Source organism: Candoia aspera, chromosome 1 (genome assembly GCF_035149785.1).
Source record: "Candoia aspera isolate rCanAsp1 chromosome 1, rCanAsp1.hap2, whole genome shotgun sequence".
Lineage (NCBI taxonomy): Eukaryota > Metazoa > Chordata > Lepidosauria > Squamata > Boidae > Candoia > Candoia aspera.
In genome coordinates, this window is record NC_086153.1 from 238196626 (window position 1) to 238335785 (window position 139160).

Here is a 139160-nt window from a genome sequence, read left to right on the forward strand (position 1 = left end):
TTTCATATAAATACTAGAATAAGCCACAAATACGTGTGGGGCCCCCTCTGATGTACTTCCTGAGCTGGGCTAAATCAGGGGTTGGCAACTGCAGCCTGTGAGATACATGAATGCCTCCAGCTCCGTTGGCAGTACCCAAAGTTCTCCAATTAGCCTAAATCCAGGCCAAAATACCCATGATACACCTTTTCTGGACCCAGCATACATATTTTACTTAAAGACTCAAGTCTTCCCACTCACCCCCAAAATGGGAGAAAAATGTATCTTTGCTCCCTCCAGGGATGTCACTGTTATGCTATGTATGGCCTTTAAAAACTTTGTTTTTTTAAGGTTGACTCCTCCCTCTCCTGAAGAACCTTGCCCTAGAAGGAGCCTACTTGTATGAAGAAAATTCAACTGTTTTTCTCTCTTAGATCTATGTGAAAAAAGTCTATCTAGCTACAGTATCTTCTGGCATTGAAAAGGGCTGCCAGGAAAAGATGACATGTAAGTCCCTGGGTTTTAAAAAGTTGAGAAGAGGAAATTTCAGCAGATCTCTTTTCTTCTATTGTTCTAGCAACTAGACTGAGAAGAGCTTTCTGTGCAGCTGAAACTGGATCTAGCAATGCTCTACTTTCTGATCATACATAAAACGAAAAGTGTGCTGACTTTATTCTGCTATGCAACCTTTAGCTTCTTGCTTTCTAAGTTATCAAATGTTTCTCTTTTCTTTCAAGGTTTTGTACATATGCTACGTTTACTTGCTATATGCTCTAGTGCAGCTTTTCTCAACAGGAATTTGGTGGCCCCTAGGAGTCCATGAGACATTGCTAGCGATTCTGTGAGAGATTGGGATTAAAAAAAAATAAAACATTGTTTCTTGAATTTCACATGCTGCCCAATGCTAACTAGAGATACAATAATTTTAATGCAGAGATTCCTGAGACCTGAAAATATTTTTTTTAGAAAACTTTATTAAAGCATTTTCAAAATATACATAAAAACTAAAAAGACTGAAACAAAGCCTACAAAGAAAAAGAAACAGAACTAAAAAGGTGTGAAAAAACACAAGGCAAACTACTACAAAGTGACTTCCGACTTTCTATAACAAAGATATACACAAATCAATATCAATCTCTTACTCCAATTCATATTATAGTAAACATTATTTCTATAAAGCATTTACATTCTCTTTATTACATTCCCTTCTAAAACAGAATTACCCTCCCAGTTAAAGAAAAACATACAAAACCCTTCACACATAATTTGGAACCCAATATAGTAACAGACATGACCCTTCTGCACTATAATTTGCTCCTGTCGGCCAACTAAACTAACATTAACAAAATTTAAAAATTATCCAGACAGCATAGACATTTAACTAAACCCTTAAAAAACCATCCTTATAACCACATTTAAACAATAACCTAGGCATTTACCAAAAATGTAAGGATTTTCAAGACAGCATAACCATCTATCCAAACCTTTAAGAAACCATCCTGATAAACACATTTAGACAATTATCCGACTTCAAAGTAAACCAGGCATTTACATGTCTCAGTATTAGGTACAGAGCTTTCTTCTTGTCAATTTCAAATTCTACAACCTGCTTTAAAAAGCCCAAATATTTGTCCAAAATCTTCCAGCCTTAGAGTTTAATTCTCTTTCTTGATCATGGTGTGGTGGCAACACTGTCTTCTTATCTTCAACGTTCGACAACTCAGTTTTCCTTTGACTATTTAAACGTAAGTCACCAATTCTCATCTTTTTCTTTGGAGAAACCACTTTATTCTTAAGGTAGTTTTCAGCCTTATCAATTTCTCTCTATTCTTGTGACAATTTGGACTCCACAAATTCTGAGAAATGCTCCAAGACTTAAATAACAATCTTTAAATATCAAATTAATTTCCTCCATATTTCTTAAGATAGATTATGGCATCCTCTAGTGCCTCAGGATGGTAAAGTTAATGCTGTAACTGAACACTCTTTCCAGCCTTTTTATCTCTGGTGTGGCCAATCAGGAAAATAAAAAGTTATAACAAATAGCATTCCCATGGGAAAGTGAAAGCATACACACACACACACACAATAGAGGTTTATACACACACACACAGTGTGTGTGTGTGTATGTGTGTGTATATATAAACCTCTATTGGCATTAAAAGAACAAGAAGTAAAAAACACATTAACATATCTTGAGATTGACCAAAGGGAAAGCCATACTCAATGAGAGATTTGTTTACATTTACTTTTAAGAACTTCATCCAAAAATTTAGCAACAATTCTGGTGAAAGCAAATAGAATTCCAATCTGCAGTTTCAATGAAGAAAAGAAAGTTTTATATTCCTCAAAAATCACTTTAATAAAAAAGCAATAAAAAAACCAAAATTCTTTAAATCTCAATTTAACAAATTATATATAAAAAGCCAAATTCCCAAGTTAATAATTTTCATAAATAATGAGAATCAACAAGAGATTCTACATTTCTTTGTTGTAGAAAGCTTCTCTTTGGTAAAATTCAAACAAAAAAAGCGTAATGCTGTAGAAATGCGTGGGCAGCTTTAAGGTCTGTTTTGGCTTCAGAGTGGCGTGGGAAGAAGATGACGGCCCTGCCTCCCAGCTCATCACTTATCAGTCATCACAAAATGCTGTTTTGCGGTCTTCTGGCTGTGACCAGCCATCTGGAGAACACATGGGGTGATTCCTGGGGTTCTCCTTAATCCAGAGAATGCTTCTGGGCTCCAAGGAAGCCTGCCTGAGCCCAAGAAAAGAAGCCACTCTGACAGATCAGTCCGCAGACAGTGGAAAAAAACAGCACAAGCTGCCATTGTCCCCACCGGAAGCCCCTGAGACCTGAAAATAATTTTAAGGGTTCCTCTGGGGTAAAAAAGTTGAGAAACTGCTCTAGTGATTTATGTTATACTCACTGCCAAGCAAATCTAGATTTGATCCTAAAGAAAATAGAATTCTGAAACCAATATATCTTCTTAGCGTTTTTCCCGCGCTATGGCAGGGTCTGCTTATCGGCATATCCATCTCCATTTGGCTTGGTCCAAGGCATCTTCAGGTGTGGTGTTCGTGCGTTCCATGTCCTCCTTAATGCGGTCCATCCATTGTTTCTTAGGTCTACCACGGGGCCGCCAGCCACCAGGGTCCAGGCGCATGGCTGTTTTCACCGAGTCTTCTTTGCCACATATAACGTGTCCATACCATCTGAGCCTTCCTTCCCGCAGTTTTGCCACAATTGGCACAACTCCCAGTTGTCGGATGTCATTGTTCACGGCATGGTCGAATCGCGTTAATCCAAGGCACCATCGGAGCATTCGCATTTCCATCACGTGCAGGGCCTGCTTGTGCTTTGCTGTCACTGGCCAGCACTCTGATCCGCAGAGGGTGACTGGGCACACTACCATTCTGTAGACCTTTGACTTGAGGCGTAGGGGCATCTGACACAGGACTCCAGTCACCTGGCGCCACTTCATCCAGGTAGCGTTGACATGGGTGCGGGCATCTGCAACCAATATATATTAGGCCAATTTAGTACTTCTCATAGCAATTCCTCTGTTTCCAAGTAGATGTGTTCAAAGAGTTAGGAATTTTGGGGAAACACTGGCATCATAAGAATTTTGTCAGATTTTCTTTTAAAAGGCCATTATACATGCTCACCCAGTTTTCCCAATCTTCCTGGACTCTTCTCCACCTGCTTGTCTTGTGTTAGAGTTAAGAAATTCTTCCTGATAACCCTTTCATGTTTGCTCTGAAAAATTTGAATTCACTAGACTTCATGCAATAGAACATGAGCAGACCAAGATTCATGGTGTTTTGGAGGACTTTAGGACTTCATTGCTACAAAAGACTTAGCTCCTTTTGCATGTATGAACAGAGTCTACTATACAAGAGGTCTTCAGCTGCATGCCAGCAAAGCAAAGGAATAAGTTTCTTCCCAGGACAATGAGGAAAGTGTTGAGAGGGCTACCATAGTATGGCTGGGGAATTCTGGAAGTTGAAGTCCACACACCTTAAAGTTGCCAAGGTTGAGAAACACTGCTGTTGTGTGATGCACTGATATTAGCATGTAATGCTGTTTATGACCGAAAATAATTTGTAGTTTTAGCCAGCCAAGCTGCTGCTGATGGCACAAGAGCCATCTCTTCTTTCTTGAACAATTAGTGACCCTACTTTGCTTGCTGCTATCGGACTGTGATTTTTAGCTGATCTGGGAGCAATGTTTAACTACAGTCCTGCGCTTAACTGTTAACTAGAGAGGAATATGGTAATGAGCACTTCTTGAGGCCAGCCTCCTAAATAGGCAGGTCTATTTAATTAAAGTGTATTTTTTTAAAAAAGTTTTAATTGATGAGGTAGTTAGCTGCCTTAGGGGGAAAAAAAAGAACATCCTGAAAATAATAGCAGAAAAGAAGAGAACAGCATTAACTGCTTGCTTGCTTGCTTATCCTAAGCAGTGGAACAAATTTTATCTTAAAATCCAAGTTTTATAATTTTGCCACTGACTACCAGCTGTAATTTATTTATTTATTTAAAAGATTTATATGGCTGCCCATCTTGTGAGACACAACTCTGGATGGCTAACAGCAGTAATAAAAACACAGCAATAAAACAATCCAACAAACAAGAAAGACCTAGCACCTGATCAACAGCATCCATCCAACTGTACAGTCTCCTAGGCTCCAACCTTGCCACCCCAGTGCCTGGGGGGAAAGCCAGCTCTTAACAGCTTGCCCGAGAGCTAAGTTCAACATTGGAGGGGCTGCTATGGAAAAGGCATGCTTCCTAGGTCCCACTAGATGGCAACATTTGAGGGAAGGGACCTGGAGTATCTGACCTAGTGGGATGGGCAGATACCCTCAGAGAGAGGTGGTCCCACAGATAACCTGGCCCTGTGCCATAGAGGGCTTTAAAGGTAATATCCAGCACCTTGAATTGCACTCAGAAAGAAACTGGGAGCCAATGCAGCTTGCATAGCAGTGGTGTAACATGGGCAAGATATTAAAGGCAAAACTGAAATACTCTGGCCACATAATGAGAAGACAGGACACCCTAGAAAAGATGCTGATGCTAGGGAGAGTGGAGGGCAAAAGGAAGAGGGGCCGACCAAGGGCATGGTGGATGGATGATATTCTAGAGGTGACGGACTCGTCCCTGGGGGAGCTGGGGGTGTTGACGACCGACAGGAAGCTCTGGCGTGGGCTGGTCCATGAAGCCACAAAGAGTCGGAAGCAACTGAACGAATAAACAACAAAAACATTTGCAAACCGAGAGGTGCCCAATACCTGCAAGCTGATGTATTCTGGGTAAGGTCAGTCCCATGTAGGGACCGTTGCGATAGTCCAGCCAGGAGGTGACCAAGGTGTGAGTGAATGTGAGCAAGTCCTCCTGGTCCAGAAATGGGCACAGTTGGTGCCCGAGACATATCTGTGCAAAGGCACCCCCTAGTCACAGCTGCCACCTGCTCTTCGAGGAGGAGCCGCGAGTCCAGGAGGAGTCCCAGATTGTTCACCAGCTCTGTCTGAGCAATTGCTGTCCCATCAAGACTTAAAGAAAACATATCACCAGACCCAGGGAGGGCAAAAACCCAAAGCCAATGCAATATCAAGATATCAAGACCAAGAGGCACTGCAAGTGAAGATTTTAAATAGATTCATACTTGCTTATAGTCTATGGACACATTGATTTGCCCAAACTATATCCTGGCTGATCCACAGTCTGGACAAACTGAAATCAGTGAGAATAATACAAACATATCAAGAAGGTAAAAACAGTAAAATCCCCTTTGAGTTCTGCTTAACTCCTTGTAACTTCATCAGTGTCGTTTTCTTGGCAGCAATATGGAACTTGTCTTCCATCACATTCTTCTCAAATATTTGACTTCCCAGCTTAGTCTACAGTGTTGGGATTGATGGTGTTTTTAAAGGTTTGTAAATGAACTTCGAGCAGCAAACAGCAATCTTGCAGAGTAGAAGCGTGAACCAAAAAAGGAACTTGCACATTAAGCTTAATTACATTCAGAAATGAATTCAGTCTTCACACTGTAGTTAGATGAAGAAAAATTGAGATAGCTTACTTTTATTCAGTAGATCTGGATACAGGTAGGTTCACAGTAGAAAGCATTTAATCATCACTGGTTCTTTGTAGCAGAGGATGGTTGGGGGAGGGCTGCATTCCTGCAGCATCTCCTTGCATGTCTGCCCATGAGGTAATGGAGATTGTTAATCCCCAAGCCCAAGAAGGAGGAGGAAGAGGAACTTAGGTGACCTACATGACATCCCACAAGCACAATAGAGATGTGATTTGTTAGAGCGACCCCCTTATGCTTATGAGACAATGCTGAGTTGATCCCTGATAATTCCAACAGGGATTTCCTGCTATTCCCCTATCCAGTTGCTAACCAGGATGGACCCTGCTTAGCTTGTCGAGATCAGGCAAGGTCAGCTGGGTACACAACTGTCCTTAGATTGTCATATAATTGGCTTATCAAGCTCAGTATGGTTTAGCTTGTCTGAAAGCTCAAGCATCTCAGGGCAGTAATTTTAGAGGGGTTGTCAGAAACAGAAGCATATGTGTATGCAAAGTATGGCAGCTACAGTACCTCTGAGCTATAGCTTTTTCAGCAGGGTCTTAGCTAGAAATCTAGGAATAAAATGAATGTTCAAGATCAAGTAGCTAGTAGGGCTACCAGGTCTGAATTGCAGAAATCTGTACAACCACTAGATGCAGCAAAGAGATACAGAACTGTTTCTGGACATCTAGGAATCTGGTAGCCGTAAGCTACTAGAAAAACAGTTACAGTACATCAGAATGTTTCATTCACCACAGAATTTCGTAATCTCTTTCTATACAAACTCCCTAAAACCCCCAGATCCCATTTTGAGATTTTAGCTGTTCTGAAAGGAAGCAGTTTTGATCTATTTATCTTGCACAAATCTTGTTATTCTTCCACTGATAATGCTTTCAGTTTTAAGAGATTTATAGTTCTTCTCCCATCGACTCACACAATGGCCTGATGAGGCAGGTTAAAAACTGAGTGATTGCAGCACACAGAAGACCACCCAGAGAGCTTTGTGGTTGAGCAGAAATTGGATCAAGGATGGATAAAACCCTAGGAGAAGAATGATAGGTTTCCAATTTGGCATTCTTTGAATTTTGGCCAGATCCGATGCTGAAATCACTTTTAAAAATCAATAGATAAGACTTTATCTGCCTTTATGTGACTCACTTATAGGGCTCAGAGAAGAACTTTGCAGCCCAGCAATAGAAAGGAGCACTTCACAATTGGGTTTATGTGGAAAATGTGTCTGTAGTTCTAATTATCCTATGGCTTACCTGTGCCTGACATACACAGCAGAGGACACTGGAGTTTGGAGTGGATTCAGATCCATTCTGTGAAGACAAAGGGAGTGATCATCCCAGTCAAAGTCAGGGATTACAGACACCACTTGTTGTAATACCCAGCCAAGAAATAGTCACAATCCCCACTAGAAAAAATGTGACACTGGTTACTATAGATTATTTTAGTCAATAAGAAAGCCTCACACTACTAAATAGGTTTAGTAAGTTATTTAGAAAGCGCTTCCATCATTGTTGTTATTTAGAAAACAAAGACTTTGTTTCTTTGGAGGATCACTATGGAAAAATGATCCAAATTTGACAAGATGCATGAGAATTTTCTTAGAGTAGCTGAACTGTCTCCTACTTATGTTTTTAAGTTAGAATAAGGATAGGTGGTCATTCTGCAGCTGAGAGCTGCCGTTTTTGCAATTATTTCTTCACTTCCAAGAAGACCAGCGGAAAAGACATTGACATTATGGAAAAGATGAGGTAGGATTTTCCCCCCTTCACTTTCACTTTTTTGGTTGGGTTAATGGGTTTAAAAAATACAAATGTATATAGTCTTTAAGAGTTGTTAAGTCTTACTCCATCCATTTTTTATTATCCACTAAACATCAGCAGGAAATCATCCTGCAGTTGTTTAAACGTTTTGGGAGGTTCTGTGGGCCCTAAAAAAGAGGGCTGGGGGACACAGGTAGGCAACCGTTCTGGATCTTGAGCACTGCTTTTTTTTTTTTCTTTTTTCTTCTTTTAATAATATGCTTTTTTGGGAATGTGGCTCTAAGCTGTCTATATATTTGGGAAGTTAAATATTATAGTCCCTTATTCTGGAGAATGCATTTGTCCAAACCAGAAATATATGTGCTATACTGATGTGCCTGTCCATTTTTAGAGCCTCACCAAGGTCTATCAGTAATATGTTATGTTGCTGGAGAATGATAGTAGCTATTAACAGTTATGCCTTGCCTTTCATGTTCCTTACTAGGGAGGTTTACTATAAATTATTTAAAGCATCAGGAAAAGAATAAGCTAAAAACATCTACTAACTAGTATAACATTCTGTCTAAAAAAGAAAAGCAATGCAATCGTCAACATGATACCAGGGTTGCCTATTTTTTTAAGGCTGTGGACATGTCAGGGATTTTGAAAAATTTCATTTCAAATTAGTTGCTAAGGGGTGTGTGGCCAATCCCAAAATATTGCACACAGCCTAGTTTGGGCTGTCAGTCATACCTCCTACCTTAAACTGCCCTGACTTTCAGTCTGTTTCTTAGACTCACTTCAAAGTATTTGCATTGCCTGTGCAATTCTGAACAGCCTAATATTGTGTAACTGTATGGATTATAACCTCCCACACATCACTACTTGGACTCTAAAGTAAGCCTCTAAGGTCTCTCTCCAGTGGACTTCAGCTCCTGGTAACTATATGGAAGTGTTTGCCATTGTCTTCTTATGGAAAGGATTTTTTTCTTTCCAATTTAGTTTCAGCCCTGGGTTATCTTGGTAGTCTCCTATCAGAGACCAATCATGCCCAACCTTGCATAGTTTTTTCAAGATCATCCAAGGTGGGGTAGCTTTTGCCACCTGCAGTGACTCTGCCACTGCTAAGAAAAGACACACCAGAGAACCTTTTCAGCAGAGCTGCCCCATCTGTGGAATGATCTCCAGGGGAGGTTTGCTTAGCATTCATGAGTCATAAACTGGGAGGGATGACAATGTAGAAGTCCTTCATTGGCAAAGCCCCTTTTCCAAGTGCTCCCCATAAAAGATCTTTATAATAAACAGCTACCAGTCAGGACGAACTACCTGATATACCCCAGTCTCTTCAGTCTAGCCTGAAGAGAAATAGGAAGGTTGGTAAGATCATCTGCACAAAGCCCGGAAATGCAGAATTCCACATACTTGTCCGAATCCTGAAATACATACTGTAATTATGCAATGACCCAACCTTGCACCCAGGGAAGGTTTTAAGAGAAATGGCCTTGTTAAACCAATGAAACCAAATCTCTAGATATAAAAAGGAGTCTAGCGGGGAAAGGGAAATACAGAAGGAAAAAGGAGGAGCAACAATCACATTCACAAAGCACTATATTTTATTGTGATTTTATATTTTATTTTGGGAGTTTCAGCTTCACAGAGTAGAGAATGTCATTTCAGCTTTACTTGAACTTTTCTAGAATTAGGGTGGTGAATGATCGAAATGATTTTACAGGAAATAACTCCTGACACATCTTTCAGTTAACTTTGCGGTGAATACCATAGTATTGCACTTGTTTGATATTACTTCAAATAGTCAGCTTTGAAGTTTCCCACTCCAATTTACAAACAGCATCCCATCCCGAGAATTGTTATGGACATATTTTTCATCTCTCAGGAACATTTTGGTCAGAAACTGCTCTTGAATTTTTCACACTCCATTTCACAGGGATAGCCTTCTTATTTCAATGCCAGGAAAGTCTTCATGTGCTACAGTTCTGAATATCAAAGTGCTGTTAAAAAATTGACATTAAAAAAAATAACAGTGGAGATCCTAGAATGATCCACAGGAATTCCACAAACCAGGAGGGCACTAGTTGGAGGAAGAGAGCTATAGTTGATGGAGAAAACTCATTTGGGAATTTTTGAGCTCTAGGCTGATTCTGCAAATCACAGGCCCCTGTTTTCCTGCAGTTCCCCAATGAAGTGTTGCCCTCTGCAGCAAGAAAAAAGCAACCTTCTTTACTCTGTTTTGATATTTATTTATTTGATTTCTATGGCCACCCATCTCAAAAAGTCACTCTGGGCAGCATACAATTATAAAAAACATAAAACAATTAAAACAATACAAAATAAATATATATGGTCGCCGAGTAAACAATTGTGATTAATATAGCCAAGAAATAGGGCCCTTAACACAACTGGGGTCCCAGGCCCGGACACATAACCAGGTCTTCAAGGCCTTATGGAAGGCCAACAGGGTCGGGGACATCCTGATCTCTGGAGGGAGAATGTTCCAGAGGGCAGGTGCTATGGCAGAGAAGGCACAACTTCTAGTCCCTGCCAGCAGACATAGTTTGGCTGATGGGACCCGTAGCATTCCCAACCTACTGGACAGAACTGGACGGGTAGAAACAGCTGGAAGAAGACAGTCCCATAGGTAACCTGATCACAAGCCATGAATGGCTTTAAAGGTGACAACCAGCACCTTGAATTGCACCCAGAAGTGCATTGGCAACCAATGCAGCTCATGTACTAGTGGTGTTACATGTGTTGAATATCCGATACCATTTACTACACATGCAGCTGCATTGGAGTGCTTAAAATGACATCTGTGTAGCCTTTATTTCATAGTGGATTGTTTTTGTCTTGAATATTCAATATCTTGAATATTCAATGTTTCTGCTTCCTCTCCTTGCTTCAGGTCACTGTTGAAGATGTTAGAAAGGGACAGCTGACATGTACACGTAGATCATGCTCAGTTGTGTTCAGTATCATTAGGGAAATGCACACACTCTTTTTGTAAGGCTTTTGACAAGGAACCATTCCCAGAAACACTCAAGATTTATGCCTGTTTATGTAGAAAGGTAAGAGACAGGCTGCTCTGTGCATGTTCCAGTTTTCTTGTATTCTTTTTTCATCTTTGCTTTAAGTAACTAGGTTTTCTGACAAATAATTTCACCCAATGCTATTCAGATAATCTATGGTAGGACCAAGACTTTATAGTAGAATACATGCTTTGCATGTAGAAGGCCCTAGGTTCAGTTCCAACATCTTCAGGTAGTGTTGAAAATCTTGATGAGATGATCGATGATGGGATAAGTGGTCATATTTATTATACTGCAGCTTCCTCTATGAAGTTGAACTTATGTTTGAACCAGTTGAACTAGTGAATTGCTGAGTATGTTTATACCAAATTAGATTCTAGTCTGGACCACAGAAGCCACAGTTCTCCTGCATTTGCACTGGTTACTATAAATCCACAGGATAAAAATTGTACCAGAATACTCCTGTAAATGGAAACTGTAATTGCTGGGGGGTGTCAGCCTCTCCTTTGAGAAACAAACATGAGGATGGCACACCTGGTCTACTCACAGTTGAGCTAAAGGCATCCAGAAGCAGATTGCAGTTTCATACCTAATTAGTGCCAAAACCTCCTGCTTTTCTTTCTCTTTCTCCCTCCCCATCACTGTTTAATCTTATAGGCTGGCCAACTATTACAAAGGACTGGGATGAAGCATTCCAATGACAGTATCAGGGGAAATGTATTACAATACATTTTACTAATAACTTCATTATGCTCAAATGCTACATGTTGAAACAGTTTTGTCTTTGTTTTAATCAGTCTTCTTCCCCAATCTTAAAAAAAATATTAAAGATTTTTTCATAACTAAAATACAAATGTAATAAAGAAAAAAGAAAAGATGGAGAGAGAAAAGAAAGGGAAAAGATAATAAAGTGCAAAGGAAGAAAAAGAAAACAAAAGAGAGAAATAACTAAAGAAATTAAAGTAGATGACTTCCATTCTTCAGGTAACAAACCCATCATCTTCTCTCCCTCATAATTATTCCAGAAATCCAGTCTTCTTCCCCAATCTGATGACTTCCAAATATGTTGGACTGTAATCCATCCTCTATACTAGGTTGGGGAACTTGAATTGATGGGTGCAATGTGAAGGGAATTAAAAATTATGTTTTCTAATAAATCACCTCAGCAAGTTACTTTCCATGTATGTGTGTGTGTATGTATGTGTATATGTATATATACTCCCCCACCCCCTCAAGGCAGCTTGGATAAACAATTAGGAGACCATTGGGTGAAGGAGGACAAAGTCTCTTCCCTACCCCAGCATTACAATCCCAACCTGATTTACAGGGAACACTAAAGCAGCTCTTATCTTGGAGGGTGGGAGAGAGAGAAGACTCCTAACTGCATTTCCTGAGTTCTGAGGAGTGGCGAAAGTACTGTTTATTTTTTAACTTTTTTTTTTGTTGGTGGCACTAATATATCAGCTGATGCATAGCAAACGGGAAGCTTACCCTTCCCTGGCTACAGAAATGCTTCACTCCCATTTCAAACACAAGTATCAGTTGTCAATCCTATGGTTGGGATCTCCTCAGTCTTTGAATTAAGCACCCTTTCGTTCTAAGACCTGGAATAACCCTCAAGTATTCATCAATTTTTCTAAGAACGGCAAGCCACCGGCTTGATAGGGAGCAGATTGTTAATGGCTTGAAGACTGCCGTTTTCTTCAGAGTCAGAACTGTAGCTTAATACCGTTTCTTGGGGAGCTGTTTGATCACGTGAGCGAGCATCTAGCCAGAGAAGATCTGGTGGGTAATGAATACTTGGGTTCCTGAGCTATTCTTTCTAAGGGCTCAGAACACTAAACCACCATGGGATAAGCGGTGAGGATTGCTTCTTCTTTTCTCAGGGTGCTTCAAAAAGGAGGAACAAGAGCGGTAGAAACATTGTGCCTTCTCACAAAAGAGGAACCTACGCCTAGAACTACCTGAAAATAAGCTTCCCTGAATAAAAGTAAATATGTATAGAACTGTGCTGTAAAATGACTGACAGGCAATATGACAAAGGATTATAAAATGCATGTTGGGATGAAAGGGAGCAAGCATTTCCTCGTAATCATAAAACCATACCTTGGCAGGAAAGAAAGCATTTCCTCTCCTAACACCCAGTTAAGTGGGTGAAATTCACTGCCCGCGCAGGCGCTGAGGGCTGCCTAGATGGCTGAACCATAAAACCGGATTAAGCCAAACTGATGTACTCCTGGCATCATCAGATAGCAGACCGGATCGTTTATATCCTGCTAGAACCACGCTGCATTTAACGCAGTGCCAGTAAACGACGTAACCTTTCCCGCTTTGGGCCGTGCTCTTTCCATCTCCAAACGCGTTTTATCTCGCTGAGCTATTTGGAGCTTCAGTAGCACCCGGGTAGGTTCCTGTTTGCGTTAGCGACGTAATCCTTATAATCCCGAACGCTTTAGCGAGAGAATAACGCTGGCACGCAGCCCCAGCTCCGCGGGGTTTAACACGCACGGCTCGCTCTTGTCGGGGTGTGGGGTCAGGAGAGGGGTATTGGAGAGACCTCTTGCGGTGGAAGGCTTGCTCGTCTCCTCTATTGGAGGAAGAAGTTCAGAAGTTCACGGGCCCGACGTGAGGGAGCCATAAACTAAGAGAAGGCTGTCAACCCAGCAGCTGTATTTGGCTCGGTGCTACTATTTACCTAGTACAGTTAATTAAGCAGAACTAAACTTACTGCTTTAACCTTTAGCAGATCAAATAGTTCTTCACCTAACTCTGCTTTAAAGAACCCCAAGAAACTCCACACACGTGCCCTAAGCTCAGTAGGTTTGGACGGGTTTAAGTCTTCTCTCATGGAGAAGAGCTTAACATGATCTAGACACTTGCAGCTATCTAAGCCACCATGCGGCTTGCTTTTTACTGAGTTTGCTGTGTGAACCCAACTATTATGGTTTATTAACCATACTTTAAGCCATAATAACTGGGTCCATGCAACAAACCTATTTAAGAGCATACAGTAGTGTATTTAAACCCAACTAATTGTATTTTACTTCATAAACCATGGTTAAATCACATACTATGCAAGAATATAGTTTTGGTATGAAACTTAACACTGATTTGAAAATCGGGACACATTTTTAACTTTCTATCAAAACTTTTAGTAGGACTGTATGTTGCTTTCTTCCTTGTAACTTTTAAGAGGGATTCTCTACAGGTATGTTCTTTTCTACCTTTGCGTGAAAGGTTATGTTGCTCAAACTCAATGATCTGAATGCACCATATTGACTCAGTTGCTGGTAAATATGCACAAGACCGGGCGGCCCAAAGGACCAGAACACGTGTTCACTTTTGCAGCTGGACAAAAATAAAGTGCTCCGAAGACTGTGCAGAGTCCCTAGGAAGGAGTCGCGCCTCCTTGTAGACTGAACATAGCTACCTCCATCAGAAGGCTGGTATCTCCGATTAAAAAGATCGCTGAAGATCCCGCTTGAGAACAGCTGCCTGTCAGAGTAAGATGTGAATAAACCAAGGTAGGTTCGGAATAAAGCAACTTGGTAAACGTCACGGGCAGCAATTCTGTGGGTGCACTATGGCCAACACCACGCTGAGATCGCATCCTGAGCACCTGCGGCGGGAGCAGATTCGAAAGTGCAGGGACTGCCCAGTTTGAATGCGAACCTTCCTTCGGAACTGGTCCATGCGAGCAAAGTTCGGGCGACGCTGGGCTTTAAAACATTCTACTCCTCCCCCCGAAACAAATGGAAGAGCCCAACATCTTCCCTTCCTCGCGTCCGGCCGTTCAAGTTATGTTACCCGGAAGAGGTTCCAGGTTCCATTCTCTTCCGGGCCAGCGTAGAATTGGAGGCGTTCTTGGCCTTTGAAGTGGTTCAGGTTCGCGTCGCTTCGGTTCCTTCCGGGAGCTTCGTTTGCAGACGGCGGTAACGGTAACGGGCGTGCCAGCGCACTCTCCGTCCGCTTTTCGACGTTATCCCGTGGGGCGCCTCCTGGCAGGTCAGTGGAAGTCGGGCGCCCAGGTGGTGCCACTTTGGTGCCCCCGGATGTGACCCTCGCGCTGCCCGGGAGGGGAAGCAGCCGGGCGGCCCGTAATTAAAGGAGGGGGCAGGGCCCTACGGCGACGCTTTTGATCTAGTTGTCTAAACCGGCGACTGGCGAGGAGGCTGCTGCTGCAGCTGCTGGCAGTGAAACAGCCGGGCGGGTGTATCCGCGAGGTCCTGCGGGGACATCTCTTTTCGTGTTGTGTTGCCACCGGTGTTTCTGATCCCGTGCCTGGTGTGGTCCAGAATTTGGGACAAGCGGCCCTTTCCCTCCTTGTTTCCTCTTGGGCAGTGTTTTCGTCTTGCACCTCGTGACGTTGCTGCAGCGCTTGTGCTCTGCGTGATTTTTTCCCGGGCGCTGTGTACGTGTCGGCTACTCGTGTAACGACGGAGCTGAAATGAGGGAGCGAATTGTTTGCTCCTTAGTCAACTATAAAGCGTGTGCACTTATTATTTATGTTAGAAAACCTCCAGGGACGCTTACAAGGATAGTAGAAAAAAGTAGCAGAGCTGTAAGTTGTAGCGGCGGTTATAAAAATGCCTTGGAAAATACGAAATGTCTCAGTTTGGGGCGGGAAAGATCTTAGTGGGAAGGGCAGGTTTGACTGGGAAGGCCTCGGAGCTGATCTAAGCTTCTATTCCTGGAAGTGTCTTTTAGCTTCACTTGGCAGGGATAATTGCTAGAGGGTTTCTGAGGATGGTTGGAGAGCCTGGGCAGGTCCATGTGGAAGGAGGTGTCCCTTGAATGGGCTCAAGCTATTCAGGGCTTTAATGATCAATACCAACATTGAGGATTGAGAAGAGAGGAAAGGTTTCTGTTCTATACCACACTGATTCAGTAGTTATATATAACAATTCTGGACTGAGAACCTTTAATTATTTCATTGTGAAGGTTTATTTATGTTTGTGTGTGTCAGGACAAAACCAGAAAGACTAAGGCTTCCAGTGGAGCAGGAAAGGAGTATATCAAAGAAGGTGTTAAAATATTATTTATTCAGCAAGGACACACCAACTTTAAAATAATATTGCATAGTCTAAATGTAGAAACAAGATCCTAATGTATGTACTTATCTGGAGGTTCATTATGAGTAGAATCTTGGGTGTGTATATGTGTGTGTGTGTAAATACATACACAAAATCCCCATTATGTTCTGTGGGACTTCCAGATAACTGAGTAAGGAGTAAGCAACAAATTTTCCCTGATTCAAATGGGTTTAGATAAACTGATTGCAACATGATGATTTCTTAACATATTCTATTAATTTCTTATCTATATTGTGCATATACAAAAATGTTAGTCATCTGAAGTTTTCATGTAAAGTCCTTCCAGCAAGCTAGTATAATAGTATTTGCATGTATATCTTCTCCAACAACTGTTCATTAAACTGCTGCCTGAATAATGTAAGAATCTGATATGGGCATAAGAATGCTTGTTTTTTTAAAATCAGCAATAAATACAAAAAGTAAAATGCATAGCAGTTGAGGAAGCTATTTCAGCCAACAACACTAATACAGCCAGGAGATGAGTCCTTCACACACTTGGGACACAAGGCCCAGGCACATTCTTTTCTGCTGAAAAAGGATCAGTTCTTATATATAGAAAATACTGTATATAAATCTGCCTTATTTTTGTTCAGCATGTTGTTCAGCATGTAACACCAAGTTGTTAAATCATGCAGAAACTGAAATATAGTTGACTGTAGAATTCACTGAATTCTCCTTTGAAGGTTTTAAATGGGGGTGGGGGAGTATGAAGTACAAACTTACTGCAATATCAGACCAAAGTATTGTATGCTTTTTTGAGGGGGGGGTCACTACCCATAAATACAATCAGAGCTTCTTCCTAGCAAATACTTAACAGTGAAAAAATGTTATTTAATTTGATATTGTGACAACTATTATAATTAAGCAGTTTCTTGTGGTTCAAGGAATTTCTAATCTCTTCCTTTGTGAGACTTAATTCTCACATTGTCATTTTTTTTAAAGGAGCAAATCTGATCATTGTAAAAACAAAGGACAGGTGGAAAAGGCCAGCCTGCTCAAGTAGTCCATTATGTAGGCCTTAAAAGAAAACAGAATACAAGAGGTTTGAACTTTGTTTCTATAAATAGGACTATTTCTTGAATCAGTATACAGTACAGTAGTTGCTGAAATTCTTTTGATTACCTTTGTGATTTTACTGTTTGGGTGAGGCTTCACACATTGTATAGTGTGTAAATATATTCTATTTATTTTATTAAAATAATCTATTATAATCTGATGTAACTCTAGAACTGAAACAGAAAATCATATTGCTGGGCTTATCTACCTCTTTTATATTTTGAACTAAAATCCATTGGAATGTTAATATAACTCTAATTTCTGTTCGTTAAGGACACTTATATATAATCTTAGACAGTTATGCAGATCCCTTGAGAATAGGTATAGCCAGGATTAGAAGAACTGTGCCTGACTTATATAGTTGGAATGCTTGATGTATATTCCTTGTTGCTTTTTGAACTGATTCTTTTTCAGCAGAAAAGAATGTGCCTGGGCCTTGGGCCCCAAGTGTGTAAAGGGACCCATCTCCTGGCTGTATTAGTGTTGTTGGCTGAAATATTTTTCTCTGCTGCTGTGCATTTTACTTTTTGTATTTATGGCTGTAATTGTTTTTGTTTTTATTTAATATTGTTCACTGCCCAGAGGCACTTGTTGAGATGGGTGGCTATACAAATTGATTACATAAATAAAAATATATAAATAAGAAATAAGGAAGAATATGATATATAACACTTGCTAAGTTTATATTCTACCTTTCATTTAATAACTTAAGGCAGCATGTATACTGTTGCCTCCTTGTATTCTTTTCCACAGCAAGTGCCCAAAGGCACCAAATAAGCTTATTTGGATGGACTAGAACATGGGTCTCCCTTGTTTCAGTCCAACACCTTAATCATTGCGCTTTAATGGCATTCAAATGATCTGCTCAAATTTCCTTGTTTAGTTTACGCTGTATGGTCTTAATGTTTTTCCTCCCCCCCTCCAAATTTATATTACCTATTGTTTTTACAGATAACTTGTTTAGATGGCTGCCTTGTAATGGCTGAAATTTGCTTATTTATTTATTTACAGAATTTATATGCTACCCAAATCAACAATTCTGGGTGGCTACAAATATATCATAATTTATTTTACAATATTTGTGTATTGCGATATTCCAGTGAGACTTTTGGTAGTTTCCACAAAAACAAAAATTAAAAACTAATAAAAAATTTTAAAACCCCAGACAATAACCCCTTGTGCCTTTTTCTTTTTTGCTGAATGAAAAAAATCGTGAAATTTCAGAATAATATACAGTTGTAGTAGAAACATCTAACTTGTAGGATAGAAAGCTGGATGTCTTAAACCTCATATCCCAGAAGTTCTACATATCCTGGTCTGCCTCCTGCTTTAGAATAGTGGCTTGACAGTTCCTGCTTCCAACACTTGTCTTCTGGGCAGATCACCTGGTGCCCTTACTCTGTTGTGCGTGTGTGTGAGATGAATTTCTGGCGATCAGGTGGTAAAACAATAACCCCAAAGTAAATAATTTCGGTTGTGTAGTCTGACTGTGTAGCATAGAACCTCTGTCTAGACACTTCAACCCTTTCTTAGGAGACAGACTATTCTCACCTGAAATAAAATCGAACTTTATTTAAAAAAACAAAGCCCTGAATATTTAAACATGTATGTTGGAATATAATACATTATCATCATCCTCAAAGAGAAGTTACTATGTCTCTTCTAAAATGATGTGGGAGAATTAGGCTGGCTCTTTATAGGTAGAAAAGAAAATACATGTTGCGTATGTTCAGAGGTATTCTTACAGTGATTAGAAAATACTGTAGAAATGTATTCTGATCAAATGTTTGTTATATATGTTGAAATTTATATGGTCAAAGAAAATGCGTTTTAGTCTTTTCCATTTTACAAGTGATTTCCTTCTGCTTAACTCTTGTAGGAAGCCAGTTCCAAATGCCCCGCAATGGATGAAGACAGTCAGGATGAACTCATAAACAAGAATGCTTCAATAGGCAAAGTTAAAAGAACAAACACGCTGCTCTTTAGTGATGCAGGTAATTGAAATTAGTCAGCACGTATTCCAAAAAATGCCAGTACTTTCTAGTCTTTAATAAGCTAGTATTTATAATAAGATATCTCCCAGTGGTTTTGGTATTTCCTTGGCTCCATATTGTAAACATTCAAACATAGGCATAGTTTTAATGCCTATTCATGCTTGGATGGCATTAAGGAACTAAGAATTTCTACAGGAAAAATTCCTGAGCATTTTTTTTTTCACATTAGGATGAGGAACCTGTTGCTCTTGCTTTAGTTTTCAAAGCCCTTCGTTAAGTGATCAATTCAGATCTATGGTAAGAGCAAGCTTTCTCTTTTCTGGTGCCCTGCTAGGTGAGAGAAAGTTGTAGTTCTGCCCATGCTTAACTGGTTCCATCCACCCATATCTTTGGACTTGCCTACGGACATCATTTGGTTCCCAGAGACTACCCACAAAGGAATACAGCATTCAAAGAAAAAGGCTTGTTTTCCATTCCTTTATATCAGACTAACATTTTAACGCTAACACTTAAGTGAATCAAACTTGTTAATGTCTAGACCATATCAGCTTTGTGGGTTGAATCACTAAGGTTTTGGCATGAACGCGCTCTTGGTCAAACCAGGGCTTGGAGAATTTAGTGTGGGATCTTTGTGCTGGCTCAGAAGTACATTTTATGCATTTTTGCACTGATCTAATATTTTGGAAATTATAAAAAATGATCTGTGTTGCACTGAGTTCAATTATAGCCTATTTCAGCTCACAAGTTCTGGATGAATGCATGAATTCAGTACAGGCCTTAACTTTGTAGCTTTTATGACCACTTGGATCAGAAAAAAATCTCATTGGAAATTTCTGAAACATTTAGGGTCAAAGCCTTAACTTTTAAAGGAAGGGTAAAAGAGCCTTATAGCTTGAGGTGGTCGCTGTCAGGAAGGGAGGAAATGCAAAGTTTGTGCAGCAAGTGATCAAGTTACTAGTAATTAACATAATCAAGTGTACTAGCTCCTTTCCCTTTCCAGAAAGTGAGCTCTCCCTCTGAGTCTCCAGGAGGTGAACCTTTAAGACTGAAAAACCAAATTTGATGGCTAGCCACTATGGATAGTAATGACCCCACTCCCAGAAAACCTTTTATTCCTAGAAACAGAAATACAAGGTTCTCCTGTGGAAGAAGAAGCAGGCAGGTCAACTGACAGAGTGGAACAGACTGATTCATTCAGTCTTAACCAAAAATGGCATTCTGTTCTGCTGCCTTGTTTCTGTGTCAGCAAGTCCCAGACCTAGAATGGATAATATAATATGTGAGACCTGGGATGTTCACTGTTGTATGTTGTTCCAAACCACAGCCAGGGATTCTGACATATATCCAACAATCTCTAGCACTCTCCTGACTGCACCCCCCATCTCCAAACCAGAAGAAATGAACTTAATTGTCCACCTTAAAAGTGGTAAAGCCCCTGGAGGGGACTTGATCCTCCCAGAAATGCTGAAACAAACCTTGACTGGTAGGCTACTGTTTTGACACCCCCTCATTCATTAATGTTAATGCCTCCCTGCAGATCCCCAAAGAATGGACCAATTCTTTTATAATATCAATATCCAAAAAAGACAAGACTAATTCAGCTAATCACCATCCTGTTAGTTTACTATGCATAATTAGCAAATTATTTATAATCTTTTTTATAAGCTTGCTGATTTACTGGTTGAAAAAAGAATCTTAGCAATGGAGCAAGCCTGTTTTAGATAAACTTTTTCTATTGCCGATCAATTCATTGCTCTGCACTACCTCTCTGCAAAGCATATTAGCCTTCCTGGAGGTGCTCTCTACACTACTTTCATTGACCTGAAAGCAGCATTTGATTCAGTCCCTTGTGAGAGTTTGTGGCAAAAACTAGCAGCTTCCTCCATGACTACTGGCTGCTGCAACTAATTATGATGTTGCATGAATGGACTACAGTGCAGGCCCAATGCTCAAATAGTGGAGAACTGACTGACCCTATTCCAACTTCTAACGGAAGGGATGTATCCTGGCCCCTCTATTATTTGATTTATGCATTAATGATATTGTTCAAGCCCTTACCAAAGCCGAATTTCATCCCCCTTCTCTGATCAGTAAACCAGTGTCTATTCTGCCATATGCTGACAATGCTGCAACCTTGTGTTTCCCAAGTAAGGCTGCAACACAGCCTTTGTGCATTAGCATCCTACTGCCAGTCTGAAATGCTGGAAATCAACCGTGTGAAAACCAAGGTTGTTGTATTCACCAAACAGTGCTAACCATCCCCATACCTGGAAGGTTAATAATTACCCAACTGAGCAGATCAAGGCTTTCAAATGTCTTGGCATCTATTGCCAGTCATTTCCTAGGCAGCTTCACTCTTCAAACCTTTCTTCGCAATCCCAAACAGCTCTAATGTAGTCCTTAGATATCCAACCCACAAGGGTAACAACGTGCCTGCAGCAATTGCAATTTTTTGAAACCAAAGTACTAAATGTTTTGCTGTATGACACACAATGTTGCATTTAGAAGGACATTGCCATCTTAGAAGCCATACAATCTAAACTTCTGAGATCCTTACTTCAGGTTCTGCATTCGGTTGCTAACACTCTTCTCCAGCTAGAATTCAGTCAAGGCTTGATTACAACTCTGCTGGTTGAAGTATTGGCTTAAACAAATTTGAGGAGGTGAATCAACTAGCCCAACTAGTTCTGAGAGACAGATACCAGTCTTCTTGGAAGAAACAAGTAATAGATGACCCTGCTAATTGTCTGTATCCATGCTGGGCTTGAATGAAGTCTGGAGGGAGCTCAAATAGAAATTTTAGATCTTAATTTACAAAGAGATGGAATGAACACTTCTCACCTCTGCTACAATGAACTCATGCGTTCTCTTTTTACATTCCTCATGTCACAGGTTCGTTTGCTGGTCAAGGGTTAGCTTACTCAGACTCACCAAGATGTTCCCAATGAGATACTGCACATGAAGACCCTTTTTTCACCCCTTGTATGTGGGGGGGTTCTTTTACTTAAAAAAACCACTAGTTACAGTATAAAAGTGCTTTTGTTCTACCTAGGTGACCAGCTAATACAATTCTTCCCAACTAACCTATATTTCTATCACTATACTATTTCTATTACTAACACTACTAACAATTCTACTACTATCATTAGAACTCAGTTCTCCTTTAAGTGGACAAAGTCTCACTTACTCCTTCTCTACCTTTGCTACAAGCCTTGACTGCTGCTCTCACCCTCACTGTCTTCTGCTTCTCCTACACTACATACCACACCACACCCAGCTGTTCTAAGCCCAGGGCTTTTAACCATCTGCCAGCACTCCTTATGCTGAGGTGTGTTAGGCTTAAAGGGGAAGGAAAGCACTTAAAGGGTGCCTACAATTTCATGACAGTCCATCCTGCCACACCTCAATATCTGTATCATTTATTAGTTCCATCTCACAGGATGGCCTTCACATTGGCACGTTTTGGATAATCTCTTAATGGTATTGTCGGGCAGATGCAATTATTTTCTTTACCAAGCACATTCCTGTATCTGGTCAGAAATTGAGAACTAGTGCACATACTTTTGAAATGCATTATCTACCACTTTATGTCCTGAATACTTATGTCCATGAATACTCATGTCCCTTCTTGATTTTCTTTATTCTTTTTTCAAAAGAAAGCAGTGATGGAAATAGCAGAGACTCGGATGACACAGGGAGTGAGGATGAAGGTGACAGTGATGAAGATGGAGGTGAGGAGAATGAAGAAAGTGAAGATGAAGATCTAGAAGGTGATTATATCAAGTCTTTCAGTAATATTAAAGAAGTTGAATGTTCAATAAATGAGCTATTTTTAAAACTACTTCAGGTGAGAGCTGCTGCCAACTTGCCTAATTTGCGTCAAACCACTATCATGTTTGAACTGTAGAGAAGCACATTGCTCTTATAAACTTACTGTTGTGAATGTGCTTGCTTGCCAGATATTCATAGTTTTTTCAGGCTGCCGTTGAGGTGTGGAATACACATCTCCACTAAGAGAGAGAGAGAGGCTCTTTGTCACGTACAATGAGAGTCAGCTACCTCGGCCCCTCCCACTTCTGGAGATAGAAAAACATTCTAAATAAGCACAGAAGTCTGGAGAAACTGGAGAAAGAGGCTGGATAAGGAACCGGGGCTTCCATCTCCCTAACAGCCTATGAAGAATGTGTGGAATCCTCAAGAAGCAATCCAGTTATCTTGAAGCAAAGGACCATTTTGCTTCTGAAAGTCTTTTATTTTTGTAGAAATAGGTAAACTGCCTAGTTGTTTATTATTATTGTGTTAGGTTTAATTTGTGTTTCTCTGTGGTGCTAAGTCAAATCCTATGATCCCATGTTTATATTTTTCCGGACAGGGTAGTAAAATCTGTGTAATCTCCTCCATAGCTGAGCATGTCTTCTAGGTGGCAGATGGAGGAATCTCCTATGCTACAAGGCAGTTCATGTCAGTGCTCAAAGTTGCCTGCAGTTTTCTTGGCAAGATTTTGGAAGAGGTTTGCCCTTGCCACTTTCCCAGGGCTGAGAGAGGATGACGGGCTCAAGGTCACCAAGCTGGCTTTGGACCTAAGGCAGGACTAAAACTCAGGGTCTCCTGGTTTCTAGCCTGGTGCCTTAATCACTACAGCAGACTGACTGACTGACTGACTGACTTGCTTGCTTGCCTGCCTGTTCATTTGTTTGTTTGTTTATTTTCTATGCTGCCTTTGTAATTTTTATAAATAACTCAAGGCGGCGAACATACCTAATATTCCTTCCTCCTCCTATTTTCCCCACAACAACAACCCTGTGAGGTGGGTTGGGCTGAGAGAGAGTGACTGGCCCAAGGTCCAGATTAGGTAGAAATTTTTGGAAGTCTGTTATTGGCATGTTATACCTGACCATGCTTTAGTATACCCTGGAATATCTAGTAAATATAGAAGATCAAACAAATCAAACAACTAGATATAAACAAGCTAAAGTGCCTAAATACTGCCGACACCTTTCAAAAGGAATGTGAAACCTAACTGAAAAACATAAGTGCGTAAGAAAGTAGAAACCTACTGGCTTAAACTGAACAATGGTATTCATACTACAGCAGTCAAGGTAATTTGGTATACCAAGAAAACACACAAAGACTGGTTAAGTGCTGAAACAATTGACTGATCAAATCAAAAGAAAACTGCTCTAGCCGGCCAAGACCTGTCTAAGGCCAGAAACTTGAGTAGTTTGGTTACAAAGCAAGCTAGAAATATACCAGAAATAAAAAGCAGAACAAGCAAGAGAAAAAGGTGACTCAAAAATGATTTCAGCTTATAAAAGAACTGGTTATACACATACGTGCACACACATGTATGTATGTGTGTGTATATATACAGTATACACACACAGTATGTATATCTCTCATCTAAGCAATATTGTAGAAAAGATCATAGCAGAAACTGGCAAGTTCACCTAACTACAACCACTTCCAATAGCATACAGTGGAAACTAAGTATAAAAGAAATGTGTGTGACTACCACACCATGAGGTGCCCATACCTGAATGGATGGGTGTAGTGGCAATACGCAAATAAGCAATTTCAGCTTTTATTCATTCTTCAGGTTGAGTGTAAAGATATTATTTGTATTTATCATTTTCTTGTAATCTGAAAATAGAAATCCCTGCAGTGTCTTATTGTCATGTTCATCGTTCCAATGGTTTGCATACATCGTAACGTTTCACATGTCATGTTTCTGATCCGTGTCTATCACCTGCGGGGTGGGGAATTTCAGCTCTGCCAGGCTGTTATCTTTCTGTTGCCCTGAAGGAATGTGTGTTTGGGTTATGACATGTATTCAAAGTTACTTTCCCAGGCAGATGTGTGACGCTTGCCAGGCCTGGGAGGGGGTGGTTGTGAGGGTGGGGTGGGGGGGCGGGATCGGCTTGGAGGCGAGGGTTTTTAATTTGTATTTGGCGCGCTTTTGCTTATTCTCAGCTTTCTTCGTATTTGCATACTATCCTTTCAATAAATCAGTTTCATTCACTAAACGCTGGTGAGACTGACTTCGTTGGGATAAGGCAATCATTACATAAAGCTGAGAATCATCAAAGAAACTTATCCCGCTAGCCCGTAGCCAGGTTACCTGTGACGGGGAGCGCTAGCAATGTCTGTACTACGGGAAGCTGAGTGGATTGAAGAGGAACCGGACACCACGGTGCGGGTGGCCCAGAGTGCCCGCGCGGAGAGGGCGGCCCGCCGGGAACAGCTGGGGCTACTACCCGGTGAGCAGTTGGTAACGTCGGAAATGACGGGCACGTCAGGGGCCGAATATAGAGCGAGGGACGAGGACTCTGCTGTAGGGGATGCCCAAAAGGTCCGGAAACCAGGACCTCCATTGTCACAGTGGTGGTAACTGGTGCGGCCGAAGAATCGGTCACCCCCGCGCGAATGAAGGCTTTGGAGGAGAAGTTGGAATCTTTGGCAGTGATGCTAAGGGAAAGCCGTGGGAAGTCGGGGTCGACTGAGGGGAGACGAAAGGGCGCTAGGGATCAGAGCGTTAACCCGGAGTCACCACCCCCATCTCCGCGGAGAAGAGGTCGAACTCGGTTCCGACAGTCAGCGACGGAGGAGGACCCTAGACGTGACTGAAAAAGCTGAATGGCTGGAGGCGGCGAGGACCCCCCCCCTTTCCTGTGAAGTTTGACGGCGACCCCACGAAGCTGTCTTTCTTCATTACCAATGCTAATAGCTACATGGAGGATTGGGAGCAGAGTTTCCATTCCGAGAGGGGGAAAATCAATGCCGTTGCAAATAGGCTGAAGGGGAGGGCGGCGGATTGGTACGTCCAGCTGTGTCAAGCAGAGGCCCCAGAGCTAGAGGACTTTGAGGAGTTCCTGTGGGCGCTAAAGCAACACTTCGAGGACCCTCTGGCACAAGAAAGGGCAAAACGGGCTCTAAAGAACCTGGCCCAAGGATCGCTGTCAGTGGCAGACTACGCGTTAGAATTCAAAGCACTGGCCGGAAAAGTTGAGGATTGGTCCCAGTCCACCTTAGTAGAGATGTTTAAAGATGGACTGGAAACTGAGGTCCTTCGGTGGGCTCTGGGGCATGATGACCCAAAGACTTTGTATGGGTGGATTCAACTAGCGGGCAGCGCCGAAAACGCCCTGGAAACCTTCGCACATCGTAAGGCGGTGAAGCAAGGCAAAACCATCAAAAGCGCCCGCGCTCCGATCTCTTCGGGACGACCCAGCCACCGTGCGTGGGAAGAGGAGAGAGAGCGTCGCTTTGCAAAGGGGCAATGTCTGCGCTGCGGGAAGGAAGGGTGGCGTGCCCAAAAAGAGCCGAGGATCACCCAGCTAAACCGGCTGGGAAATCGCCATCCCTACCAAGGAAGATGAAAGCCGCCCTGGCTGAGGCGGAACCTGAGGGCATCCCTTTCTTTGGAGAAGAAAGGGAACAGGAGACCGATGTGCCAGCGGGAAACGCCAGCCACCTGCTTTAAAGGGCGCCGTGGGGCAGGTGGAAGAAGCAGAAGATGGGCACAACCATGTTTCGGTGAGTGGGGATTTCCCTACCCTGACCATTAGAGTGAAGTTGGGGTCCAGCACCCGAACCATAGAACTGTGGGCCATGGTTGATTCGGGGTGCTCACGGTCCTTGATGTACCCCGACGTGGTTACTGCATTGGGGTTACCCACGTTCCCTTTAAAGTGGCCAATGATCTTTACCCAGTTGGACGGGACCATGGCAGGGGGGAAACCAGTCACCCACTCTACCGGGATGGTTGCCTTGCAAATGGGCAGCCATTGGGAAAAATTACCGTTTATTGTGGCACCGGTAGGGGGACCTTTGGTCATCGTGGGGATGCCCTGGTTTGTACGGCAAAATCCCTCCATAAACTGGGTGCATCGAAAGGTGATGTTCGCAGATGGATTTTATAAAGCCCCTGTGAAAGACCAGCTAGACGACAACGAGGTGGGACGGGCAGCAACCACTTCTCTGCAAGTCCTCCAGCCGCTGGAAGGGCTGCCGGAGCAATACCAGGACTTTGCAGATGTGTTTGGTGAAAAAGAGGCGGATCGGCTACCGCCTCATCGCAAAACTGACTGTGCAATAGAATTTGTTCCTAATGTGAAATTGCCTAGTCCAAAATTTTATTCTATGACCCAGAAGGAGCTGGCAGCACTACGAGAGTTCATTGACAAAAATCTAGCTAGGGGTTTCATTGAACCCGCCAGTTCTCCAGTAGGCACACCTGTACTGTTTCGACCAAAGAAGGATGGCACTTTGAGACTGTGTACAGATTTCCGTGGGCTCAATGCAGTATCGATATTAAATAAATATCCTTTGCCCCTGTTAAAGGACATGCTAACACATCTGGCAAAGGGGAAAATATTCTCTAAGCTGGACTTGAGGGAGGCATATTTCTGTATTCGCATACGGGAGGGGGATGAATGGAAAACTGCGTTTAATTGTCCTTTGGGTGCTTTTCAATATAAAGTGTTGCCATTTGGATTGGCGGGAGCACCAGGAGTTTTTATGCAACTTATCAATGAGGTCTTGCATGACCACCTATTTAAAGGGGTATTGGTGTATTTAGATGATGTTTTAATATATACTGAAACGATGGAGGAACATATATATCTAGTCAGACAGGTTCTAAGCAAACTGAGAAAGGCGGAACTGTATGCTAAACTGTCAAAATGTGCATTTCATAAGTCGCAAATTGATTATCTGGGCTATAGGATTTCCGATAAAGGAATTGAAATGGATCCCGCTAAAATTGAAGCTATTTTGGCATGGGAGCCACCACGCACGCGTAAGCAGCTCCAAAGTCTCCTTGGATTCGCGAATTTTTATCGGCCCTTCATCCAGGGGTTCGCAGAAATTGCGCTACCCCTCACTGAGTTGCTCAAAACTAAAGGTTTGGGGGACACACGGAGGGTTAAAAATCCAGGAGCGCTGCTAAAGTGGACACCCGTATGCCAGAGGGCTTTTCAGACCCTTAAACAGCTATTTATGTCCGAACCCATTCTGCAGCATCCTGATCCTGACAAACCATTTGTGGTACAGGTGGACGCTTCTGATTTCTCAATTGGAGCTCTGTTAATGCAAAGGGACAACCTCGAACAGTTAAAGCCATGTGCTTACCTCTCCTGTAAATTTTCAGAGACGGAAAGGAGATGGCACGTTTGGGAGAAAGAGGCTTTTGCTGTTAAAGCTGCTTTGGAAAGCTGGCGTCACTTGTTGGAGGGGGCTACCCACCCGTTCGAAGTTTGGACTGATCATAAAAACCTGGAGGCACTGACTGCCTCTCGTAAACTGAGCCCAAAACAAATTAGGTGGGCTCAGTTCTTTAGTCGTTTTGACTTTAAACTGAAATTTATACCTGGAAAAACCAACTTTCTGGCTGATGTGCTTTCGCGCCAGCCTCAGGATGCTAGTACGGTGCCAGATCTAGTGGGAACTCTCTGGACTGAGCCCCAAATGAGTCTAGCAGCTGTGACTCGCAGCCAAACCTGAGCGCAGCGCACAGACGCTTCAGTTTCACCTCGCCTGCCTGTTCCCTCAGACTTGCAACAACAGTTTCTTTCTGAGCTAAAAACTGACACTTGGTTGCAAGCAAACCTCAACGAGGTTACTTTTAGACAAGATTTTGCATGGAAGCATGATCGTCTCTATGTACCTGAGACGTTGCGCAAAACCATTCTGTCACGATCCCATGATGACAGAATGGCTGGGCATTTTGGGTTCGGGAAGTCCCTTCATCTGGTTAGACGCCAATTCTGGTGGCCAACGCTCCGGCGCAACATCAAAGAATACGTCAATTCCTGCCCAGTATGTGCTGCTACTAAATGGAAAGTGGGAAAGCCCCAGGGCTTGTTACAACCAGTGGCTAATCCTTCCTGCCCTTGGGAGGAGATTTCTATGGACTTCATTGTTGATTTATCTCCTAGCCAAAGAAAAACTGTCATTTGGGTGGTGAAAGATTTTTTCTCTAAACAAGCCCATTTCATCCCATGTACCTCCATCCCATCCGCACAACAGCTAGCCCGCCTTTTCATTGTACACGTGTACAAAATTCACGGATGCCCCGCCCGCTTGGTGACGGACAGAGGAACACAATTCACGTCCAAGTTTTGGCGGGAATTTATGAAATTACTGGGTACTAACCAAGCATTGTCAACTGCGTCGCATCCGGAGACTGACGGAAATACGGAGGCAGTCAATTCTACCCTTGAACAATATCTGCGTGCTTTTGTCAATTATCAGCAAGATGATTGGGTCGACCTCCTACCATTTGCAGAAGTTGCCTACAACAATGCTATTCATCAAAGCACTGGCCAGGTGCCATTCCATACCGTGTTTGGCCGTGACTTTGTCCCGATCCCAGAACTGCCTCAGCCAGCCACCCCCCGTCTTCACCTGCTGATTGGGCTACACGTCTGGCAGCTGCCTGGCCAACGATACAACAGGCGCTTGCTGATGCTCAAGCCACTTACAAACAACATGCAGATTCCAAACGATCCACCGCACCACCTTTCCAAGTGGGTGATAAGGTGTATCTTTCCACCAAATTCATCAAGTCTACACAACCTTCAAAAAAGTTGGCACCTAAGTTTATTGGTCCTTTTCCTATTGTTGCTCAAATTAACCCTGTTACTTTTAAATTAGATTTGCCTGCAAATCTTAAACGCTTACACCCTGTCTTTCATTGCAGCCTGCTTAAGTCTTTCCACGAATCAGCCCGCTGGCATCCACAGCCTCCACCCCCTGCACCTATCATGATTGATGGTCAACAACACTTTGAAGTCCGAGAAATCCTGGATTCCCGACGATGTCGTTCTGTCTTACAATACCTGGTTCGCTGGAAACATTTCCCTCATCCTGAGTGGGTTGCTGCCCACGATGTTCACTCCCCTATTCTAGTTACCCATTTCCACGCTGCTTATCCCGCTAAGCCTGCTCCATGAGGTCATTTCTTTTATTGAAGGGGGGCGATATGTCATGTTCATCGTTCCAATGGTTTGCATACATCGTAACGTTTCGCATGTCATGTTTCTGATCCATGTCTATCACCTGCGGGGTGGGGAATTTCAGCTCTGTCAGGCTGTTATCTTTCTGTTGCCCTGAAGGAATGTGTGTTTGGGTTATGACATGTATTCAAGGTTACTTTCCCAGGCAGATGTGTGACGCTTGCCAGGCCTGGGAGGGGGTGGTTGTGAGGGTGGGATGGGGGGGGCGGGATCGGCTTGGAGGTGAGGGTTTTTAATTTGTATTTGGCGCGCGTTTGCTTATTCTCAGCTTTCTTCGTATTTGCATACTATCCTTTCAATAAACCAGTTTTATTCACTAAACGCTGGTGAGACTGACTTCGTTGGGATAAGGCAATCATTACACTTATTCAAGATTCTGCCAAATAACTTTTTATTTGTATCATCACTGCTTGGGGTGATGGAGTGCCTAGCAAGCCTTGAGAACACAGAGGAGGAAGCAGGACCATTGCAAAAAAGATATCTCAGGAGAATGACTGAGTAATTCCACGTTAATTGCATTAGGTATATGTTGATCTGGAGAATGGTTTTGACAGGCTTTCAAGATTCTGTTACAGTATCTTATTGGCAATAAAAATCTTTCCAGACATCCAAGTGGTTTTTGTTTCCTGTTTGCCTGCCTCACAGAGCTTCACACTTAAAGCATTGCATTCTGTTTTGTTCATGTCTTTTAAGTAGCCAGCAGTATCACTGTAACTGGGCAGTTATGTAATTTATCTTTTTCAGTATCGAATGTTTCCATTTGTAAATATCAATACTTAATATGACGTTTTATTTTGTTTATCCCTGGTGAATTGGTCTGTCTCCAAAAGAGGGGGAAAGGGCTGAATCATCTATTTAGATGCCTCCCCAACTACACTGCAGGATGTTGCACCATTAAAATTATTTTGATTTTTGCATTTTTACCTTGTTATCACCAGAAAGATAGCACAAGTTATCTCTGGTGATAAAAGAGACCTATTTCTCTCATACACTAAAATTATGGGGTGGATGACAGATGAGGTGTCCCCTGAGAAGTATGACAGTGGGAACCACTGTTAAAGCCCTACATGGCATGGGTCCAGGTTACCTGAGGGACTGCCTCACCCCCATTACATCGACCCATCCCACCTGGTCAGGCAGAGAGGGCATGTTGCGGACCCTGTCCATGAGAGTGACAATTGGCAGGGTCCAGGAGGAGAGCCTTCTCTGCCATAGTTCCCTCCCTTTGGAATAAATACTCCCAGAATTAAGGCAATTCCCGGCCTTCAGGAAGGGGCTTAAGACATGGCTGTGACACCTCACTTGGGGCGGAAGAGGGGATAGTTCATTGTGGGGGTGGCTGGCACCATAATACAGCCCTGGGGAATTTTAACATCTTACCATCTTGGTTTTTAGCTTTTTTACTTATCTATTTTATAGTATTTATCTATAGTTTTGTTATATTGTGCATTTATATTTTATAATGTTTTTAATTGATAAGAATTGTTGTTTTAATGTACTGTAAGCCGCCCATAGTCGTGTTTGAGATGGGCGGTGGAAAAATGTGCTAAATAAATAAATTTAAAAAAACCACCCCAGGTAAGACTCAGAGCTAGGGTGTGAGAACTCCTGGGAGAGGTTGAAAGCCTCCAGCCTTCCATGTTGCAGGCTCAGCTATTCATTACAGCTACATTTTTACAATAGTACACATGTTCCATCTCCTAGTAAATAATCCTACAAGATTGGTTGGGCTGAGAGTCAGCTGACTGACTGAGAATTTAATTGATTTGATTTATTGATTGATTGATTGATTGATTGATTTTATTTACAGGACTTATATGGCCACCCATCTCATATAATCATACTAGGCTCTCACAACAATCCATAAAGACAAAGATGAAAACAAAAATAAAAACAAGTATTAGTGGTTAAGCTCTGAGCATTGGATCTTACTGTGCAATTATACTTGATTTGTGCATCTTCTTTCCTAGTAAGTCTGGATCACCCATGACAATGGAGATACCCAGCAAGGCTGTATCCAATATTACATGGATAGTTTTCAGCTCTTACATGGGCTGCCTTATTGTTTTCTACCCTCTCATTGTCTGTCTGTGTTCTAAATAATTTCCCGGCCTTCCAGAACAGGTTTGGGGTATGTGTGTGTGAGAATATTATTTTTGTTTTAGATACTGAAGAGGAAGAAGATGAAATGGAAATGGCTTCTGAGCAGCCAGTGTATTCTGTTAAAACAAAGCCACAGCTTAATGGAGGAATGAATTCTTCTTCTGATGAAGATGCTGAAAACTGCCCAATATGCCTCAACACATTCAGGGATCAGGCAGTTGGAACACCTGAGAATTGTGCCCATTATTTCTGCTTGGATTGTATAGCTGAATGGTCTAAAGTAAGAACTCATTTGTTTGATAAAATTATGCTATAGTTGATGCTATTTTGTTGGCATTGTGACCGTTTCATTTCAAAATGTGTCTTTCTGCAGGTCATATTTAGTTGGCAGCAAATAATCATTATAGATCCTTTAGACTTCTCCAGAAAGCTAATTTGTATGTATGTGGATTTGGGTTATTTTTATTATTATTCCTTTTCAGTTCTTACAGTTAATAATTGCTGTCTGCTGTTAAAGAGGCTTAGTACTCTCTGTTTAGAATTGAGAAATATGAAGCCAGGTATTGTAGCAATGAAACAAATGCTGACAATTAATGCATATAAATTATTTTAGTTCAAGCTGTTATGAAGCTATGAGAATAGTATCAAGTTTTTAACATGGGTCCTCAGCTACGACCACTAAGAACTTTTCCAGTTCAAGTTCTGAATGTTTAATGTTCAGCTATGAATGTTTAATTTCTTAAAGAAATGGAGATCTTTTGAAACTGGTAAACTGTTCTCCCCTTTTTTCTTTTTCTTTTTGTAGAATGCCAACTCTTGTCCAGTGGATCGGATCATTTTTAAATCTATCTGTGTTCGTGTGTGCTTTGATGGAGAAATTTTGAAGAAAGTAGGCATTCTGTTTTCTTAAAAATAGCAAAAATCAGAGTATATTTTAGAAAACATACACAGTGCTTTTTTATATATCTGCTCTCTCATTTCTAATCAATTCATAGTTCACTGTGGGGTTTTTTTTTCTGGATTTAATCTTTCTGAAATATCACAATTGATAGAAATCACGTTTATAATGACAATTTTTTGGAATGCATGATTTTCTCGTTTTATGAACTTTTTTCCCCCAGTTGAAGGAGCTACTTACATGCGTACGTGCAAGGATTTTTGTGAATGGAGGGTATTACGCACATATATTTTGCATGTGCTTTCTCTCATGGCCTTTTGAGGGAAAATTGTTCTAGTAAAGAACATTGTAGCTTGTACTGCAGCAGAAATATCAATAAAACTTTATTATCAGATGGTGAAGGAGATAATGAATGCTGAACCATACTGCATAAAAGGCAACAGTGAAGGAGATTTGCACTTTCTATGAATTTAATAGATTAGTTGCTACATACTAGTGTATTATTGCACTGATAGCAGTTTGAGTGTTGCCAACCAACAACAAACCTATGCATTCTTGAGGATAGTTCTTGTTAAGTAAAATCGGCTTAATTAATTTAGATTAATGGGTTTTTTTCTGAGATAGTAAAAAGTTCTTTGGTAATATATATAAAGTTCTTCGGGTACTGCTGTGGAAGTTCCTTGGAAATAAGCAGTAAAAATCTTGCTGCTGCTGCTTTAGTTTACTTTCATAGACCCTTTCATAAAATAGAAACAAGCAACCAGCTACTAAGAATATGTAGAAAGAACACAAAGTAGAATTTGTGAACTGTGACATTTAAACTGAAAATGCTTTAGGTTGAATTTTTTTTTTATGTTACCTTGAATTAAAAAATCCATATAAAGATGGGATGGAAGTAGCTTCATTCCTGGTGACACCTCTCCTTAAATCTGGCATCGTGATGAAAGAACACACCAAAAAAGCTCATGCTTGGATAGAATTAGGCAAAAATGAGTTGCTGCTACAGGAACTGTAGTTGTTTTGCTATGAACAATGCAAAACTTCCTTAAAATGTTCTCTTTAGATTCCTGTTGAGAATACAAAATCTCAGGAAGAAGATCTGGAGGAAGATCCCACCTTTTGTGAAGTGTGTGGTCGAAGTGACAGAGAAGATCGCTTGCTTCTTTGTGATGGCTGCGATGCAGGGTACAGAGCCCTTGCCTTTAAAAATCTTTCTTGGTTGCTACATTTGTCAAGTGCTTCTTGAGATTAGGATTCCACTTGAGAGTGTTAGTCGGTTTTTAATATAGAAGATATTACATTTTTGCCTGACAGATCTGATCACATGTCTCTTTTAGGCTTCTCCAGTCATTCATAATTTGTATGTTTGGAGAGTGATCTGGATACTTGGCTGTATCACATGGTTACTTGGAAACCCTGCAACAGAAATGTAATTGCTTTCGGGTGAACTTGGTTATAAAGCTGCATAGTGTTGGGAAACTTGCATTGTGACTTCTGATCGTGGGACACTTTGTAATTATACTTTTCCTACTAGATCTTGTGACAAAGATGTGTTGCTTATAGATGTACAGGGTGAGGCCACAGTGAGCTTTCTGGTCGTACTCTGCAGTTACAGGTTATGAATATCTAAAGAGGTACCCTCATACAGAGAATTTTAAAATACATCTTATCTCTCCCTCCTTAGCACTGCTCCTAGTTAACATACGTTATAAGTGTGTTACATTTTTAGTAAATGATAATTCTTATTGGAACATACAACTTTTTCTGGTTCCTTAGATGCTTTGGTATTTTGTTTGTCAGATCTTGGAATATTTGCTAGTTCCATATTTGGTAATTCCATATTAATGCATGACTCTCTGTGGTTAGAACGGAAACCTGTGCATGTACGTTCATCTCTATATGAAGGATCAGTTTGCATAATAGGCAAAAGGGCATGATATTCTGCCTTTACAGTTTTGAAAGAACCCCTTGTATACTCTTTTTTTTAGTTACCATATGGAATGCCTTAATCCACCTTTAAGTGAGGTACCTGTAGATGAATGGTTCTGTCCACCATGTGCACCTGCAAATGCTATGCCTGTTGATGCTGGCAAGTATTTTCTTTGTAACATATTTTTAGTTTGAATTACAGAAAAATAGGACTTTTTCACCATTTCATAACATACTGGCATTTATTTTTACATTACTGTAATTTTATAGAGGCATATTTTCCACATGACTTGTCCCGTATAATACCATTACTATGGCAGCAACATTCAGTAAGTTTTCAGTAATGCTGCCTGTTGAATGGCAGAATGAATTGCATGTATTGCAAATTGTTTAAGTATTAGCCAGTGTTTGTTTGTGGGATGTGTAGATTTTGGACTCTAGAAAGGTGTTCAAGAGATGGTTGAAATATAGCTGAAAACTGACACAGATCTTCTTTTAAGAAACAGATCAGGTGAGTGAAGAGGAGGTTGCTTCCCTCATAGCTGATGTAATCCCTACCACTAGTCGGCTGCGTCCCAGTGTCCGAACACGAGCTATAGCTAGAACACGCCAAAGTGAGCGTGTGCGGGCAACGGTGAACCGAAATCGGATTACAACTGCACAGAGAATTCAGGTACTGTTTAATCTGAGGGAATGATATAGACATCAGACAATTGTCCAGTAAATGACCAAGTACTCTATGCACACACTGTATACTGTTTGCCCACATGGAAGGAGCAGGGTGCGTACCTGCAATCATTTCTGACACATAATCAAAAGTGTGAAGATTTCTGTCACAAGCCATTGGTCCCAGTGAAGTAAATACGAATTGTACAAAAAAATACAATGCTGGTGTTCAGTACTCATCCAGTTCTGTAGGACTTGTATAGGAAATATAGAAAACCTTTCCACTGATTTTTCTGTGCTTAAAAGTACAAATATCCTTTTAGCAAGAGATGGATTTCACAAGAATCTTGGAGCTCCTAGACCTACTGTAAATTTGCAGGACTAAGATAATACATACTTTGTGTCATTGTAATATTTAAATACTGTATATAAATATATACATATATAATTTCATTGTAAATGTATAAATATTTGTAAATGAGTGTGTATGTGTATAAAATATGCAGACATTCAGCCTCCGTATTCCCAAACACTAAGGGCATGCTGCAGGCATATTCTGGCAAGCTGAGTAGCTGTGACTCCTGAGCCAAGTGTGCTGAACAATTCAATATATGCATCTCCTGTTTACAGTGTTTTTGTTTATTGCAATAATGAAATGCCTGTGTAACTACATAAGTGTGCAGAGTTGCTCCACTTCTGGAACTAATGATGCAGTCAAACCTACAATATGTTATAATGTTCAGGTTGTCAAAAATACATCAGTGGTCAAAGCAGCTTTGGTTAAATTGTACAGAAAGAGACTGCTTGCCGCTAGGTTATATCCTGTTACTGCAAGTAAATGCAGAAGATCAAGAAATGCTTAAGATTGTTTTCACACAACCATAATAAAAATAATTGTGTGGACAGGACATTATATTCATGTGTGTTTCCTAATGGAATGATGGATACATTGACCTGATTCACCATTTATTTCCTTTACCAATAATTTATGATATCCACAAATTTATGACTTCCTGGGCAGGAGGGCTTTGAGTGATTGAGAGGGAAACATCTGCTGGTAACAAAGAGATCACATAATTTGGGAATAAATTTAGAGGTGAAAGGGTTTCTCTTATCTCTCTTTTCAAGTACAATATGAGTTTAGCATTAGATAGCTTCAACCAGTAATTATAAACATTGATCTTGATTTTAGCATGTACCAAGCTACCTTATGTCTTCGTTTCTTGATGAAACCATCGAGGCAGTTGCAGCTGGGCTGAGCACAGCTGTATACCAGAGACCATTAACTCCTCGGACCACAGCCAGGAAAAAACGAAGAGGTAATTCAGTCACAGTGATGGCACTTGGTCACATTTTCTAGGAAGGCTTGTCATGCATTCCCCCACCCCCACCCCGCCCCAGGAAGTAGAATTGGATGAATGTGCCAGACTGGCCCAAGGCTACCCAGGTAGAATTGTGCCTGAACAGTTACTGAACACAAGTGTCTTTGCCCTTAATCTCAAGTGCCACACTGCCAGTCTTCATTATTTATATAATGTTTCCATTCCACAATGTATGTCCCCAGTGGTGTCCCCAGTGTCAGTTAAATAACTTCCATTTAAAAATGCAGTTGTAAACAAAAGACAAAAAAGGAACATTCTCATAAAACATTCTTTTGAAAAAATAGCGGCAAACATCTAAGAGTGGCAAAATATGTCGAAGAGTTTTCTCCCAAAATTTTACAGGTGAAAAATGCATACGAGCTGCAGAATTTCTATTTTATGATTATGGCTTTCAGAAAAGAATAAAGCAGTTGCCATATACAAGAGTTTATTAATGATAATAAGCTTTTGTTAAGCATACAAATATGGCCCTGGACCCCATGAAATCTGTGCATCCCTGTATTAATGCATAGAATTTCTTTTGATTAGATAAATCATCCAATTAGAGATTAGTGTGTGTCAGAGATGTATGAAGAGTGTGGAACTTGTGGTACTTGGTAAATATATGAAATCTGGCATGAGCTAGTATTTTGCATTATGTTGTCAATAGCATTGCTAAGGCACTCAAAAGATCAGATATCTCAAGGCTCCTAATCGTTTTGGACAAATGGATGTTCCCTTTGGGAATTTTGAGAGCACGTTATGTGTCCTGTGACAACAGGGGTGCCATAGGGTTGTGGCTGATCACAAAGTATCCATTTGCCAGAACACTACATAACTGATGGGGATAGTAGTCCTTGCTATTCCGGCTAGCTCCGGCTTATATATCTCTTTTCTCTGAGGCAATGGGCACATTTTCAAACTAAACATTGGACCGCAGCCGCTTCTCACTTTTCCTTTCTAAAAGTGACTGGAACATTCTTGAAAATAAAACTAATGCTGGAGTCTAGTTCTTTGTATTGCATCATAATTTAACTGGTGGGTGAAGCAGAGAGCCATGGGAGGTGAGCACAGCAGCCAGTTGGGGACCTTGAAGTTTTCTCATTCATACAGATATGCCAGAAGGTCTGTCTGAAAGTATTAGCTGGGGGGGGGGGCGGTAATAAGAGCCCCAACAGCGCATAATTCCTTTTAGGGTAATTCCCATTTATTCTACATTGAAGTACAATTGGTGCCTAGTTGTATATTATTTTAAGCATGCAGATGTGCCAAGCATCCCATGTTTGTGGATACTTAATTCTAAAATCTTTGATATTTTGCTTAATTCAGGGAGGAGAAAAAAAGCCGCCAGTAAAAAATCTCATACAAAATCATCTGCTGGCAAAAAAGGCACTGGAACTTGGATTAAGAGACGCAAGCGTCGGACAAAGAGGAGGAAGGGGAAAAAAACCCAGGTATGCTCCATTGCTATTTTCAGGAGTGCAGAAATGTTGTTGGTTAATCAAGCAGCACATTTTATTGGGGTGTTTTCTTTATTCAGTGATAATCTTTAGAGCATGGTGGTGGCTGCTGTTGTGCATGTTCTGTTTTCTCGCTTTAAGGAAATTAACATCTCTCTTAGCTTAGCTAACTTGCTGTTCTACCCAGGTGAAAACTGAGGTGACCGCTCGTTCCCGAATAGCGAAAACCCTTCGGCTTGGCAAGCCTATACATGGTACTTCTATCCCTTCCATATGCAAGCCAATAGAACCGTCGCTTGGCCTTATGAGAGCTGATATTGGAGCTGCCTCCCTCTCTGTCTTTGGGGATCCTTTTGAACTAGATCCATACAACAGGTAAGATCCATAGGATAAGTGGGAAGAAAATAATAAATGTTTCTTCAAACCAGAGTAAGACTCCAAGAATGTCATGTTTGGAACTGCTGTGAACAGTTCAAGGCTATTATCTGATGCCCACTTTTCTTTAAGAATTTTCACTGCATTGTTAAGTTACTCATTTTGAATATTAATGTTTCAGTTGATGGAATCTCTCTTTAAAAGCAATCAGGGTTGTCCAAATATTAGCATGAAATCTTAGTGTGTCTCTTGTTTTGTGTATTTTGATATTTTTGGTGGTGCACATTTCAAGTCTGAGTATACTATAAGTTTACTCACATTCTGATGCTTCCCTCATATTGAACATTTTTCTTAATACTTTCTTCCTCTTGAATTTTTTCTTCCTCTTGACATAGTAGCTTATTAAAATGTTTTATATCTATAACTCCAATGTAATGTGTTTTTCTCAATTTGTTTTGCTTGAAACGGTAAAACTTCTAGAATGTTCCATTTCCTGCTTGGTATGACCACTCTAGGGATGATCTGATGGTTTTCCAGAGGTTAATTCTCCAACCTGGAAGCAGTTGATGTTCTGGACACGGGCCCTCTGTGAAGCAGGCTTGTTTTATCTGAAACACTATGTCCAGAACAGCACAAGCTACATTTCATTCAGCAAATTATCTTCCAGAAAGCTGACATAACTCTCAAATATCTGAACCAGTATGCCAGAGGAGAAATGGTACATTCTGGAGTTTTCCAGAATTCTTCACTCCCTAAACATTAAATTGTATACATTCCTATTTGGGACTCTAAAAAAAGGTTCATATATTCCTAATGGCAATTTTGATATTTCTCAGAAAGAAATATTTGTTTGTGTCTTTTTGAGTATTTCTTGCTAATACAGCACTCATTGCACTTTGCATTGATCTTACCAGGAAATAAAAAAATTGGGTCTAGATCCAAAGTAGATCATGAAATTTACTAAAGCAGAAATCAATACATTGCATGCTTGCTTTTCCTCAATTTCAAACATTTTCCATCCAACTATTTCTATTATTATAATAAGAATAATAGTTAAAGCTGAACTAAGATGGGACATTTCCAGTGATCTTTCAAGTTTTTCTCTCTTTAGCAATGAAGAGCTTCCTGTTGTTAACTCAGCCTCACCAGTGAGCACCAAAAGAAGAGGTCTTTCCCAGTCAGCACTTAGATCACATCGCCCTGTCGCTAGGCCAGTGGCTGTTGGGCTCCCGGGGTAAGACTAGTCAGGGGAAATGCTTTCTTGCATAAAGTATTTGCTTGAGCTTTCTAGCAAAATTTTCTTCTGTCTGGTGATCTCTCTTATGGTTTCTTTTCATGCCACACTGAAAAGCCAACATTTCCTCCAGTGCAGTAATGTAAGCAGGACATATAACTTGACAGAGGTCAGTCTTAATGGTTAATTGTCTTTGGATAAGATACAGATAATTTCCTTCCATTTTTCTTCTGTGAAAAAGGTCACAAAATAATATAACTGAAGAGTTGAAACACTTAGACAAAATTACAAACAGAATGTTTCTATTGAATTCTGAATCAGGGAAAAAGTAATGAGGAAGTAGTGCAATAATAGTATCTCTTAGTGTTGCATATATTGTGCTGCTTGATAGCAGTGTTGTGTTCCAGGATAAAAGACTGTCTGATGGAAAGAGCTTAGGATTCCATTTTAAACATTTCTTTTCGTAGGGTCTTCAGTTAAAAAACATACACTTCCAAGAACATTGGGAAAAGCCAGTATGGTATATTGCAGTGTTTCCCAACCTTGGTGACTTTAAGATGTGTGGACTTCCAACTCCCAGAATTCCCTGGCTAGCTGGGGAATTCTGGGAGTTGAAGTCCACACATCATAAAGTTGCCAAGGTTGAGAAGTACGGGTGTAGTGGTTGAAATGTTGAGTAGGAGCAAGGAGGTCCAGGTTCTAGTCCACCCTCAGCTACAGAACTCATTGCGTGACTTTGGGCCAGTCACTCTCTCTCAGCCCAACTTATCACACAAGTTATGTTGGATTGGGGTAAAACAGAAGGAGAAAGCGCTGTGTGTGCTACCTTGAAATCCTGAATTAAAGATGGGGTATAAAGTGAATGAAAGATACACTTGGAAAGCTCAGGATATATAGCCAAAGTAACACTGGTAGATCTTTTGCCGTTATTTTGTACATGCATGTTTGGCTTTAGAATTGGTTGAGAAATACTACTTTGTAATTCTGTCTAGCTTTCTCTTAAAAAAAAAAAAAAAAAAAGGAAGAAAGCTCAACCCACCTGTACTAAAATTAAAATTTACCAGAATGAAAATGTTCACCATGTGCCTTGGTGATAAACAATCATCAGTGTTAATGATGAAGTTGATGTTTACATGCACATATACATATATACTAGCTTCACACTAGCTGATTCTGTTTTTGTGGGAATATAAAATGTATAACAGTTCCCCAATATATGGAAGGGATGGTTGTTGATAGAAATGTAGCTCAGAAACTGCATTCTTCTGTAGAATATCTTATACTCAAAACAATTAAGGAACAATTGATGGTCAGAAGGAGGGAATTCTGTTTGCAACCTGGAGAATGTATACTAAAAGATGCAGGAGGTATTTTTCTGTTGTACATAAAGGTATGTATTTCTGAAAGGACACTGTCATCAGCGTCCTCTTTTGATGGAGAAAGCCGAGGAAGGAAAAGGCCAAATACCTATCCCTTCTTTTGATAGTCAATTCTGCCTTTTGGGGGGGGAAGCGGGGAGGAGGAATGGTGATGGAGGAAATGTTATGTACCAGATTTATAGGCCACAAAAAGTGGGTTTCTGTTTTGCATTAAGCCAGAAGGTAGCTGGTGTGGTTTTAGCTTTGTGTGATGTGTGAATCTTGTTTACAAACCATAGTTTTTGGCTCAGTATACTGGGGGAACAAGGTCAGCATGGCTTGTTTAACAAACCATGTTCAAACAAGCCATGGCTTTGTGTTTAGGTCTCTTTCTCTCACTTCTGTTTTAAAGATACTCTGTGTATTCCACTATAAACATTTCTGCTTCTTAATTTATTGTAGAAAATCTAATGGAAATGTTTTTGTTCTTGTGTAAGCATACCTCTCCTGCATACTTATTCCCATTTTCCTTTTTTTTTTTTAATATTTGCTTATTTTGGTCAGGGTTAGATAACAAGCATGTTATTAAAAAAAAACCTAAAACTTATTCATGCAGGGTTCCATATATTCAGCAATGTATAAAATAAAACTGTAGCACACCCAGTCACAAACTCCTGAGCTACCTATAGATCTTTAGAGTAACCACTTCTAGTGATGAGGAACTCCAAACTCAAATGTTACTTGTTTATTTGCTTTTAAATACATTTAGTGTCCATTTCCATCATGTCTCACTTGCCAAGAGGAAGGTTTTGAGACTGCATTCCTTTAACAGGCATGTGAGAAGGAATGTTGGCTCTGGGGTGTTCTTTTGCAGTTGGAGACTCTAAGCAGGTGACTGGGGATTTGGCTGAGCAGGATGATTGCTTGTGGGCGTGAAAGGAAAGGGGAAAAGATAATGCAGTTTGTTCTGGGGGGTTACTTCAAGTTTTGGAGGAAAGGGTGGTGCAGTTTTATATAATTTATTTATTAGATGTATAATATGGCACTAACTATGTCTTTGGTTCTTCTTAAAAAATGAGAAAACAGCTCCTTGCTTTAAAAGAGCTAAGAGCTTACAACTGGCCTACGGGGAGATAAAAGCCATGGGCTAAACAGAGGAAGAACCTGAAGTGATTGTGGTTATTTTCTTGATGTGAAATGTATCAATGTCATCTTAAAGCAATTTATGAATTGCTTAAACATAGCTACAGTAGGGACTGGTGACAAAGGCTTTGTGGAAAAGTGGATTTTAAGGAACAATTTGAGAATAGTAAGAGAAGTGGGATCACAGAGACTTGATGTCCGATTCTGGTCCTGAAGGCTCAAAGTAAGGAACTCAGATTCTGGATCTTTGATGTCCTACATAAATCTTTCACTCCTAGTTAAAAAGGGCCTTCTACATGCCTATTGCATCCAAAACCCCAAGCCTGCACAGTTGCAGTTGAAGACATCAGGTTGGCAATGGCTACTCTCTGCCATCCAGCTTTCAAGACAGGGTTTGGATATCATGATGATATTTATGGGAATTCAGACAGAAGCAAACTAGAGCTAATGAGAAGCAACTATGCTCATTACTTCTTTCCTTTCCACAGTCAAAATGGGGGTCAGTGGAGGTGGTTTTCCATATCAGGAACACTAGAAAACATATTTGAGGAAGAACTTTGTGATGCATTTGGCTCTTTTTTCTTTCAACTTTTCAGTAAACATAGCTAATTCACATGTTTTGTGGAATCTCCAGTGATGTTGAATGTGCCAGATTTTTTTAAAGAAGTTACTTGGTTGGTGTTATTTATTATACCTGGCCTTCCTTTCAGTTTGCTCCCCGCCATATAACTATTATAACAATGCTGTGAGATAAGTAATAGAGGCTGAGAGAGAGAGAAAGGATCCTAAAATTTTGGCTAGTAAATTTGCATACAAGAAATACAGTTTCCATGCTTAGGATTTGAACAGGGTCATTTGGCTGGATTCCTGCTCCTCTCCCCAAGATTTATGAAAAAATGAAGTTTCTGTCATATGGATCATGCCTGTGAAATAATATTACTACTAATAAATATGCTTTAAAGTTTAGGGAGCTTTCTGCTTCCTTTTTATTAGGAGCCATACTGTAAGCCGAGTACACTGAGATGTCCCCTCTAGAGCCAAAGAGGGCCAAAGCTCATTGAGATTTAGGGGAGAATCTACTAAAGAGCAGGAATGCAGCCAAATGTTAACCTCCAAAGAAGGCAAATTGAAGGTGAGTTTTTACAGGTAAGGTGAAACCAAAATGGCACCAATAGGAATGCCATAATGACATTCCAACATGGAAGCAGTTCATTGGGTTTTTTTTTTCAAACTACTTGTTTCAGTTTTAGTTGAACATATGCATTTGTAAATTTATGTATAAATTTGTAAGCTGTCCTTCAGAATTAAGTTCTCAGGTGCAAGGTATTTTTAAAAATAGAAATACAGGTAGTCCTCCCTTAGTGACTACAATTGAGACTGGCAACTCTGTCGCTAAGCACCACGGTTGCTGAGCAAAACACGTGACCACGACGGACTTACAAACTCAGTTCCACTGCGGTCATTAAGCAAATCACTCATAGTTGTTAAGCTAGATATCACATGACTGTGACTTGTGATCTTACTGCCACCTTCTCCGTTGACTCTGCTCTTCGCAAGCCAGTTGCAAAGCATACAAATGGTGATCACATGACTGTGGGACGCTGCAAGAGTCATGCCCGCTGGTTTTGAAGCACCCAAATGTCAAGCATGTAACCGCGGGGACACTGTGATGGTCATAAATGCGAAGACTGGTCGTAAAATTACTTTTTCAGTGTTACTGTAACTTTGAATGGTTGCTAAACATGGTTGGTAAGTGAGGTCTACCTGTATTGTTTTAAATGTCACTTGTTCAAAGTGATTGCCTCTCTAGCATCAATTTTTGATGGACTTACATAGTTTTATTTAATTATTTCTGCCTTTCCAAGAAATATTCATAGTGAGAAGATGGCAACATAATTTAAAGCAAAGAGTTGCATGTAGCAAAAGCCTCCCTTGGCTGGAAAGATGCCTTCAATCACCAGGAAGCTTTTGATCTGGTGCAACTTTGCTGTTTGCTGAATAGGAGAAGAGTCATGCTCTCAGGTTTCTCCATTTGTCCTGCTATGCTGTGTGAACTCACAGATCAGTGAGAGAGTTGCTGCTGGGGAATAGAGAGGGAAGAAGAACAGACTAAAATCTCCTCCCATTCTGCCCGTTGACATGTTCTGAGATGCTCCCCATGAATTAATTGGTTAGCCTCCCAGTGAGTTAACATTACAGGTTTCCTAAATTTTCCTAAATGTTTTAGTTCAGTCAAAATAATACCCAAGTAGTCACATTAAAAAGCAGGTCTTTAATTGTTTGCTGAAAAAGACAAACCACCATAGGCAGGGCAAATTATTTTGGCAGGGCTTGCCATAGTGTAGGTGGTACTACAAAACAACAACAACAGCTTCTATGCTCTGAGTTCATCCATTGTATTTCTACCAGGGAACACAGAGCAGGGCCTCTGTGCATGATCTTAAGGTTCAGAAAGATTTATATAGATAGAGAAGGATTTAAGATCTTCTGTTGTGGGTTTCAGGATCACCTGTTAATCAGAAGGAAGGTCTCAGGATTTAGAGCGAAGAATCTTACTGAGACCAGAAGATTAAGCTTCTAATGTTTATTGTTCTACTCTATTAGACAAAAATCCTGCTAAACTGAAAGGCACTAGCAAACTCCACTAGAAAAACCCCAGAAAGCTAAGGTGGATCTTCTCTGGTCGTCTTGATTGGGAGCCAGAGATTCAGTACTGTGCGTGTGCTTTTCTCCCTGGAGAGGGCGCCCTTCACCAGCAATCTACATAACATCAGGGTATAAAATTGAAGATAGGTGTTTCATTTGCCTATTCCAAGCAAATGTTTATTTGAAAGAAAGAAAGAAACTCAGTAATTCTAAGATTTGTTTCTACCTCGTCTTTTCTCCCCTTCCCCGTACTACTATTTTGCTTTCTTTTCTCCTTGTTTCTCTTCATGACGAGTATGTCTTACATTGTATTATGCTATGTTATAATTTAAAAGCCTAATTGATTGATCACATTTGTACGCCGCCCATCTCACTATCCAAGTGACTCTGAGCGTTTTTTAAAAGATTGAGTTGTTATGTCGATTATTTATGTTTAATTCTTAAATTAGAAACAAAACTCATTTAATTCAATGAGATTAAATTATTGTAGCTTTTTATTTTTACATTTGGTTGTTTCTAATCATTGCATTTATTTTGTCATGTAATTCACAATGCATGGATGAAAAGCCAGGACTTCACCTGACATTGAAAAATAAACAGTATAGGTGATAGCTTAACTTCAAGGGGAAGGACAATCCAAAACCAGGAGCAAAGAAGGCCCACTTCTGCTTCCTCATTGTTACTTCTCCCTGGTCTCAAACCACGTAGGGCCTTAATTAAAATCGTGAAGATTAATTGGCACAGAGCACCTTGTGTGTTCCTTTAAAACCTGTGTTATGTGGTCTCTGAAAGATGTCTGACGCAGAAGACTCTGCTGCATTTTCCACCAGCTGCATTTTTCAGGTTGTCTTCAAGGACAGCTCTACATCATACATTGCAGTAGTCTAACCATGAACCTAGCAGAGGATGGACTACTTCAACTAAGCTATTACTGCCCAGAAAATATTGCACTTTATGGGCCAGCTGCTCAAACGCACTCCAGCTTACTGTGGCCAATTGGGTTTCTGATGAGGAAGGAGAGGAGAACGCCAGCCCGCTCTGCACTTGTTCCTTCCAGATGAATGGAAGCCCATTCAGAGTCTGAGATCTCCCCAGCTCCCAGAACCACATGTTGTCCATCTGCAGCCTTTTCAGAATTTTCATTTTCTTGGCCCTGATCCAGTCTGTAGTGAAACTTGCATGGCATTAAGTAATACAATACTGCTATTTTTTTCCAATGCTTTCCTTTCAGCAGTCTCTATAGAGAAACTGTACCTGTCCTTTTCTTTCCTCATCACAGTTTTATTTCATTTGTGTGCTTCCCTTCTTTTTTAGAAAGAAGGGGCAGCAATAATCTAAAATATGTATTGCCTGTGCAAAACCATATAATTGTCCTGAATTCATGAAGACTGAACTACACTTCTGAATGTCTGCAGAAAGGTCATGTACTAAATTGATGTAATTGACATAGTTCTGTGCAATACAAAAACTCTCTAATTTATAGGAGGGGTGTTCCTGCCTTGGTATCTGAGCCAGAAGCTGAGCCAGCTCCAGTGCCTGACTTGTTGGGGAGCATCCTGACTGGACAGAGCCTCCTTATGATGAGTGGTTCTGATGTTGTTATTAACAGAGATGGATCCTTAACAGCAAAGAAAGCAGGTGAGGTCTTAGGCTTCTAACAGCCTTATTTTTATTTTTTATTTTTTTGATTTATATGGCCACCTATCTCAAATACATGACTCTGGGTGGTTAACAGAAACCACATACTGTAGCAGTCGAAATTGCTTTGCACTGAAATTGCTTTGAAATAGCTTATCATATAAGAACAGGTTTTTTTTTAATTAAGATTAATCAAAAAGAGCTTTGATTTGTGCATGAGAAGATAACTTACTGCTATATTAAAAACCACTAAGATTGAATGTAGCATTTCAGTAGTATTTACGTTTCAAAGATGGGGAAGTCATATTCCACATATTTATATTAGTCATGAGGAATTGCTAAGAGAATTATTTTGAGAAATAATTTTTCCACTAATCAAAAAATAATGCAATATGTTTCTCTTTGCCATAGATTTCATGATATTTTACAAGAATAGAGGTTATTTTTAATTTGAAATGTTTAATACTTGATGTACAGGTGACTTGCCTAAATAGTCCATATTTTTTTTCCTTTTTCCTTTTGTTTGTTATTGTTTATTATTAATTATGTTCTGGTTTTTATTTTTGTTTATAGTTCTTGGCGGTTTTGTAGCTGGTCAGATTTTTTGTATTTTCATCTATTTTTAAAAACTTGCAATAAAGTAAACATTTAAAAGGATTTCAGTGGTAAGTGAAAGATAGTAGCTGCTCAAAATGATTTTGTTTCATTTTAACATTGTAATATTTTAGTATTAGTATGAGCACATGATTGAAAACTGTTTTTTTTCTCTAATTGTTTTCAGTCCCATTACTGTATGGCAGTTCAAAACCAGAGGAGGTTTTGGAGGACAATTCCCAATCAAGGACACCAATTTTGGGGACCTTAATTACAGACTCTGGCACTGATCCTTCCAACTCCAAAACTGCCATCTCAGAGTCTTGCTTGTCATCTACATTGTCATTAAGCATAACAAACAGAACAGTGAATCCTCCACATACTACATTTGGAAGGGCTCCAATTCGATTTGATTACTCCATGACTCCAAGATCTGTTCAGACTCAGAATTTAGCAAATCTGAATAGAATCAGCAGCAAACTAGGTGACTCATCCAAATTTAATGGAGGCTCTAAGCTATCTGTGGGCCCTCTTTCTGCACCTCCTAAACTGTACAACAACTCCAGTTCCATTTCAAAAACAATTTATGTCAAGCAGCCTTTGAAATCATCTCCTAAAAGACCTGATATCTCTGAACTTCCACGAATACCAAAGATTAAAAAGGAAACAAACAGTGGACATCTTGGACTGCAATCTGCCAGTGACCGAAATAATAACATTCCCAGTTCCTGTGTAACGCAGTTGACTGGCAAAGGGAACACAAACCAGCCAATCAGAAGCAACAAAATGGAAAGCAGCAAGCCACGTGCTACTCAGCAACAAACACATGCAACAGGAGTCACTTCTGCAAATGCTGTTACTCATGGCAGTTCCTCACTTCCTTCAGCAAGGGGGAAAGTTGGAAGTGCCTCCTTTGAGAGCTTTAAAATTAACATTCCTGGAAATATGGGGCACTCCAACAGACTGTCTAATCCTGGATTTTGCAATACTTTTCGACCAGTGGACAATAAAGTGCAACAAAAGGAGAATCCTTCACCCCTTTTTTCACTGAAAAAAGTGAAACCCGTCAAAAGTGAAATATATGATCCTTTTGATCCCACAGGCTCAGATTCAAGTTCAACACATAGTAGCCCTGAAAGGTTACCCCTCACCAATATTACCAGAACAATATCCATAGCAAGTCCAAAAGTTCAGACCTTCCAAACAGTGCGCCGCATTACTCCTTACCCGCTAGAAAATATCTTTGGATCTGAGGTTGAGTTGTTGGATGTGCCATCAGGTAACACAGAATCTCATGATGATTTGGTAATAAAGGAGAGATTTGTGGAACAGGTCTCTGATGCAGAACAAGATAAAGGTGCTGGTAAGGGATTCTCAGGTATGCCCTCTACCTCCTCAGCTATTAAGCAAGTTTATGATGCAGAACATTTAAATGACAAGGATAAAGATAGCCCTGGGTTAGTTTTTGAGGACAATCAGGATATAGTTAGGGTAGAAAAGGAATTAGCTAGTCCCTTAATAGAAAAAGAGCAGCAAAACATTCTTAAAAGTGAGCAAGCAAGAAAGCGATCTTTTTCAAGATCCCCATCAAATTCCAGTTCTCAGAGCCAGAGAGAAATTAAAAAGACAAACATAAAAGAATGCAAACATACTACATCAAGATCTAGATCAAGGACACGTTCAAGGGACAGAAGTTCCAGATCAACTTCCCACTCAGTTGAAAAAAAGTATAGCAAAAGCTGTGGAATTAAAACAGAAATTCGACAATCATCAAGTGACTGTTCCAGTAGCCATGAGCGATCAAAAAAAAAGAAAGCAAAAAGTAAAACTAAAGACAAAAAAATAAGTTTCTGGCTGAAAGAGCATGAGAGATCTAGATCTCAATCTGGTAGTCCTGGCAACTCTTCTTTTGAGTTATATGGAAGCAGGAAAAAGAAAAAGCACTCTACCTCTAGAGCAAGAGATCAAGAATGTTCCCCATCAAACAGTACTGAGAGAACTAAAAAAAAGAAACACAGAAGAGAGAGAAGCTATGATAGGTATGAAAAGGAGAGGACCTCAAGATCAAGAGATAGAAAAAGATCCAGATCTTGGGAGAAGCATAAAAGGCGGTCAAGATCACCTGTATTAAAACCTCATGAATCAAAAGGATCTAAATCTAAGGAAAAGTCACTACAATCGCAGTCATGCTCCAAAGAAAGTAAACACAAGCTAAAAGGGATGTCTCCACTACCTCTTCAAGAAAAAGAGCTCAGATCTTTGGATGACCAAATCAGCCATTCTTTTGAGCATTCTCTTTCCCGGGTGCAAGTGTGGGAAAACACAGAGCAAGAAACTATGAATATTCATTGTGATCTAATGCATGCACAACAGATTTCTTCAAAAGATCATGTAATTAAAGTTGCATTTGAAGATTCTTCTAGAGTGGATGATGATAACTTAGGTAATGAAATCCTTCCTTCCCAGCTGGATTGCACAGATTCTGAAGCATTACCTGATAAAATTGATTCCTCCATTGAGAATGAATTGACAGTAGACTATGATTCATCAGGACTTGATAACCAAAGCAGTGAGAGACAGGAGGAAATTGAAATTAAACAAGAAGACAACGATGTATGTCCTTTCTTAATAGATTCTCTTCTAGAAAAGGAGGAATACACACCAAGTTGTGATGAGGCAAGCCTGACTCAAACTTTGCCTGAAAGCAAAATGCCAATACTGTCAAAAGATGTGGACCCTGTCTTAGTTGAAACTTCAATTGATATCAATAAGGCTGAACTGGAAGCAGTAGCTCAGAGTCCTGTGTTGAAATCTAAAGCATTAGTGAAAAGAGTTACATGGAATCTTCAAGAAGAAGAAAGTGATATGCTGACCATAGATAAAACAGCAAGTAAGTAAGGTGGAATTTTTTAAATGTTAAAGCAAATTTCAGAATAAAATCATTTTTTCCCTTATAAAAATTGGAAGAAATTATGCTCATCTTGATTCAAGGTTAGTCTGTTCTTATTAAATGAATATTCCATGCTGAATTTAAAAGTAGTGTTTCAGAGAAAGTGAAATAAATTCAAGGCACATTGATTTCAATCAGATTTATGTCTTTTTAAAATCAGTATATGATAGACCAGTAGTTTTTACCCTCTTTTTATCTAAATGGCCATATTCTTGCAAAATTGTCCAGTTGTTTAAGTTTAGGGTGTTCTCTCTCGAAGCCTTGTGAGATTTTGGTATTCTGAAATCTGGTAAGTTTTCAAGCAGAAACACCAACATCTTGTAAGAGTCATTGCTTATGTGATTCCTGATACACATACACATTTACTTATTTGGGAACCCTGCAGATGCCGATTGGGAGACTGGGGGAATCCCATGTGCCATGGTTCCATAGATGCCATGTTGCTGGCTCCTGTCTCATATGGTTGTCCTCAAAACATTTTAGATATCATTAGTAGTCTGCAGAGGAGAAGGTTGGGGACCAGTGTGGTAGACAGATACAGGCCAGTTATGTGCTGCTAAGTTTAGGAGAGAAAATGCAGATCCCTGAGAACATTTCTTGAAGTAGTAGTCTCTGTTGGTTCTTCTTGTCATATGTTTTTTATGATGGATTCTTAATTCTTAGTCAATGTGTTTTTCCTGCTTTGGTCTCCCTTTTATGCCTTCTGAACTGGCATTTGACCTCCTAGTCAGCATGGTAAACCAAAGTTTGACTGTAGTTTGGAGGGCAATTGCAAATCATAACTCTAGTTCAGTTGTAAGTGCCAAAGGAATTGTGAGGTATCGTGTTAACTGAGCCATGGAGTTCCCGACACATATGAATACACAGTATATGTTTTTAATCAATAGGAATTATTATGTGTCTTTAGAATTCAGTTGCCTCCACCCTCATCCTGGAATCCCATTAAGTATGCTAATTATCACCCAACTTAGGGTGTAAATGTGCTAGTCAATTTGACTGTAGAGGTATTTCTAAAAACTGAGAATAGCCTTTCTGCTAAAATAAGGAGATTTGCTTCAAATGTATTCTTAAGCTGTCCTAATGTTGGCTAGATGAAGATGTGTTATCTGCTATGATTTTCTGGATATATTGCTATGCTGAAATTCTTTTCTTTGGGGAATTTTTAGGGACACCGTTCTGTAAACAGCAGAGACCAAAAGAAGGGGTCTGGAAAGCAGAGGATTTGACCCAAACGTTAAATCAGGTGCAGTTAACTGAGCCTCCTCCAACCAATTATATGATTCCTGAGCCTATGTTTCCTGATCTAGATTCCTCTCAGGTTGGTTCCCACTCCAGAAGTTGAGCATGATGGACGGCCATTCCACTCCCATCTGTGACCTTGTGACCCGCTTGATTTCATTGCAGAATGCCCTTCCTCCTCTACATGCAGGACATTTCATGTTGCCCAGGCAACTCAGTAACCTTTGGATTACAACCTATTCTGCTTATGATCTCTGCCTTCCACTAATTAATTTTGATATTTTAAGGACAATGCTTAGTTTCCATAAAAACACTTTTTGTAGTTAAGGCCCATTCATTGTTGATCAGTAATAGAAGTGAGGCCCTTTTGAATTGGCAGCAGGTCATGCAAATTTATATGGCCGCCCAGAGTAACTTTTTGTGAGATGGGTGGCCATATAAATTGGATGGATGGATGGATGGATGGATGGATGGATGGATGGATGGATGATAGATAGATAGATAGATAGATAGATAGATAGATAGATAGATAGATAGATAGGATAACGTTCTGGTAAAGACAGCTCTTCTTAGAACATGTGGGTGGTCTTCAGGCTCAGTGTTTTAACATAAATGATGACTAATTTCTGTTTCTCTTCTTTAGGTTTACAATCCGAACCTGCCTTTGACAGCACCACTTCCTTCAGCTCTCCCCCCTTATGTACCTGTCAGTCAGCCCACCGTTCAGTTCATCGTACAAGGGAATCTTCCGCTGCTCACCTGCATGGCAGGGCAGGGGTTAATTCCAGAATCCGGCAATTTGGCCACAGCTTCAGAACCAGGTGTTCAGGCAGCTTCCACAGGAGATGCAGAAGAAAAAGTCAAAGCATCTAAGTCTCCAGTGGATAAAACAAAAAATGAAGAGGTGGGTGGATGTGAGTGGCTAGCTAGATGATGTGTTTAAGGTCAGTAGATCCCATTTTTAAGGATATAAAACCTAAAAATTGAACTGCTGGTCCAACAACATCTTTGTTGATCATTCTACCTATTATTTGGTTTCAGAAGTGTATCACTAACATGTGTCCATTGGGGAAATAATTGTTGAAGGTGTCCTCTTTGAAAGTGCCTTCTTCTTTAAGGCATCTCAGTTAGTTGCTGTAACCCATGGTTGTGGCCAGGAGTTGCATAAATTAATGTTGTAGTTCATAAAGTTTGTTGTAAAGTCCTGCTGATCAGTTCCATTGGACGATCTCATGTTCTAGCTTCTCTCCATTCAGTATTTGATCTGCATCATGTTTTTCCTCTTTCTAAGAAAAAAGCCTGTATCTCATTGGCCCTTTTCATGGTATAGCATACAGAAGGTATTCCCTCTTTGGTAACTAGAATGGCAAGCTAGAGTGATATTTGATATCTCAAAAGCATATTAAGTTACATTTATCTCTGTTTTCAAGTCTAAACTGATGGGATACCCAGAGCTGTAAAAGGGCAAGCAATAACAGTTACAAATTCTTTGCAGTCAAAACGTAAGAACTTATGGTAGGAGTGAGCTTTATTTTCTTTATCTATCTCTCATCTAGCTGCTATCCACCTATTGTTTTATTTGTTGCTGAATATTTTTCTTCCATTTATATCCCACCATTCCTCTAAAGAACTCAAAGCAGGTACATAGTGTCATCCTCACACCAAAATCTTGTGAGGTAGTTTTTCTGAGAGGTGGTGACTTGCTCAGAGTCATCCCAGTGACACTCAAAGTCAGGTGGGGACTGGGGTCTTCCCAGTCTAACATTCTAAACACTGTGTTGCAGGGTTGTCTTGTTTATGTAAGAATGTGTGCAGTTTCCACACTAAAACCCTTGTTGGGGTAGGAAATTCTGCCAATGTCTTGTCTTTATGCTTGTCATTCTTGCTGTTTAAATGTGTTGCTTGCCTGTCAGATGTTTCTGCAAACTCCACCATCTGAGCTGAACCTTATGGGGCTGCTTTTGGTAAAGATGTTAAAATATGGCATTTGTTATTGCAAAACATTGAGACGGTTACTAAGCTGGATGTTTTAAGACAAATTCATGCAGTGTAACAGTGGCTTCTGGTATGGTAGGCAATGCATTGCAGTGGCAGTAAGCCTCTTTATTTATTTATTGATAAATATAGATATAGATATATATTTAAAATTTCTATCACCGCCCATCTCTCCCAAAAAGGGGACTCTGGGCGGTTTACAGTCAGAATTAAAACACATAAATTACAATATAAATAAATCTGTAAAAATAAAATAAATATAAAATCCAGCAGCGCAGATCTTGTTAGTTGGGGAGAGATCTATAATAGCCACCCCCAAGATGAACTGGTGCCCCTCCCACCCCAAGCGAGGTGGCAGAACCAGGTTTTTAGGTTCTTCCGGAAGTCCAGGAGTGAATGGGCCTGTCTCACCTCCAGGGGCAGAATATTCCAAAGGGCGGGTGCCACTGCAGAGAAGGCCCGCCTTAATCCTAATGTGCTTATATCCGGTATACCCAGGGGCATCTGGTAGTCTCTGTGGGGAAAAAAAATTCCTAGACTACACAGGTTTGGGGTCTGATGCAACATAATGCTTATATAGTTCAGGTAGTCCTCACTTACCCACCTCAGTTGGGACCAGCAGCTCCATCACTAAGCGGTGCAGTTGTTAAGTGAAATATCACGTGACTACGCCGACTTACGACGTCAGTTCAGGCTGCGGTCGTTTAGCGAATCACCATGGCTCATTAAGCATGACATTACATGACCATGATGTGCAACCTCCCGCTGGCTTCCCCATTTGACTTTGCTTGTTGGAAGCCAGCAGGGAAGGTCGCAAATCATGATCACGTGGCTATGAGATGCTACAGCTGTCATAAATGCATGCTGAATGCCGAGTGCCTGAATCATGATCTCATGACAGCCCCAACTTCAAGGACTGGTCATAAGTTTCCTTTTACAGCGCCATCATAACTTTGAATGGTCACTGAGTGAGTGGTGGGTAAGCGAGGACTACCTGTACAACAAATCTAAATAATGTTTAAGAAATCGCCTCTGAGTTTCTATTCAGATCACACTTTAAATGCTTTCTTTCTTGTGAAAGCCAACCACTTATCTTTTCTGAAGAACTTCAAGGGAGAACAGCTAGTGCTATTAATCCTGAGGAAAACATTCAAGTTAATATAATAATTACAGTATCTTATACAGTAAAACTCAACCTCCCCTCCCCTCAAGAAACAGGCAAGACCCTGAATGATCCCAAAATTCCAACTTCTACTGTGTTGCACATTGATGGTCGGTGGGTGAAACAACAATTTTAAAAAATGTAGTCCTGGCAGGAAAAATTTTATATACCTCTGTCCAGTAACCGATGTTTTGATTGGATGTTTTGAGATGCTGATTGCACATGGATCTTTGAATTAGCCTAGTGTCTGTCCTTGCAGTACATGAAGAAACTTCATATGCAAGAGAGGGCGGTGGAAGAAGTGAAACTTGCAATTAAGCCCTTTTACCAGAAGAGAGAGATCACAAAGGAGGAATACAAGGATATTCTTCGGAAAGCTGTGCAAAAGGTTGGAATTGTGGAATTGTTATGTTCTCATCTTAGGGTGGCTGTGATAGTGTGTGTGAAAGAAAGGAAAGGTAAGTAAACAAGCATGGGTGTGGTTGTATGTACATATCTTGGGGGCTGGTTTTTAGCAGCTGACACAGTAATATCCTGCCCTTTGCAAATAGCGAATCTGAAGTTGAGAAATGCAGAAGGTTGCTGCTTGCATTAATTCCTGGAGTTGACTTACAAACAGCCCCCTTGATCTCTTTACAGATCTGTCATAGCAAAAGTGGTGAAATCAACCCTGTGAAGGTGGCTAATCTTGTGAAGGCTTATGTGGAGAAATACAAACATATCAGGAAACACAAAAAAGACTGATGCTGAAGAAGAGCCTCATGACTCATCCAAGAAGTGAGAAGTGCCTGTAGAAGAGGCAGAAAGCTTTTCTAGATGACGATGTTTTTCTTCCCTTCGAGGGAGGCAGGAATATACCATTGCATGTTGCAATCCTTTCTCTCCCCCATCCTTGGAAACTGGATGTAGAAGACCTTCCTGCAGCTAGACACATTTTCACATAGGAGTGTGTCTTCTTGGAGTTGACTGCTGGTTGAGAAACACTTGGGTCAGCAAATCCCCCTTAACCTCTGAAGAAACTCTGGGGAAAGGAAGTGTGTGTGCATGTGCGTGTATGGTGGGGGTGGCCTAATTATTTGTCATGGTTTTACTTCAGCCTCCTTTTTCTTTCTTTTTGGTCTGTGCACTTATCTCCAGAGTTTAAAACAGACACTTTTATATCCAGCATACAACAGTGTATGCTTCTCCCATTGTGTTCTTATTTATGAAAAATACGGATTCTTTTGTGATTCTCAGAAATTGGTTTCATACTTGAACCGTGGTATTTTTTTGCCTGTCCTGCGAAAGAAACATTGGACTTGTTCTGTCAAATGGGACACGCAGATGTATGTTAACCTTTATAAATTTTTTTCTGAAAATCCTGCTATAGAGGTAATTATTTAGGTTTTGTTACAATGTCTCAGTGAGGAACTTCATTTGGGATCTCTGGGGCAGCGTGACAGTGAACTGAGTTGTGTGATGCTTCCTGTGAATAATGTACTGAAGGCCGGTTCGGAGTCCATTTTGCATTCAACGAACTGCCTTTGAACAAGAGAGATGGAGAAGAGCAGAGTTTGAAAAGCAAACACAAGGAATGCAACCAGACTATGTATAAAGCAGAAATCTTACAATTTATAAAATTATTTTGAATTGCTTCTTACTCACAATTGTTCATTTGTTGATTCTGGTCTTATTCCTGATTCCTGATGTTAATCAAGATCAAGTGGGCACAATTTTCAGGAGCTTCACTTTCTTTAAAATATTTAATTTAAAAAAAAGTATAGACAAAGATAGAAGACATATAAAAAGAATAAAAGGTAAACTACGGTAGTGAGGTACAAATAAGTTAATTGGAATCTAAAATGTCCCAGAGGTTACATTTTACAATATATTTTTCATTACTTATAAAATTATGAAATGTATTATATGATTTATTAAAGGAAGTAAAAATCACTATTAAGCTTTAAACTGGGAATACCTGGTTAATACAGCAGAGATCATTAACTAAAATTATAAATTCTAATTAAGTAAGTACTAGAAATCTAATTGCCCATGAAATTGAAATATAAATTGCATATATAGAAAAATCAAAATTTGGGGTATGGTGCAAATCCATATATTAAATTACAGCACAGGAATGGTTTGTAGTTAGCATTGAATTCTGCATGAGATTAACTTTTTAGATACGAAGTTATTCTGGACACTGAGGCATCCTGCCACAAGTTGGTTAACCATGCTTTCAAGGAAGGAATCAAACATCCTTTCCAATAAGTATATAATATCCTTGTGGCAGTTAACATATTTAAGGCTAGTTCAGCATACTTTGAAGGAAGGTATGGTTTAGTAAAATTTAATAAAAATACTGCAGAGTGCAATGGGAATTCAAGTTTCAAAATTTGTTTAATTTTAATATGAATCATTTTCCAAAATAGTTGAGCTTTGCAGCACTGTTAGCACATTTAATACTGTTTGGTGTGTGAGGAATACAGTGGACACAGCAATGGTGCAAACTAAGCAGGGCCATGTTAGTCACAGGCAAGATGGGGGGGGGGTTTCTGCATTGCCTTTGGGGGAGGGAAGAGTTCTTTATTTTTAAAATTTTGAAGCCTATATTATGGTTTTCATGTGTAACTACACTTCTAATTTCTGCAGTTTTGCTGACAGTCAAGATTTGGAGATTTACAAGCTGCCTGCCTTTAATTTAAACAGAAATATTTTTACCAAAAAAAATTGACAAAGACTGAAGGATATATCCATTTGCATGACTTAATCAAGAACTAGCCAGAAGGTGTATCCATCTGCTGTGTCCCTGACTAGAATTTGGCTTGATTTCTAGGACAGAGTCATATTGACTCATGGTATATAAATCCCAGCAGGAAGATAGGCAAGCAGACAATCTGGTATCCTCCATTCCTTTTAATCTACAAATCCCAACAGTTCTTTGCCATTGGTCATGATGGCTGATCTGAAAGGCCAAGTATCTGGAGGACACCAAATTGCCAAATGATAGCAGTACTGTGGTACCTAATATTGGATGCAGGGAGAGTCAGGAACATACAGGAGAAGGTCATGCATAATTCCATAACCCGTTCCTTTGAACTACAGTTAAATTAGTTGCTACTTACTACTTTCGGGTGCATTTTGTTTCATCTATGTTATATGTTAATGGGTTGGAGGCTTGTTTTGTCAGTATTTACAGCTTGATTGTCAATTTAGAAATGTACATTTTTGGATTGCTGCATGTATTTAGAGTTTGGGGACCATACCATAGGTGCTGATACAAAATGAATGTTGTACAGGAGAGGTGGGAAAGGGCTTGCATGTTCACAACATAGCTGCCAAGCAGGAATGGCCAGTCCTAAAATGCCCATTTATTAGAAAGCGAAAGGGAGTGAATGTTCCCCACTGCTCCCTCTGGTCCTCCACTATGTTCTCTGTCTACCTCAGCTGAACATTGTGGGGTTCTTTTTTAAGGCAGGTGAGCACATTCTCAAATCATATAATGGGCTGCTGCAATTGACCATTTATTGTGTAGGCATGTTGGTCCTAGTGTAATTCTTTAAATTTAATAATATGCTAGAGGCTGATCTTTGCAGCATGCCATGTTTTCCTTTAAAAAAAATTAAAAATTCATAGGGCTGAAAATTAGGTGGGCACCAAAAGGAGTACTTGGCATACCTGTAATCTAACGTAAATCTTTTCTGTTTAAAGGATGACTTAAGGCACTTCAAGTCATCAGAGTGTGTAAAGATAATTCTTGAATGTTTATTTTCCCTGTGATTTTTTATTGGGCATCCCAAAGTGACATGCACTGGAGAAAAGTGACATGCATCGGATGACATTTAGCATTCCTAAGGATTAGTGATACATTCCATCCAGTGACTTAACTTCCAGGCCATTGCCACAATCTTAAGAATTCTGCTGCAGTGGGAAAGAAATTAGGTCAGAGTGCATGCTGAAATGGCTGCTGTCAAATTGCCAGGACTGGTGATATATTAGTGTAACTTTTCTAATAGCTTCAGGATCTCTTCTTTAAACACTAAAAAAAAATGATTTTTTTTTTCTCTTTCCAATTTGACAAAAATAGTTCAGGTATATATTGAATTAGTATAACATAATGCTTGCTTAATAGATACTGGTTTTGCCCTCTTTTGGCTTTAAAAGCCACAAAGTGATATGCAACAAACATACCATTAAATCCAGCAAAATGATTTCTAAAAGCATTCAGAATAAAATGAATGAAAAGATCCTAAAAGCTAAGAGTAAGAAGGGTGTCGTATGAAGTTTTTAATGTGGCACCTTCCACAGTTTAGGAACAACATACAGTAGATCCCATGGCTTTTGTGCATGCCCTTCAATGGCAGGGTCCCCACAAGCATTCTACAGCTGGCTTTAAGAGGTGGGCAATTTGTGGGGAAATAGTTAACCTGTTCAGTGGAGGAATTACTTAAAGTGTTAATAGTTAAACTACCCCATCTAGAGTACATTTTGTTCCCTGTACAGTTTCTAGTACTTTAAGAATGCTTAAATGCTTTTTTTCCCCGTGAAACAAAGCAGCTTAGGTTCAGCATTTCTGACCAATACTTTAGGTTTGTCCTTCATTTGGGTTGTCTAATGAGAAAGCAGATCAAATTATTAATTTAGAATCCACTCCAATCCAAAAGGACTCTAGGCAGCCAACAGCAAGACACAAAATTTAAAATGTGTAATAAAGACAATAGAAAGCAAAAATCATTAGTATAATCAACAATACCCATGACAGCTATCCACAATCAGCCAGGGGCTGAGGCATGTTGGAACAGTGCTGAGTTTAGTTTTCAAAATGTAAGCAGGATAGTGGCTGCCTGAAATTCTGCAGGGAGGGTGTTCCAAAGAGTGAAGGTTACCACATGTCCACAGCTGTCCACATCTCACGAACCTCTCCAAAAGGGGACTCTCAGCAGGTCATCTCTAGACGTCCTGAACAGACTGGCTGATTGAACACTGGGAAGGCATTGCCTGATGTATTTCAGTGCTGCACTGTGTAGAGCTTAAAAATTGCTAATCAACACTTTCAGTTGGGCCTGGTAAAATGAGTACCCAGCTCACTGGGGAAGATGACGACTGGGGAAGGCAATGGCAAACCGCCCTGATATAGTCTGCTAAGAAAACGTCGCGAAAGCGGCGTCCCTCCAAAGGGTCAGACATCACTCTGTGCTTGCACAGGGGACCTTTCACAAGCCTACTAGATTATAATCTAGGAATACATTTCCAGGCTGATTGATCGATCGATGAGGTACTATCAAGTTGTTTTCGACTCCTAGTAACCACATAGACCTATCCCTAGGCTGTTCTCTCAAGTCTCCCAATGGTACGCTCATCACCACTGTAACTGAGTCCACCCACCTTGCTGCTGGTCATCCTCTTTCCCTCCACCTTTCCCAGCATTAGAGCCTTTCCAGAGAGCTGGGTCTCCACATAATGTGTCTAGAGTAGTATAATTTGGGCCTGGTCATTTCTGCCTCGAGAGAGAACTCTGGGTTGATTTGTTCGATGATCCATTGGTTTGTTTTCTTGGCGGTCCACAGTATTCTCAGGAGTCTTATCCAACACCGAAGTTCAAAGGGGTCAGTGCTCTTCCTATCCTGCTTCTTTAAAGTCCACCTTTCGCTTCCATAGAGTGCCACAGGGAATACCATGGCTTGCATAATTCTGATCTTTGTAGGTATAAACACATCATGGTATTTGAGTATCTTTTCCAAGGCCTTCCTGGCTGCTCTAGTCTGCAGCGTATTTCTTGACTGTTCGATCCTTTACTGTTGATGGTTGATCTTAAAAGGCAGAAGCTCTCCACCACTTCGATATCTTCACTGTCAATTCTAAGGCTGGTTGTTTTACTTGTTATTAATTTGGTTGTCTTTATATTTAATTTTAGTCCCATTTTCTTCACTGTGCTCTTTGAATTTTAGTACTAGGGCTTGCAGATCCTTTGCCTTTTTGGCTATCAGGGTAGTTAGCATAGTGCAGGTTATTGATATTTCTTCTTCCGGTTTTAAAACCACGCTTTTTTCCAATCCAACTTTCCTTAATATATAGTCAACATATAGGTTGAATAAATAAGGGGAATTTATATGGCCTTGTCGCACTCCTTTGCCAATCTGGAGCCAGTCTGTTTCACCATGTTTTGCCTTTACTGTGGCTTCCTGACCTGTATATAAGTTTCTCATGAGGACAAGGAGATGTTCTGGGATTCCTACTTTTCGAGCCCTTTCCACAGCTTGACGTGATCGACACAATCAAAGGCCTTTCTATAATTGATGAAGTGCATACTGACTTCTTTTTGGCTTTCTCAATTATCCAGCATGTATCGACTATAATGTCTCCCGTTCCTTGGCCTTTTCTAAAGCCAGCTTGAAAATCTGGCATCTCTTTTTCCATGTAGAGCTCTAATCTCTGCTGGATGATGCTAAGCATTATTTTGCTAGCATGTGAAATAAAGGATATTGTACGATAGTTTGCACAAACTGTTAAGTCTCCTTTTTTTTGGTATTGGAATGTAGATTGACCTCTTCCAATCTGTTGGCCACAGTGTCGTTCTCCAGATTTTCTAGCATAGCTTAACTGATTCTTCTGTTGCTTGCCATATTTCAGTGGGTATTCCATCAGTTCCTGTAGCCTTCCAGCTTGGTAATGACTGGAGTGCTGATCTAACTTCATCTTCTAGTACTAGAGGTTCTTGTAAGTAAGCAGTGTCTTCTAAGGTATCTTGGATGTTGACATCTTTACTGTAGAGTGATTCAGTATGCTCCTTCCATCTTCTTTTGGTCTCCTTTGAATCAGTTACCATCTGACCATTGGTGTCCTTTAGCATACCCATTTGAGGTTGGAACCTCCTCCTGAGTTTTCATGTTTTTCCATGTTTGTTTCCATATTCAATGTCTTTACAGGTATTGTTGTAATATTGCTTCTTGTCTCTTCTAACAGCTCTCTGAAACTATGTTAAGTTCTTTTCTGAGATGTTTGTCTTTCTTTGGCTTCTCTTCTTGGTAATTTCCACGGTTTGTTCTGACATCCAGTTTGCTTTCTTCTCTTTTTTCATTTTTGACAGTCTCTTTTCAGTTTCATCATTAACAACTTCTTTAAGTTCATTCCATAATTCCGCAGGTTGTCTATCAATGAAGTTCAGGACTTCAAAGCGATTCCTGATGTTTTCCTTGAAAATGGTGGGTATATGTTCAAGATCATATTGTGGAACTTGACTGGCTTTCTTCTTCTTCTTTAGCTTAACTTGGAGCTTGCACATGAGCAGTTCGTGATCTGTTCCAGAGTCAGCACCTGGCCATGTCTTTGATGCTATAATTGAACTCTGCCGCCTCCTTTTAGCAATAATATAGTCAGTTTGATTTCTACGTACTCCATCAGGTGATGTCCATGTATAGAGGCATCATTTTGGTTGTTTGAAGACAGTGTCCAGGCTAGTCCTTGATAAAATGCAGGTATCTAATCAGTGTTAAGTGTAAAGGTAAAGGTAAAGGTTTCCCTTGACGTAAAGTCCAGTCGTATCCGACTCTAGGGGGCGGTGCTCATCTCCGTTTCTAAGCCTTAGAGCCGGCGTTGTCATAGACACTTCCGGGTCATGTGGCCAGCATGACTCACGGAACGCCGTTACCTTCCCGCCGAAGCGGTACCAATTAATCTACTCACATTTGCATGTTTTCGAACTGCTTGGTGTGCAGGAGCTGGGACTAGCAACGGGAGCTCACCCCGCTGCGCGGTTTCGAACCGCCGACCTTCCGATCGGCAGCTCAGCGGTTTAACCCGCAGCGCCACCGCGTCCCCGTGTTAAGTGTAGATATGCCAAAAATGGGAATATTTGTGGGCCATCTTTTTTTGATTATACATTATCAGGAGTAGCATGAAAGATTAGGTCCTTTCATCTAACTGTAGCAAGGCCTTTGTGTAGACTGGCAGAATATGGAATTCGTTAAGATTAAGAGGATGGCCAGTAGCAAGGTGGATAGTCTCAGTTACAGCAGTGATGAGCGTACCTTTGGAAGACCTGAAAGACCAGGTTAGGGACAGATCATCTTGGAGAAAATCTGTGGTTGCTAAGAGTTGACAACAACTTGGTGGCACATAATCAGTCAATGAGTATATCAGAACATCAGATTTCAATGACAAGAAACTACTGTAAGAAAGAAACATGGAGAAAGAGTGAGAATGGAAGAGGGGGGACAGGAATGCATGTTTTCCTGATGAAAAGAAGGGTGCGCTGCTGGGAAAATGCCCACCCCAATACCCCTCTTTCCCTTGTCCTTTTCAAGGTCTTCATCTGTGAACAACACCACACTGGGTGTTTAGAAAGGAACCAGATGGGATTTGGTGGCAGGTCATCAGAATTGCTGCAGTCATGTTGAAGGCTGGAGAATGCCGAGGGACAAGAGCTGAATGCCACAAAGAACATGGAGAGGATGCAGGACAAAGAGATTGGGACAGCTGGTGGCAACAGATGGACTGCCAACAGTGCTATGGTTCAGAGTAAGTGTTTTGTATCTTATGTAAACATGAGCATTGCTTGGATGGCAAGAAGGACTGGTCATATAGTTCTGATGGACTACTCCGTTCAGTCAATGATGATTATTCAGAAACTTATATTGTAGGCACATGACCTAGACATTTTGATGCCCTAGGCAAAGACATATTCTGGTACCCCCTATGGTTTGGCTCATCTTCTGATTTTATTAGCAATTTCAAAAAGGCACCCTCTTGTTTCTTTTTTTCTTCAAGTTTTTGAGCTTACAATTTTCTGCCCTGGACATTTTTTATTTTCTCTTGACATTTTCACCCTATTTACTGTGAATTACAGTAAATAATTTTAATTATATCAGCACCAATTGTTGTCATGTGGCAACTTTTGCAAAACTATATTTAACCCTTGAGTGGCTGTGCTGGCACACACAGTGTGTCATTACTGCTTTTTGCTTTTTTATTGTGTTTTTTGGAAGTCTTTTCAAATCTACCCACCCACCCAATTTGGCTAGGTATCCTAGACCTAGAACTGGGTGGGTATGATGTGAGCAGATAATGAAGTTTTAAAAAATGATAGTGCTTAGCAAGGCTGCAAGTAGTAAAAGATGATATAGACAATGGATAATAAGATGGAGGGAAGGGATTGATGATACTACTGGAATGTCTTTGGCAGAGCAATGAATGGCTGCTAGGATGAAGTTGAAGTGGCAAGCATTTGTTCATACAATCACCAGGAATCAAACCCAACTCAGTAGCACCTATTTAAAATGTTACTTCATTGTTTGGCTGTCCCATCACTTTGGAGCTCATATTCTCAACCCTCCTAAAATTCCCAACTAATTAAACATACAAAATCTTCACAAGCATCTAAGTTAGATAATAACTTAATCCTAAATCATATATTTGGTGCCAACTCTTAATTAAAACACACTAGTAAAATCTAGGTATACAAATCAGCTGTTCAGACATTTCTCAATTTAGCTCCACTCAATTTCAGTGAAGCTAAATCAGCAATTTGCTAAACATCAGGGACACCTGCAGGAAGTTCTCATCTTGCCTAGCTGAGATTTGGAACCCAAACATTCTTTGCTGCTTCTGCTAATTAAAAAAAGAACCTAGTCTTTCCATTTTATCAACTCCTACTTGGAAACACATTCCATAGCATTTAACTCTCAGCGAACGCTCATAAGATCATTCAATAAATTGGTTGTGTTAAAAGAATGCCTCTAAAGTGGAAATACAGGTAGTCCTCGACTTACGACTGTTCGTTTAACGATGGTCCAAAGTTACGATGGCCTTGGAATGAGTGCTTTATGGCCTGTAAAGCACTGCCAAGAGTCGCAAAAGTCACACCACCACCTCCTGTGGTCACATGGCGCTTGACAACCGGCTCACATTTGAGACTGGTTTTTTATTTATTTATTTTATATCCCGTCATTATTATTTTTTTATAAATAACTCAAGGTAGCGAATGTACCTAATACTCCTTCTGCCTATTTTCCCCACAACAGCAACCCTGTGAGGTGAGCTGGGCTGAGAGAGAGTGACTGGCCCAAGGTCACCCAGCCAGCTTTCATGCCCAAGGTGGGACTAGAACTCTCAATCTCCTGATTTCTAGCCCAGCACCTTAACCACTAGACCAAACTGGCTCTCTGGTTACAAACTGGTTACAGTGTCCCATGGTCATGTGATCACGTTTTGCTATGTTTTTTGCTGTTTTCGAGCAGAAAACACCTATTGGGGAAGCTGGATTCACTTAATAACCACTGTAAAAATGGTTGTAAAATTGGGTCTGGTCATGTGGTTGACTCAACTTATGACCACAATGCCTTAGGATGAAAATTCTGGCCCCAATTGTGGTCGTAAGTCAAGGACTACCTATAACAAACCATGTGTAGGCACTTGTAAAAATTGGAGTTGATACCAGAGGACCTTATTTTCAACAGTATTATTCTTGCTGTCCTTTCTCCCCTCTCTGAGCAATGATAAATAGATTAACTATCTGTCTTCTTAACTGACTAGTTTCAGAATTTTGATACTGCAAACAATGGACACAGTGCAAGTGCAAAACACCAAACATAAGGGTAGCAAGCAATAGTATTTGTCTCATCACTAAAAGCATCCACAAGTGAAACAATTACTGTTCCTCCACACATACTCGTACACCCTGTACATAAAACAAATCTGTTTTCTGGGATGTGTTCCTAGACTAGCTACAAAGTTAAAAGTAAAACAAAGTACTACTAATATCAACAGATTCTCACCCAAAGTCAAATGATTTCTGTAATGCCTAAACTTGCATGGCATTTACTGAAATCAGTAAGATCAGACATTTAAAGGGAAATCATACCCTTAAGGAAGGATGGTGGTCATATGAAATGATGCTTTTTAAAAAATATATTGTATGCATCACTTTTCCGGAAGTGGCTGGGAACATTTTACTAGCAGAGAGCCATCAATCTGCTATCTATGGAGCATCCAGTTCTTCCTCTTTCGTTTCCCTTGGGTTGCACCAAGAGATGAGAGGGGCTATACAGTATTTTGAAATAAGAGGAAAAGAAGGTGGAGCTCAAGTTTTTTCAAAATGAAATGATTTCAGGAAATGAAAGTAGATGGGTAAAGGGTAAGGATACAGCTGCTGCTTGCTAAATAGGGAACAAAGGCCAAAATATGTCTCAGCATGGACCTAGTGAGTATCAGTCTTTAATTCCTATTGCTTGCTACTTATAGTAGAGGAGAAAGGGCGAGATAGTGGGCTAGGTGTCCGTAGTTTTGTACTACCTTGGTGCCTGCACTAGGCCACCCATATGGGTCAGAGGTTGCCTATCCCTTCTTTTAAAGACTGTAGCAACTTTTATGCAACTTTTTTTTAAAAAAGTGGTTTCTTGAATTAGCCACCATTGACTGTGATCATGCAAGATACTAAGCCATAAGTCATGGTTTACATCCATACTAAGCAGTAACATTAATCAGCTATCCAACAATGGGACACTGTCATAATCATAAATTACTTAGCATTTACCTGCATTCTTAAAATCAGGTGGCTAAATTACAGTACAAGGTTGTATGAATCATAGCAAAGTCATTCCTTTGCCTCACATTTTATGTGATTGTGAGATGCGTAATGATCCATACAGAAGTTATTCTTTAATATACTAGTTCAGATTGCGCTGTCAGAATTGGCATACAACTTCCTTGTCTGTAGTACGGAATAAATTATTTTCAGCATTGCTAATATAGAAACAACCTAGTTTGTTTCTACTTCTGATTTTTTTTTTAATTTAGAAGGAATTTTTGTGTTTTGTTGAGAAAATGGGCTTGAGTTACAGTTAGATTCTGTTTTTTCGAACTGGGTGGTACCAGCCATTTTTATTACTGTTATTACCCTTCCAATTTTTGGGACAGTCTTGGGTTATCTGAAATTATCTCTATCTGCAGCTCCTCCCCCCACCCATTCTGTTTGAAGTAATATATAATTAATTTTTCCAAAACTTTATTGTCAACCTGCTCTCTCCCCATCCCTTTCTCTGCCTGCTTTCTGTAACATTTGGGTAAATCAAGTATTTTAGAGACTTTCAAAGCTTAACCTTTCTCCCCCGCCTCCACTACCACTAGAACATCTAAATGTTGTTTATTCGTTTAGTCGCTTCCGACTCTTCGTGGCTTCATGGACCAGCCCACGCCAGAGCTTCCTGTCGGTTGTCAACACCCCCAGCTCCCCCAGGGACGAGTCCGTCACCTCTAGAATATCATCCATCCACCTTGGCCTTGGTTATCCTTCCTATACAGGTCTTCTGTATATTCTTGCCACCTTTTCTTGATCTCTTCTTCTGCTGTTAGGTCCTTGCCATCTTTGTTTTTGATCATACCCATTTTGGCCTGGAATTTACCTCCGATGTTTCTAATTTTCTGGAAGAGGTCTCTTGTCCTTCCTGTTCTATTGTCTTCTTCCACTTCCACGCATTGCTTGTTTAAAAATAATTCCTTATCTCTTCTGGCTACCCTCTGGAATTTTGCATTTAATTGGCCGTATCTCCCCCTATCACTGTTGCCTTTTGCTTTCCTTCTTTCTTGGGCTACTTCTAGTGTCTCAGCAGACAGCCATTTTGCCTCCTTGGTTTTCTCTTTCTTTGGGATGTATTTTGTTGCCGCCTCCTGGACAATGTTGCAAACTTCTGTCCAGAGTTCTTCCGGGACCCTATCTACTAAGTCCAGTCCCTTAAATCTATTTTTCACCTCCACTGCATATTCCTTAGGAATATTAGTGAGCTCATATCTAGCTGATCTGTGGGTCTTCCCTAATCTCTTTAGTCTGATCCTAAATTGTGCAATAAGTTCGTGATCTGAACTACAGTCAGCTCCAGGTCTTGTTTTTACCGACTGTATAGATGTCCACCACCTTTGGCTGCAAAGGATGTAGTCAATCTGATTTCGGTGTTGTCCATCTGGTGAAGTCCATGTATAAAGCCTTCTCTTAGGTTGTTGGAAGAGAGTGTTTGTTATGCAGAGTGAGTTGTCTTGGCAAAATTCTATCAGCCTATGTCCTGCTACGTTTCGTTCTCCCAGGCTATGCTTACCTGTAATTCCAGGTGTCATTTGACTGCCCACCTTAGCATTCCAGTCTTCTGTGATGAAAATAACATCTCTTTTAGGTGTGTTGTCCAGCAGGTGCTGCAGATCCTCATAGAACTGCTCTACTTCAGCATCTGTGGTTGGGGCGTATATTTGGATCACTGTGATGTTAGACGGCTTGCCCTGAATTCGAATTGAGATCATTCTATCATTTTTTGGATTGTATCCAAGCACTGCTTTAGCCACTTTACTATTAATTATGAAGGCTACTCCATTTCTTCTGTGGTCCTCTTGTCCACAGTAGTAGATCTGGTGGTCATTTGATGTGAAGTGGCCCATTCCAGTCCACTTCAGTTCACTGACGCCCAAAATGTCTATCTTGAATCTTGACATCTCACCAATAACCACATCCAATTTGCCCTGGCTCATAGATCTTACATTCCAGCTTCCAGTGGTGTGTTGATCCTTAGAACATCGGATTCGCTGTTCACCACCAGCACCGTTGGCCACTAGCCGTCCTTTCGGCTTTGAGCTAGCTGCGTCATCACGTCTGGGGCTAGTTGAACTCATCCTCTGTTCCTCCCCAGTAGCATTTTGACCATCTTCTGACCTGGGGGTCTCATCTTCCGATGGTATACCGACATATCTCTGGTTGTACTGATCCATTTAGTTTTCATGGCAAGAATACTGGGGTGGGTTGCCATTACCTTCCCCAGGGATCGCATTTAGTCTGACCTCTCTGTCATGACCTTCCTGTCTTGGTTGGCTCTTCACGGTTTAGCTCACGGCATCATTGAGGTGTTCAAGCTCCAGCACCACGACAAGGTAACGATCCTTTGCTGAAGAGATCATCTAAATGGGCTCACCTAAATACAGAATTTTCCTAATAGTAAGCAAGTTTCAGTCTTTTTTACCCCCTTAATCACAACATCTTGTAACCTTCGTTCTCCAGATCTAGGGCAGGAAGCCTTTCCAAATGAAGTGACACTCTCCAGATTAAGACTCCGAGTTCTTCCTCCTGAAGTCCTACAAAACAGCAGTATAGAGAGCCTGAATTTGGACCGGAACAAGCTGAAACATATCACTGGGATTTCGAACCTTTGCAACCTGAAAAAACTGATTTTGTCTAAAAATACTATGACACACTTTCCAATGGAAATCCGGAACTTGATCCATCTGGAGAAGCTTGAACTCAATCAGAACCAAATCCGAGATATCCCAGAGGGGATCTTCACTTTTCTCCCTAAGTTAAAACATCTCCGACTTAACAACAACCGCTTAGACAGCCTTCCCAATGATTTAAGTGCCTGTCGTGACTATCTCCAGTATCTGAACTTGTCCACAAACTTATTCCAAGTCATTCCTCAAGTAGTATTGGAGTTGAAAAACTTGCAAGAATTCTATGTGCAAAATAATGTTTTGCAGCAGCTTCCCATAGAAATGTTCCAAAAGCTGCCCCTGAAGTTGTTCAAGGTAAATGGGAACTCACTGAGGGAGCCCCCAGATGAAGTATGTGCAGGGGGTATCAAACAGATTATCAGCTACTTCCATCAGCTGCAGAATGGCCAAGCAGAGGAGGACAAGCGGGTCAAGACCATGTTTTTGGGGACATCCTTAGCAGGAAAGTCTACAATCTGCAAAAGCTTAAAGCAGGGACAAGTTGTTCAAGTGTCAGAGGAAGAGCGGACAGTTGGAATTGAGATAAGTGAGTTCCATATCCAAGGCTTTACCTTTCTCTTTTGGGATTTTGCTGGCCAGCTGGAATACTATGTGACCCACCATATGTTCATTACCTCACAGGCCCTTGTCATCTTGGTCATTAACTTTCACCGGTAAGTGTTCTCGTTCTTCTCTTGTGAACATTTATTTATGAATGAATGAATGAATGAATGAATGAATGAATGAATGAATGAATGAATGAATGAGATCTATGTGGTTGCCCAAATTATAAATTGTAACTCTGGGCCAGCTAATGTAGGTTTCAGGGTACACAACAGAAATAACCAAGACACTTAAAAACCACAAAGATAGGATACACTATAACCAAGGCTGAACTGTAAACCTATTTATATTCTCGACACCATCAAGACAGGCTCATCCAACATCTTGGTCCCAGTGCCCAGCAGCATTAAATATTTTTCAGTGATAGACCCATTAATTTCAGTGGAATAGATAGATATGTGTGCACATCTTGTTCTAAATGAGTCAGATATTTAAACTTTGGCTGACTGTTGGGGGTGATATTATAGGTTCTTACAAAAGGCAACAATTACCATTTTTCTCCTACCTTGGTGCTATCTGATAGGTATGATATCTAAGGCTAAATGCTTTGCCAGTCCAGCTGAACCAACTTCTAATAAACCAGCACTGGATTGCACTCACAGTTTCTGAATGAAATACACAATTTATCTACTAAATTAATTCTTCTGCATTTTCTGACACAGAAGGAATGTGGCTACAAAACTGCAGGAAGCATCCTTTTAATGTCCTGCCCACAGGTTTTGAATTTCCAACCATGGATGTGTGAGTTGAATTCTCAGCAAGCCAAATATGGCAATCAAAAAAGTTATTGTTATTGCTTCCATTTGAAGTTGAAATACAGCTGAGCACATGCAGAATGCATTTCTCATATTTAGTGACAGATACTTCCCACTTTTCTGTACATCTTTATTTGAATGGTACATTTTTGTTGGCTTGTCTCTCCAACAATTATGTATGATTTCCTCTTAATGGGTATATTAAATAATGTTACATCTCAGTCCATCTTATGCTGAGATCATAGGCTTGATACATTGGCCCAGCCTTTGAGACTTCAAGAGCAAGGAGCTGCTTATGGTGTCACCAATGGGCAATGCCTGGCAGATGGCTACCTGAGCAAGTGTCTCTGTCATGTTCACCGTTCCAATGTTGCCGATACATCATAACATTTCGCATGTCATTTGGCTGATGCGTGTTTCGTCTGGGAGGGGAGGAGGATTCCATCTCGTGGGATTGTTATATGTTAGTAGCTGGATTGGAATGTGTTTGGGTTGTCTCGTGTGTTCAAGGTTCCTTTCCCAGGACATCAGCAGAAATGGTTACCAGCACCTGGGGGGGGGGGGGAGTTTGCAACGGCAGGGCGAGGGGAGGGACTACATTTGAGCCGAGGGTTTTTAGTTTGTATTTGGCGCGCTTTTGCTCATTCTCAGCTTTCTCTGTATTTGCATACTATTCTTTAATAAATCAGATATCATTAAGTCCCTGCTTGTGAGTCTGAGTCTATTAGGGTAGGCAATCCTTACATAAAGCTGAGAATCCAAAAAATTTTCCGTTAGCCCCTTTCCAGATTTATTTTGTGAGGGAGAAGTGCTAGCGATGAGCAAACCAAATCCCCAAATCATGGAAAGCGAGGAATCAAGCGAGGGAGAACCCGACTCCACAGTGATAAGAACGGAGAGAGTCCCTCCTCGAGAGCTTTCAGAAGTTTGGGAGGGGTCGAGCTCCAGCCTAGGAGAAGAGGAGGTTGGAGGTAAAAGAGCCCTTGAACTGACAGTGAGTCGCCAGACGAGCTGATCACCTGGGATGAAACACAGGGATCCCTACCAGGGACGTCCAAAACGTCTTGGAAGCAGCGATACCCGATGTCCCCAACCGTGGTGAGGCAGGAGGGAAAGGAGGATTCCCAAACCCCTGATCATATAAAACTGGTGGAGGCCAAATTGGAGTCACTAGAATTTATGTTCCGAAAAATGTCCATGGACTGGGGTCCCCGGGAGAGGAGGAGAGAGGAGTCTAGTAATAGGCATTCGACTCCTTCTTTGCCCCCACCTTCCCCGGAGGAAAGGAGTAGGACCCGGCACAGAGAGGAAGCAAGAGCGCCAAGGGTGAGAATTTCAAGGTCCCCTCCTCGAGAGCGGAGATCCCTGGGAGCTAAAAGGAAGCCCGACCACCCAGCTGTGGCGAAGGGACCGCCCGGAGTGGGGGTTAAGGACTTTACCGTTAAATTTGATGGAGATCCAACCAAGCTGTCGTTCTTCCTTACCAATGCAAGGAGTTATATGGATGAATGGGAGCAGTGTTTTCGTTCAGAAAGAGCCAAGATTAATGCCATTGCCACTAAGCTCAAGGGGCGGGCTGCCGATTGGTATGTACAGTTATGCCAATCGGATGCCCCTGAGCTGGAGGAGTTCGAAGAATTCTTGTGGGCATTGAAACTACACTTTGAAGACCTGTTAGCTAAAGAAAGAGCAAAACGGGCATTGAGGGAGCTGTGCCAGGGGCCACGATCGGTGGCAGACTACGCTCTGGAATTTAAGGCTCTGGCTGGGAAGGTTGAGGATTGGTCTCAATCCACATTAATAGAACTTTTTAAGGATGGTCTGAATACGGAGGTCCTGAGGTGGTCGCTCGGCAGGGACGACCCAGATACCCTGTATGAATGGATACAGCTGGCAGGGAAGGCTGAGCATGCCCATGAGACCTTCGCTCACCAGAAGGTGATGAGATATGCTGCCCTCAGCAAGTGTTCCCGCACTGCTGTGCCCACTGGGAAGTCCGGTCAACGTGCCTGGGAAGAGGAGAGGGAGCTCCGCTATGCGAAAGGGCAACGCCTCCAATGTGAGAAGGAAGGTCACCGAGCGGCGGCGTGCCCGAAGGGAAAGACCGATGATCGTTCGGGGAAGCCATCGGGGAAATCTCCCTCTCTACCCAGGAAAATGAAGGCAGCCATGGCTGAAACTGAAGTGGAAGAGATTCCTTACTTCGGGGGCGAGGGGGAGCCTGATCTACTCCAGCCAGCAGGAAACGCCAGCCACCTGCTTTAAAGAGCACCTGTGGGCAGGTGGTGGAGGATGGGCGCGAACATATCTCGGTGAGTGCCAACTATCCCACACTGACTGTTAAAGTGAAGTTAGGCTCCCGCACAAGAACCGTTGAAGTTTGGGCATTGATCGATTCAGGGTGTTCGCGTTGCTTGATGCACCCTGACGTGGTGGCTGCTTTGGAGTTACCCAGCTTTCCACTGCAACGTCCCATGATTTTCACCCAGCTGGATGGTTCTATGGCGGGGGGGAAACCAGTCACCCATTTCACGGGCATGGTGGCATTGCAAATGGGCAGCCACCATGAGGGGCTGCCGTTTGTGGTGGTGCCTGTGGGGCATCCCTTAGTCATTCTGGGGATTCCTTGGTTGGTCCAACAAAACCTATATATAAATTGGGTGCACAGGACTTTGACTTTTGGGGATGGTTTCTATCAAGCCGCTGGGGAGGACAACGCTCCAGAGGCTGCAGTGGGGAGGGCGGCGGCAGCAACCCCGCATTTCACTGTCACCCCACTGGAGGGCTTGCCGGAGCAATACCAAAGCTTTGCGGATGTGTTTGGTGAGAAAGAAGTGGACCAACTTCCACCCCATCGAAAAACTGACTGTGCGATAGAGTTGGTCCCCGACGCTCAATTGCCCAAACCAAAAATCTATGCCATGACGCAAAAGGAACTGGTGGCGTTGAGGGAGTTTGTGGACAAAAACTTGGCCAGGGGTTTTATTGAACCAGCAAATTCACCAGTGGGTGCCCCCCTCTTGTTTCGAGCGAAGAAGGATGGGACATTGAGACTTTGTACAGATTACCGCGGATTAAATGCGGTCTCAATATTAAACAAATATCCTCTGCCATTAATAAAAGACATGTTAGCACATCTGGCTAAGGGGAAAATCTTCTCTAAGCTGGATTTGCGGGAAGCCTATTTCTGTATCCGCATTCGGGAGGGGGATGAATGGAAGACTGCTTTCAATTGTCCCCTGGGTTCTTTTCAGTACAAAGTTTTGCCTTTTGGGTTGGCGGGGACACCAGGGGTGTTCATGCAATTGATCAATGAAGTGTTACATGAACATTTGTTCAAGGGTGTACTGGTCTATTTGGATGATGTTTTGATTTATACTGAAACGGAGGAGGAACATATGAGCGCTTGGTGAAACAGGTGCTTAGCAAACTGAGAAAGGCTGAGCTTTATGCTAAACTTTCTAAGTGTGAATTTCATCAGACTCAGCTGGACTACCTGGGGTACAGGATCTCTGACAAGGGCATTGAAATGGATCCTGCGAAGATTCAAGCTATTTTGGGGTGGGAGCGCCCGCATACCCGCAGGCAGCTCCAAAGTTTTCTTGGATTTTCCAACTATTACCGCCAGTTCATTCAGGGGTTCACAGAAATTGCATTGCCTCTCACTGATTTGTTACGTACGAAGGGGTTGGGGGACACACGCAAGGTGAAGAACCCGGGGGCATTGCTCAATTGGACACCTGAATGCCAGTTGGCTTTCAACAAACTTAAAAGCCTGTTCACTGCTGAACCCATTCTTCAACACCCTGATCCCGCTAAACCCTTTGTGGTTCAAGTGGATGCTTCCAATTTCTCAATTGGAGCGCTCTTGCTGCAAGCGGATGCTGATGACCGCCTGAAGCCCTGTGCGTATCTGTCCCGGAAGTTTTCCAAGACGGAAAGGCGATGGCATGTTTGGGAGAAAGAAGCTTTTGCAGTCAAGGCTGCTTTGGAGGCATGGTGCCACCTCTTAGAGGGGGCTAAATGTCCTTTTGAAGTTTGGACTGACCATAAACATTTGGAAGCGCTCAGCATGCCCTGTAAGCTCAGTTCTAAGCAGATCCGCTGGGCTCAATTTTTCAGTCGCTTTGACTTTAAGTTGAAGTTCATTCCGGGCAAGAAAAACTTCCTGGCTGATGTGCTTTCCCACCTGCCCCAGGATTCGGTCCAAGCACCTGACGTTGTGGGTACAGTGTGGACAGCACCCCAATTGGGGTTGCAAGCTGTCACACGCAGTCAGACTCGTGCACAGCTGCCCCCAGCTTCGGTTTCACCAGCTGGGGGAAGGACGCCAATTCCCTCGCAATTGCAACAACAGTTTCTGCTAGAGCTGAAATCTGACACTTGGTTGCAGGCGAATAGAGACAATGTTACATTTGACAGAGGCTTAGCTTGGAAGCAAAACCACCTGTATGTCCCTGACAATTTGCAAAGGGAAATTTTGATTAGGTCTCATGATGATAAAGTGGCTGGTCATTTTGGGTTTGTCAAAACCTTGCATCTGGTACGCCGCCAATTTCGGTGGCCCACATTGAGACGTGATGTAAAAAGTTATGTTGCTTCTTGTCCTGTCCGTGCTATGTCAAAATGGAAGGGGGGCAAACCGCAAGGGCTGCTGCAGCCGGTGGCCAGCCCCTCCCATCCTTGGGAGGAGGTTTCCATGGATTTCATTGTGGATTTGCCTCCTAGTCAGAGAAAGACTGTGATTTGGGTGGTAAAGGACTACTTTTCCAAGCAAGCCCATTTCATTCCATGTGCTTCCATTCCATCTGCGCAGCAATTGGCCCGCCTTTTTCTAATCCACATCTACCGGATTCACGGGAGCCCCTCCCACTTGATCACAGACCGCGGAACACAGTTCACTTCCCAATTTTGGAGGGCATTTTTAAAGCTGGTGGGCACCAAGCAGGCGTTGTCCACTGCGTCGCATCCGGAGACTGACGGATCTACAGAGGCTCTTAATTCGACCCTGGAGCAATTTTTGCGGGCATTTGTCAACTATCAGCAGGACAATTGGGTTTATCTGCTACCTTTTGCTGAGGTGGCTTATAACAACGCCGTCCATCAAAGCACGGGGCACACTCCTTTCCATACTGTGTTTGGCCGGGACTTTGTTCCCATTCCTGAGTTGCCTCAACCCTCCACACAGCCCTGCTCTGCTTCTGATTGGGCTGCTCAACTGGCTGATTCGTGGCCAGTGATTCAACAGGTGTTGGCTGATGCCCAATCTGCCTATAAACTGCACACCAATAAGCGACGAGCCCTTCAACCTGCTTTTAAAGTTGGTGATAAGGACTACCTTTCCACTAAGTTCATTAAGTCCCCTCAGCCCTCGAAGAAGTTGGCTCCTAAGTTTGTCGGACCTTTTCCCATTGTAGGAGTTGTTAACCCTGTCACATTTAGACTGGATTTGCCACACAATCTGAAACGTTTACATCCTGTTTTTCATTGCAGCTTACTCAAGCCTGTCAACCACTCAGATCACTGGCATCCACAACCCCCACCTCCTGCTCCGATCATGATTGACGGACAACAACATTTTGAGGTGAAGGAGGTCCTTGATTCTCACTGACTACGTGGCACTCTGCAGTACCTTATTCACGGAAACACTTCCCCCACCCTGAGTGGGTGTCTGCCCGTGATGTACAATCTCCTCTTTTGGTTCGCCGCTTTCATCTAGCTTATCCTCTCAAACCTGCTCCTTGATGTTTTTTGGGGGGGCGGTATGTCATGTTCACCGTTCCAATGTTACCGTTACATTGTAATGTTTCGCATGTCATTTGGCTGATGCGTGTTTCGTCTGGGAGGGGAGGAGGATTCCATCTCGTGGGATTGTTATATGTTAGCAGCTGGATTGGAATGTGTTTGGGTTATCTCGTGTGTTCAAGGTTCCTTTCCCAGGACATCAGCAGAAACGGTTACCAGCACCTGGGGGGGGAGGGAGTTTGCAACGGCAGGGCGAGGGGAGGGATTACGTTTGAGCCGAGGGTTTTTAGTTTGTATTTGGCACGCTTTTGCTCATTCTCAGCTTTCTCTGTATTTGCATACTATTCTTTAATAAATCAGATATCATTAAGTCCCTGCTTGTGAGTCTGAGTCTATTAGAGTAGGCAATCATTACAGTCTCCTTGTTTTGTATTTTTACTTAAGGAGCTCAGCATTATTTTACAAGTAATGGTATATAACTTCAATGAGGAAGAAAAAGAAACTCTAGGTGAGCTGCCAGTATTACATGATGACTGAGACTATTGAAAGTACGTGCATTTAGATAAGCCAGTTTGTCAACATGATGAAGGGTTGGCTGGCTCAGTGATCAGTCACTTTTCTTTTTGTAGGTATCAGCTTACCGATAACTCCTTCAAGGATCTTGTTGGATTTTGGATTAGCAACCTGTTTATGCGAGTGCCAAACTCCATAGTCCTTCCTGTTGGAACTCACACAGATGCTTGTTCTGAGGAGGAGGTTAAAGAAAAGAAAAAGGATATCATGTGCAAGATACAGGCCATGCTGAAGGAGAGACAGATTAACCTAGCTCACCTTATTAGTAACCTGGAAGACAATGAGGAATCTGAGTTCTTTGAGGACCAGTGGACTCGACTGAAAGAAATGGAAAATTGCACCCTTACAGTAAGGAATACTGTCATATATACAGTATTTCATATGCAATGATCTCAACTCAGAAAGCGCTGGTGTGCAATTGTCCAAACACCTCGCAAACAATCTGAGCAGTGATGAGATTCCTCCTTTTTTCTGACCTGAATCTCTAGCCAATCAGATGACTCCAGGTTCTATGAGAGAGGGAGAAATTTTACTGTTGCTCCCCTTTTGTCATGCCATGCATAAGCATGTATGGCATCTCCTATTCCACTCCATTCTCCATTAAGCTTCCACAAAAGCTGGATACCAAGCAGTATGTCGTAATTTCTCCCCTTGCTTGCATGTTTGTTCTCTTTGTCTCTCTGCATTTTCTGTTCTAGATTCTAGATCTTGTTCCTGTCAACTGCATGGATTACCTGGACATTAAAAAACTTGAACAAACAATCTTGGAGCATGTCAAGAATGAAGAGCTATTCCCTAATGTCATCCAAGTGCTTCCCCCTATCTATAAACAAGTAGAGGCAGCAATTGTGGATATGATGCAAAACAATGAAGAGATGACTGAACATGGCAAGTAAATGTTGTTATCGGTGGGCATTTTATAGATCTCCTCTTTCTCTTTTTTACTGCCAGATCTTAGCCTTTGAATATGTGTTGTTGTAAGCGAGAGCAATCACTTTTGGAACATGTGCAAAGTGTATTTTGCCACAGCTATATAACCACTAGCTTAGAAGGATTATTCAGGGCATGGTCCCTAAATTGTTTGGGGAGGCCCCCCTATACAATTTAGGGACCATGCCCTGAATAATCCTTCTGAGCTAGTTATGGTTATACAGCTGTGGCAAAATACACTAAATAATTAATTTGGGCACCTATTGCTGCTGAGGCAATAGGTGGAGGCTGGCCTTGAGGTAGACTTCCCCTCGTATAAGCTAAGTTTATTTAGGTGCTGAGTTTCCTGAATATTTAGGGCAAGTACTTATTTAAAGAGCATAAAAATCCAAATAAATCAATTAAGACATAGTCTAATTATAAGGCCTATTGAATAAAAAGTTAATTGACTGAGCTCAAAGATTTGGAACATTAGAAAGAAAGAGATCCCTTTCAATGAAACTGTCATGGGGGGACTTAATTTTGTATGTGTGTGTGTGTGTGCCCTCCAGTCAGATTTTGACTCCAGGCAATTGCCTGCAGTTTTCTTGGCAAGGTTTTTTTTGGAAGTGGTTTGCCATTATTTTCTTCCTAAAGCTGAGAGAGAGAGACTGGCCCCAGGTCACCCAGCTGGCTTTCTGCCCAAGGCAGGACTAGAACTCACGGTCTCCCAGTTTCTAGCCTGATACCTTAACCACTACACAAACTGGCTCTCTTTCCTCAATTTAGGCAGCCATAATAAATTAAGCATGCTGTGCAAAGAAAAAAAAAGATGAGACCCACATTTCCCACTTAAAGTCACAAATTCAAATTTATACACTAAGTTGTTGCGGACAACAACATCTCACCACCCCTAAAGTCATATAATTTCAACAGCAACAAGACTGCAATGAAAGAACCTTATCCTAAACGTTCAGAACTTAATTGATTGATAACATTATTTTGTGACTACCAGAGATCAAAGTTGGACAAGCTAATTTAAATGCCAAAGTAATGATCACTTAGTACAATGGGCCCCATTTATTTTTCCTTTGATTTTGCCCCTTTAGAAGTAGCCTGAACCTATTTATTCAACAGCAAGTCTCACTTCTGAAGCATAGAATGTACTGTACTGTAGGTTGTCTGCCTAAGACTGACTCTCTTGCAGCAGCTCTCAACAAGCGCTCTTCTGATATTTTAGGGATGGTGAATTTCGATCTTCTACACAGCAAGCTCTCCTCCCAGTATCACTTGGTCCACTTGGACAGAGAACTCCTGCAGGATATTTTGAGATACCTGCATCGCATTGGATTAATTGTATGGTATGAAAAGATCAAGCAGCTGGAAGGCACAGTGTTCTTACGTCCAACTATTCTGATCACTCTCTTTAAAGTGAGTACCAGTTTGATTCCACTGTAGAAGCCTTCTCCAGCACTGTGGGGGTATTGCTTCTCTTAGCTAGAAGCCGAATTTCCACAGACCATAGTTTTTTAAAAAATTAATTGTTTTATCATATTTAGAACCTGCCCCCAATCCTGACACTCTGTGGGGTACAATGATGTCAAAACAAAACAAAACAAAAACAAATTTAAACCATTAAAATAATAGCACAAACAATCTTCCATAGACTCAACAGTAGCTGCCAAAACTTCCTGTTGTGTTTTCTCCCCATTCAGCAAAGATTATTAATGATATGAAAAGTGCTGGACTTTGGGGAGAGGGGTGGGGTCATACATGAGCAGCCTCTACATTTTCATTTGCTTTGTCTCTGAATTAACCCAATGGTGGTGTTGGTGAATGCTTTCCTTGCATTTTCCTGTAAAATTTTAAAAGCAAAATAGAGCTATTTGAGTACTGCAGTTAAAACCAAACTGCCCAAAAGGGTCTTCTTCCCATAGAAAAAAAACTTCCATTTGGGCAAGGGGGGCATCCTATTTTCCCTGCTCTACTCTACCCTTGGCCTCCTGAAAAGCTGCTCTAAGGGTTGAGAGACCCTCCAGAACAGAATAAAATGTAATGTGAAGGATGCAATAAGTAGGAGAGGCAGATGTAGGTCAAGTTGTATGAATGGAATGTATTAAGCCACGTTGCAGTCCTACCCAGTACAGTATCTTTACCTAAACAAGATCAATGCTGGGGGTTGATAATTTTTGCAGCTCCCATGGAGCCCTGGGAAATTTCTTGCCCTGACCATATCCAATGTGAACCTGAAGTCAGTTGTTCAGGAAAGCTATTTCAGCAGTTTTGATCCCTAGCATGCCAGATCCAAGGATGCCCTTCAGATGACCATGTTTTCTGCTAATTCACAGGGGAGGCTATATTGCTGCATTTCTAAACAGAATGTAGAAGAACCTCAGGTAGTTCAGTCCTAACCACAATACAGATCAGGACCTCATAAGTATCTCTAGAAATAAAAAGATAGTACATTCAAAAAGCTGGGAGAAGAGGGGTTTGGAGAAAGGAAGGGCAAAGCACTAGTTTTAAACTGGAGAGGCAGGGAAACAGGATAAGGCAATACTATTGATTGGCTGCCTCAAAGGGGACAAGTTCATGTCTTGTATCAACTCCGAGGGCCAGATGCAAAAGAGTGGTCTGAGGGTGGGGGAACAGGTAGAGTGGAAGAGCAACCCCATAACTTTTGCTTAAGACGGGAGTAGGACAGGAGGAGAGTGGTTTTATTGTTGCTAAGATTAATCATTTAGGAATCAGAAAGCAATAATCTACTACAAGACAGCAAGAGATCTACTTGTAGTTCTTGCTTTAACTTCATTCAGTTCCTCTATGAAAATTGTGAGCCTCCTTGGGCACATATGCTTCTGTTTTTCCAGAGCCTTGTGAGGTATGGCCTAATGCAACAGCTGGAGAGCATTTCTGTGGACATCTTGATAGGAGAACATGCCACCATCCGAGACCGGGCCAACTGGGCATTGACATTTCAATCCAAAGCCATGCTATGCCAGAAAGCCATGAGAGCCTTGCTTAAGCACCAGCTTTCTTTAGACAACATGGTAGACATCTTTGAGGAAATGGTGGGAAGCAGATTCCAGAAAGGGAAACTCTTCAGCCTGCTAGAGCACTTTGAGATCTGCCTGGAGATCAGAAATGTAAAAGGTCTTAATCCCAGAGCCAGAGTGTTTGTGCCTGGGGAGCCCTGGGAAGCTCTGCAAAGCCAGGAGAAGGACATGTGCTACTTATTTCCCAACTATCTCAATCAAAATCAGGAGGTTTCAGTAATGTGGGGAGAAGATCACAAGGAGGACCTGCATATTCGCCTGTACTTTTCTCCTGAGATCCCAGAGGGCTTCTTCCAAAGGTATTGAATAGTATCTGTTAAGTGTCATAGATAAGGACAAGCCAACATGTGGCCAATATCTACAACTGACGGCCTCTTCAAACTGGGCCAGTTGATTTGCATAAGCAGGGATCACATATAAGGATGAGACAACCAGTATTTGCCAGACAATTCTTGAGAATATGCCAAACTGAGCTGGAAAGAGGGTTTTGCTGGGTCAGTTTGACTGATGCTATCTCATCTTTAAAGTCAGCTGTCCTAATCCTCTGTTGAGTGTTTTCCTGCAGACTGTCAAATAGGGATCCACTCTAATCGGAAGGAAAGTAAATGTGTGATGATTTTGTGAATACAACAGCAAAACACACAGCTGTAATCAGGCTGCTTAATTCTGTGCCCCAACTGCAGGAAAGAAACCTCAAGTCCAGGAACTGATTGCAGCCTGTTTCTGAAAGATACAATAGCCCTCATCACACAGTAACCCTCCTTCCCTCCCAGAATTCAAGGCCACCTACCCAGCATTTCTGCCTCTGGTTTTTCCCTTACAACCGTAAGGGCTGGTGACTGGACCAAAGTTCTTCAGTGATTTTCATGCTGAGTGTGGGCTTGAATCTGGTCTCTTGAGGCTTAAACCACAATTGATAACTGTATTCCATTGGTTTTAAGCATTAGGGACTCTCTAGAAGATGGGCTGTTTAGTCCCCTGTTGAATTGATTATTGTTACAGATAAGATGCCTGGGCCTAACTTAAGCAGAACCAGAAAGAGCATCTTAAAATGGGACCTGAAGGCATTGGCTTTTTTTTCTCTTTTCCCAGACTCATGGTGAAAGCTTGCTCCTTCTTTTCAACTCACTGGGTTGCTAAAGCAATCTGCCTGCTCATATGTAGTGGCACGCCTTTACTGATCAAAGCAAACAACCAAAAAGGTTACAGCTATATTGAACTCAGGTGCAGAAAGCCAGTGGAGAGGACCGGTACGTACGTAGGCATTTACTGCTTTTTAGGGTTATACCCTCAAATGTAATGTAAACGATGTACAACAAAAACAGTATATATAAAGCCAAAATCTGTGTAATCCCTTAAGAAAAGAACTCCTTGGATTTCAGTTGAAGGAAGCTGTTCAAGGTTTGCCTATATGCAGCTATTGGAGTGGCTTGGCATATGACCACTGGAATGGCCAGCCCCACCTCTGGGTGTCAGCTGAAAAAAGTCTGTCTCCCATACAGGCAAATCCCACTGATCTTGTGTATGGGAGAAGGACCACTGACAAAAGATGGTAGATTAGAAACAGGCTTCAGTGGACAGAGATAGTCCTTCAGATGACCTTGTCCCAAACCAAGCAGTGGAACTGAAGAACCAACTTTAGAGAATGGATTTATTGTTTTCTTTAAGGCATTCTTCTCATCAGTGATGAACCAAGAGCTCCTGTTGCCAGGCAGTGATCAAGATAAACCTTGTGTGCTCAAGATGTCTAATCAGCAAAGCTGCATCTGCTTTAGAGCATCCTTTAAAGCCAGTACTCAGTCCAGTTCTTCCCTGCTTGGGGCTCTCCAATGGCATCAAATTTCAGTTGCCCCCAAATCACAGCCTTTGGCTGGACTTGCTGGTGATTTTGGGAGTTGAAATTAGACCCATCTAGGGTCCACCGTGTTGGAGAAGGTTGGCTGCACTGAATGCTTCTTAGAACCCCCTCTCTGTGTTGCCTTTTAAAGGATTCCAATTAACCTGGGACTTTATCATGACAATCATCTCCACTAACCAAAAGCTCCTGGAAGAATGGCCTGGGCTTCATCTTTGCATAAAGGCACCCTGCCGGACAGTTGGATGTCTTGCTGAATTTGTCTGGCCAGATCTGGATGACAAGACCACTGTGTGAGTATTTCATGCTTCACACCAGCAAAACCTATACTGTAAAGTCTTTCACAATTACGTATTTCCCTGAGCTGTATATTGGCCTTTATCCAGAAAATATACACTGTAACATTTTTCTCCCCAAAGCAGATCCTCAGTTGAGATACTTAGCTCTGAATTCTTGTTTCTTAAGTTTAACTGCGGGGATGGCTCTGTGTCCTCTAAACTGATTTTAAAAAGAAAACAAAACCTCCCAAATATTTCCCATAAGGTGCTTATTTTCATTTAAGCCCTTCTTCTAATAGTGTTACTGAGGGTTCTCTTCTACCATTTTTATAGTTCTCCCTCATTTGATGCATCAATCTTCCTGATCCTGCCTTCTAGATGTTTTAGGTCTTGTCTCTCATAATCCCCAGCCAGCACAGCCCAAACTAGACTGGAAATTAGGGAATGTGGTTGGCACTAGATTGGGAAAGGCTGTGCTGCAGGATGGCTATTATGTCAGTTCTTTTCTTCAGTTTATAATTAGGGCTTCATCCATTTTTTTCCATTAACCTTTGTTAAACCTGAGCTAGGGGATATAATATACCAGTGTTTCTCAACCTTGGCAACTTTAAGATGTGTGGACTTCAACTCCCCTCCCCTTACTGGCTGGGGAATTCTGGGAGTTGAAGTCCACACATCTTAAAGTTGCCAAGGTTGAAACACTATAATATACAATCAAACTAAGAGATTGATAGTGTTTTTATATCTTCTCCAAGTGGCTTATTTGGAGATGTTATTTAAGTTCTCCAAAGCCACTTCTTGAGAGGCCAGCCTGAAAAACTGTCTACCCTAAGGGACTATAGCAGCCTCATGCTGGGGATTCAAATGTAAACCTTTCCTTTTCTGTCCATCCAGAACACATAGTACAAAATCAGTGTGTACAATTAAGACTTCCCCATCCCATTTCTGAGGGATTTCTACTTACCCAGGAATAGCAGCCGTGGGAAAGGACAGTGGATTGTTGCTCAAATGGCAGATTCTTCCCATTTTCATCTGCAGCTTTTTCCCAGATCACAGCAGTAGGAATTTAAATATGCCTCTGTACTTCTAGTTTTTCAGTCTTTCATGTTTAAAGCATTAGCAAAAACCATTTTTGGTAACCAAACCAAAGAAAACCCAAACCAACCAACCCACCCACATTTTAAGAATGTCTGCATTTAAATTCTGCCTTTTTCCTTGAAAATTCAAGGTGAGATACATCAGCATCTCTCCTCACACCATCCCTTAGAGGTAGGTTGGTCTGAGATAGGTGCAATTGGCCTAAGTAAATCAGTGAACTCCATGCTTGCATGGGGCCTTGAACCTTGATTTTGTTAGTCTGACACCTTAACAGCTCCCATATCACACTAAAGGCCAATCCGTTTGGTGACGCTTGGTCGTTTTTCTCATCCAACCTCATTCCAGGTTCAAAGAAGACATTAAAACTTGTGGGATTTGTGCCCACCGGTTTGAAACAGAGCTCCTGTTACCCAAAGGTGAGGTTGGAATATTTGCAGTTAATGTCAATGATTCTCTGTCTTAATGACAACATTAACATCAGTATTTAAATAATTGTTTCAATAAACTAGAATGCTGCATGATGAAATTGTTTGTCTTAGCATAAATATCCTGAAAAATACAGGCTCAGTATCTTTTAAGTATTTTACAAAAAACTTAGATACAAAATTCTATGGTCTTGGCTTTTAGATTATTTGTAATGTTATTGCAATTCAGTTATAATGACTATAGCCCATCAGTTTCTGAGGGTTAAAACACAGTAACCTTGAATTGTTGCAATATTGGGGTTTATACTTCACACTAAAGAAAAACTGAGTGACTCTTAGAGACTGAGCCAATGATCTTGCCAAGGATTGGTTGTCTGAACTGGATAATGGAAGGGGAGCTTTCTGTTGCTTATCCCCTATGCATAGCCCAGTGAGCTGATGCCTTCTCTGAAGCATCCATAAACTTGGGTGATAGGGAGGCAGCCTAGCACATGTGTCTGCCATAACACTATTGCAGAGGCCTGATATTATTAAGCATTTTACTATTTTCACAGTCCCAAACAAACCAAGCACAACTGAGGCTCCTGCACAGTATTATATCACCAGCTATGGGAATGCTACCTTTGGAACCAGCACTGTCCATGTGGAAAGACAGGTATGTTAGCTGTGGCAGTCCAAAGCAGGCTTCCCTAAACTTGCTAGGAATTATGGGTTATAGCCCAACCTACCTAGAGGACTTTAAGTGGGGGAAAGCAGGCCAGAAAGATGAGTGTTATATTTTGACCATGATGTCAAGAACAGGTTGCAGTTCTAATGTACAGTATTTGTGGTGCAAATTGGACCCTTTCATTCATGTATCTCCATTCCAGCGTCAGCTGATACTGCTGTGAAACATACTGTGCAGACCGTAAGAGTTCATCCACACAGCTTGTTTAACATGGTGCACAGATGCCCCGCACACTTTGCTCAGGATATGTCCTCCAAACAGAGCCTCTGTATTGTAGGCAGCCCACTGCTGAGGCAGGCTGAAGTTGGTCCAAGGAGTTCCAGCATGGAAGTACAGTAGAGTTTTCCCTGGGAAAACAGAAGAAGACCTCTCATCTGACATGGAGGTGACTTGAGTGCCACCTAGTGGTTGACAGCCTCACCAGTCAATAATCATTTTGGAGAAATTGTGTGGATGTACTGGAGGGCGCCCCACAGCTGAACACTTCTCTTGCACACACTGAATCCCCTTCCTTGAGCTCTGGCTCCAAGATCACATATGCAATGTAACAGGATCTTACAACCACCATCCTGGCACATGTTCTGTATGGCAATTGGTGGTGGCTTTATCCCTGGTTGATGACATTCAGCCAGGGAAAACTGCCAATTACTGCTCTTGTAGGGTTGTGTGAAGGAGCTGTACAGATAGCAACATGCCACAGCCCTATTCCAGAGGTGCATTAAGGGCAAGATGTGGGGGCAATGCGATTTATGCCAACATGATTTCCTCCTGATGCCTGGATGGGAGGAACGCATGACGAAGTGGCTGTGTGGATGAGCCCTAAGAAATAAAATTGTGCAGCATTTGAGACTGTCTCTCCAAAAGCTGCTTTGGAAGGTGCAAGTGCACAAACACAACACCTCTTTGCAACACCTTAAAAAGTTACAGAAGATTTGTGAAAAGTATTGTTAAAAAGTGCCACATTGGTGTTCCTATGTCCTCCAAAGCACCAGCGAACTTAATTCTGTAATTACAATACTGACTTTAAATCTGTTTGTTGAACAAAATCAATTAATACATTTCCTGATATATTTTGTTGTAGAACATCCTGGATAAATGAAAACAGCCACGAAAGACAAATCGTTGGCCTACGTCATTCCCATCAATGTCATTTTATGATCAATTCAAATAAAAAACTTCTCAAACGTATGTGGAATGTCAATTTATTTCCATACAAAAAAAGTGTAGTTGCTGAAGTTGTAGTTTAGTGTGCTTATACAAGTTACAGAAAGACTTGATTTCTCATTAGGCTTTATACAGTTTATGAAATGAAAATATTCATGAAAAACCCTCAACAAAAATATTAAGACTTAACATTCAGTTCTAACACTACAACATAATTCAGTTCAGTACGAACAAGATTTTCAGACATTCGTACTCTAGAAAGATTCTTGACAGCCAAAAGCACAATAAGTGGCTTCATCTCCAGGAACAGTGACTAATAGCAAAATGTGAAAAAAAAGTATAATAAAAGTCATAGCCATTAGAATAGGATCATAAAACACACAGTTTTAAGGAGTCTAAGCAGCTTCTGGAAAAGCCTGGTGAATGTCAGTATTTTGCCTGAGCAAACCACAAATCTTTTATAGTCAGTCAGTTGGAGTTAACGGAGCAAGGCTAGTTCAGGGTTGCTTAGCCCATGGGAGGAGGAGTGCAGGAGTCCTAGCCACCTTGGCCAAATGAGAGAGCCTGGGAGCTATAATTTAGCAACACCCAGGCCCAGGTCCCTAACCCTGCTTTAAACAATCATCATCTAGCAAACATTTGAAAACAAGCTGCCAGTCTCTTTATACCAGGGTTTCTCAACCTTGGCAACTTTAAGACGTGTGGACTTCAACTCCCAGAATTCCCCAGCCAGCCATGCTAAGGTTGAGAAACATTGCTTTAAACTGTAAAATCTTGGTTTAACAGGCCTCCATTTAAAATGGACTTCAGATGCAACAGACACAATTTGTGGTTAGATTTCATCTCCCTGTAATGGATTCATTTCAGTTACATCAGTGATGTAATTTTTTTTATTTCTGTTTGATATTGTTCGCTGCCCAGTCACTTGTTGAGAAAGGTGGCTTTACAAATTGATTAAATAAATTAAATAAAATAAAGAGTTCGTGCTTTAAACTGAGTTTTACTGAAAATGATGCCATTTATGCCAATGGTGTAAATTCAGATATAATAAATATTCTGTCTCCTTGAATGGTCTGTCAGATCAAGGTTTTACTTTATTTTTAAATAGTCTGAGAATAGCTGCCTCTGAAATGGTGCTTGTTTTTATGGGACTTTATTTTCTTTGCCAATACATGAACCAGGAAGGATTATCTTCCAAAATGGCATACTGTACTTATATCCACTTTCTGACAGTGTACTCACTTGCCTCATCCAGTAGATTCAGCCAAATGTTCTGCCCAGGTTTTTTTTTTTGGGGGGGGGGCATGTTGTGCTAAGGGAACAGTCAGTCATGTTCTACTTCTCCCTTGCTCTTACTGAAGAAAACTCTGCTTAGGAACACAATCTATATACTACTGAAACACTTGTGTCTGTTTGATAGTTTGTAACCTTTAACTGGGTGAAATGGTGCGTCATAGGGCAACAATTTTTGAACCAACATACCTCAAATGGGTTAACTTACAGAATGTGTACAGAATCTGGGAGCCATGACTCCCGTGGAATAGAAATTTGGCAAATTTTATAAAACATTTTATGACATAAAAATTATCATAAAACATTTTATGACATAATACAAAATGTCATAAAATGTTTCCTGTGGTCAACTCCTGATGTTTGACTCTGCTATACAGTTCAACATTGCCTATTTTCAAGGCAGATACATCTCTGAATATCTCCCTGATTTTTAAAGAACTTTTCCAGTGAAGGCAGTACATTAGAAGCTCTGCCATTGTTGAAGGCACAGAGGAATCTGGTAAGGAAATATCTCTGAAATGATGACTCAATGGGTCACTTGTTGTCTAGTTTGTAGTAACACCCCACTTGCAAGTAATATCCAACACGGATTTATTAAACCTTATAGATATGTTTTTTCACTGCATACTAAGCAGGAACAGGGTGCTATCACAGTGGGTCAGGTTTATGAGGTTAAAATGAAACCTTGGCTATAGCCAATTGCTTCCTTTTCAACTATGAAGATACTATGTGGGCCAACTGGGAAATGCATTCTGCCATGAGGTTAAACTTAAAACTTTAAAACTTGAGTTCCATAGCTAAACCAATGACCAACATTACAAGGCTTTGGTTTATTTGCCCTCTGGTCTTTTAATCTATGCTGAGCTTCTCTGAAATTGATTCCTAGAAGATTTCTCTCCAGGCAGGAAAATGTACTGTATGCTTACAGCCCTTCGTGACCTGAAGACACTGATTAAAACAAACAAAAAACATTCAAGCTTCTCTTCCCTTAAACAAGGCAAGCTATGCAGAAGATGAATGCAGTCTGATCTGCAGGCCTCCTACTCTAGCTAATGAAGCACAATGTGTCTTGGCTTTGAGACAGGCTACCCAAACTGAACTCTGAGTGTGCTCTGTCACCAACTCAGTCCTGGCTTTCTAGCCTTGGACCTTGGAAGAAGAGGAGGTAAACATTCTCTCCATATCCTCTGACCTGCTTACATATGGAGATGCTGCTGCTTCTGACCGATGGTTTAAATATTAGATTCCTTCCTCTTCAATTACCCCTTTTGTAGCTTATCATGCTAAGCCCAGAAAGACAGGCATTTGGTTGCCACCTGGGTAATGCAACTGGGTGGACTTGGTCCAGGGATGCCCAATTGACCCATGTGCCTGAGGAACAGGAACTGCTGGCAAATGGACTTTGATTCTCCTCTGCAGCTCTCCTACATGCCCCCCACCTGCCTGAGCAGATTTGGGTGACATGCATAGAGCTGTTGAGGAAGAAGAAGAAAGAGATGGGTACAGTGTAACATAGGATGCAATCCAGTATTCATTCACCTTTGCTGTTAATTCACTATAAAACAAACAACTGTTTATCTATTGCTTATACACTGGGAGTTCTTCCAGAATAGCATATTATATATAAATAATAATAAAAAAAACAATGCACCATGGCTTCAGTTCTAAGCACACTGAGTAACGAATAGCATCCACTAAATACAACAGGATTCAATTTTAAAATGCATAAAGTAATGCAGCATTTGTTACAAAGTAAAGAATCTTAATATTTAACATGCTGTGTTTTTGCTATAGGCTGACTTAGCAGGCTGCCTGTAACTACTTGGTGCCTTAACAGTTTTTTATCTTGTCCTACCCCAACTGCAGGTGAAGGCAAACATGGTCACCCGTATCCACCAAGTTCATTTCTACTAATGAGTCGTATATAAGCGCATGCAACCTCAACTTCACACAGGGAGGTCGTTTTGAATTCACCTCCTTTCATGTTTTATTGCCTTAAGGTAAAGGTAAAGGTAAAGGTTTCCCTTGACATTAAGTCCAGTCGTGTCCGACTCTAGGGGGCGGTGCTCATCTCCGTTTCAAAGCCGAAGAGCCGGCGTTTGTCCGTAGACACTTCCGTGGTCATGTGGCCGGCATGACTAAACGGAACGCCGTTACCTGCCCGCCGAAGCGGTACCTATTGATCTACTCACATTTGCCTGTTTTTGAACTGCTAGGTTGGCAGGAGCTGGGACTAGCAATGGGAGCTCACCCCGTCACGCGGATTCGAACCGCCAACCTTCTGATTGGCAAGCTCAGCAGCTCAGCCGTTTATAGCAAAAGGGACAGAGAAGAAATCATGCATGACATGAAATATATAAAAAGAGGAAAGGTTACTCAAACTTAGGGTCATTTGCTAAAATTAACCATAGGAAATTCTGACACTGACCAAAGGTTGAACACCAGAAGCAGTTAAACTAAAATGCGCAGCCATGAATTGTAGGGGCAGCCATCAGTTTATATACTGTTAAGGGGGAAATAAACAAGCACCTGGAGGTTAGTGCTATCACTGGCCACAGGGTCAGTCCTGATGGCTAGACACTTGGACTATGCAGTGCTTCAAATCTGATCCTCCAAAAGGTGTTTTGGACTGTGGGTGAGCATGAATGTAGCAGCTGTGGAGGAAGCCACATGATCCTGGGAAGACTTGGCTGCTGTAAGATGTTGCAGACTGGTGCTACATTTAATGGCATATTAAACGCACTAGTACCAGTGTGCAAAACCTTTTGATTCAAACCCTACTGAATTTGAAAGCGGACTGTGCCTGGCTGTGAAACACTGAGCATTTAGAAGTGTTTCAGAATTAGAACTAGTCTGAGTTGAAAAGTTTTGCACATCACATTTTAATATACCTTAAAATACCAATGGCTGGGAAGCAGCAGTAAGAAAGGACAATCACCCTCTTTGGGATGCTTGCAAGTTTCCAGGCCGGATCTGTTTGGCCACCATGGGAAGCGAAAAACTGGACTTGACAGGCCTTTGCCTGATCCAGCAGGGATCTTCTTACATTCTTCTATGATACGTGCTCTCATATCACAGACCAATACTACAAGGCTACATTACCCACAACTTGTCTTGCAGCTGGGTGGGCAGTTTACTGGCTAGACATGGTCCACTAGTCCTATTGTTGTAGCCTACAGAACCCCACCCCCCAAACCCTGCAACCAAAACTGGTCAGTGAAATGCCCTTTTTTGCCTCTACACTTTTGTTTAATATGACTTAGGCTACAAAACAGGTTCCTCTAATGGTAAGTGAGAATGACCTTGGGAGACAGGGCAAAGAGATGTAACCAAGGAAATGGACAGTTAAAAGGCAGCTGAGCCCACAGCAGGAATGTGGAAGGGGCAAGAGCTCAGAAGAGACCCTCCCTAGTTTCTTGGGCTATAAAGGAGATGGTGGGAGAGATGTAATTTCAGACTTGCAAAATTCTATTAATGTAGCTTTACAATACAGTAGAATAAGCTCATCTGGTCTTGTTCCCTGTCTGGTCTACCTCGTAAGGCTGACATCAATCTTGCAAGTCTGAAATTGCATCTGTCCCCCTGTCTCTTTTACAGCCCAAGAAACTAGGGAGGGTCCTTTCTGAGCTTCTTGCCCCCTCCCACATTACTGCTGCAGGCTCAGCTGCCTTTTATCTGATCCCTCTGTTGGTACAGTCTGTTTGCCCTGTCTTCCATGGTCATTCTCACATACCATTACAATACATACTATACCTATTATCTCTCTCACTCCTTAAAAAATAAAGGAGCTGATATCACTGCATGGTCACAATGCCTCCCACCCCCCACTGCCCTTTGAGGTCAAAGAGTGAGGCTACAGCTAAATAACTACCCTCCATCATACAGTAATATGAAAAACAACTATTACATCATCTTGTACTACCATTGCATTAAAACAGAACTGTGGCACTTAAAAAGCAAAGAGATAAATTCCTTATTCATATGTACATACTGCTCTCAATTCTCTTTTTTAGATGGCTTTCTAAGGAGCAATGCTTCTCCTCCTGTCTAGGATGCCACTGTATCTGTGTTGGAACAGGCCCTCCCTTTGGAGTATATGCCTGATGGTTAAGATTGTGAAAGAAGCCTTTCTGAATACTTGGGAGGACAAGCACCCCAACTCTTTAAATCAGCCACATCACTTTCTTTCAGGCTGCCACATGAGCCCCAAACCAGATATAGCTACTTTAATGAGTCACCTTAAGGCAGCCACGTCTTCTGAACTTCTCTGAAGCATGTATAGACCTACTCGATACTGAGTTCCAATGGCTGATGGAAAATTATTGTAGCTTTTGAAAACAAAGATAAATGGTCACCCGTCCTTTGGCTGTGTAAGCCCCTTCGTCTATTAAAGTGCTTGCTTACTTACTTATAAGATTTATATGCTGCTCCAATCAGTACTGATTCTGAACAGCTCACATACCCTGCTTTTGTAAATAAGGTTAAAATATACAATATCTATAATATAATACAAAGTTTAGTGCCAGAGATAAAGTAACTCTACTTCAATTAGACCCCTCCAAATTACAAGAGGGAACAGCTCCCAATGCTTCCACATCTAAGGAACACTTAAACAGTTTATTGGTTGAGAAGTTTGCCTTCCATGAATGTAAGTTTTTAAACATCTTTCTTTCAAGTAATTTAAAAACTGGAGCATCTGTGTGGACAATAACCTCAATTCCTACACAGGAACAGAAGTACTTGTCTAATTTTTTTTTCTTTTCTTTTTAGGACTGAAAATACAAAACCTTGCTCCTAACCCTGTCCCAGAAGAGTTGGGAATGGTTTTGTGTGCAGTTGTATGGAGAAAGGAAACATCAGTTGAGTTTCAGGTTAAATATACATTTTATGGTTTTTTTTTCCTATAAAACATAGGAGATAAAATTGCATTCCTGAATCTAAATTCATCCCTGCAATATCCAGAAATCCTTGTCCACATGAAAATACATTCTTGTGAGAATTTCCTCAACTTTGGGTCACATCTGACTACTACTGGCAGAGAAGAATTCATACCATAATGCCACATAACAAGATATATATTCTAATAAGTTCTTGGAAAGAATTCAGCGTGAACGGCAGTGTTCCATCTGTATCCCCATAGTGTGATTATCTCAATAAATAGTAGTCCAATTCATGGGTTATCCAGCTTAATGCAAGGGTGAGATTCAATCAGGAGATTACAGCACTTCTGCCTATGCGACAAATGGAGGGAGCCAGCCTCACCCTTTGCAAAACCTACCAACCGACTGGCATACAACACAAAGTGCTTAATACACTGTCTCCGTCTGCATGAAATGTTCTAACATGTCAAAGAGGCTGTTGGAGATTTGGAGGCTCACGTTTTCGCTGGTCAGGGACGAGAAGCCTTCTCTCTGCAGGATTTCATGGCAATGTTTACAAACATTTGGAACCAGCTGTAAGATACACAGAAGACAATACATATTATTAGCTCATGCAGAGGTACATTTCTCCTATGCAGTTGTCTTTAATTCAGCTACTTGGATATCCAGGTATCCAACACTAAGAAAAGATGTTTAGGGATGAGACTCTCTGAGAGAATTGCAAAAAGAAAATCAAAACGGTTTCACTGTCAGTGCCTCCCCTGTTTAGAAATGGGAGGGCCCAGAAAAAAAGACAGAGGTCAGTTTTCCCGATTAGCTACAGCTTAACCTCAGATATTCTGGGATTACAACTCCCCAATAGGAGGATATTTGGCGGACGAGAGAGTGGAGACTCCAAGAATGCAAGACAGCAGCTTGTGTGTTCCAGAATGAATGAATGAATAAATTTGAGTAATTTCTCCTTCCAGGAGGAACAAATAAATGAGTGATGCACAACTGAACAAGGAATGTTCATCAGCAAATGTGATTAGATAAAGAACAGGCTTAGGATTTAGTTCCCTTTCCTACCATGGACGGAAGGTATCCTTAGCTGGGTTGCATCTTCCACTCACTCCAGCAACAAAACCTAAATACTCTCATCTAGTCCTAGGAAGCAGCAGAGAGCTTTTAAAAAAGAGACTGAGGACCATGTTGATGCTCTGCAAATGCCATTCAGGAGCATTGATGGAGAAGATGCTCAAGGTGGCTATGCTCCTTGTAGAGTGGGCTGCAATGTCCACCAGGGTAGCAACAGGCTGGACCTTCCAGCAATGGGCTAAACAAGCTTGCATCCACCTAGTGATTGAGATCTTGCAGAGGGCAGAAACTTGTGGAAAGGGGATAAAGCAATTAAGAGACTAGCATTATGTTCCTAAGCAGAGTCTGATGGCTTTTGGGACACCAGGTTATATATATACTGTATATGCCAGTTATATATGTAACTGGTACAGCTGCACCTACAAAGAATCTGTACACACAGAAACCTGGTGTCTACAAAATATTTACAGAGACCCTAAAGAATATTTCCCTGGCGAATAAAACTGTCAGTGTTACAGATACCCCATTTTTCAGAGAAGAATTTGGTGTGCACTGAAGGGAAGGTGCAAAAGGGTAGCACACCAGGATTTTTAGAAAAGAAACCTGGGAACAGGAAAGAGGGGACAGTGAGGTTTGATGTGTGGACATGCAGAAATTGAGAGTCCCTTGGATCCTGAAAATATGGATAACCTGACATTTTAATATGTTGGGTCACTGACACTGATTCATTTCTATTTGCAAAAAGGCTGACATCTGAGGAACTGAAATCAATGTGGCAAGAATCCCTTTCTTTACCTGGTGTGCCTTCTGTCCCTGGAGCAATCTTGTAAATCCAACTGGAAGGAGACTGTGCCATAATCTATAGTCTGTAAGGCTTGATGCTCAAATCAGCTGTAGCAAGCTCAGATCTAAATGAAGCTGTACTTTCTGGCTGAAGAAATCTGATCTGGAGGGGATTGTATTTGTCCTCTTGCACCCTCCAAAGCAGCTTTTGGAGACACAGTCTCAAATGCTGCACAGTTTTAGTTCTTAGGGCTCATCCACACAGCCACTTTGCCATGCTTTCCCCCCATCCAGGCATCGAGGAAATCATGCTGGGGTGGCAACAGACTGAAGTCCACTATTGTGATCCTTTGAAGAAAGAAATCACCTTGAACAATATTCAGTATGTTTGCTGACACTGATATTCTTACCTTCACCAAGATCAGTCTGGACTCCTTGGGTTTGGAAGTAGAAAATTGCTGTCCAAAGCACAGATAAATGGTATAGTCAGGAGATGAGCCTCTTCGACCATCACGGAATTCAACCAGCTCTGTTAAAGAGAAAGGTCCATGAGTCATAGCTATGTATGCTAACATAGGGATTCATGAATAGAAAAACAGGTTTTTTTGTATTTTCTATAAATACAACTAAACCTAAGGATGTTTTCATTGTGTCAGTAAAAAGAAACCTGGAATCTTTTGGTCATCAATAACCCATTAACCAAGCCTTCCAGAGCTGGTTTACAGGTTATGGGGATCTTCTGACCTCTCTCTCTCAAGATGCCATCATAAAATCTTCTGGCCCAATCCATATTTCAAGTGTTTTTCCCAGTTACAAGCATACTGTTACTAGCAGGGTAGGAAAGAATGCAATGAAGCAGTTTCCCCATATAATACCTCCGACATAATACCCATGGCTAACATCTAAGTCAAAACCAGCCAATCCACATTGTGGTTCAGCATGCCACATACTGAAGCCAGATACTACTTATTTGGTGTGCCAAAAAGAAGTTCCATCTTCTTGTACCATAAGATGGCAACTGGGGTCATAGCTTATTACAGCAGCTTGTACTGGTCTAAGACCGTAATAAGTTATGAAAAAAAAAAAAGTACAGCAGCTGCTTTTTGTACAGAATGTCCTAGGTTCAATCCCTGTCATCTACAAATTAGGCTTGAAAAAATGCCTGATGGAAGTCCTGAGGAGCTTTTGCCAAACTACATTGAGAATACTTGCACAGCTGTGCAGGTACACCCTTCTGCCCCCTGCTTGAGTCCAACTGCCTTGTGATCGCCGAGTAAAGCCTTTTCCAATCATCTCCCTCTTCCTGCTATTATAACTGCTGCAGCCCTTGCCTGAAAGACCCAAGACAGTATGTCCTTGATAAGAAACTAGAATATTTGGCACTGTAGCTTCTATCCTTAGAGGACTCTGTCTTCAAAGACTAAAGAAAGACTACTGTCTTCACTAAGCCTTATGAGACAACAGTTTTTAAGGACATAAAACAGTGATAGCATAGCTATAACAATTCTAAGCAGAAGATGGCTGGGAAAGATTTTAATTAGCTTTAATTATTTCAACACAGATGTCACAGCCCCTGATCTGAACACTCAGTGCTGCACAAGGCCCTTTCCATTGTCTGCCTCTGTGCTAGATCCTCACCTTGAAAGAACTGTTCATAGTTGAATATTTCAGTTTCAACATTCCTTTGCAGCAATTTACATGGAGGGTCCTGAGACTGATTGTCCAGCTCCTTAGAGAATGCACAGAAGACCTTACAAAGGCCAAGTCGCTTGGCCCAGATCTTCCTGTTTTTCTGATATAACAATAAACTTGCAGTTTGTAGTGCAGTCAAGGTATGCTGAACTTGCTTCTGATCTGTCAGCACCTCTGGGTTTGGAAACTGTATGATCTGTGCATTGTGCGGGTTGTCACAGGTCTGCTGGTTATAGGTGAACATGCAGCTGTTTACTTCTGCTTTGTACTGCAGCTTATCACGGTAGTAGATAGAGACCTCTATGGTAAATGGGTCAGCTTCTGAAAGAGGCAAGATTACACAGTGTAGTGGAAGGAGGCTCAGTATCCCTGTCCACAAAGTCTTGCAGGCTGACTAAGCATAAGCGGAAAACAGGGAAGATGGAAAAAGGGTTTTGGGAAGGAACAGGCAGATAACGATCACATATCTGATTCAGACATTCTCCTCAGCTAGATAAAATAGGTTAACAAGAGCATCTTGGCGGAAAAGGGAAAGGGATATTTTACAAAGGATTTTGCAATGAATCTATTGGCAAAAGTGGAAATCATAAAATTCTTAAATATTTAGAGGTCTGCCTAAAAGTTGAGGACAGCCCACTTTTGCCAGGAAGAAGCCCAAGGGACATAAAATAGAGACATTCCAGATACACAAACCCAAAAGTTAATATTTTTCACTGGGATTACAACTGTGAAAAGTAGTCACATTTTAAAGCAGATGTTTTGCTTTCAACTTTCTAATACCTGCCTGATGTACATTCTTTATAAACTAAAGGCAGGTAATCTATACTATCTCATGATAAGGAGGGTTTGGTCAATTCTTCCTTCTTTCCAATTAAAAGGTGTGTGTGTGTGTGTGTGTGTGTGTGTATAATATATATTTTAGCTGTTGCTGCTCAGATACTTTTATTAGTTGCCCTCATAAGCCCACAAAGAATCCCTTCACTGACCTACAGGGTCCTGAGAAGGAACATTATGGATGGCTGGTTCATCTGTTGGGAGGGCAGCTGAAGGTGCAAATACACTCTGTTCCATCATGGCTTGCTGGTTTGCTGTAAATGGATAGCCATTCCTCATTTCATTATTCATCACTCCATTTTCCTGAGGCTCTTCATTCAGATAAATGTTATTGACAAAACAGCTGGCACTGTAGACAGCTTCTTCTAATATGGAGGAGAAACACCTTGAATATTCTCAAATCAAAAGCCACAAGTATTATATTTTAGCCACTGAGCCACCTTTACCCATGTCTACTTCTTGCTCAATGAAAGCAAAACCTTTGTTTAACTGGGGGAAGACCAGGGTGACATGTCAAAATCAAAGAGAGCTTGGGGGATAAGCAGCTGAGCAATGGAGGTATTGGCTGGCAGCTAAAAGTCCTACAATGGCCACAATGGGTTAGACACCTCTCGTGGCTGATGCAAACGGATGGTGTACTGTTCATTTCTATCCAGAATAATGTTGGCTGGTAAACTTAAGATGGACTATGCAACTGACACTAATTAGAATTTATGTACCACTGGGTGAGACTGGGAGAACACTCGCTAAAGCGTTCAAAGGACAACCCTGGAAAGAAGAGCAATGAAGGAGAAAGACGACTTTAAGGTTTGGCTAGGGTTGGCAAAGGTCTGCCTGTCAAAGAATCAATCAATCAATCAATCAATCAATCAGCCAGTCACCTATCTTCTCTTCAGTCAGGGAGAGTAAATGGGACAATGCCAGTTAATTAAGCAAGTCCCTTCTTTAGATCTGAAGTGGTAAATAAGAATGGTAAACAGATCCAGAGTGGCCAATCGGAAGTAGAGTCCAGGGGCTGGGGTAGGGGGAATACACACATTAGGAACACACATATGTTAGGCATGTATCATACTGTGTACAGATTTGCTTACTTAGAATGGTTTTGGAACAAATGCAGATCTAGAGGGAAAAATCCTTGTCTGGTACTTTTATTGTAGACCGTGTCAAGCTATCAAGTCAAGAGGTGGGAAAACGCCTACTAAGAAGTCATGATGCAGGTGAAAAGGTGGGACAGCTTGTATTTCCCTATACGGCTTGCCTTATCCAAACCACTTACTTCTGACTGTGTTAATGAATAAAATAAGAGAAAAATAAGGTAAATTGTGTGATCTTGCCCTATTGCCATCACATCTTGAACCCATTACTGTGTGTCTCCAGTGATGACAGCCATTCCCTGCATTGCTGAACAGAACAACTTAATAACAAGGTGCCTCTGCCCCTTGGTTGTTGTTTTTTTTTGGTCATAACTAACTAGTTTTCTAATTCCCTATGATGGATAGGTTTCCTCTCCAAGCATGGAGTGTTTAATTGGGAGTAAGGAGACCGCCAAGTAAGCTCTCACTTTCTGCTGGACAAGCAATTAGCCTGGACTTTCTTTTAGTCCTCCCCCACCTTTAATAAGCTTGCAAAATCTGGGCAAATGGAATTAGGAAGAGGGGAACTATCTTTTGATAGTGCAAATAGGAATTTAAGCCAGCACACTGATCCAGTTTAAGGAAAGTTTATTAAAGAAGAAAGTAAAAATAGGGTAGTAGAGTAAACCACCAAAATTTTTTAATAAGAAATAACCAAAATCCTGCAATCAGGAAACAAGGCTACCTAGAGTTTCCACTAAGGCAACTGCCCTAGCCCAATAGATCTATTTCCTGGGTTCAGCAGCTTTCTCTATTTATAATATCTCAATCAGGCAAGATGATGCACAACATAAACTGATTCTTCAGTGCAGTGATGGATGGTATTAAGACCAATAAGTTCCTCCCTGACAACAGGGAAGCACTATGGACGAGTTCCTATTCCAAAATATTAAATTCCTAGTCTTAAGAAATTATCTAACTTTCATGCTCAGAAATTAAATCCCATATTCAGAAAATAATCTAGGTCAAGAGTGGGCAACCTGCAACCATCATTGCCTTTTTTTTACAGTCTTGACCATACCCTGAGAATACACTGCTAGTCTGCCACCATATTGTACGACAGCAATTTCTAGTGTATTTTTGTTGTGAAATTAAATACAATAGGTGCGTTAAACCTCTGGTAGCTTTAACACAACTGTAAAAATGGATCCATGCCTGCCCCAAATTAAAACAGAGGCAATCCCTTTGTCTCTGTTTTAATTTAATCCCGCTTGAAATCCCACCCCCACTTATATCATAGCACCATTTACCCACTGCAGCTCACAGGCCTTGGCCTGAAAAGCAGGACCCATCTCTTTTCTGGGCATTAGACTGACGAAAGATGCTCAAATACCAGGAACACTCCCAGCTAACCAAAACTCTATGCCTGAAAGTCCAATGAAGATCAGAGGTAGAAAAAAATGAAGCTGAGGTGGGGGAAGTAGATGGCAATAGAAAGAGTTCATAACTTCATTCTGATCATACAAAAGTACACAGCAATTAAAGGTAATTCCAGTCCAATAAAAAAATGTGGCATCCACCACGTTCAAGAATGCCCAAATTAAAACCATCACATGTTGGGGGGAATATTTTACCCAATCTCTATTGCTATTACAGTAGCTTTGCATAACCTCCAGGTGGTCCCTACAAGCTCTTGGGGTTTATGTATGAATGTGTACATGTAGGCATGCAGGTAAGAAGGAAAAGGTGTGCATGTGCAAGCACTAATTGGTAAATCTTCTATCCTGGGCTGCTGTCCCATCTATGTCTTTGCTCCAATAGAAATAATCTAGTTCTAAAGAACAGTAGCAAACCTCAGATTGACTATGTGGTTTCCTCATTAGAACAGACTCCTGATTGACTGAGTTCCAGTGTTTCTGGTGGAAGCAAATTCTCCCTTGAATGTTATATAGTTGATTTTCATCCAAAACACAAATGCTTTGATAGATGCATGTTTGAGGAATTATGGGAATAACAGCCTGTTTGAGTTCACACACTGTGCTAAGTTACAATCTGGTTCAGTCTGTTGTGGTTTAGCATGAAGTGTAACCTTAGTCTAATCTTTCTTGCTTAAGAATTATTAATTGTCCCCTGGGCAGAAACTTCACATAGTGATACTTCAACTTGCTCTTTTCTTACATAGTGCTCCATTTGGGTTGAATTCAACTAGGTAGGCTGCAGAATACTTTACTCACCCAATTGGTTAAATTGATTTGTACCAGGAAAGTTTTGTTGAGCATGTGATACTGGAAAAGCAATGGTTGACTGGGAAATCTCATTTGTTGTGTTTGCAGGTAGCCACTGGGGTCCTACTTGATAACAGTTATTTGCCACAGGTTCAACCACTACTCCATTCCCTATAGGTAAGCAGCCATTTTGGTTGACCTGAGGGATTTCACAGGAACTTTGTTCATACAAAATAGCATTCCCTGGAATAGAAAAGAATAAAACAAGGTAACTAGCAGGAAGAATCTACAGTCTTTATAACAGATACGAACAAAAGATAATAAAGAGAGTTTTGTAGGTAACCCCTCTTAATACACTTTCTCTAGCCACTGGCCTTCTCCATAACACTGCCTTTGTTTCTTTGGATACAAACCTAGCATGGAGACATTACATGCCTAATGTAATGGAGCTGAAGAGACAACCCAGAACTCACGAGTTTAAGCAATTGGCACAAGAACACTTCACTGAGTGAGCAAACAGCTGTTTGGCAGGGGAGGTCAAGGGGGAGCCACTTATTTTGATCCTTTCTTTTCCCTTCAGTTCAGACTAGTCCTCACCCAGAGATGCAGATAAGGAAGACATGTAAGAGAATTTGGCTAGGAAAATTGGAAGGAAAAGCTCCAAGCAATATGTGAGGGATCCATCATCGAGATCGGCAAAGTATGTGCTATATTTGTCTTCCTGCTTGACATAGTAGAGGGAATAGGGAATGGCCTTGAAAGATAGGAGGAACAGCCATTTCCAAGGCAATGATATGCAGCCAAGGACTCAAGTCAAGAAAGAAGAACACAAAGGCAGACGCAGGAGGCCAAGGTGGGGACTCAGGATTTCCAAAGAAACTACAACGAAGAGGCCAATAGCTGGTGTCACTCAAAACCTCAGTTGTTTTTCCATCAGTGCACAGAATACGGGAAACAGAGAGAACTAGAGATTCTAACTCAGGAAGACATGTATGACGTGATCACTGAAACCTGGTGGGATAAGACTCAGAATTGGCCCTAAGTACCAGGCGGCTACGATTTCTTCAGAAGGAACTAATTCAGGAGAAAGAGTGGGGCATGTTGCACAATATACAAAGAAAAAAATATACTGCCACAAAAATTCAGGAATTAGAACATGGAAATCCTGTTGAGATTATCTGGGTAAGAATCAGAGGAGAGAGAAGTAAAAGTAATATGACCATGGGTTTTTTTTACAGACGATCTGGGCAGGCAGAAGATACAGATGAGGATCTTCTGTATCAGATGACCAGTCTTTTGAAGAGTTATGCAATAAGAATAATGGGGGATTTCAGTTTTCGGGATATCTGCTAGGAATCTAACTCTGCCAAGAATCAGAGGTCCAAATATTTATATCATGTTGACAACTTCATTTCTCAGAAGGTGGAAGAAAAAGCAAGGGGGCTATCCTCAACTTAATCCTCATCAATATGAAAGAACTGGCTCAAGAAGTGAAGGTAACTGGTGCCTTGGAGGCAAGCAAATATGTTATCGTTGAATTTGTGATAATCAGGGTAGGAGGCATGTCAGTAGAGAGGATTCTGAGGAGAGGTAGATTGTATCGCTGGTCTTCAAAAAGTGTCCAGGAAGAATGAGAAATCCCATGAACAAGGTCCTGAAGGCGCAATTGCAGACTATTTATTTATTTATTTATTTCTCACATTTCTTCACCACCCACCTTGCCAAACTGACTCTCACAAGATGGAAAAATTGGGGGAATCTAAAGAGGCCAGTGTGGATATATGAAGAGGAGTTTAAAATGCCAAAGAGGAAAAGAAACAGCATGTCCAGGAAAAAGAAGAAAAGCAACATAACCAAAGGATACAAGGTAGTCTCCAGAAATTGTAGAAATACAAAGGTTAATGCTCAGAATGTCCTGATGCTTGCAAAGCACATATACAAAACACACCCACACACACCCTTTTCTGGGCACGTTCAAAAAGGGGAAGAGAAGACCTGGGGAACTACAGACTTGTCAGCTTGGCATCTATACTGGGCAAGGTCTTCAAACAGATTACCAAGCAGCATCTTTCTGATCATTCACATAGACATGCTACAATTAACAGGAGCCAGCTTGAGTTTGTCACAAACCAATTGTACCAGACATCTTATCTTTGTTATAGAATGGTTAGCATAGCTTATCAGGGGAATGTTATAAACCTAGTGTACCTGAACTTCATCAAGGCTTTTGATAAAATGATTCATGATATGCTACTTAACAAAATGCTAAAGAAGATACCACTGTTGGATGGAACCAGGGCCAGGCAACTTAGAGCCCAGAACAGAATCCTGTAGCACTCCACTCAATAGTTAATCTGAAGCTATTCGCGAGCCTTCTTTGGCTGTGATCATTCATATGATTCTGACTCACAGTTGGCTGAATGATCCACCCAAAGAGGGCTCGCTAATGGCTTCAGATTAACTTGGAGGGAGTACTGAGTGGAGTACCACAAGATTCTGTTCTGGGCCCTATGTTGTTCAACATTTTTATTAATAACTTGGAGGATGGAATTAAGGGGACATTTTTCAAGTTTGCAGATGACACAAAGATCAGAGGGGTGTCTAATACTTTTGAGGAGAGAAGATGATCCAAAAAGATCTAGACAGTGGGGTGAAATAAATGGAAGAGAATTTAACAGGAAAAATACACACTTCTGCAAACAAGCAGGACAAATATAAGGCACAAGTACAGGATGGGGAAGACCTGGTTTGGCAGTAGTCCATGCGAAAGGCATCTAGGTGTCCTTGTTGGCCATAAGTTAAACAAGAGCCAGCAGGGTGATACAGGTGCTAAATAGGCAAGTGCTGTCTTGGGGTATATTAATAGGATCATAGAAAGTAATCGTTCCACTCTACTCTGCCCTGGTCAGTTTCTATTTGGAGTATTGTGCCCAGCTCCACTCACCACAGTTCAAAAAGGACAGTCATTCATCAGAGCAAGTTCAGGGAAAGGCTACCAAGATGGTGAAGAGTCTGGAAACCAAACCCGTTAAGGAATTATTAAAGGGCCTGGGTATGTTTACTGTACAGAAAAAACAGCTGATACGATAGCAGTCTTTAAACATCTGAAGGGCTGTCATCCAGAAGAAGCAGGATATGATAGCAGTTGCTCCAGATAATGGGACCAGAACTAATAGCTAATACTAGAAGAAACATGGTTCAGGCTAAACATCAGGAGGAACTTCCTAACTGAACTGTCAGAAGTTACAATAGGTTGCTACATGGCTTGGTGAGTTCTCCTGAACTACAGGCCTTCATCCAGAGGTTGGAAAGACATCTGTCAGAGATGCTCTAGTGCATCCTGTACTGAACAGGGAGTTGGACTAGATGAACTCCAAGGTCCTTTCCAGTTCCATGATTTTGTGATACATTTTTTGAAGTCCATGTTTAGACCTACCTATAGGGTTACTGGAATCTGTAGTTACTGTTGGGGCCCACGAGACCTGCTGCATTTCAGTTAGATTCAGTTGGGACTGCTGAATAATCCATTCAAGCGCATCATCACCGGTCTGGTAGAAATTTCCTGCTGCACTCTCATTTGGCACTGCAGCACCTACATATGCATTAATATCCATTGTTAACAAGGTCTTTGCACTGGCATGCTATGGGATAAACTCGTTTAGCCTATTGACCTTATCGACATTAAATATAAAACTCAGCATCAATTATGCAGAGATTTTTGGGGAATCTCTGCTATCTACACCATTGGATTGCACTAGTTGCTAACTGTGTGCACATGAGCATTAATGAAGGGACAGCCAACAGCAAACACATAAGATCAATTGTGCATTTGGGCACAGGAAGCCCACAGTGTCAGAGCACAGTATTATCTCAGTTCAGTGAGGCATCTGATCATCAAAACTTTAGGTGAGGCAGATGCGGTTTAAAAGGATAACCCCAACCCTTCTGTATTTTTTGAATGAGCCCTTGCAATTATCATTTCTGACCTCAAATTCAGTCCCAGTTCCCAAAATGCCATTAAAAACCACAAATATTTTAAAGGTTAAGGAAAGCCTAGCGTAACAAACACCAAAGCCCCCCAAAGCCCAAAGAAATTAAGGAGGCGTTGTCGTCTTAAACTCCAGCAATATGGAGGCCATCCAGACCTTAGGGGATGAAGTGTTTCAAAGGGGTGGGGCAGCCAGAGGAAGCCCCTGCCCGTTTGACCTTCTGAGGGGAAGAGGGGTGAAGCATCATATCCTGAGCTGATGACTCAGGACAAGCATGCTCAGTTTGGAGAAGATGGCCCCATTGGTGGCATGGACCCAGTCTCACAGGGCTCTCTGCCATTCCACATCTAGCTCAAAACCAGCCCTTTGAACTGGACATGGAAATGCACTGGCAACCAATGCAGTGCCCAGGAAACCCTACTGGAACAGCTGTCACCTATCAGGAAGTAAGCTGCCTGTTGTACCAGCTGAGGTTTCTGGGTAGTCTTCAAAGGCAGCCTCCAGCACAACATACTACAGTAACTTCTTTTGGGGATAATGAGGCCATGAGCGACGGTTGCCAAAGCCTCCTGTTCCAGAAAGGGCCTCAACTGGCACACAAGCAAAACTGCCTAAAGCTCTTCTAGCCTTGGGCTCCCCTTACTGATCAAGCAGAAACTGTGAATTTAAGAGGACCCCTAAGTCATGGACCTGCTCCTTTAGGAGACTGCATCCCATTCAAGGCCAGAGATAGGGCTGCTGCCAACCTGCACAAAGAGCAACTCCCATCTTGACAGGATGCAGTTTCAACCCACTTCATCCCATCCTGTCCCTTATTGTCTCCAGACATCAGGTAAGAACACCCACTGCATCTCCTGCCTGGCCCAGGGTGGAGATCTATAACTGGATATCATCAGCATAATGATTGCTTACTGCAAAAAGAAGGGCCTCAGCCAGGTGTTTCATGTAGATATTAAACAATATGAGGGAGATACGTGAGCCCTATGGAACCCCAAGGACAAGCATCCAGGAGCTCAATCGCTCATCCCCACTACAGCCAACTGAAACCACAGGGAGGAAGCAACCGGGTACACAATAGTGCCCTCAATTCCCATACATTGCAGGGGGTCCAAAAGAATACCATGGCTGATAGCACTGAATGCTTCTACGAAATTCAACAGGGCCAGGAGGGCTGCACTCATGCCATCCAGGTCCCAATAAAAATCATCCACCAGAGTGACCAGTGCAGCTTCAGTCCCACAATCCGAAGTCTGAAATCTGACCAAAAAGGGATTTTATCTAAATTTGCTCATTCCAGGATTCTTTGCAACTGCAGCTATACCAAAACCTTCGCTAACAAGTGATCCAATACAGCTGGACTGAGATAGCCTCTTCAGGAGTTATCAATAAAGTGCAATGGTCAGGTTTTCATCATGGCCAGACACTGTTCTGTAAAGTAATAGATTAAGCCTAAAAAACACACTTTGAATTAAAAGCTCCCCCCGCTCTTCATTTTCACATCAATAATTCAATAATGGGCATTATTAGATGTAACTGGCAGCCCAAATTCCTATTCCTTAATTTAGAAATCCAAGTGTAAATTTTAATAATTAAAAAAAACAAAAAACCAGTTCAGGATATGTTTTTACTATTTCACAGGCATAAAGGTGCCTGCAACTGTGGTTCCAGCTGAAGCATGGCCCTGAAAATGGGCACATTAATACCTGTCATTATCAAAAATGTTTCATCCCAGTTTAGGAAGATGATCAAAGCCTCTACCCCAACCAACACTTGTAGCAATAAATGAGCACCCACAACCTCTGTCACCTTACCTGGCATTCCACTTTCCAGTGTCAGGGTTTGAAAAGCAGCATCTATCTCCAGCTGTGAACCAGACAAAAGGTTTTGTCACACATACTGAGAAATGCCTTGTGAAAATGTTCATTACCTGCCAATCAACCTTTCTTGATGGTACATTTAAAGCTTACCCTAGGATACTGCCATATTTTTCAGTAATCAATTCTCTCTCAACTTAAAACAACACAAATGCTACCTCAGGTCTTCCAAATTATATTACATGCATATTATGCAGGAGGGATGCAACAGTCATTGCTGTCAAAGCTGCAGGCTTAAAAGTCTGTAGCTCATACCTCCAATTTAAATGTATGGGTCAGATTGTTCACTTCCATTAGACAGGAAACTGTTGTGTATTCTTTTCCATGAACAAGTAAAAGGGAGAGCAAAAGCAGCGTAGGCCCTCCTTGACAATGTTAGTAAATTAGGAATTTATGACAGATCCTGCTATGACAGTTCAATAGTACATCTACTCTTCACATGCAGAGAGCCTCAAATTCCAACCCTATTATGTCCGGAAGGGTGAAAAAAGACTCGTCTAATTTTGCACACAGATGGTGCCAGTCCATGTCAACAATACTTGATCCAAAGGATCAGGAGACTGACTTAGCATAAGGCAACTTCTATATTACTTGGGGTTTCTAGATATTCTTCCTACCCAGGCACTGAACATCTCCAGATTAATTAATTAAAATTCATTGGCAGCCCAACTTCAGTGGACTCTGCGTGGCATACAGAACTAGAGAAAACATAAAAACAGCTGAAAACATTAAATCAGCCAGGCACCCCAGACTAAAATAATCTAATAAACACCAAAATCAACAAAATGATTGCATTGTGTGTCTTTGATAGCATGTTCTGGTACCAAAATGTAATGTATCTTCCATCAAAAAGAATGCGGTAGAGAAACATTTAAATCAAGCTTCTGGGCATTATAGGTTTTATATTCTTATTACAAACTTGGTTAAAACAAGAGCAACTTTTGGCCTCACACCTGAACATTATCTCAGTTTGAGCATCGGTAGATGGAAGTCATCTGGAAAATTCTTGGATGAAAGTTCCCTGAACAACTAACAAGGATCAAGGATGTTTCCAATTTTACATGCCTAAAAAGGTAATTGGATGTTTACATTTACTCAGTTGTGTAAGGCCTTCCAATAATGAGATACTAATATAATTTGCTAGTGTTTTACAACTGAAGAAAAAAATCTTGGGACATGTGAAAACCCCATCTTAAGCTATCAAACAATTCCAGCACGGGAAGGCAAAGGAACAGCACCTCACAAGCCTTGAACGCTTCTGTGAGAATATGTTGCACATACTTCACTTGCCTTGAAACAGACCAAACGTATATGATAAAATAGACAAACAGCAGCATCTCTCTGACTTTGAATGATCTTAAAAAGCTAAGCAAGGTTGCGCCTGGTTAATATTTAGATGGTGGATCATTGAGAAATATTAGGGCTGTAGGCTAGACAGAAAGATATATCAGGAAATGTGCTTGACTCCAAGACTTCACCTCTATCCTGTATTCCTTTGTTGCTTCCCATTTTAAGTAAGTTTCACAAAGTAACCTCTGAATCAGAAGTAAATTTTCAGCCAACCCGAAATACTTCATTTATAAATAAGTTGATCGTCTAGATGCTGCTTCTCTAGAGACAGGGGTTTTTCCAATCCTGTAAATATCCTCATAATCTTTGTATCCATATGCTTTTCAATTTTGTCAGCAAGGATTATTTGTTACGAATTCCTTCAGTGATTTTCCATACAATAAGCTATCTTTGTTGACCAATTCCAAACTTCATGTTTCAGTAGTTCCACTGCCCTCTCAAATCTAGCTATCCCAGCAAGTGCTACAGATCTGTACCTGTGGTAGGCATGTAGATTGGTGCCGAGCTGGACATTCTTCACCGTATGGACTGAAATGTGATGGTTCAGCTTCACAGTCACTCCCATTATCTTAAAGAGAGGACAGCGGCAAAAACAGAAATTGAGAATTTAATGTTTTATTTATTAAGAATTAAATTCAATATTTACACACTGAACATAAGCTATACTGAGTCATGAGTAATACCACCTAGTATTCCGCTTACTGGTAATATATTGGACTTCGTTCTCTAACTCTTACTAGGTTTGGGTGTTTTATTAATGTTTTTTGAGTCAAGAAAATATGTTGTACAATTCTAATTTCTCTCTTGTGGTTGGATTCACATCAGCCAAACTACTACTACTTTTCCAACGTGCTTGGTAGTAATTGTTAGCCTCACTCAGTAGTGCTTATGCTTAGCTTTTAACAGCTGATGGCAAAACTGCACAATCCTGTGTGCACTTCAAAAACCATACTTCCCCCTCAGAAGTATCAACTCCAAGCTCACTGATTTGGATTCCACAATCCTGACACATGCCACAGCTCCCATCCCTGGGACAAGAGGAGTGTTCCTAATAAACAAGATGCAGGGCTTCCACCATCTCCCCCATTTATGGACGTGTGGAGACACTTTTCACATCAATGCTGAAGGATGGGTGGCAAGGGTGGAATATGGGATAGTGTGAATAGGGAAAACTCATGTATGATCTCATGAGGGGAAGCTACAGACAATACCATACCTCTCCCTGTTACTCCCCCCGCCCCAAATTTCTTCAAAATAATTCTAATGATTTTATAAGGTTATTCTTATACTGGTCTATGACAGTGATAAAGAATAGTTTGATATAAGATTATCCAGTCAGTCAGTCAGCCAAAGTTTATTTCGGTCAAAGACCAGTACAGAACAAGACAATTAGCAAACTGTTTAAAAGTAAAAATAAAAGGGGACCAAATATAAAACACAAGTGAAGGAATAATAGATTATTATCAGTCTTAGAATTTTAGCTCTATGTCTTAGTTTTAGACAAATAACACTCTGTTTCTTGGTTCTAGAGACACAGTTTACATTAGTAATAGTGATAATAATATTCTGTATTATTCCTTTAGCATGTGTTTATATTCAGTCCTCCTTTTACTTTTAATCAGTCTGTTAATTGTTTTGTTCTATGCTGGTCCTCCAGTCAATAAACTTGGACCGACCGATTATAAGACTATCCAATTCAGTGTAGAGTAGGGAAGAAACTATGCAATTATAGCTCTAATCACCAACTCCAGGACTGCATGTAGAATAGTTCCCTTATAAAAAAAACACTGGATTTAAAGCAAAAAAGCCCTACAGAGAGCCCTACAACAAGCCTTTTGCCATATAGTCTTTTTGTCCTGAATAGGAATCTCCAATTAACTATAGTTACCAGCTTTGGAACAAGGCAAGTTATTAACTTGGTTTACTCTCTTGGTTCATTCCAGTCCTGATCATTGTAATTTCTTAATTCACACTTACTAAACTGATACACACTTGTTGAACATTGGCTAATAATTGGCAATCCTTGTTCAGAAATCCAGTCCTGCACCACTGCAAATTTTAGATATGGGAGGGTTCTAGAAGATCAAAGTCCTTTAAGATGCAGTTGCCAGCCCATGATATATACAGACATTGTTATAGCAATTCAATAAATTCCCCAAGATAAGGCTTTGCAAAGTTAGCTTGGGATAATATGGATATCCACCATTTATTTTTAAATGATACCCTTTCAAAATTCCAGACTCTCCTCACTTTTCTCATTATTTCCTATATATAGGAAATTACATCTCTTTCTATGCTATTTGGCTAAAAAAAAAAAAAAAAAAGACAACGGAGCAACTCCTACAAAGTTGAACTACAAATCCCTATTATTCTTACTTGTACCAGAAGGGAGGTTAGTTGTTGATTCAGTTTTTGGCTTCAGGGGGATGATTCTGTACTTGTGAAAGTCAGGTTCATTTGACACCAGTTCTTCAAATCTCTTTGTACTGTTCATGGCACAGCGGAAGTTGATTTTCCATTTACTAGGAGCTGATATATCTTCATTATATTTTTTGCTAAACATAGCCCATGCCTTTCCACATGAAAACACAAGAAATAAAGAAATGAAAATGTAAGAAGATACTTCTCCATTTAGAGAAAAGTCAGGTCCCACCTTTCCCAATTCCTTTATCCAACTAATCAGGAATTGAGCAATCAGAATCCAATAAAAAAACTAATATCCCAAAACTTGGTAAAAGGTAAAGGCATTCCAAAGGGTCAACTAGAGTTGTTATTTCATTGTGTAGTTTGCTCATGTGCAGCCTTTCCCAATTTAGTGCCCCTTCAGATGTGTGTTAGAGCTGTTCTCAGAAATGCAAGTATCCAACATCAGGAGAATGCCACATTGGGGAAGACTACTCTTGTGCAACTAACTTTTCTTTAAGAAGTAACTGGGAGATGGTAAACCAGATGAGAACCGCACCATGGGGAGATGTGGCGGTAAGAACTTGCACATTTTGTACCTGTTACTGTCTCAAAGGAATCGCACACACTGAGAGGGATGCCAGCTACTCAGAATGGGAGCAAAGTTTCCACTGGTGCCAGTAAGAGCTCTTCTCCCATTACAGATAACAGGCGTGTGCTTGTGGGGGATTCCGAGCAAAGCTACATGAGAACAAAGATTAAAGTCCCTCATTACTCAGAGGTGGTCTTCATTAAACCATCAGGCATTGTGCAGCTACTCCCACCCTTTCTCCATCATAAATGAAAGGAAAAATATGCAGAAACAGTGGAAAATCTGCAAGAGCAATCTACAACGGAAGTGTCAATTTACGGAGCCCCTATAACTTCTTAAGGTCGCATAATGAAAAGTCCTCAACAGAAACTGCCCTTAATTTCCAAGTCAAGTTTCTCACAAAAATTCTTTGGGATTCGTGACATTACTTAGATCCGTCCACAAGCGTTTAGTAATCTATCACCTAAAAGAACAATGGCACGCTATTCATATTGAGGGATGTTTGAGTAAAAATAGATTCTTCACTTATATAGCAAAGAGCTTTCAGAAAAATTGCTGTGTTGGTCTCTTTCAGCATCAGTGAATAGGCCAAACCTGTGAAAGCTTGTATCATGATCCATTTAAAATATTAGAAGCTTGTAATGGTTACAGAAAAGAGTATACCCTTTGGCATGGCAAGCACACATGTATAATCGTTCTGAGCAGGTGTTCATACCCTGAAAATCTCATAATCATCTGCCACAAGAGTCTTCTTTGAAATATGTTTCCAAGGGATACGAAAGGTTGTGTGGTTCCTATCTGTCCAGTCCAATCCCTTGTATCTTCGACTGTTGATCTGTTCAATCAGCCAGTCAAAAAACCCAACCTTTTTTGGGCCCCTGAGTAAGCAAAGAGAAGAACTTTACTTCTTGAAAACTGAAGCCAAAAATTGCAACAAGAGCAGTGACTGTAAATCCACATGCAGGGTGGTCTCCAAACTTCAGGCAAAACAACAGTTAAGAAAAAGAAATGCAGTTTTCATAATAGTGTTTTCCAATAAAGATGCCAGAACAAAGTCCTTCTTCCCTGAACTTCACAAAAATGCATTTTTTCCATGTTATAGTCTGATTGGATCATTCCATTAAAGGTCTCCCTCAAACCAAGCTTACCTCCTGGTGATGCAACAGACCAATCTATTGTTCTCTTGGTAACAATACAGAAGTGGTCTGTCAGGGACTACTCTGGAATGTTTTTCAACCTGCTTATCTAGTTTAAAGCTCTGGAATTTCCTGGTGTTCTCTCATCCACATACTAAACAGGCACAGCTTTGCTAAACTTTTTCAAGGTCAGCCAAGGTTAGCTAAATTCTGCCATCTATCATTTCCTTACCCTGATCCTTAATCTAAGGTTGAGAAGTATCAACAGACTAACACGGCAGGTCACAACTGTTAGATGCCAAGTTTACTTTGAAGCTGTACTTGAACTCATGGTTTACCTTGTGGATGTTATTTGCCTTCCTGGAAAATTTAACGACTGGCCGATTGCAGTGAGTGAGTGAGTTTGCTGATCGAAGAGGGATAGATCATTATTTTCCTTCTATTTGTCTGCTAACTGAATTTCTACCGACACAGTGGAATTGGGCACTGTCCTTCTCTGAAGCCCTCATAGACACCAAACTGCTGAAGTACTGGCGGATCCACTGCTCTTAGCAGCTTGCTGGGCCAAAATCAATTCTTACATAATTTTTGTTTTTAATCCGTTCAGTCGTGTCCGATTCTTGGAGACTGCTTGGACAAGTCCCTGCAGTTTTCTTGGCAAGGTTTTTTGGAAGTGGTTTGCCCTTGGGCTGAGAGAGAAGGGCTGGCCCAAGGTCACCCAGCTGGCTTTGTGCCTAAGGCAGGACTAGAACTCACAGTCTCCCGGTTTCTAGTCCAGTGCCGTAACACCAAACTGGTTCTCCTTATCTAAATACACACATGCAGATATGCATAGGCTAAAAGCCTAGCAGCTTTGCTGATCTGACATGAGAGAGCTGTGCAGAAATGAATGGGATGTTCACTGAGCAACTGTCAGCAATTAGGAAGAAACTGTTTTTTCCTGAGCTAGTCTGGCAGTCACCCTACTATCCCAGGGAGAGACACACTTGATTTAAGGAAGTGTTGACAGCATTGTACACTGTTGTGCGCTCCAAATCACCTTCTCCCCTTTAAAGCCAGCTGGGTGACCTTGGGCCAGTCACTCTCAGCCCAACCCACCTCACAGGTTTGTTCTTGTGGGGAAAAGAGGAGGAGGAAGGAGTACTAGGTATGTTCGCCGCCTTGAGTTATTTATAGAAATAATAAAGGTGGGATAACAAACAAACAAATAAATAAATAATAACGCCAAATGGCTGCAGAGCCCTAGCACATACCCAGCAGTGAAACTGGATTTAGATAGGTGGCAAATCATTGTTTTCTATATGAATAACTCCACCAGAAATAACACAGACAGTAACTTAGAATGTTATACTGTACTAACTACATCAGTGCAGAATTATGGCTGCTGTAGATTCCCCCCCCCCCGCAATGCTCATTATCTAGCCCTTTTATTGGCCTGAAACCCAACATTTCCAACTGCTACATAGAAGCACAAATTTCTGTTTGGAGGTTGTGGGGCCACATTTTAAAGTATCTGCTTGCTATGATGCAGCCTTCCCCAATCTAGTGTCATTATTGGACTACAACCGCCACCAATGACCTGACAGGAAAGCAATACCATTAGGGCCAGTGGGAGCTGTAATCCAAGCTATTTGGAAGGCACTAGGTTAGAGAAGGTTGTCCTATGTATATTATGACCCTCAGATTCACCTAAAATATAATGGGCACAAACAGTATCTGTAGGGGAGGGCAAATGATTAAATATGCATCTTGGTACAAGTGATGTGACTTGCATCCAACCTAGGGGTGTACATACAAAACATCAAGGTATATTAGACACCTATGCTAAAATATCAACTTGGCTCACAAGTTTACAGTATGTTGTGTCCACTTTCTGCCAGCGTTCTGCCTAGAGGTCAGCACACAGTTGTAAAAACTACTGTTTCGTTATTTGCAGACGTTGGTGCGCAAAGTTGGAATTCTAAGCACACTTACAAGGAAGAAAACACTCTCTCTCTCAATGCAATTTAGGTCAAAAGCTCTTATTCGCAGAAAAGAGAAGAGCCTGCCTTTATTGACAGTTTTGTCCTACTATTCACTAGCTGAAAGGTACTGTGCAAGAATCATTGTAAGGATACACAAACCCAGTTCTTCCCCACACCCCATAAACTTTTATTTATTTATACAATTCTACCGCAGGAGCACTCACCCCTTATTTGCTGATGTTGCCATTGAGTAGCTGTCAACTGAAATACAAAAGAATTCTCACTTTCTTACACTGAGCAACTTGTGGATTAATGGAAGAACCCCTCCAAGAAGAACCTGTTCCAAAATAACAACCAGACAACATGATCCATGTTAATTACAGTTTTATGAACTTTCATGACATGTGTAAAATATGGCTTCATAGCCAGGTAGGCTTCAAAGTCAGCTCCCACATTACATTCTAAACATTTATTTTATAATACTCTGGGTTGTTTACAGTAATAAGTTTAAAAATACAGAAGTCAATCACTTCAAACCTGAATTCAGCAATAAATGTATGTCGCAGTAACGTGGCAGCCCATTCAAAATAAGCCAACAAAAACTGTAACATCATCCACCAAAAGCCCAGTTAAGTAATACGATCTTTTTTGCCTTGTGAAAGACCAAGAAGAGACTGCAAAGTGTAGCTCTGACTGCAGGATGCTTCAAAACCTGGGGCTACCCCAGAGGAAGACTGTCTTTGGGCCTATATCCTTCTGATCTCACACAGGGACAGCACTCTAAGCCTTCACTCCATTCACACACATATATGCCAGGTAAATTCCACCTGCACGAGACAGTCCCTGATACTGCTCCATAATAATCCTCCTGCAGCGGCATTGTTTTTATTGAGCCTTGATGCAGCTTTGAGTTTTTGTTTTAATGAATTTGTTTTTATTTTGTCCACTGCCCAGAGTTTGTTGGAGAAATGGGCAGCCACATAAATTGGATAAATAAATGAAACTTGGCATATATCACATAATGGCAAGTTCACTGAGCTAACTATTACTAAGACAGATTGGACTCTTTCAATGATCGCATTCCTCCCAGAAAGTGCTCAGTCACAATTTCAACAAAGCTGCAAGTATACTCTAGCTTGGGCCACACGGTCTGCAGAAAAGCCACTACGCCTGTTCCAGATGGAACAGAGAAATCGAACTCATTGTCGTTGCCGGTACTGGTCATGATTCCTGTCCTCTCTTCCACATATATCAGCCTTCTCTAACCATCCAGATATTTTGAGTCCCCAATTCCCAGAATTCCTAGCCAGCCTCTGTCAGAAGGAAGCAGTTTTCCAATGATAGGTACAGAGTTCTGGAGTTTCAAACAGGGACTTGGGTTTAGAGAGAGTGTCAAATTAGGGGGGCTCCAAACTATGTTGAGGTGAATTGGACTTTGCATTAAACAAGGGTCTAACCCAATTCATCAGATTTATGTGGCCCTAATCTAAAATATTCCACCCTTAAACCTTGAATGATTGTCATCCCTCAGCCAAAACATTCCAATCCCACACAATGTATATGAACACATCCCTCAAGTCCTTTTCAAAAGCTGACATTTCTTCCTCTGCTTAAGGGCTCATCAGCCAAACTGTGTGTGCTTTTAGATGTTTCAGTCTGCCTGATCATCAGAATCATTGCTGCCAGATGTTCTCTTGGAGATTTCCAGGGGTAGCAGGTGATGAGGATTCAGACATAGATTTCATTTTGCGTAGGACTTGGAAGATGACTTGCTTGAAACTTACCTTGATGTCATTTTAATATGTGGCAAAGACCTCTTTTAAAAAAAATTCCCCGCCTTTAATAAATATGAAATGCTAATTAGGACAATTTCGTGCTATTTTTAGGTTTAGATTGTCTTGACTGTATTGCAAGTTTTATTTCCTCAGACTGAAAGCTGATCTGGAAAAAGTTGCAGAAGGGCACACTATAAATATTTAAAGTAATGAATGAATGAACAAAACCTGCCTCAAATAGATGGAAATTTGTCTTTGGTAAGATGACAAGATATTTGTATTCTCTACTAGAAATATTAATAAAAAGGTTTTGCAACCCCTCACAATCTTTCTACACCATCACCCAACCCTACCTTATCATGTTACTCCAGAACAAATCTGTGGACCAAAATTCAGCCTCTTATATTCTGTGCTTGAGGATTACAGCAGCAGGCCTTTTGCTTTAAGACCGTGTTCTCAACCTTGGCAACTTTAAGATGTGTGGGCTTTAACTCCCAGAATTCCCCAGCCAGCCATGTCAAGGTTGAGAAATGCTGCTCTAAGATAACTGTGTAGCACTTAAGAGCTGTAGCAGACAGCTAAGGCAACTTCACCATTACAGGTGTTGATACATAAGGGGTACATTTCAAGAAATCTTAACTGTGTGTTGTGGAAAACCTGAAAGAAACTCCTGAAGCCTTTTGAAGAACAAACTGTCCAGCTCTACCTGCCACCTCTTTCAGTCCAGATCAGAGCTGTTCCCACTCCCAGTACTGTATTAATCACCAGCTACTGGGAATTCAAAAGGAGCCCAAATAGCAGGTGACCAGCACTGAGGAAGGGGGCAAGTGACTTGAACTGTGCACCCCACAGACCTGGTTAGCAGCTAGTTGGGCTCCATACTGCTACAGGTCTACCCATCTGTCAAAACTTGCTTCCTTCCCCTCTCCCTTCCTATGCCATCCCATACTAAGGAGAGTAATCCCCCTGCCATATGGTGATGTTTAGGGGAAGGGGAAGAAAAGAAAATTGGGGAATCCACCAATCATTTTTTGTTAATCTGTGCTGCATTTGCAAGCCTGCAACTAGGGTCTGTGTCACCCAGGGCAAACATGGATTCCACACCCATTTTGGCGCCCCCCCAGCAGGGCGCCCGGGGCACATGCCCCGCTTGGCCCCCTTGTTGCAGCTTTGTGCACTTGTTCTGGCAGCCACCCAGAACAGTGATTGCAAACATCATCTGCAGCATATTATATATAATGGTGCCAAAATATGCTTGAAACCAGGAGATGGTGAGTTCTAGTCCTGCCTCAGGCATGAAAGCTGGCTGGGTGACCTTGAGCCAGTCACCCTCTCTCAGCTCAACCCACCTCACAGGGTTGTTATGGGGAAAATAGCAGGCAGGAGTATTAGGTATATTCACCACCTTGAGTTATATATAAAAAAGGCACAATAAAAATCTAATCATCACGTCACCTCAATGCTCTCCTCACATAGGCTCAGACATCTGAATTAAGTACATAACTTACATCATTTGCATGATGTCATCACATATTTAATCATCCCCCTCCCTCAACATCCATTGCTACAGAGGGAGATCAGAGACTGGCAATGGGAGCAGCAAATTTTAGGTAGTATAGTTTTCCATCAGCTCAAATGCTGGTGAAAATCATTTTTAACTTAGCAGTGCAAGGCTCCAAAAGTCTAATCCTAACCCAGAGCAAAGATATATTGGCTGCAAATTCACTTAATGCCCTATTCATATGCACTTTCCTTAGAGAACAGGTAAGCAGGTCTCCCTATCAGCAAGCAAGTTTTCTTGCACACAATCTGAGAAACTATATATCTAATCTCTTCTCAGGTGTTGGGGGAACTGCAACCACACGGGGCCAGCCCGGCAGGAATCTACTCAATCTGCTCGGGGAGCCGCAGACACGCAGATCGCACCTAGGACTTCCTGGCCGCAGGATGTGCCAAATCTCTACACCTGCGACCCCCAGGGGGCGGGGGTGGGTCAGGTGGGCAAAGATGTTGCTCCCATGTTTGCAAATACATCTATTTTCAGGAAGCCTTTTTTCTTTTTAATAAATTAAATTTAAATTATCAAATTAAATTAATAAAATAATATAACAATTGGACGCTGTACCAGAAAAGCTGCTCAAAGCCATAAAACCTACTGAAAGTACCCACTTAAGAGTAAGAAATAGTCATTTTTTCTTCATCTGCGTGGAAGCAATTCCAGCCCAGCTAACCCACCCCCTTCTGTGGTTCCTTCAGTGAGCTGAAGCCACTAGATAAAAAGGAGAAATTATTACCTTGTTCTACCACGCGACAAGCGAGACTGTAGAAACAACAACAGACACTCCCTGTTCGATCTTAAATTACAAATCGCAGGGCAATTTCATTGGCCAATATTCGCCCATTGACAGCCAATCAGCGAGAACCACCTCTCGAACCGGCGCGTTCCTGGGGGCGTTCCTTTCGCTAGCTACAATCACCGCGGAGACGTGTTTCGCGGCCGCGGGGAGGTAACCTGGCGGGATTCCGTTCCTGTAAATCACGTGTCCTTCACGAAAGTTTAACTTTCGTTTCAAGTGGGGCGGTCTTTGCCAATTGAGGGCGATCCCGTTAAATCGCGGGGCTTTCCAGGAAGTTACTTGGCAGCTTGATTTCCTCTGGAAAGCGAGTAGATTTTTTGAGGAAGCGAAACTGCAGTTAGAATGGCTTTTTAAGCGAAGTGCCAACCGCACATAAAAGAAAAGAAAGTACGAGGCTTTCCAGGTGCACGGCCTTCCCCAAATGAACGTCCTCCAACTGTGCTGGACTACAGCTTATCATCTCGAGCCAGCAGGTTGTGGACGATAGGAACCGCGGTCCAGTCAAGATCCTTGGCAGAACTGGAATGCACATGGATTTAAAACGGAAAGAATTTAGAATTTACTCGAATCCTGTACTGAATGGGGCAAGGTCCAGTGTGTGTGTGTCTGTGTGTGTGTGTGTGAAAGAGATAATTCGAAAAAATGTATAGACTGTATTTGGCCTCAAAACCAAGGCTATAAGGAAAAAAATAAAAGTGAATGATAAAAGTGAATGAAATCCATTTCAGCATAGAATACTTCTTTAGGATAATTTACTCCATTATGCTAACTGTCTGTAATCAGATGAAGGCATAGCTGCAGAACCGTGTCCTGGAGGGGAGGGGGCTTCAAAAAAGTAAGATGGCAATTGAGACCATGCAGTAAAGCCCATCCCTCTCATGTGTTGCTGTCACATGCATATACAAAGAGTGGGGGTTTGATTGCCTGGTTGCAACTGCCATCTTGCCTTTTTTTAACACCCCCAGCCCCAGATCTTCAGCAAAGGATCGTTACCTTGTCGTGGTGCTGGAGCTTGAGCACCTCAATGATGCCATGAGCTAAACCGTGAAGGGCCACCCAAGACGGGAAGGTCATGACAGAGAGGTCAGACTAAATGCGATCCCTGGGGAAGGTAATGGCAACCCACCTCAGTATTCTTGCCGTGAAAACTAAATGGATCAGTACAACCAGAGATATGTCGGTATACCATCGGAAGATGAGACCCCCAGGTCGGAAGATGGTCAAAATGCTACTGGGGAGGAACAGAGGATGAGCTCAACTAGCCCCAGACGTGATGACGCAGCTACCTCAAAGCCGAAAGGACGGCTAGCGGCCGATGGTGCTGGTGGTGAACGGCGAATCCAATGTTCTAAGGATCAACACACCATCGGAACCTGGAATGTAAGATCTATGAGCCAGGGCAAATTGGATGTGGTTATTGGTGAGATGTCAAGATTAAAGATAGACATTCTGGGCATCAGTGAACTGAAATGGACTGGAATGGGCCACTTCACATCAAATGACCACCAGATCTACTACTGCGGACAAGAGGACCACAGAAGAAATGGAGTAGCCTTCATAATTAATAGTAAAGTGGCTAAAGCAGTGCTTGGATACAACCCAAAAAATGACAGAATGATCTCAATTCGAATTCAGGGCAAGCCATCTAACATCACAGTGATCCAAATATACGCCCCAACCACAAATGCTGAAGAAGCTGAAGTAGAGCAGTTCTATGAGGATCTGCAGCACCTACTGGACAACACGCCTAAAAGAGATGTTATTTTCATCACAGGAGACTGGAATGCTAAGGTGGGCAGTCAAATGACACCTCGAATTACAGGTAAGTATGGCCTGGGAGAACAAAACGAAGCAGGACACAGGCTGATAGAATTTTGCCAAGACAATTCACTCTGCATAACAAACACTCTCTTCCAACAACCTAAGAGACGGCTTTATACATGGACTTCACCAGATGGACAACACCGAAATCAGATTGATTACATCCTTTGCAGCCAAAGGTGGCGGACATCTGTACAGTCGGTAAAAACAAGGCCTGGAGCTGACTGTAGTTCAGATCACGAACTTCTTCTTGCACAATTTAGGATCAGACTAAAGAGATTAGGGAAGACCCACAGATCAGCTAGATATGAGCTCACTAATATTCCTAAGGAATATGCAGTGGAGGTGAAGAATAGATTTAAGGGACTGGACTTAGTAGATAGGGTCCCGGAAGAACTCTGGACAGAAGTTGGCAGCATTGTTCAGGAGGCGGCAACAAAATACATCCCAAAGAAAGAGAAAACCAAGAAGGCAAAATGGCTGTCTGCTGAGACACTAGAAGTAGCCCAAGAAAGAAGGAAAGCAAAAGGCAACAGTGATAGGGGGAGATATGCCCAATTAAATGCAAAATTCCAGAGGTTAGCCAGAAGAGATAAGGAATTATTTTTAAACAAGCAATGCGCGGAAGTGGAAGAAGACAATAGAATAGGAAGGACAAGAGACCTCTTCCAGAAAATTAGAAACATTGGAGGTAAATTCCAGGCAAAAATGGGTATGATCAAAAACAAAGATGGCAAGGACCTAACAGAAGAAGAAGAGATCAAGAAAAGGTGGCAGGAATATACAGAAAACCTGTATAGGAAGGATAACAATATCGGGGATAGCTTTGACGGTGTGGTCGGTGAGCTAGAGCCAGACATCCTGAAGAGTGAGGTTGAGTGGGCCTTAAGAAGCATTGCTAATAACAAGGCAACAGGAGACGACGGCATCCCAGCTGAACTGTTCAAAATCTTGCAAGATGATGCTGTCAAGGTAATGCATGCTATATGCCAGCAAATTTGGAAAACACAAGAATGGCCATCAGACTGGAAAAAATCAACTTATATCCCCATACCAAAAAAGGGAAACACTAAAGAATGTTCAAACTATTGAACAGTGGCACTCATTTCACATGCCAGTAAGGTAATGCTCAAGATCCTGCAAGGTAGACTTCAGCAGTTCATGGAGCGAGAATTGCCAGATGTACAAGCTGGGTTTAGAAAAGGCAGAGGAACTAGAGACCAAATTGCCAATATCCGCTGGATAATGGAAAAAGCCAGGGAGTTTCAGAAAAACATCTATTTCTGTTTTATTGACTATTCTAAAGCCTTTGACTGTGTGGACCATAACAAATTGTGGCAAGTTCTTAGTGGTATGGGGATACCAAGTCATCTTGTATGCCTCCTGAAGAATCTGTATAACGACCAAGTAGCAACAGTAAGAACAGACCACGGAACAACAGACTGGTTTAAGATTGGGAAAGGAGTACGGCAGGGCTGTATACTCTCACCCTACCTATTCAACTTGTATGCAGAACACATCATGCGACAAGCTGGCCTTGAGGAATCCAAGGCTGGAGTTAAAATCTCTGGAAGAAACATTAACAATCTCAGATATGCAGATGATACCACTTTGATGGCTGAAAATGAAGAGGAACTGAGGAGCCTTATGATGAAGGTGAAAGAAGAAAGTGCAAAAGCTGGTTTGCAGCTAAACCTCAAAAAAACCAAGATTATGGCAACCAGCTTGATTGATAACTGGCAAATAGAGGGAGAAAATGTAGAAGCAGTGAAAGACTTTGTATTCCTAGGTGCAAAGATTACTGCAGATGCTGACTGCAGTCAGGAAATCAGAAGACGCTTAATCCTTGGAAGAAGAGCAATGACCAATCTCGATAAAATAGTTAAGAGCAGAGACATCACACTGACAACAAAGGCCCGCATAGTTAAAGCAATGGTGTTCCCTGTAGTAACATATGGCTGCGAGAGCTGGACCATAAGGAAGGCTGAGCGAAGGAAGATCGATGCTTTTGAACTGTGGTGTTGGAGGAAAATTCTGAGAGTGCCTTGGACTGCAAGAAGATCCAACCAGTCCATCCTCCAGGAAATAAAGCCAGACTGCTCACTTGAGGGAATGATATTAAAGGCAAAACTGAAATACTTTGGCCACATAATGAGAAGACAGGACACCCTGGAGAAGATGCTGATGCTAGGGAGAGTGGAAGGCAAAAGGAAGAGGGGCCGACCAAGGGCAAGGTGGATGGATGATATTCTAGAGGTGACGGACTCGTCCCTGGGGGAGCTGGGGGTGTTGACGACCGACAGGAAGCTCTGGCGTGGGCTGGTCCATGAAGTCACGAAGAGTCGGAAGCGACTAAACGAATAAACAACAACAACCAGCCCCAGATGCTACTTTTTCAGCACTTCCCATTTTAAATACTCCTGTTCTGTGCTCACGCTGATGTGACTCCAAACTGGGTTAAGAAAATTCTGTCAAGACTGCGGACCTTTGGCAACAGCTTGCAAAGGATTCAGTATATATTTAAATATACACTTTTGTATATGTAGAGGTCTGTGTACGTGCATGTGTGTGTGTGTTTATATATGTATATATTACACACACATGCATAAGATACATAGAAATATAAAGTTAGATTGAATTAATACCAAAATGCACATATATGGCGACACAATAAGCTCAAAACAATTTATTTCTTATGGCCGTGTTTCTTTCCGATGTCTTTTAAACCCATTCTTGTTACGGCTGCTCTAACAGCACAATTGCTGCAACTCTTGCCAGATAAATAAAAGTTTGCTGGTTTGAAAGCCAGCAGAAGCACTTTTTTAATTACTATTTTTTTTTCTTTCCCTTACCTCCCTACTTTTCCTTGTGCTTGCTTTCTTTTTTTATTAAAAAAAAGCCCTCCAGTGGTGAATCATTTCAAAGTAAAGTCATGTGCTTAGAAGAACTGAAATGTGTACCACTGTTGAAAAAAAGAAAGACAGGACAGATAATTTTAGACCAAAGATTTAGACAAAATCATGAAGAATCTTACAATAGTGGCCACTAATGCAGCTGGTCAGCCATTATGGGCTCTTCCACTGTTGCCCCTAACCACAGCAGAGAGACATCCACCAGAGGTGTGTGTCAAAATCAGCAAGGTGACAGACCTTTGTCACAGTGCAAGCCCAACCCCTTTTATACATGCGCGCACACACACGGCACATTGTTTGCACTATGATGCTGCTCTGCTATCTTGCCAATTTTGACCCCCCCCCCCATAGATGCCCTTGCTGTGGCTTGAAGGTGCCCTGGGAACCATGCCTTTCTGCCTTGTCCTCAAGGCATTGTCTTCATCGTATTCACAGCCCCCAGCTGGAGTGGCCTAAACTTACCCTTAGTAATCCCAGTTTTAAAGTAGTCTTTTCCCTCTTCTCCTGACACAGTTCTGCTATGGACATAACTGGGCAATAAACCATGGTGCAGTCAATCACGAGTGTTGTGTGAACGTAGCAAATTTAAAAAATAGCATTATAGATTTGCATGATATATGACCCAGCAAACATAACTGACTTCTAATGCTAAGATTAAACTGCCAAGTTTATGTATAGAAATCATAAGTTATCCTCAGCGAACATGAGAGGATTAATGATTTTAGAAAGGTTTTGTTTTATATATGTTCTCTGTTTCTAACTCATTTAAACAGTTCCTTTTCTCCTCCACAGGCCTGCTGCCCGTTCTCTCGGTGCAAAATGTGTGCCGGCTGGCCTTTTCCCAGGATGGCTTTTAAAACCTCCTTTGCTGGGGCTCTGCTGAAGATGCACAGACTGACGAAGGGAATGCTGGTCCGCATGGCCCTGTGTATCTCTAGCCTGGCTCACTTCACTTCCTCGTCACTGTGGGACAAAAGAAGAGTAGGGGGGCGTACCTGTATTCCTATTGCTTTTATACAATAATGGTGGGGCTGTGTGTGGTGTGGAGTAGAGATCAAATACTGTATTTCAGGTGAATCTCATCTGATTTTGTTTCCTTTCTTAAGGCAGCTGACATTCCAGAAAGGTTTTAGGGCAGATGTTAACAAGATGATACCTGAAAATAACCAGTGGTGGCCTTTTACTGCCTCTAGCCCCATCCCAGTTTGTGGGGCGGGGGAGGGAGGAAAAGAAAGACAATACAGCTGAAGCATCCCATTTTGCAGTTGCTCTTTTGTGGAAGACTGTCCATTTCATCAGGTAGATAGATAGTGGTCAGTGAAAGTTTATGTAATAAGACTAAGTTATTAGTCTAAGTTATTAGATGCCATGAGGCTGTTTATAATTTGTATTGCAGAAAACTAACTTGCATGAATAACATCATAAGTCTTTAAATTTGTTGGTTTTGCATATCACACAAACATGACCTTCTTTATTTGCAAAAACGACACCAGCTATTCATTCTCTTCGTTCTTACCACAGTACAAGTCTTTTTCTATTCTCTGTTTTGCAGAAAAGTCCTTCGCTATCAGAAGGAAGAAGTGCTTATTTTTTGTTGATTCTGATTCTGTGATTGGATTCACTTAGTACTTTTAGCTAGAGTTAGTGATCAATTAAATTAAATTAAAGCTGGGTGACTTTGGGCCAGTCACTCTCTCTCAGCCCAACCCACCTCACAGGGTTGTTGTTATGGGGAAAAGAGGAGGGAGTATTAAATATGTTCCCCACCTTGAGTTATTTATAAAAAATAATAAAGGTGGAATAAAAAAATCTAAAAAAAAAATTACAGCTGGTGAGTTGCCATCCAGCACTAAAGCATGCATCCTGGGTTACAAACTACAGTGGCAAGGTTCACACATTGTAATGGTTGCCTAATCCCCAATACTCAGTCTCACAAGCTCGGGCTTAAAGATAACTGATTTATTAAAGGAATAGTATGCAGATACAGAGAAAGCTGAGAATGAGCAAAAGCGCGCCAAATACAAACTTAAAAGCCTTGCCTTCAATCCAGTCCCGCCCCAAGCACCCGTCAGCAAGCACCCCCTCCCAGGTGCCAGCAACCGTTACACGCGCCTGGGAAAGTAACCTTGAATATGGTTGCAAACCCAAACATACATCCCAACGTCCCAAAACAAAGAAGAGAGCATGAATGGGAAATACCAGCAAAGAGCAAGCTGAGTACACACGGAGAAACGGTGTGACATGTGAAACGTTACGATGTTAACAGAACATTGAAACGGGGAACATGACACACATCCTGTTAAGCTAAAAGCAAACCCGCAATGGGTTTTCGTCAGCAGCCAAATTATGACTTAAAGCTTTCCTTTATTACAGGCCAGGAAAATCTTCACCTGTTTTATTTCTGCATAATAAGTAATTGTGAAGCTACTGGAGCAAGAGTATTTTTAAAAGGCATTTGACCATTCTCAGACTCAACGCAACAACTTATTCTGTGATCTGAGTAAGTTTTGTTTTTACATGAATGGGGCTACCCATCCCTCAGCGTTATTGCCTCCGCTTTTTTCCATTTTGTGGTTAGTGGTCAGATCAGATGATTGTCTGACAGTTTTGAAAGGATCAGCAATAGCCACCCACACTAAGTTTCTTGTTCATAGAAGCAGCTCTTATCTGCACCGTCTGAGGAAGTTAAGCAGTGCCACCGAAGAAGCAGAAACAACAGGGTGCAATCAACTAGATGTGACTGACCCCAAGTAACTTGCTGAGAGTGTACTTGCAGATCCTCTATTTATGAAGGACTCCAGAGTTTATTTTGAAAACTATTCAGTTCGCTCTTAATTGTTTCGCTGACAAACATGGCTTTCTCAGATTCACTCCTTTGCAAAACGATTGACAAATGCTGGTTACTTTCAAAATAGAGACGTGGAATATACATCCAGTGTAATTATGGGGCTGATTACATTTTTAGTGTGCATCATAGAGATAAGCAATATTCTGAGTTATCAAAATGCTTCCATTTGCTTTCTCTGATCAAATTAAGGAAAATTCACCACAGTTCACATTTTCATTAAAATACTCAGTAAAACCCACAGTTTGGCATATCTTTTTTTACCATAAAAGAATTTACAAGTTTTTAAATTTTCCAGAACTCATAATAAGGTGCAGAGACATTAAAATGGAGAGTGCAGAGGAAGCAGAAAAGTCCAAACATTAAGCCCAGAAATCATTGTAGAAAGTTCTGCAGTTTTGACTCCAGTTTCAAGATAAGGATTATAGGTTGAATGAATTATCACTGATAGGTGCTGCAAGGCCAGGTTCTACCTGTTTCTTTTCCCAGGAAGTCATCTCCATTTCTGAAAAGGAAAAGGGATGCTGCTTCTCTTTGGTGCCTTGGTCAAAATCCATAGTCAGCAAAAAGCAGAGATGAGGAGGAAGGGACTAAGCCTTTTCATTAAGTTCATGTAGTACACTAGACAAAGAAAAAAGTAAGTTGAAGCAATTTATATAATGTCACTTGGTGGTTAGAGAAAATCAAGTCAACATGGTGCAAAGCTAGAAAATCACCTCTCTCTTTTCGAAGATGCAATCCCAAATGGATAAAGGTGGTATTTCCAACACACTTCTATGGCATTTTCATTGACCTAATCGCCAGGATCTTTTAAAGATACCAACTGAAAAAAAGAGTAGTGGCCAATTTTGTATGAAAGCTGGAAGGCAGCCACCTACTAGGCTGGTCAATGATCCCACAAAAGGTGGAGCAGGACCAGAACCTGACATTTCAGCCCCGCCAGAGCTGTGAATAGCATCAGGCCACTGCCTGTAGGTAGGCAGTAAGTAAAGATAGGGCAGAGTTGGCAGGACAAACATGGGAGCTCGCTCAATGGCACTGGAAAACACTTTGCCCCTGGTATCCTAAACCCTGATGGCTGACATAACCTTTGTGTGAGCTCTTCAAATTTGGTTGGAACAAACCGTAATAAATACAGAAAATCAATAAACATGAGACTGAATATGTTTGGTTCAAACCACCATTGTACTAAACAATACAGCAACTGCTCACATTAGGTAGAATTGCAAGCAATTTGCTTAATGCAAAAACAATACAGCCTGTCAGTCCTCTTAGTCCAATAGAAAAATATATCGTTTTTGCTTGCTGATTACTTCGTCATCAGCCAGTCCGTACTTCTCTGGTTCATCAGATTACTTCTCTGCCTGAATCTCAGGATGACAGGCCAAAAACTAATACAGGTAGTCCTTGACTTATGACCATTTGTTTAGCAACCGTTCAAAGTTACAACAGCACTGGAAGAAGTGACTTATAACCCATCCTTGCACTTACAACCATCACAGCGCCCCTGTGGTCACATAATCAAAATTCAGGTGCTTGGCAACCAGCTTGCACTTACGATGGTTGCAGCATTTCAGGGTCAAGTGATTGCTGTTTGCAACCTTCCCAGCTGGCTTCTGACAAGCAAAGTCAATAGGGGAAGTGGTGATTTGCGTAATGACTGCGGCACAAAAGGTCGTAAAATCAGGTGTGACTCACCTAACAACTGCCTTGCTTAGCAACAGAAGTTCCAGTCTGAATTGTGGTCGTAAGTCGAGGACTACCTGTAGCAAGATTGTATGCTTAATAATGAAGAACATGGTTACAAGAAGGAAATTGTAATAGGATTAGAGTTGGGGATGGATGTCCTCTTTGTTGCCTTCCAGAGCTATAATTTTTAATTTTAAGATTTTAGGCTTGAATAGGAGAGAATGTGATGGAAGTAATAGCACTGTTAGAATAAATGGCCCTAGCATTGTGACCAAGAATATTAACTGAGCAGTTATACTTGAGCTTAAAAAATAATTATGCCAATTTAAGGAAAAAAGAACACTGGTCAACAGATGGACAAGTTTTCAGTGGCACTATCATGGCAGGATCACACTCAGCAGATTTAGGAACAGAACCTTCAGATACAGCAGGGCTGGCTTATCACGTTTTGAAGAAGTGAAATACTGTTCTAGTCTAGAGCCTATAGCAGGGAGAGGAAGGAAAAAACCCATACATAGTCTAACAGCATTGAACCAAACAAATAGACAGTTATATACCAGATAATGTAACCACAAGACTTTATGGTATAGTTCATCCTTCCCTAACCTAGAGCTATCCAAGCATATTACTTTGCAATTTCTGTCCATAGTAGCTGGGAATTCTGGGAGTTGCCATCCCGCTCGTGTCCCCTAGAGAATACTACTTTGGAAAGATTGCCCACAAATTATATGGGAGGAGAAAAGGAGAAAGGGAATGAAAAACAGCACCATATTTTAGCTACAGTATTCTGAAACCCTAAAGTGGTGAATCATGGAGAAAATCTATGTGGTCGCTAAGAGTCGACAACAACTGGATGGCACATAATCCATCAATCCAAAAGTGATGAAATCTTTTCAGAGGGAAAGTCCTGCTTAATCTCCCACAAAGCCCTGACTGGTTTGCTTCCCAGTGACCAAGCAAGAACCAGTCTAATTGCCCCTGATCATTCTATACTGGATTGGGCAAGCAGACTTTTATTGCATAAAGAAATTAGAATGGATTGGTGGCATATTCTCTGGCCACAGATGCAAGACGTGTACTAAGTCTTGATATCACAGATGTTGCAGAAAGGAACAAAAAGCAAACTCAATTTCCTCTTCTGTGTTCAGCCTAAAAGGAAAAAAAAAAGATTATACAAAGGAGGGAAATTTGTGACTATCATAACTTATTTTTTGACAGAACATGTGAAACCATTAGATAGAGGGAGTCCTCCTAACGTCCAGAAAAGTAATTTTTAAAAAGTTGTCCCCCACCTCCAATCTAAAAATGAAATCTTGCAGTGATTTCTCAAATGTGCAAAAACTTAATGCAGGCATCCTGAAAAAGGCCCTAAAATCTCTTCTGTCAGTGGTGGTGCCTATGGTCTGACAATGTTGTGAATGCATGACTTAAAAGCCAGGCTACCTGAGGAATCCACAGCCACGCACCCAAGTCCAAATCAGATCTTTATTAAATTCCTAAAAAGCAACGTTGGACGGCATGAAAGGGCAATGAGGATGGGCAAGAGCAGAAGTGAAGTTTCTAGGCTTCCCATCCTGTCTATTTTTAATACTGGTTCTTCTCCAGTGTGTTTTCATGAACCTAATGACCACGGGTGGGCAACAAAGCAGTGGGAGCGGGAGCAACTTCTGACTTCCTGCCAGCTTACCCACTGACTTAGCTTGTGGGAAGCTGGCAGGCAGCAACTGGAAATCATGATCACGTGACTGCAGGGATGCTGCAATGGCCACAACTTTGTGAATAAAACTGGTCTGAACCTCACAGAAATTTCAATTCCACAGAAGTAATGGGTCCTGGATTTTTTATGTATTCTTTAAGTTAGCGGATTTTAGCTACCTTGATTCAAAAACTGTTGCAGTATAATGCACCGTTTAGGCTAATTTGAGGGTACAAACAGACAAACAGATGAACACAAGTAGTATATAGATAGTTAGTTAGTAGTATATAGATAGTATACAGTATATAGATAGTTAGTAGTATATAGATAGTTACCTAGAGAAGCAGAAGTTGTGGCAGGCACAGCTTGCCCATCTGAAGAAGGGTAGCCAACTTTTTCAAAATTTGCCTTTCTTAAAAAATAATAATGAGATCTAGATAATCCTGTCTTCCTCAACATTTGGTGATGCTGCATAGATGCATAGATGCTACTTTAAATGTCTGTGACTGAGATCATATTAGTTCTAAATTGGGATTCCTAAATCATCAAGGCTGGATTCATGTCAAGTGCAAAGCCCAATCCAGACCCATCACAGTAGGGTTTAATCAATGTGTAAACCTAGCCAGCATATGTGAAGAGAATATTTTTGAAATTATCTTTGACTGATTGATAATTTGCCATCAAGTCAGTGTCGACTCTTAGTGACCATGTATGCGAGCTCTTTTAAACCCCATATCATCAGGTGAGCCACCTGGGAAAGATCTAAAATGTAACTGTGCCCAAGGCCACCTGGCATGTTACCTTTGTTTTACTGGAGAACTCATTTTTGGTATGAACCATTCTGACATGAATACATATGAATCCTGACTTTTGTCTCTAACACCTGACAAATGAATAATTTTTTTCATGGTTGCTTTTGCGTTTTGTTATCAAAGACAAAGGATTACAAAAAATGTGAAATATTTAACTAGTTCTTGCTGGCTGTGCTTCTCAACAAAACCTGTTCAGGAAGTGAAACTTACCTGAAATCTGCACCTTTGCCAATGTCCTCCAGTAAAAAGCACAGTAGGCTTAAGCTAACATTTGAGGGTGGAAAGGCATGCCTAAGATACTAATCTTTCTATAGAGATGTATCAGAGTTTCACCCAGGGCGTGGACCTGAATCTCCCTCTAGAAGCATATTTCTCAACCTTGGCAACTTTAAGATGTGCAACTCCCAGAATTCCCAAGCCAGTATGTTGTTAAGGTTGAGAAACACTGCTCTAGAAGCTCAAACCTACATATGCAATAGAAGACTCATAGACAGAGCCTGGATAGATAGTTATTAGCTTAGAAGCTCTAATAACTAAGGAACTAGCTACTGTAGGATCTTCTAAGCCATAGTTATAGGAGACCTTCTACCTCTTTCTCTGCTCTCATATGGCAACACATTTCTGAGCATTCATTTCTTGGCTTTGAATGTGGAAGATACCTGCACAGGGTTTTGATAATGTCCAGATCTGGTCTCTGGCTCCTTGTTTCCAGCCTTGCCAGCCCTGACAAGATGGCCCCATGGGATACCTGTTAGCCAAATATGGGGAGTGAAATCGGATACACAATCCTTTATGTGTTTGCTCAGAATTTTGGCCCCCTGTGTTCTATAGATTTAGGGTAAAAGTAGATGGCATGTTAAGGACAGAATCATACTTACTTATCTTTTTAAAGCAGTTTCAGTGGCCTTACCCTAGACAGAAAGAGTGATAGGAGTTTGACCCTTCCTCCCACTCTTTTCCTAATGAAAGCCCCACGACAGCTAGCATTCGCCCTGGGAGGAAACTCCTGGGGGAAGATTTCTGTTCTGTTGAGGAGGGAGATCCCAGTAGTTGCCTGAAAAAGAAACTGAAAGTATAAATTTATTAATGTACATGCTAAGTAGCTTTAATTTTCCATTATTCTATAGTCAGTATATAAAATATTCAAGTTTTTGCTGCTTTTGAACAGCAGTGTAGCCATTAGGCTTCTCAGTTTTTGTCCCTGTGCCTTTAACAGCAGCCTAAGTTAGACAAGTAGAAGGCGTATTGCTGTACATAATTCAGTGGTGTTTATAGCAGTGAAGTGAGTAGAGAATTGCAGCCTTCATTTCTGAATGTTAGACTGTAGATGAATGTATAGCTTGCCCTTACATTTTATTTTATTATTTTATCTTATACATTATGCAAACAGCTAGCTCTCTGGAGAATGCTCTAATGCTGGGAAAGGTGGGAGGACAGAGAAGAAGAGGACGACCAGCAGCAAGGTGGATGGACTCAGTTACAGTGGCGATGGGTGCACTTTTGGAAGACCTGAAAGACCAGGTTAGGACCAGATCATCATGGAGAAAAATTATCTATGTGGTCGCTAAGATTTGGCATGGACTTGATGGTAGAAAATCAATCAGTTTTGTTTTATGCCTTCAAATAGTCCATGCAGTTTTTGCAGTAACATTTTTTCAGAAGTGGGTTGTAATAGTGATGTGGCAAAATCATCTGCACTACAGTCATTAATATATTATTGGCCCAAAGCCCCATCAGGAGCATTAATGGAGTTGCACTAAGTATCCATATACTTAAAGGCTCAAGATCTTACTTTTTAACTAGGTATACTATATCTTGGCTGAAAAAAATCCAGATGCCCACTAGCTGACAGCAGAGCTTTCTGCATTTCTTTACTGTGACTCTGTTGAGTCACTTGGATTTTTGCAGCCCAGATACAGTAGACCTATTCTACTGTCTGGTTTTGATACCATACGTTACAGGCAGTTTTGTTGAGGTTGGAGTTGCCAGAGGACCTGAAACACAGACTGCTCTTGTGCATTTAACAGAAATCTGATGAGCTACGATGATCAGGTGATGCAGAGAAATCGAGATCAATATTGTCTGCAATCACCCAGTGAAAAAGATGAGCACTTGCATCCTTGTAAGCCATTAAAACAGAAGGATTCCTCTATCTTTGGGAGACAAGGCAAGGACAAAATAAATAGGAAATAAATGGGAAAATGTAAAAAAAAATAGGTGTGGTCCACACATTGCACTAAGCCATGTAGTAGTTTACTTGGTTTCAGCATAGTACGCTGTGTGAACCACACCACTGTAATTTGTAAACTGTGCTTTATAGTTTAGTGTATAATGTGAATCCAGCCAATTGTGCTTTAAAGAAGCCACAGTTAAGCAAGCCATGGTTTAGTACAAAATATGTACTAGGACTCCAGTGCCCAGAGGATTGTTTAGTTGTTCAATAACAATCATGCATGTTGGCTAAAGGGCCCATCTTCATGCATCCAAAGACTTACTGACACAGAGATAGATCATAATATTGCTCCCGCTGATTTTGAACTTCGTTGTGATCATTTCTAAATGGATTTTAATACTGTTTTGGTTCTTTGTAGTATGTTTAATTGCTGGAGAACTGTTCTTCTTGGTGGCATAAATGTATAGTCTGTCAATTAATCAGTGTTCAATTGCTCAATTTGCACTCTTCTAAAACAGAGAATATAAGTTGCTTCCATTCAAGGGCATATTTGTAGATGAGCTTGTATGGATTTGGGTGGGGAAAAAATTGCTGTAAAATAAATTCAGAGCAGAATTTCCATAGTCAGATGTTGGTTAATAAAAACCACACAAGGGGCAGTATAAAACAAAGTGGGCGTGTGTGAATAAGTGGCACATTCAACACATCTTGGTTAGAACAAACTGGCAGTAAAAGGAAGTGAACCTAACTGTTCAATATGTCTCTTTGGCAATCTAAAAAGAGAGTCAGCAGTGGGGCTCTTGATGGAAAGGCTCTGCTTTGCTACTTTCCTATGATAGGTTAGATTTGTTTCAAGTTCATCTTCCTGTTGACCCATGCTTAGAAATGCTCCAAAATGATATTCGAATGTAGTGCTTCTCTTTTCCTTCTGTAATAAAATGCAGAAGCAAGCAACTTTATCACCATGCCAGTTTCAATTATCCTCTTCAGTTCTATTTTACAGATGAAAAATAACAAGGAAGAGAAACAAGGAGATTCAGGACACATAAGAGGAAGTACTTCTTCATGTAGAGCATAATTAAAACTATCATCTACCATAAGATGTGGGTCAAGTTAAGAATGCCAATGGCTACAAGTTATAGTGCTATCTAGTGGTTAAGGCAACAGGCTAGAAACCAGGAGACTGAGAGTTCTAGTCCCACCTTAGGCATGAAAGCTGGCTGGGTGACCTTGGGCCAGTCCCTCTCTCTCAGCCCAACTCACCTCACAGGGTTGTTGTTGTGGGGAGAATAGGAGGAGGAAGGAGTATTTGGTATGTTCGTCACCTTGAGTTATTTATAAAAATAATAAAGGCGGGATATAAAATAAAATAAAATAAAATAAAATAAAATAAAATAAAATAAAATAAAATAAAATAAAATAAAATAAAATATTACCCCCAGTATCGAAGGCATGTGAATAATAGTAGCTGGAGAACATGAGCAGGAGGATGATATGGTCTCCTGTCCTTCATGTGGACTTTGACAATGGTGGGAAATAAGAAAGGTCCAGAAAGCATCATAGAAATCTGTGTCATAGGATCACACTGCCTAGGATTGCTATTTATTGCTATTATTTGCAGAAATAATGCTCAAAGCAGTTCGTACACTTCTCATATCCATTGTCATCTTTTGATTATGCTGCATACATCTTGGGGTTTCCAAGATACAAACCTGCTGAAGTTATACAGTGGCAAAGGGATGGAATTTAATTTCAAGGCTCACTTTTTCGAATTATACCTAATACAACATAAACATGCCCTTGCAATATTTTTTTTCTGCCATGATGTCACAGTATTGCTTTTGTCTCATTCCCAGCCCATGTTTAAGTTGTGTTTCCCCCCTTAAGGTGATAGCATCCATTGGCAGCTGTGAGGTATCTAAATTCTCTTATGCTTTGCTTCTCAATATCTTGGTGCTTATTGGTTATTTCAGAATTGGATGTTGGAATTCATTGCCTACATCAGAAAAAGAAAGGAAAAGAAGTCCTAAACGGAGAGTCCGTTGGAGTTGGGCAGCTATGACACATTTGAATAAATTAAAGAGTAATGCTTGATTAAGCACACTTCATGACTCTTTTTTTTATGTTATTCAACTCAAGATGTGACGTCATGGGGTAAAGGAGCCTAGACGTGATGTACAGTCTTGCAGCCACCCACCCCTGTCCTGCTGCTTTTCCTGTTGGCTGGTGATGTCCAGAAGAGAAAGGGCAGCAGTGCCAGAGGATTCAGCCAACCCCTTTGATGGCCACATGTTGGCACAAATGGCAAGCTGCTGTAGTTTACTACCACCTGAAAGATAGGTGGGGAGAGAGCATTTTAATTCAGCAGTAGAAAGAGGCTGTTTGGGGTAGAGTATATTTTTGAGAGATCTCTTCTTCCCAACTTCAAAGACGTGACCAAACAAAGGACATTAGCAAGGGATACATGGAAAATGTCATATTGGTATTAAAACCTGCCCAGAAGAGGACCTGTTGTTGGAGGGGTATTCATGAGTAAGGTCAAAGTAGATTGAATGTATGCATACCACACAGGGTAAGCCTTCATTCAAATTTTAAAGACAATCATCTGCCATCAACTGGTCAGCTTCTTCACAGCAGTTCACTTCTGGTTTTGAAGGTTTTTCAAAAAAACTGTTTCACTAGTTGCAGGTATGGTTATACACAAGACTAACCTGGCTATAACAACATATGCCTAAAACATAGCATAGCTATTTTGGCTTTGGTTTAATGTAATGTGGAACCTAGCCATTGTGGTTAGTAACATAGTAACATTGTTTATGACTTAGCATAACCGCCAAGTTTTGGGGAAGGGTATTTGGCTGACTATGTGGCTTTCTGGCTGAGGGGGTCTGTATTTGCTTGTTTACTGAAGACACATCTGAGCTGATGGGAGGGGCTTAGATTTGTCCTGATTCACTGATCAGGTAACTATCTAGTGGGTGGACCCATAATCTTCAGCTGGCACTCAGTTCCAAGAGGAGGGGCAGCAGGTTGCTGGTGATCAGTGAACAAATGAAAGAGCAAAGAGAAAGAAGGGAGAATCTGGGGGTCTACAGACTACTTAGTATAACATCTACTGGGCAAGGTATTAGAACAGATGGCCAAATGATATGCCTGTGTTCATTTAGAAAAGAATGCCACCATTATCAGGATGGCCTTGGCATACTCCCCAGATATGCCAAAACAGACTAGTATTGCCCTTACTAGAAAGTGTTATGGGAGGGCCTCAACTGACATAATGGGGATTAGAAGTCCCTATCTATGTGCCCAACATGTGATGATCTTGGCACATAGAAGACTATCACTTGAAGTGGAAGAGAAATCAATGGTTAAAAGCAAGAATTAATAAATGATATATTGGTATGTAGATTTGTTGTGTGTCTGTGAAACTAGGCAGAGGGATGTACTAGATCTCAAGGAAGATGATCTGATGTTGGGGAGTGGAATTGCCAAATATATGCAGGAAAAGAGCTAAAAAGTGTGACAGAAAATATGAAATGGAGTTATCTATTTTACTGTGGCACAAGGTGGTTGTTGTGGGGAACATAGGAGGAGGAAGGAGTATTAGGTATATTCACCTCCTTGAGTTATTTATAAAAATAATAAAAGCGGGATAGAAAATAAATACATATATATATATGAAAGTAGGAATACATAGTTTGAATACAGTTGCACGTTACACCCCAGTGAATGGTGATAATACTGTAGAAGAACCTCAGAATTGAAAGAAAAATTGTGTAACATTCTGAAAGAACATGACCCAGGGGAAAAATGATTGTATTCGGTGAATGGGTGGGAGCAAGACTAGCAGATACAGAAAAAGTAATTGGGCCATTCAGAGACCCATGACTAAATGACAATGATGACTATCAGAGGATATATAGGGCAAATATATATGAATTGGAAGCATAATTGATTTGATTTTTACGATGAAAAATTGAGATAATTAGTGAAGAAGATAAGGTTGATGAGAGGTTCCAAATGTGGAACAAACAATAACTTCATAATGCTAAGAGTGTAATTTTATGTGCAGATGATGGGGTTTTTTTCTTCCTTTTATTATATTGGCAGCTCTGCCAGGTTTCTCATTTGTTTCAGATGTAGAAAAAAACAGTCCTGTTATAGCAGCTGATGTAAGAACTGGAGCTGCAGATTATTCAGAGCCATAGAATTCGTAGCTGAAAAGCAAAGTTAGAATCACAATCATCCTCATCCAACAAGTCTGGGCAATCACCCGATTTAGGTGATAGTTGAAACATCAGAGTGCAAACATAGGCCATTTTTCTAGGTCCTCTGAGCTTATTTTTGGTGAAGTGGCAGCACAATATATTTTACGCAGAAGCATTACCTATTTTTCAACGTATTTTCTCTCAAGTCAGTGTACCTAGGAGTTTAGTCTGAGTTGCAGTTACTAGGCAATTCTGTACCGTAGTTGCTTAGACATAAGCCTCCTTCAGTAGAATGTACCCATGACACCTCACACACTTTTCTGGAGCGTCCTCCAGAATAGAGTTCAGGGCACAGAAAAATGATATTGTGGGAGGGATGGTCAATAAAATGGGCTCTCCACCTTCCACCTACAGGATCAGACCCTTTGTGAACTCTCTCTTTGCAACTCTAAAATCTGCAAACCAGGAAGTCAGAATGATTTTAACCTAATAAAAGTGGGACAGGCAGCTGAAGAGCCCCATCTCCTGGCAAAATCCACAGAAAGTAACCTGTCCAATATTTACAACAATGATCAGTGGAAGTCACCTACTCATCTTGAAGTTAAATTTTGTTAACACAATGGAAAGGTAGTAGTACTAATTTTCTCTGTTGAACTATTTTCCGTAAAACACAATATTTATTTCCTGTAAAATGGAAAACAAATATTCTGTGTATTGAAATTGTTCTTTGAGAATGGTTGTTTCCTGTTTTCACTTCTTTTTGACTGCAACTCACACTGAAATAGCTTGATGCAAAAAAGCAAAAGTCTTCAGTTGGTCATGGATAAATAATATTTTGGGTATAGCTTAACCATTTTAACATTAGACAAAACCACTGCTGTACCTATATAGACAGCCTGATTATCCACCCCATTTCCCTGATGCAGAGATATACAATATTTCAGAACATACTAGAATATATCTATTCCTGGCATCTGTTTTTAATCCTTGTTACCTTTTAAACCAACCTGCTTCTCTGCCCATGTCCAACTTGTGCGGTCAACCAATTATCACATTCTTTTCAAACAGAATGTCAAGAGGAACCTGTGGCTCAGTCTGTAACATAGTAAAAGATGCACAGTGATTTTAGTGGTTCTGAGTATAAAACTAACAGTTCTATTATACTTAAGAAATATAATTTTGAAAGTAGAATTAGCAGCCTTCCCCATGTTGTTCTTTTGAGTTGTTGGAATATGGCTATTGGCACTGAAAACTTGCAATTCTGGGACGTGTAGTTTCAAGGCATCTGGAGGGCCCCAGGCTTAGTCCCCCATGGTGCCCCTCAGATGTATTGGGAGGTTAGGGAAACTTGGTCTAAATGTGTCCTAAACAACTTCCTTAATACAACTATTATGTCATAAGGAAATCCCTCTTTCAACCAGCAGGTGCCTCTCCTCTCCTTATGAGTCAAAATTTTCAAAATTATTTATATAAATAAGATTGGAACATTCTTAGCGTGAACTTTCAGCCCAACTCTTTATAAATTAGATAGAAAATTAGTCCATAGTTTACTGTATATAACTTGAAAGCGTAATGTTTGATGCAAGTTTCATGGAAAGTTTTTAAAACTCTAATACACATGTGAACCATTAATTTGTTTTTTTAAAATATGAAAATCATTTATTGTCACAAAAATAAAACATTCAAACACACAAAGCAAAAGGTATTATTTCTGAAACTCTTTCATCCAAAAATGAAAAAAAAATCTTCCAAAGTGATGGCTGTGGTGATAGAAGGCCACCTAATGGACTGAACATCTGAAATAAGTAAGAGTCATTTCCTGTTGGAAATAAAATGAAATAAAAGGAGACCAAATATCCTCACATCTACCTCTGCAGATATTCCTCACTTTTTTGAGTTCAGTTTCTCTGACAGAACCAAATTCATAAAGTTTCTATAACCGTGCTGGATGTACAGCTAATTGTCACTGTGCAACCGTTTTGGGTCAGGCTGCACACATTTTTCAGAGCCCATTTTCTTCTAGAAAGAAGATGAGTACCTTGCAGAAGTGAATTTTCTGGCCTATCATGATGCCTCTGAATCCTGGAAACTTTTTAAACTATGAGCAAATTAGCCACATACTACATATGTGTGTGTGTGTGTGTAAGAGAGAAAGAGACAGAGTTATTATCAGCTCAAAGCAATCTACTGCAGGATTAAGTCATCTTCAGTGAAAGTTATAGACTATGACCTATCATGCTGGTCCAGCATGGGTTGGTAGATAGATATTTTTTGACTTCCCAGTCTAGGGTTGAGGCAGGCCCAGTCACCCAACTTGGCTTCAGAGCCTGAGGGAAGACTAGAACCTGGGCCTCCCCACTCCTAGCCCAGCACCTTAACCACTACACCATATTGTTTGTAACATCTGTCACTCTTTTCTACCCATCAGTTCAGGCGACCAGTAATGGGTGGGAACAAAGCCCTGTGGCTATTTCAGGCAGATACAGGTACTCTGTCCCATCTGGTTCAAAGACAGAGTAACAGTGAAACAACAGAGCTAACCCACATTGCCTCCGGGATACAGCATGAAGGAGTGAAGGAAGTCAGCATTTGTTGTCAATATCAAGAATGTTGTCAATACAATATCAGTATCAAGGGAAGGGGAAGGGAATCATTACTTAGAGTGCTGCTTCCCTTCATGATTCTTTTAACAAAAAATGTTACTCAGCATAGATTATGATAGCATAGAAGAGAGGCATAGGGAGGAGCCAAGAGATGATAGGGTCCAGCAGTAATTCCCGCCCCATTCCCATGGCCGAGTTGGGATTGGCAGATGTTTTTCCCAATGGCTAATGATATGCTAAAGAGGGCAGGTGGCAAAGCAGGACGAATTATCCAATCACTTTGCCTTTCACATGTGCCGCACATGCAAAATCAGATTAGCATTGTTTGGCAGAGAGTCATAACAGAGGCAATAGTGGAAGGATATACATTGGCAATGAAAGCAGCAAATTTTATGTTATATAGTTTTCTGCAAGCTAAGGATGGGTGAATAGCACTTTACTCAGCAGTGGAAAAAGGCCCTGTGCCTCACCACTCTTATTAGTGGGACCACTTGAATTATATTCATTAATTCTAAGCAAGTTTTTGGAATGTTCATGTAATCATTCCAGAATGGGGGGGGGGCTTTTTTCAAAATTCATTCCCCATAAATAACTCCATTCCAAACTATGAAGTGCTTTGTGAGCCTGAAAAGACAGGAATGTGGCTGAACAATTAGATGAGTTATTACCCAGAACATATCCACTGATAGAAGGAATTAATTCCGTGAGAAAAAGATGGAAGGTTCTAGTCACCCTTCCAAACAGGCTGATGGTGGCATAACTGCCTTCTCAGGGGCATCCCCACATCCCAGAAGATCTTGCTCCCATCTTCCTTGTTTTTCACAAAGTGGTCAAGACCATCTTGTTTGTTCCAAAGAGCTTTTAGTGCAGATGGTGATGAACCTGAACTATAGCTGCAGTGGTCTTTTGGCTGCTTTTTATT

At 41.2% G+C, this 139160-nt stretch overlaps 3 protein-coding genes across 6 annotated transcripts; 2 read left to right on the forward strand and 1 right to left on the reverse strand.

The window, feature by feature from the left end:
- Positions 1–14714: 14714 nt before the first annotated feature.
- Positions 14715–56398, forward strand: PHRF1 (PHD and ring finger domains 1). Its single transcript, XM_063289285.1, is given in 19 exon segments — positions 14715–14848; positions 18871–18993; positions 22650–22763; positions 32174–32391; positions 32917–33000; positions 34073–34194; positions 34998–35098; positions 35439–35611; positions 36797–36923; positions 38295–38419; positions 38613–38800; positions 39912–40034; positions 46665–46819; positions 47601–50303; positions 51530–51681; positions 52246–52506; positions 55019–55147; positions 55399–55491; positions 55493–56398. Coding segments are annotated over 18 exon segments (5007 nt in total). The 5' UTR covers positions 14715–14848; positions 18871–18902; the 3' UTR covers positions 55541–56398.
- Positions 56399–63038: 6640 nt separating this feature from the next.
- On the forward strand, positions 63039–86193 carry LOC134487469 (uncharacterized). Of its 4 annotated transcripts, none has more exons than XM_063289286.1 (8): positions 77544–77565; positions 78823–79013; positions 80450–80934; positions 81728–81885; positions 82624–82783; positions 84212–84282; positions 84846–84946; positions 86100–86193. In XM_063289286.1, the coding sequence occupies exons 1-8, from the start codon at positions 77559–77561 to the stop codon at positions 86115–86117; spliced, it is 1191 nt and encodes a 396-aa protein (XP_063145356.1). In that variant the 5' UTR covers positions 77544–77558; the 3' UTR covers positions 86118–86193. The 4 variants fall into 4 exon arrangements, 2 of the variants coding, with proteins under 2 accessions (XP_063145356.1, XP_063145357.1); XM_063289287.1 differs by lacking the exon at positions 86100–86193 and adding an exon at positions 85296–85361; XR_010066857.1 differs by lacking the exons at positions 81728–81885; positions 82624–82783; positions 84212–84282; positions 84846–84946; positions 86100–86193 and adding exons at positions 63039–63255; positions 68771–69650; positions 76730–77021 and having other exon boundaries at positions 77372–77565; positions 80450–80557.
- A 6408-nt stretch (positions 86194–92601) lies between these two features.
- Positions 92602–113665, reverse strand: IRF7 (interferon regulatory factor 7). Its single transcript, XM_063289288.1, has 11 exons — positions 113572–113665; positions 110963–111125; positions 109629–109824; positions 107729–107820; positions 105840–105891; positions 103476–103631; positions 100049–100282; positions 96894–97106; positions 95854–96228; positions 94626–94744; positions 92602–92928 (listed from the first exon to the last, which is right to left on the reverse strand). Exons 1-11 carry the CDS (start codon positions 113592–113594, stop codon positions 92782–92784), a joined length of 1770 nt encoding a protein of 589 aa, XP_063145358.1. The 5' UTR covers positions 113595–113665; the 3' UTR covers positions 92602–92781.
- Between the last annotated feature and the right edge of the window lie 25495 nt (positions 113666–139160).

Excerpts from the sequence above, each read along its gene's own strand:
- LOC134487469 (XM_063289286.1), top strand. Across the intron at positions 80,935-81,727 it reads CCAGAGGGCTTCTTCCAAAG|ACTCATGGTGAAAGCTTGCT; the intron begins GTATTGAATAGT and ends CTCTTTTCCCAG. Across the intron at positions 82,784-84,211 it reads CTGGATGACAAGACCACTGT|GTTCAAAGAAGACATTAAAA; the intron begins GTGAGTATTTCA and ends ACCTCATTCCAG.
- IRF7 (XM_063289288.1), bottom strand. The coding sequence starts at position 113,594 with ATGGCAACATCAGCAAATAAGGG. Across the intron at positions 109,825-110,962 it reads ATGATTATGAGATTTTCAGG|GCATGGGCTATGTTTAGCAA; the intron begins GTATGAACACCT and ends TCATGTGGAAAG. Across the intron at positions 97,107-100,048 it reads AAATCAATTTAACCAATTGG|AAGAAGCTGTCTACAGTGCC; the intron begins GTGAGTAAAGTA and ends CCTCCATATTAG.